The sequence below is a fragment of the Manihot esculenta genome, chromosome 11 (assembly GCF_001659605.2).
Source record: "Manihot esculenta cultivar AM560-2 chromosome 11, M.esculenta_v8, whole genome shotgun sequence".
NCBI lineage: Eukaryota > Viridiplantae > Streptophyta > Magnoliopsida > Malpighiales > Euphorbiaceae > Manihot > Manihot esculenta.
Window position 1 is genome coordinate 24,020,715 of NC_035171.2, and position 144,179 is coordinate 24,164,893.

Consider the following 144,179-nt stretch of genomic DNA (forward strand, 5'->3'; position numbering starts at 1 on the left):
ATAACTGTAAACATAAAAGAACCCCACACTAGAGCCCTCATCAAATGCTCTAGCTGGGTCAACATTACATACATCAAGCTTGGATCACATCCGATGAACCAAAACCTAACCTGTGCATGCTTCAAAGCCATAAGCATAAAACCTCCACTAGAGTCCTCATCAAATACTCTAGCGTGGTAAACAACACATGCCATCAGTTTGGTTCAAACTCAACTCAACATTGAAACATAACATACATCATGTATTAAAAAGAGACTAACCAAGTCTTAGGGCCAAGCACAATACTAATCCATAAACATAACTCTACTTTACGTTACATTACATTATCTTACAATACATTATATCAATTCACATTACATGTCCACACTAAAATACTAATCTATTACATAAGCACAACCTTTACCCTTGACATCTTCCTGGACTACCTCTGAACTGCAAACCTGGGGTTAGGGGAGAGGGGTGAGCTAAAAAGCCCAGTGAGCAGAACAGAGAAAACAATAATAAATCATATGCTTTCATGGAATGCGTCACAGCACAAACATTTCACATCACGAATGGACATGACTACCAAAACTCCCTCTGTCTGTGCCCGGCCCTTGAAGGAGCTCCTCAGGACTTCTGTAACATATCATGGTGCCCAGCCCTTCGGGCTCCTCAGGACTTCATTATGCCCGACCCTTCGGGCTCCTCAGGACTTCATTAACATATCATAGTTAGGGCTATTGGGGTCGCCTTGGTCCATCTACATCAACAGTAAATTATGCAATGCAACAAATTCGTGATTTCTAATGCAAGCAACCTAATACATATACATGGTATTCATAATGCGTGAAACATGCTTAAAACATTTGAGTTAGTTCTACTCACCTCTGGCAGACGCTGGACTGACTCTGCAACAGCTAACATTGCTGGCCTCCTCGGTCCCTCGGGTCCGATCCTACACAGGTGGACTCGAATGAGGTGCCAAACACACTCTAAACAACTCATAAACAACTCCCCAAAAACCCCCTAAAACAACCTCGAAACATGCATAGAAAACAACCATGAAAAGGCTGGACAGGGCACTTTCGGCGGCAGGTTCGGCGGCCGAAAGTCCCTCCAGAGCCGAAACTCAGCCACTTTTGACGGCAGGTTCGGCGGCCGAAAGTGGTTCCAGAGCCGAAACTCGTGCATGTTCGGCGGCACCTTCGGCGGCCGAAACTCCCTTCCAGAGCCGAAAGTCCAACTTTCGAGGGCAGGGTTCGGCAGCCAAAACAAGCCACCACAGGCAGGTTCGGCGGCCGAACTTGAGTTCTTCCCGAAGGGCAGAACTCATCCTCCTCATGCACAAACAGCCTCCAAACCTTCCAAAGCAACCCAAATCCTCACATGCTCTCTCCCAAACATGCATACACTCTCCCTCATGCATATAGGGTAAAAACTAACTTAAACCTCTCAACATAACATCACATAAACATACATTGAGCATAAACCCACATAAACCCTAACATGCATATCTACCCATACACAAGCATCAAAACTTCTCAAAACTTCATTAAAACAAAGTAAAGGGTGTGGATCTACACTTACCTCTTGAAGATCGAGGGTTGGTGAAATTCTAACTTGAAGATATGGAGAACCCAAGCTCCAAAGATCTCCAAGCTCCAAAACTTCGATCTAAGCTTTAAAACTCTTCAAAACGACCATAAAACTTATAAAAACCTTGGGAGATTGAAGGAAAGACATGAAATCAACCAAAGGAGGACATGAACACACCTGAGCTCGAGAATGGGGAGAAAACTCTCCCATTTTCGGTCTGAGGGCCTTTTTATAGGTGGCCGGTCAACCACCTTCGGCGGCCTAAGCTGCCTCCGCAGCTTCACCACCTTCGGCAGCCTAACGTGCCTCCTAAACTATCTCATGTTCGGCAGCCGAACGTGAGGTTTGGCGGCCGAACCTGGTTTCTGCCCTCAAAGCTTTCGGAGGCTTAAAGCACTCCCGAAACAGCCCCATGTTCGGCGGCCGAACTTAAGGTTCGGCGGCCGAACCTGGTTTCCTCCTCCTTGGCCTTTTCTTTTCAAAACTCAATTCCTTTTCCATTTAAAACCATAAAATCATGTGAAAACGTTTTAGAAACACATTTTACCCCTCTAGAAGACTCTGGCATCATCAGAATTCTAGATTCGAACGGAGATTCCGTCGGAAGGTAGAGATTCCGATGCCGGAATCTAGTCGGGTATTACAGACTTGGTTTATTAAGGATCCAAAATCATTGAAAGTGGGTCCCATTTGATTTTTTCAAGAAGGGATACTTTGCATATATTTTAGGTCTATAAAAAATTGGGTCCAAATAAGTTTTTCCTGTATGACATTGAATCTTGAGATTTTCGTTATTATCTACTGTGCTAAGTAGTGATGTTTAAATGTTTATTGACTTTGGATGAGCTTTATAGTGATTGAATTATGACTGTATTTGAATTATCCACTAGAGCTAAGATCAAGACCAAATGATTGAAAAGGACTCAATATTTACGTCATTTTGCATTTTAATCTGAACATTTAAATTTTGAATGAATTAGTCCAATGGTTGCATTTGATTGTAATTTTAGCTAATTTTTAAAAGTTAAAAAATAAGAGTTAAGATAGAATGAGATATAATATTTTATTATTTTTTAAATATAAACTAATTCCATATATCAAAATAATATTAACTCATATATACTAACTATAGGTAAATAATCATATATTTAATTCTAAAGATAATAGTAATATAACTGTTAAATATACTGTTAATATCTTCAATAATAGATATATTTTGTTTTGCACTAATAATTATAAAGATTTTATAAAAGATATATTATTATTAATTAGTTTATATATACTGTTGTTTTGGATTAAATAACATATCTGTTATAAAATATTTATAATTCTTACTGTAAAATAAAACCCCTTACTGTTTAATGTAATACAACAATCGCCTAAAATAAGTTATGAGTTGTCATCATAAGATAGGGCCATGTGACAATAGTCTAATATGTTGATATGCGGTTCCACCAGTGGAAAGGGCGAGTCAGACATCATAGCACCTAGTTCTTCATCAAGACTCGCCCTCCCCTGAAGAGAGCGAGTCTTCATATAAAGTTACTGTTAGTATGCATAATTCAGCAGATTTCATTACGCCTGTAATGATGAGATCCCTGATTAATTAGCTTGTGGATAGTTCGCAACCATAGGATTTTCAAAGAATGATTAGACTGCAGGAATAGGTTCTGAGGATGTAGAGATTGATGATCAAGATGCAAGATTAGGTTCTAAAGGTGTTGGGATTGATGATCAAGATGTTGGGATAAGGTTTGAGAATACTGTGATTAGAAGGGATAATACTAGAATTGGATCAGAAGAGGATGTTAGGATTGAATCTGATTGTCATGGGAATATTTTTGGAAATGCTTGATGGGCGTTTCTTTAATTAAAAGATTTTATAGATAAGATAAATAAGTGTTGATCCCACAGGAACCTTAAAGTTATTTAAATTGAATGACAAATAAAATAAAAAGAACAGTTTAAAACAAAAAGAGAGAAAAAGAAAATTGCTATTTGGAGAAATTGATTTTAAGAAGAATTAAAGAAGAAATAAAATAATGCAATTGGAATTATGAAACAAATAATTAATAAGAAAACTCAGCTGAAGGTAATTAAAATTGAGAGGTTTGCAGTTGGTAATTGATTAGAAAGATAATTCATCTTATTATCCATTATTTAGTTATAGTGTTCAAACAAGCAAATCTCACCAATTCTTTCTTATGATTAAATTAATCTCCGTAGCATTTAAATTAATTTCTAGTTAATTAATAAGCCCATCAAGCGTGTAGATTTAATTAATTAATTGTTTTAAGAAAAAGGAATCCAACTTGATCAATAATAACAAGCGAATTATTTAAATCAAATCAATTAATTGCTTAATATAAACAAATATATTAATTGCTATTTGTAATAACCTAATTAAACAATTACGTATTTACTTGGATTAATTAATAATATGTTGTCTTCCTAGGAGATTCAATAGATTTCTTGAATTCCTAAGAGGACAATAATGGAGGTAGTGTTTCTAAAAAATAGAAACTAATTAAAAATAGAAATAAGATGAACAGAAATTAAGAATAAAACTCGCAACTTTAAATAAACCTCAATTTAATTAACCTTCAACTGAATAAAAGAGTTTAGCCTCTAAGGGCTATAACAAAATTGCATAAAATAAAAGAAGGGGGGAAGAATTCAACCAAAAAGGAGCCGAAAAAGAGAGAGAGGAGATGCTATGGGAGATGTGTTGAGAGATATTTTCTACTTCTAGGGCAGCCTTTATATAGACTTTTTCCTAACAAAAATATAATTATTTACAATTTAAAAGAAAAAGTAGAATAAATTTACTACTCCTATGATGACTCTTATCTTAATCCTAAATTAATTGTATTTGCATCTATCTGAAACTGATTTGAACTCTGTACAGCTGGCAGAAACTGAAATTTTGGAGTCTGTCCGTCGGCTTGGGCTACAGCCTTGGGCAAAGCTATACCCTCCGATCAAAAAAAAAAAACACTAAAACAGTCTCTTTTGGTTCTTTTATCATTTTTCAGCTCAAAATCTATTTAAAATTAAAATTCAAGTAAAAGCTAATTATTTATATTAAAATTATAGAATTTAATATGGAAAAGGTGGTGAGTTTTGCAACTCATCAATGTTGAATTTGTTGGGAGGGATTCTGTCAGGACTCAAAGGCTGAGAAGGGGTGGTGCAAACGTTTTTAGAGGAAGAATGAGAGGAGGTAGGGTGAGATTATACGTACAGATAGTGAGTTTGAATTTTTTAAGTCTGATGATAATGATTGGATGGCAGCACTTACAAAGAATATAAGCTCTAATTCTGAATCAGAAGGAGATGAAGATAGATTGAGTGATGAATTTCATGTTGATTCGGATGACCATATGTCTGACATAACAGTGGTGAAGAAGAAGGTGTAAATGTTTTTTACCCTCCTGAAAATGACAGTGAGCATGATCACTTTCAGGGCATGTATGATGATCCATATATCTAGGGTGAAGGAGAAGTAGTTTCAAAATTGGCCAACTTGTTGGGAATGTTAATCTGCTTAGAGCTGCAATTAGAGATTATGCAGTGAAAGGGGATATGAGATTAAAAGAGTAAAGAATGACAATTTAAAAGTTACATTGAAATATTAAATTGAGGGATGTCCTTTTAGGTTACATACATCTAGATTAGCACATAATTCCACTTTTTATGGTGAAAACATTAAATAAGGAGCATACTTGCAGTAGACCCATTCAGAATAGGAATAATAATACAACTATAAAATAGATAGCAGATAAACTTATGGATTCTCTTAGGGCTGATCTAGAAATGAATTATATGGATTTTTGCTAATTTGATATTGGGAAAGAAAAAAAATTGTTAATTTAAGATTGGATTTACAAATTTTATTGATTTGGGATTTGGTTGTCAGGTGGCAGTCAAAACCCCAGCCTGGTACGCTTTACAAGCGTGCCAGGGCCTGGCGCTCTTCAAAAGAGCAGTAGGCTACAGGCTGGTGCTTGTTAAACTCTACCAGCTGAATGATTTTTTTTTTAATATTAAAGAAGTCCGGCGCTTGTTATAAAAGCGCCAAGTTCCAATGATTTCATTGAAAATTTATTTTATAAATTTTAAAAAAAATAAAATTAAAACTTTAATATATTTAATTATTATTTTAATATATTTAATTATTATTAAAACTTAAAATTTACTAAAATCCCACAAGTTTTAATATATTACTAGTCATAGGTTCATATTAGGAGTCATTTATATTTATTAAAATTTTAATTTATCAATTATCTCATAATTTTCTATTATTATAATGAAAAAATAATAGTAAACATAATGATCTTACAAAATTTAATTTAACAAATAATAATGATAGTAAGAACAATTAAATTTAATTATACAAAATTAATAATAAAAATGTTCTGTATGACTTTCAACGATGATCATGTAAATGATCACCTATACCATACTGTTGTGGTCTCCTATCTTGAGGGCACCTTGTATTGTATCGGCGGCCGTCAAATGATGGCTCCTGTTGAGCCTCCTCAAAATCTCCAATATCATTATCTGCTAAAGATAGATTTAAATCAGGAGGTTGAGATCGAGGACTAGAACTCTCTCCAATAACTAGATCCTGAGTTGCAAAGCCAAAATCTCCTGAATAAGGGGTTGAAGAAAGCAACTCAGGGAAATCTGAAGAAAATACGTTAAGTTGGCTTGAGGGATCATCTAGTGATTGTCGGAGGAATGCAGGAAATATAGACTCTGATGGAGTATGTGTCTGTGTAGGAGAGAAGAAATCGAACGGCGTGCTAGCCATACCTTCCCCTCTAGTTTAATCATAATTGTAAGGAGTTGGAGTAAATGACTGAAAAGGCATAGAAGGCCGCCCTGGTGCCCATCCGGTATACTGACTCTGATAATCATTTCCATAAGTGGGCATGTGTGAAGATTGCCCCAATTCTATGTATGCACCATATGGATGTGATGCAACCGGTGATGGTATCTGCATTACATTAGGGTCTAGCGTAGATCGTAAAATCTCTGTCTCCCTTGAAGGCCTTGTACTTTGGAGATGATGTTTTGAGAAGCTGAGGGCGTGTCATGTGTAATACCCGGCTAGATTCAGACATCGGAATTCCTACCGTCCGGTGGAATTCAAGGATGTCAGAGGTTTCTAGAAGGGTAAGAGAAAGGTTTTCTAAAATATTTTCAAGTATTTTAAAGGTTTAGGGTAGAAAACGAGTTGAGTTTTGTGGAGAATTGGCCAAAGGAGTTTCTGTCATGTTCGGCCCCCGAAGGTTAAGTTCGGCCGCCGAAAGTGCCCAATGTTCGGCCCCCGAAGGTTATGTTCGGCCCCCGAAAGTTGCATGGTTTTGCAGTTTCGGCAGCCGAAGCTGAGGTGGTCGGTTAGTTGTGCATGCTCCTCAGTCCGTGGTTTGGCCAGGTGTTCACCTCCAGATCATGACCAGAGGTTAGGCCACGTCTCCCTTGACTCATCTGCAAGCTTTTAAGCAGCTCATGCAGAGGGTTGATCATTTGCAAAAGGTTTTGAACGTTTTTGAGAGAAAAGAAGAGTTGTGAGGGTTTGAAGCTTTGGAGGAGGAGTTGCTGAGTTTGGTTGTTCCTCTTCTGATTTCAGGAGGTAAGGGAAGTCGTTAAGTTTGTTTTAATGGTTTTTTAACAGCTTTTAAAGAGGTTAAGGGTAGAGTTGCATGTTTAGGTTTTAGAGTTTAGTTTTTGATGTATTTAATGGTTTATGCATGATTATGTGTTATGTGTACTGTTTGTTGGGGTTAATAGGTAGTTTTGGACCCCTTGGTGCATATACCAAAGTATGTGCAAGTTGAGGAGTTGAGTTATGCTCGTGGAGAGGAGTTGTTGATAGGCAGAAGATGGTAGTGCACGAAGCTGAGTTCTGGATGAACTCAGGTTCGGCCGCCGAAGGGAGGATTCGGCCGCCGAACCCCTGGCATGGTGGCTTAGGCTGCCACAGCTTGCTCTTGAGTGTTTTTGAAGTTTCAGCCGCCTAAAGTGGAGATTCGGCCGCCGCAGGTATGCCAGTTTCGGCTCTGGACAGGGCATTCGGCCGCCGAACCTGCAGCCGAATGTGTTCTGTCTAGTTTTTCTTTTGTATGCTAAATGTGATTGTTTTGAGGTATTCTAGAGGGGTTTTGGGGAGATGTTTACCTGTTGTATAGAGTATGTTTGGTACCTCATTTAAGTCCTCCATTGTAGGATTGGACCCGAGAAAACGAGGTATTTAGCAGTAGTAGCTGCTTCAGAGTTAGAGTTGGTCCAGAGCTAGTTAGCCCAGAGTTAGCCAAGCAGAGGCTACAGGTGAGTGGAACTACACTTTATAATTTTAAATTCAGATATGACATACATTTTTAGCATATTTCATGCATCATAAAATGCCATGTTATGTATTAGGTTGTGTTGCATTAGAATCCACGAATATGCTGTATTGCATAAGATGATATTTGTGTGGATGAATGTTGAATGATCCATAGCCCTTGATATCAGTTGAGACACCATGAGAGCATATGAGATATGGCATGAGATAGCCATACCAGGTCGCCCCTGGATAGTCCAGGTCGCTCCTGGTACTATGAGTTAGACAGCTGGGCTGTCAGATAAGATAAGAGAAGTCCAGGTGATGACGTAGTCTCCTTGGCACAGTGGGACATGTTATGATATGAGAGAAATAAGAGAAGTCCAGGTGATGACCTAGTCTCCTTGGCACAGCAGGACATATTATGACATGTAGTAGAGGGCTATTGGTGACAAGTTCATCCTTGAGATGATATGTTTGTGATGTGATGCATTCCATGAGAGCATGTAATGAATGAATTGTTTTATTGTTCCTCCTCACTGGGCTGTAGTAGCTCATCCCACTCCCTTAACCCCAGTTTTGCAGGTTCTGAGATTAGCTGTGAGAAGTCAAAGTCAGCAAGAGTAAAGAGGAAGGATATGCATGAATGTATGTTTGTAATAGAATAGTGGACATGATGGAATTAAAAGATTAAGTGATGTGTACTGTCATATACTGGATAGACTAGTGCTTTCCCTAGTGTTATTGCTATAGTGTGATGTATGATCTATCCCTTTGTACATGAATCCTGTTTTACGTTTCTTGATGAGAAATGTGTGAGTAGGCTTTATGTATGGCTTTGATGAGATACCAGTGGATTGTGTTACAGATGAAAAGGGTTTCAATCCCTTGAACCACAGAGATGGTAGTCTCTGGTATAGGCCCTGAGGGCCCTTTCAGATTGACATATCTGAGTAGCAGTAGTTAAGCCTACAGAGTTTTACAGGAGTGTTAAGTCGTTTTATATCATGTATGGGATTTATCAGGTACACAGAGAGTATAGTCGGCTTACTACGGGTCCCGGCGGCCTTAAGCCGATCTGGATCCTAGTGCCAGTGATGGTTCGGGCCGTTACAGAGGGGTACCGGTTTCCGGGTCGTTACATCATGTATATCATCTGGAATTGGTTGGAAAGTTGGAGCCAGTTGTGGAAGTAGTATTTGGAAAATGCGATCAAACATTTTAAGTGCATGAAACATCAAATTGACTATACTTCCAATCCTATCCATTGTCGGGTGACGAACTTCACTAGTCCATAAGCGGCAATTCTCCAGACCATCCTCCTGTAAAATGTATTTATTAAGATATCAATCCTAAAACCTGAATATTGTAATTATTTTTGTAATGAAGAAGCAAATACAATGTTACCACTGCACCTATTAATGCACCCTTTTGAGACCCCACCGAGGTGCAATCCATCTGTACCATTCCATATATTATGAATGGAAGTGTAAAGGTTGGGACAGAGAAATGCTACGGCAATCCGTTTGTGCCTTGATTCCCAAAGCGCAATCCAGTTTTGGTGTTCAATCATTCAGTTTGTGGCCGAAGATGTTAATTTTATTCCATGCATATCATCTGTTTGACGTGATGGTGGTGAAATGGGTTGAGCTAATCCAAACTGTCGCAGCACTCTGTCAAGTTGATACCACTCTATAATATGAAAATATATAAGTGGCCACAATTGATCTCCACATTTATCTTCCTTATAGGCAATAATCTAGCATATTATCTACAACATTATTAGAGTATGCTCCCATATAAACTACATAGATAAAATAATGTAAAAGGTTAAAATTTTTTATTTTGAATTGACATGTAATTAAAAGGTTAAGAATAATTACCTCTTCGGCTTCCATGCGGTCTAGTTGGTACCGAAGTTGTACTAGCACATGCATTGTAACTTCGGTAATAGTTCTAGCATTACTCCACTTATACGGTATATTGATTTGAATTACTAATATAATATTGGCTTTGATAATAGTTGTAAAACAAATGTCTATTAAATTAGGGTAGAGCACTAACCGGTTGCCTATCAGTGTATCTGGAATTAGATCTATCTGGGAGATGGCTGGCGTAATTATTTTATTCTATCCTAGACCCAAATCTATAATATATGCAGTGCGCCACCCATTTGTTGGACCTGTGGTGATGTGGCTCTGCATAGCTCTTTTTAAAGCCAAGCAAAACACGCTGCACCCCAACTATATTGACATGTTCTGTTGAAATTTGTTAGTAGTGGCAAAAATATTAGATTGATCCAGTGAGCAGATTTATCTACAAACAGTGATCCACAGATTAGGCGTAAGATGAATGCCCTAGCATGCCTTTGAATAGTAATATCATCGACGTAATTTGGAATGTGGTCAAAGTTATCCCTCAACTAGATAAGTGCAAGTGAATTGCCCTTCATTAAATCTTGATCCGGGACCATCCTTAACAAATCTTGATATAATAATTGCCATGACTAGCCTGTAGACCCAATAACAACTATCAATAGGCAATCCAAATATCAATTCCATATCCTGCAGTGTAATAATACACTCTCCATGAGGTAGCATGAAAGTATGTGTCTCTAGTCGCCATCTCTCAACCAAAGCTATAATGAGGTTGTGATCCAAGTGGAAGAAGCTTAGTCAAACTACTCCATAAAATCCATTAGTATGAAGATATGGGATGAGTCTGTCATCGATATTGTGACAATGTAATACTCCAGCAGATCGTCAATATGTGATGACACCAACATCATGTTGTTTATTCCACACCATTTGAGACCTATGAGGTTACTGCAAAATTAGCATTGAAGTAACATGTGGTCCTTGATTGATGAAATCTTTACTGTTATGTGGGGCCTCCATTCCTGCATAGGTTCATTAGAATAATAAATCCATTACTAAAAATTATTTATGGATGAAATGCAATAATGAAAACAAAAGATTGAGAACTGTTGAGTCACGCGACAATTATTTGTTTTGGTGCAAGTGATAAAGACACAAGATGAAAGTGAACTGTTAAGTCACATGACAATTATTTCTTTTGGTGCAGGTAATAAAGACAGAATATGATCTTTCAGATTGTTAACTTACATGGCAATTATTTCTTTTGGTGCAAATGATAAAAATAGAAGATGAAAGTGAACTGCTAAGTCACATGGCAATTATTTCTTTTGGGGCAAGTGATAAAGACAGAAGATGAAAGTGAAAAATTAAGTCACATGGCAATTATTTCTTTTGGTGCAAGTGATAAAGACAGAAGATGAAATTGAACTGTTAAGTCACATGACAATTATTTCTTTTGGGGCAAGTGGTAAAGACAGAAGATGAAAGTGAATTGCTAAGTCACATGGCAATTATTTCTTTTGATGTAAGTGATAAAGACAGAAAATGAATGTGAATTGTTGAGTTATATGGCAATTATTTCTTTTGGTACAAGTGATAAAGATAGAACATGAAAGTGAATTGTTAAGTCACATGACAATTATTTCTTTTGGTGCAAGTAATAAAGACAAAAGATGAAACTGAACTGTTAAGTCACATGTCAATTATTGTATATAAAAAAAATTTCTATATATACTGATTTATGCATTTGATAAGGATGTTGGCACAATTGCAATAGATGGTAGTTCTTCATATCACATGAATGATCGACTATGGATATTGCCTACATTTAATGACGACTATGTTAGACAGAGGCAAACTGATAGGTGAGAGTATTATGCTGGGCTTCATCGTGAATGGACTTATCGCATTGAGGAGTCACAAAACCTTATGATTGATTGCCGTCAACTTAATGCCCCAATTGTCAAGCGTGAGTCACTAACGATGACAAAGAACAACATCCGTATATATGATATTGCCTTAAGGAGGATTTGTGAAAAGAATAATCAGCTAATGATACGCAAATCTAGGTATTATATGCTACGTCTTGCTAATGAATAAGCACATACAAATGGTTGCTCACTGTTGAAAATGGAGATCAATAATGTAATGTCATCTCTAATATACGCATCAGATATTGATATGTCCGATGAGGAGTAATGTGATGTTGTAATGCCACTTTTCAATGGAAATAAGGACGTCATTATGTTTGATTATTAATCAATGTGTGAGTAACTGAAAAACTTTTCATAGAACTAATAAATCATATACAAATACATAAGGTTACACTTAATGATCTGTGTACATAATTACCATCACTAATCATCATCAGACATTTCAATATTAGATGTACAATCACTTCATAACATCATATTTCAGTACATTTGATATTGATTTAAATTTCCATCCTCTAAAAATTCTGTTGCTTTTGTCTTGAAAAATTCTCTATTTAATATAATAGTTATTCTGTTGTTCTCCTCACGAATACGATAAAGTGCGCAAAGCATTTATTCAATCATTAACATTTACATTATGATAGCTTTACAACGTGGACATTTAATTCCACATTGAACAAATTGCTCTCATAGAGATTCTGATTACCGTATATAAAATGTCCATTCACTTCACATTGTATTATATACATGGTCACTATTATGTAGACGAGAGTTAAGTGAATATACAAATTTATCATCCAGTAACGATTTTCTACCAGTTACACGATAAATATCACGTGGAGTGTAATTAATCATGATTTACCTATAATAATAAGTAGATAGATCATTGTCAATATATTTAGTTATTACATAATATTGTCAATATATACACAAATTTTAACAGCATTTTGATAGACAATGTGGTAGATATTTTGTAAAATCACCATTATCATTATCACTATAATCAGATAGGTCATTATCTTCTATGTATAAATCGTTGGAACATGAGAACTGGTTGTCATCATACACACTTGGAAACTCAATTTTTTTAGCATGAAATTTATCCAACCTTCTATCCATAACCCTAAGCTCCTTGAGAATGTGATCCTTTAGATTCTTAATTTCTTCATTTGTATTGTGAGTCATGTCTACCGATGTAGTCTTTAGAATTGATAACTCATAATAGCTACAATAAGCTTCCAATTTGCATCAAATCTCCCACAAACATTGCCAATCATGTTGAGGAGAAATTGTGGCATGTCCAAAATCAGATAATTTTTTCGAATGATGTCCAATAAATACATGGTTAGTAAAGTCTTATTCCAAGCAAGCATAAATTGGTTGATTAGTAAAAGGTCGCTTGTGGGCATACCATGAACAACCGTTGGGATCAATATATTTGTTTAGATGAGTGTTCTGACAATTATATTTTCTATTTTTTCTGTTTGATTGGCCTGCTGATGATTGATGAGGATTTTTACAAGAAGACATTTTCTGGATATAATATACGTATGACATAATGGTTAAATATAATATATAAACATATTATCATAACATAGTATAACATATTTTATTAATGAAGTTATATGAAATCATAAATTTTGATTCACACTACATGTCTTTTTATTGTGACTCGATTGCCTATATATTGAATAATGATTTTTTCCAAGAATATTAACTTTAGCAACCCTCAATCCATCTTATCTTGGATCCTTGATGACTTCGGTCGCCCGTTTTTCTTAATACTATCATTGTTTGGAATAAGTGGTACTTTATAGTCTACAAGCCAATAGTCTAAATTACCCAAAGTAGTGAATATGTATTCTTAACATTTGATTATTCTATCTAGTTTGTAGTAGCTATTAACAAATTGCTCATCTTTAACAGATCTTGACATGCATGCTACTATGGCATATGAACATGGGATGCACATCTGTTAAAATTTACCGCAAGTGCAAGTCCCTTCTATAAGCTTAACCACTTGTTTTTGCCCAAATTTTGCACTTCGGACTTCGATAACCCATTCATCACCATTAAATATTATTACACGATGGCCATTTGCAGATTTAGCATTCTTCTATATAATTTCACTACATGACTGGGTGAATTTATAGCCATCTTGTTGTTGTCGAAGGAATTGACTTCTTCTAGTATCAAAGTAATGCACACATTGATAAAAAAATTTTTCAACCATTACTATAATGAGCAATGCTTGAAAGCATTTCAACATTCATTAACAGACTCAATAGCGTTAGTCGTCATTAATCCATATCGCTTTTTCAACATTCATTAACAGACTCAATAGCGTTAGTCGTCATTAATCCATATCGCTTGCACCATCGTGGGAACGAGTCCATTTATCCAAAGAAATCTTCACAGCCCATTTAAAAGTTTTTGAATTGACTTCCTTTATTTTATTCATTGCCTCATAAAATTTCCTCCTTTGGCTATGATTGGTTGTTAAAGTTAAAATACAATATTTATTATGACTTGGTTATGTACAATAAAGTTATTAATTTAACGTAAGGGATTTTAAGTGAGGTTTACCAGCATTCCTTAGATATTCTTTCATTATTGTATTTTTGAATTTTCTGTTATAATTGCTCAAAATATGCCGAATGTAGTATCGGTGATGTCCACTTGAGCGTTGTCACCGGTCTTATTGTATTGCATTCTTAATTCCAATGTGACAATAAAAAATAACACATAAAACTTCCCATTCTGTCACATATGCTCTCATACAATATATGAACCATCCCTAATTATCTGAATCCTTCTTCTCAGAAATTGTAAATGCCAATAGAAATATTTGATTATTCCCATCCAGCCTTGTTATACACAATCTACACCCACTATATTTGTCGTATAGAAATGTATCGTCAACAAAAAACACAGGCCGACAATGCTTGAAACTCTCTATCGACTGACTATAAGTCCAAAATATGCGATCAAATACTCGACAAGTATGATCGATACGATCGTTTATATTGTGGGGATCATCTTCTATTACCAAGATTGAATCAAGATTGAAGTGGCAAATCGTATTCATGTATTTATGCAGCCTTCCATATGATTTGTCCTATCCCTAAAAAATTTTCCAAATTAGAAATTGTTTTGCCTTCCATGTCTTCGAATATGATGGTTCATATTCAACCTTATTCCTAACTTCTGCTTGTAGGATTTTTATTTTAATGTTTGGCTGCTCTTCTATCATCGAAAAAATAAATTGGCATATAAATTTAGTATCCAATTGTCGATGATCTTTTTCAACCGTTGAGTTAAGACATGCATGCGGTCTATTATACATTACAATTTTCCATACTTTAGATCCCTCCCTCATTGAAGCATGCAGATGCCATTTGCAATTGCCATTCTTATGTCTGCATTTAATGCTATATATTTTCTTTTTTGTCTTATCAAAATAAAATTGATGATGTCTGCATAGATAATATCCCTTTGCTGCTGCCATTGCAGCATCTCTGGACAGAAAAATCATCCCAACAGAAAACTCTTTGCTCAGATACCAAAACATTTCAGTAGAAGGTCTTACATAAGGATCAACACTCATTAGGTCAAAATCTATTTCTGAATACGGAGGAGGATATACAAGTGGAAAAATGGGATTAGGATACTAAACAATTGCATTATCATCATCCGATAATATGTCATCATCCTTAATCCAACCACTTTTGTTCTCATTATCGTCCGAATAAAAAAATGTATCTGATTTAACATATTCATCAAATTCATCCACAGTTTCACTGACCATATTATCAACACTACCCATGATATGGTCTTCCATACCAAATAGATTCATTGCACGAACAATAATCTCATCTTTCTATTCATTAATAGGATGCAAGTGTGTGTCTGAACCCTCTAAATTAGCAATATTAGAGGGCCCAACACAGTCAACATTCTTATCTCTGTTAACATCTCTAATGACATCCACATAAAATATAATGTTTTTGGCTCCTATTGTACTTAATCAAATATCATCTCTATATCATTATCATCATACATCTCAACTAGATCAAATTTGTATTCATTACCACTAATAATTGGTCTCCTATATTGAATATTGCATATAAATTCATTATGGTTTGAGAGTCTAGTCAAATGAACTATTTTCAAAAGTAGTTAGTCATACGTCAATCTTCATTTTATAAATAAGATATTGTATTCACCGCCAATATATTCATAATCTAATTCGGTTCTAATAACATATCCATCCCAGTATATAATGTCATAGGCCGAAGTAGTCATTTTTATAAAATCTATTTCATATTTCAAATAAAAACAACAACATAAGTATTTTTATATAAAAATATAAAAATATGTTAATCTTCTATAAAAATTTATTAAAGGCTAATCAATGTAATTAAACAATTCATAAAAATATATTAATCTTGCCATATATATTTAATGTAGTTAATTAATTATTGCAATATAATTAATTATACCCTTTTGTACCGATGAGTGTAATCTAACGAAATTAAAAACTCTGAATGTGTGACAAACTATGAAAAAAAAAAAAGAGAAAACATTAAATAAATATAAAATATATTCTACACAACTAAACTTTATTAATAGCACGTGAATTCTTTTAAAGAAAGCATTTATTAATACCTTTTATTTTCTAATATTACAACTTAAAATTTGTTTAAAAAATATATTAACATACAAATATTTTTTTTTATAAATAAATCTTTATTGTTGTACTTACTTATTGATTATAAAATGGAAGAAAAAATTTAGTTATTAAATGTTAATTGAAAGAATAACTACATTTGTTTATGAGAGGCTTTAGTGAATTGTGAATATAGAGATCAGTGCTGTAAATATTTATATCACACCATATAATTTTTCTTTTAAAAAACAACTTCAGGAAAAAATAACTACATTTGTTTCAGAGAAAAAAATTTTTATATTAATTAATTTTTTAATTGTTTAAAATATAAAAAAATATGAAAAAATTATTTCATGCATGGAATAATTTACTACAATATCCATATGCATGGAACAATAAAAAATAATCAATAAATAATTTAAGTATTTTTTGACTTGAAAATAAAGTTGATAAAAAGAAAGGAAAAAAAAAATAAGTAAACATCCACGGAAGGTTAAAAAAATTCTTTTCTGCATGAAATAATTTACTACAAAATCCATATGTATGTAACGTTAAAAAATTTCATTATAAGTTATTATATCATTGCAATTAAATAATTATAATAAATTTAATTTTTCAGACCATATTCTTACATTACAAAATATTTTTAACTAAACAAAAGTTTTTATATTAACGATTACTAAAAAAATTAAATTAAAATTAACTCATCTTTAAAGTGGCTTCATAAATATTTAGACGTAAATTTCATGAAAAAGTTTGGAATTTGAAAGTAACATAAATCGAATTAATTAAGAGAATAAGAAGTATTTGGGAGAGATGAAATGATTTTAAAATTATAATAGAATTTAAAAGAGATGAGAGAATAAGAAAAAATGAGATAAAAGAATGAGTGAATATGGGGTTGGAGAAGGGGTGCAGGATTATAAACTGAATGGAGTAACTAATCTGGCGCCACTCTAAATGGCGCCTTACCTAACGCCTAACGCTATTCACAGTGGCACTAAGTTTACATTCTCCTGTCATGAAGATTCTCTTCACCGGCAGGAGAAACTTGGCACCAGGCTCTTCTATCATGATGAGACCGTCAGTCTGACGTCATTTATAAAGGCGCCAGGTTGAGTATTATTTTGACAAGCACCAAGTTGAGTGTTACTTTGACAAATGCTAAACACCTGCCAAAGACAAGTTCGAAAACTTGGAGGCACGTCTAAAACTTTTTTTTTTAATTTTATTATTTATAAAATTACATTTACTAACATACCTAAAATAAAATCTTAAATTTTATGTTTTTAAAACTCTTATTACATTTAAATAAATTGAGCAAAATTTTTTGAAAATCACAATATATACTTCAAATAAATAGTAAAAAAAAAGTTGTCTACAATAATTTTCTTAAAATTATATGTGAGATAATAATTTTATTAAACAATAAATATCAATAAATTAAATAAACCATATCTATAATATTTTATTTCATAATGATAAATTTAACTAAGTATTTCTTAATCATATTTTTATCTAATTTTAATTAAATATAAAATAGCGTTATAATAATTTGACAATATAATAAATAAAATTACATTTAATTAATTATTCAAAATATTGTAATATAATAATGTTGTAATATGTTTAAGTTTAATAGAAAATGCATCTAAAATAAATGATTAATAAGATTAAAAATAAAAGAGTTTCTGTAGGGGAATAAATTGATGGTCCTCTTTTAACAAAAATAAATAAAAGATAATAATTACTCTCCATCAAATATATTTTATTTCGCTGGAATAAATTTTTGCTATTTTTTTATCAATTTAATTAAATTACATTTTGTACTTTTATACTTTATTAATTTTTTTAAAATTAATAATAATTATCAAACACAATTTAAATTAATAAAATTTAAAGGAAATATTAATATATTAGGGAAATAAGATTATAAATAAAATAGTATATTTTTAAAATAAAAAAAATAAAAATTCAAAATATTAACAAACGGCTACTTAAATACAATATAAATTAAATAAGTCTTTTTTTACATCTATTAAATCTGCGCCCTTCACTTCATCGTTTAGCAAATATGAATGTTTTTCTTCTTTTTTACCCCAAATAATCATAAATATTCGATCTCTACAGCCTCCTCCTCCTAAAATCAATATTACAATCACTTATACTATTATGATTATACAATGAAGAATTTGTAACGACCCGAAAATCGAACCATTACCGGCGCTAGGATTCAGATCGACTTAAGATCGCCGGGACCCGTAGCAAGCCTTGACATACATTTGTATATATGCTTAATCCCATACATGATCAACAATTACTTAAAAATTTAAAACTTTCTCATTATATCATTCATTCATTCATTCATTCATTCATTCCTTCCTTCATTCATTCATTCATTCATTCATTCCTTCATTCATTCATTCATTTCTTCATTCATTCATTCCTTCATTCATTCACCAAGCTTAACCTGTGCATGCACAAATCATAACATAAAACCTCTCACTGGAGTCCTCATCAAATACTCCAATGGGGTATCATAACATACGTTAAGCTTGGTTTATATAATCATCATTAATCATCCTTAAACATTTAAGATCATGTACTAAAAAGGGACTAACAACATACTATGGTCAAGTACAACTCTAAACTTCCATAAGCATCATTACATTACATTTCTATACTATACTTTTACATTACATCATATTCATGTCCACATCTAACTATAACATAAAGCATGACTCTACTCCTGCTGACCTCCTGGTCTACCCTGTACCTGCAAACCTGGGGGTTAAGAGAGAGGGGTGAGCTATAAAGCCCAGTGAGCAGAATAAATAAACATTCAATTTAAATTTCATGCTTTCATAAAATGCAACACATCACAAACAAATCACATCAAGGATGGACTTGTCACCAATAGTCCTCTACATAGTCCAATCGTGCCAGGGGCGTAGAATGGGCCTCACTGGTCTTTCTCTTAACATAGTGCCAGGGGCGTAGAATGGGCCTCACTGGCTATCCATACCGTATCATCATCATACCATAACATACGAGGACTAAAGGGTCATTCAACATCCATCCACATCATCATCAAGTTATGCAATGCAATATATTCGTGAATTCTAATGCAAACAACCTAGTATATCTCATGGCATACGTGATGCATGTATCATGCTCAAAATTTATTTATTTGCTTTGAAACATAAAGAGTTATTCCACTCACCTCTGGCTGAAGCTCTAATGACTCTGAAGCAGCTATCTCACTGCTGGAGTCCTCGGTTCCTTGGGTCCGAACCTACACAGGTGGACTCAAATGAGGTACCAAACAAAGACTAACATAACTCTAAACTACTCCCCAAAAACCCCTAAAACATCTTAGAACAACCATAGAAATCATACAAAGGAAGGCTGAACAGGGCACTTTCGGCGGCAGGTTCGGCGGCCGAAAATGGGTTCTAGAGCCGAAACTCATGCATGTTCGGCGGCACCTTCGGCGGCCGAAACTCCCTTCCAGAGCCGAAAGTCCACTTTCGGGGGCAGGGTTCGACAGCCGAAAGTTGGCCTCCACAGGCAGGTTCGGCGGCCGAAAGTCCCTTCGGCTGCCGAACCTGAGTTCTCCCAAAGGGGCAGAAACTCAGCTCCAACATGCACAAATGTCTCCCAAACTTCCAAACATGCATCCAACCCTCTCAAATCATGCATACACACCTACATCAACACATAGGGGTCTCAAACTAACCTAAACCCCAACAACAACACAAAACAAGCAACTCAGCAACCTACATTGTCCAAAACTCACATAGAAACCTAACAATGTTCAACTAACTTAAACATGCATTTCTACCCCAAGAATCCTCTTAAAACTTGTTTAAAACATAGAATGAGCTTAAGATCGACTCTTACCTCTTGAAGATCGAGAGAGAGTGTGACCTAACTTGGAGATTTGGGGAGGATGGGTTCCTGAGGTCTCCAAGCTTCACAACTTCGATCTAAGCTCGAAATCTTCAAAAACCAAGTGAAAACTCATAAGAAAATCATGAAGATTCGAAGGAAGAAGCTCAAAATCGATGAGGGACGACGGAGAACTCACCTTGGCCGAAAACGGGGAGAAAAGCTCACCCGTTCGGACATGGGGACCCCTTTATAGGTGGCTGGCCAGGCCACTTTCGGGGGCCTAACGTGCCTCCGCATGCCTGCCATGTTCGGCGGCCGAACATAAGGTTCGGCGGCCGAACATAAGGTTCGGCGGCCGAACCTGGACTTCCCTCTCTCATGCCTTCGGGGGCCTAAAGCACTCCCGAAATGCATGCATGTTCGGCAGCCGAACTTGAGGTTCGGCGGCCGAACCTGGGTCTTCCTCCAAGGTTATTTTCATACAAAACTCATTTCCTTTCTTGCTTAAAACCATAAAATACATTAAAATATTTTATGAAAACATGGTTTTACCCTTCTAGAGGTTTCCGACATCCGAGATTCCACCGGACGGTAGGAATTCCGATACCGGAGTCTAGCCGGGTATTACATTCTCCCCCCCTTAAGAACATTCGTCCCCGAATGTTCACCAAACAACACATGCATAGCATAAAACATAGACATTCACATAAAACACATAACACTTACTTTAAAAGAGATGAGGATATTGCTGGAGCATGGACTCCCGTGTCTCCCAGGTACATTCCTCGATGTTGTGGTGATTCCAAAGGACTTTCACCATCGGGATTTCCTTGTTCCTTAACTTTCTGATCTGAGTGTCAAGAATCCGCACTGGCTGCTCAACATAAGTGAGATCCTCTTGGACCTCCACATCAGGCTCACTAAGAACCTTACCCGGATCTGACACAAACTTTCGTAGCATAGAAACATGGAAAACCGGATGGATTCTTTCCATTGAAGCAGGCAAATCCAGCTTGTACGATACATTCCCAATCTTTTGCAAGATCTCGAAGGGTCCGATGTACCACGGAGCTAGCTTACCTTTCTTCCCAAACCGAATCACCCCCTTCATAGGAGACACCTTGAGCAATACCAAATCCCCCTCCTGAAACTCAACTTGCCTTCTGCGGATATCTGCATAACTCTTCTGCCGACTGACAGCTGTCTTGATTCTTTCTCTGATAATGGGTACTACCCTGCTGGTGATATCTACTAGCTCAGGCCCTGCCAAGGCCCTTTCTCCAACTTCTTCCCAGCAGACAGGTGACCTGCACTTCCTTCCATACAATGCTTCATATGGAGCCATCCCTATGCTAGCATGATAGCTGTTATTGTAGGCAAACTCCACCAGAGGTAGATGTTGCCTCCAAGAACCGCCAAAATCTAGCACACACATTCTGAGCATATCTTCTATGGTCTGGATGGTCCTCTCTGACTGTCCGTCCGTCTGAGAATGGAAAGCAGTGCTAAAATCCAACCTGGTACCCATAGCATTCTGCAGACTCCGCCAAAACCTAGAGGTGAACTGGGGTCCTCTATTCGACACTATTGAAACAGGAGCCCCATGCAACCTGACGATCTCATCAACAAACACCTGCGCCAACTTGTCCACAGAATAGCCACTCCTGACCGGGATGAAGTGAGCAGATTTGGTCAGTCTGTCCACAATCACCCATATGGAGTCCAATCTGTTGGACGTCGCTGGTAACCCTACTACGAAGTCCATAGCAATATTCTCCCATTTCCACTCTGGAATCGGCAGTGGGTTAAGCATTCCAGCCGGCTTTTGATGTTCCAGCTTCACCCTCTGACATACTTCGCAGGCTGACACAAACTGTGCCACTTCTCTTTTCATAGCTGGCCCCCAATATACTCTTTTCAGATCCTGATACATTTTGGTGGCTCCAAGGTGAATACTGTATCTGGCATTATGAGCTTCTCTCATAATGTCTCCCTTCAGACTCACGTCATCTGATACACACAATCTGTTCCCATAGCGAATGATCCCCTTACTGTCAAATCTGAACTCATCATTCTTGCCTGACTGAACAGTCCTGGCAATCTTCACTAACTCTGGGTCCTCATGTTGTTTCTGAGCCACCTGCTCTAGAAACACGGGTGTCACTCTCATCTGGGCTATCAAAGTACCTGTACCAGACAACTCTAGTTGCAGTCCTTCATTCATGAGCCTATAAAACTCCCTTACTACCGGTCTCCTCTCTGCTAAAATATGAGATAGACTGCCAAGTGATTTCCGGCTTAGGGCGTCTGCCACAACGTTCGCCTTACCCGGATGGTACTGAATCTTGCAATCATAGTCACTAAGCAGTTCTACCCATCTCCTTTGCCTCAGATTCAACTCTCTCTGACTCAAGATGTACTGCAAGCTTTTATGATCTGTGAAGATCTCACATTTTACCCCATAAAGGTAATGCCTCCACATCTTGAGTGCAAAGATCACTGCTGCCATTTCCATGTCATGTGTAGGGTAATTCAACTCGTGCTTCTTCAGCTGCCTAGAAGCATAAGCAATCACCCTTTCATTCTGCATCAACACACAACCCAGTCCCACACGGGACGCATCACAATACACTACAAAGTCTTCATTACTCGTTGGCAGAGCTAACATCGGTGCCGAAGTCAACCTATTCTTTAGCTCCTCAAAGCTCTCTTCACACTGGTCAGTCCATACAAACTTCTGGTTCTTTTTGGTCAATCTGGTCATAGGAGCGGCAATTTTAGAGAAGTCCTAAACGAACCTCCTGTAGTAACCTGCCAAACCCAAGAAGCTCTTAATCTCTGTCACTGTAGTGGGTCTAGGCCAGTTAGCTACAGCTTCCACCTTCTTGGGGTCCACCTCTATTCCATTTTCTGACACAACATGCCCTAAGAATGAAATGCTCCTCAACCAGAACTCACACTTGGAGAACTTGGCATACAAGCCGTGTTCCCTCAAGGTTTGCAAAACTGTTCTCAGATGATGGGCATGCTCCTCTGCATTCCTGGAATACACTAAGATAGCATCAATGAAGACAATAACGAAGTGATTCAGGTACTGGCTAAACACTCTGTTCATGAGATCCATGAATGCTGCAGGGGCATTTGTTAACCCAAACGGCATTACAAGGAACTCATAGTGCCCATATCTGGTCCTGAACCCCGTCTTTGGTACATCTTCTTCTCTTATCCTCAGCTGATGGTACCCGGATCTCAGATCTATCTTGGAGAAACAATTTGCTTCGGCTAGCTGGTCAAAAAGATCATCGATCCTAAGCAACGGGTACTTGTTCTTGGTAGTGACTTTGTTCAACTGCCTGTAGTCGATACAAAGTCTAAGGGATCCATCCTTCTTTCTTACAAACAGTACCGGGGCACCCCAAGGTGAGGTACTCGGTTGAATGAAACCCTTGTCTACCAGCTCTTGCAACTGCTCTTTCAGCTCTTTCAATTCTGCTGGCGCCATCCTGTAGGGAGGGATAGAGATCGGTCTGGTTCCTGGCATTAGTTCAATTTCAAACTCTATCTCCCTAGCAGGTGGTAGTCCTGAAAGATCATCTGGAAAGACATCTAAAAACTCTCTGACCACGAGCACTGAGGCGGGCTCTCTAACATGACTATCCAGCTCTCTCACATGAGCCAGAAAACCCTGACAACCCCTTCTGAGCAACCTATGAGCCTGAAGGGCTGATATCAAACCTCTAGGTGTACTCCCCCTATCTCCTCTGAAGACAACCTCTGACCCATCCTGACATCTAAACTTGACTACCTTGTCTCTGCAGTCCAAGGTAGCTCCATGGATAGATAGCCAATCCATCCCTAGAATGACGTCAAAATCTGTCAAATCTAGAACCACAAGGTCGACTGAAAGGCATCTTCCCTCAATAAAAACTGGACTATACTGGCAGACTGACTCTGCCACTGATGGGTCACACTTGGGTCCACTGACCCATAGGGGACACTCGAACCCAGAGACCATCAATCCCAACCTCTCGACGGCCCTCGGAGCAATGAAAGAATGAGATGCACCAGGGTCCATTAAGGCATAAACATCTGAGCAACCAATGATGAGATTACCTGCCACCACGGTGTTTGATGCATTTGCCTCCTACTGTGTCATCATGAAGATCCGTGCTGGGGCTGATGGACCTTCACCTCTGAAACCCGCTGAAGAAGAGGCTACCCCTCTCCCTCTGCCTCTGCCACTAGCCTGAGTCGCGGCTGGAGCTACTGGTTGAGCCACACTACCAGAGGCTGTCTGCTGAGACTGCGCCATAAAAGCTGCTCTAGGACACTCCCGAGCCATGTATCCCTCCTGCCCACATCTGAAGCAGGCTGTTGTCCCAACCGGACATACTCCCTTGTGCGGCTTCCCACACTTCCTACAAGCTGCATTAACTACACCTGAACTCGAGCCACTTCCCAATCCCAGACCTGACTTGATCTTGCTCCAGAACTTGTTCTTCTTTGACTTCTTGGTGGTACTACCCCACCTCTTACTGCCTGAAGCTGCTGCATTCAAGGTAGAAGGATCTAACTTGCCCCCACCTAGGGTCTTGGAACCAGAAGGCTGTGCCACAGACTGCTTGACTTTCCCTTCGATGATTGCACTAGCCTCCATTCTCCGGGCCATATCCACTATGGCATGGAAGTTCTCCCTCTCTGCTGACTGGATCAAGGAGGAATACCTGGAATGGAGTCTCATGATATACCTCCTTGACTTCTTCTGATTTGTGTCAAGATTCTGTCCAGCAAACGGCAACAGCTCCAAAAATCTATCTGTGTACTCATCTACACATTTCCTCTGTAACGACCCGGAAATCGGACCGCTACCGGCGCTAGGATCCAGATCGGCATAAGGCCGCCGGGACCCGTAGCAAGCCTGACATACATCCTGTAAACCTGTTTAATTCCATACATGATCAACACATACATAAAAATTTTGAACTTTTCTTTTTATTCATTCACCAAACTCAACTTGTACATGCACTATTCATAAACATAATCATAAACATTAACCCCTCTTTGGAGTCCTCATCAATGCTCCAATGGGGTGACAACATATATTAAGTTTGGTTTACATAAACTTCATAAAACATTTCATTAAAAGATCATGTAACCAAAAAGGGATTAACAACATACTAGGGTCAAGCACAATTCTATACCTCAATACTCATCATTACATTACATAACTATTTAATACTTTATATTTCCTCATGTCCACATCTAACTATTACATAACATACTTTACTCTTCTTGACCTCCTGGCCTATCCCGTACCTGCAAACCTGGGGGTTTAAGGGAGAGGGGTGAGCTACAAGAGCCCAGTGAGCAGAATAGTATAACATTAAATTTAAAGTCCATGCTTTCATGAAATGCATCACATTACAAACATATCACATAAAGGATGAACTTGTCACCAATAGCCCTCTACATTTTCCAATAGTGCCAGAACGTAGAATGGGTCCTGGTCTTTCTCTTACATAACATAACATAACATAACATATCATTCCAAGATACCAGGGACGTAGAATGGGTCTTCCTAGACTTCCTCTTACATAGTGCCAGGGATGTAGAATGGGTCTTCCTGGACTTCCATACCGTATCATCATCATATCATGATATAACATACGAGGGCTAATGGATCACTCAACATTCATCCACATCAACAACATATATGCAATGCAACATATTCGTGAATACTAATGCAAACACCCTAACATATCACATGGTATCTATGATGTGTGAATCATGCTGAAATATTCATTATTTAGTTTAAAACATAAAGAGTTATTCCACTCACCTCTGGCTAGCTCTGACCAGACACTAGAGCAGCTGACTCACTGCTGGGGTCCTCAGTTTCTCGGGTCCGAACCTACACAGGTGGACTCAAATGAGGAACCAAACATACAAGAACATGACTTTAAAATACTTTCCAAAATCCCCCTAAAACACCTCAAAACAATCATAGAAAACATGCAAAGGAGGGCTGAACAGGGCACTTTCGGCGGCAGGTTCGGCGGCCGAAAGTCCCTCCAGAGCCGAAAGTCATGCACCTTCGGCGGCACTTTCGGCTGCCGAAGGTTCCCTCCAGAGACGAAACTCATGCATGTTCGGCGGCACCTTCGGCGGCCGAAACTCCCTTCCAGAGCCAAAAGTCCACTTTCGGGGGCAGGGTTCGGCAGCCAAAAGTTGGCCTCGACAGGCAAGTTCGGCGGCCGAAAGTCCCTTCGGCTGCCGAACCTGAGTTCTTCCCAAAGGGCAGAAACTCAGCTCCAACATGCACAAAAACCTCCCAACTCATTCAAACATGCATTTACCTATTCTACAACATGCATACTCAAGCACACAAGCTCCTAGGGGCTTCAAACTATCTTAAACCCCAACTACAACACATCAAACATACATATTCAACATACATTGCTCAAACTCAACATAAAAACTCATAAACTCAAAATAACCTAAACATGCATTTCTACCCCAAAGATCTTCATGAAACTCAACTAAAACATGAAAAGAAGTATGGATCTACTCTTACCTCTTGAAGATCGAGAGGAGAGACGATCTAACTCGGAGATGGGGGGGGAGATCTCACTCCTTGGGTCTCCAAGTTCCAAACTTGCTCTTTTGTTCAAATATCTTCAAAACAAAGGTGAAAACTCGTGAAAATCATGAAAACTCGAATGAAGAAGCTCAAAAACAACAAGGGGCGGCGGAGAGCTCACCTTGGCCGAAAATGGGGAGAAAAGCTCGCCCGTTTCGGACAAGGGACCCCTTTATAGGTGGCTGGCCAGACCACTTTCGGGAGCCTAACGTGCCTCCGCATGCATGCCATGTTCGGCGGCCGAACATAAGGTTCAGCGGCCGAACCTGGACTTCCCTCACTTATGCCTTCGGGGCCCTAAAGCACACCCGAAGTGCATGCATGTTCGGCGGCCGAACCTGAGTCTTCCTCACAAGGCTATTTTCATTAAAAACTTAATTTCTTTCTTGCTTAAAACCATAAAATACATTAAATCATTTTATGAAAACATGATTTTACCCTTCTAGAGGTTTCCGACATCCGAGATTCCACCGGACGGTAGGAATTCCGATATCGGAGTCTAGCCGGGTATTACATTCTTCCCCCCTTAGGAACATTCATCCCCGAATGTTCACCAAACAATCAAAGCATGGCATAAAACATAAACATTCACATAAAGCACATAACACTTACTTTAAAAGAGATGAGGATATTGCTGGAGCATGGACTCCCGTGTCTCCTAGGTACACTCCTCAATGTTGTGGTGATTCCAAAGGACTTTCACCATCGGGATTTTCTTGTTTCTCAACTTTCTAATTTGGGTGTCTATGATCCGCACTGGCTACTCAACATAGGTGAGATCTTCTTGGATCTCCACATCAGGCTCACTAAGAACCTTGCTCGGATCTGACACGAACTTTCTTAACATAGAAACATGGAAAACCAGATGGATTCTCTCCATTGAAGCAGGTAAATCCAGCTTATACAATACATTCCCGATCTTCTGCAAGATCTCAAAGGGTCCGATGTACCGTGGAGTTAGTTTACCTTTCTTCCCAAACCGAATCACCCCTTTCATTGGAGACACTCTGAGCAATACCAAATCCCCCTCCTGAAACTTTACTTGCCTTCTGCGGATATCTGCATAACTCTTTTGCCTGCTTACAGCAGTCTTGATCCTTTCTCTGATTATGGGCACCACTCTGCTGGTGATCTCTACTAGCTCAGGCCCCGCCAAGGCCTTTTCTCCAACTTCTTCCCAACAGACAGGCGATATGCACTTCCTTCCATACAAAGCTTCATATGGGACCATCCCTATGCTAGCATGATGGCTGTTATTGTAGGCAAACTCCACCAAAGGTAGATGCTGCCTCCAAGAACCGCCAAAATCTAGCACACATACTCTGAGCATATCCTCTATCGTCTAGATGGTCCTCTCTGAGTGTCCGTCCGTCTGTGGATGGAAAGCAGTGCTAAAATCCAACCTAGTACCCATAGCATTCTACAGACTCCGCCAAAACCTGGAGATCTGGGGCCCTCTATCAGACACTATTGAAACAGGAACCCCATGCATTCTGACAATCTCATCAACATACACCTGCGCTAACTTGTCCACAGAATAGCCACTCCTGACAGGGATGAAGTGAGTAGATTTGGTCAGTCTGTCCACAATCACCCATATGGAGTCCAGTCTGTTGGACGCTGCCGGTAGCCCCACTACGAAGTCCATAGCTATATTCTCCCATTTCCACTCTGGAATAGGTAGTGGGTTAAGCATTCCAGCCGGCTTCTGATGTTCCAGCTTCACCCTCTGACATATTTCGCAGGCTGACACAAACTGTGCCACTTCTCTCTTCATAGCTGGCCACCAATACACTCTCTTCAGATCTTGATACATTTTGGTGGCTTCAGGGTGAACACTGTATCTGGCATTATGAGCCTCCCTCATAATGTCTCCCTTCAGTCCCACGTCATCTGGTACACACAATCTATTCCCATAGCGGAGGATCCCCTTACTGTTAAATCTGAATTCTTCATTCTTGCCTGACTGAACAGTCCTGGCAATCTTTACTAACTCTGGGTCCTCGTGCTGTTTCTGAGCCACCTGCTCCAGAAACACAGGTTTACTCTCATCTGGGCTATCAAAGCACCTGTACCAGACAACTCCAACTGTAGACCTTCATTGATGAGCTTGAAGAACTCCCTTACTACTGGCCTCCTCTCTGCTGAAATATGGGACAAACTGCCAAGTGATTTCCGGCTTAAGGCGTCTGCCACAACATTCGCCTTACCCGGATGGTACTGGATCTTACAATCATAGTCACTGAGCAGTTCTACCCATCTTCTCTGCCTCAAATTCAGCTCTCTCTGACTCAGGATGTACTGCAGGCTTTTATGATCTGTGAAGATCTCACATTTTACCCCATAAAGGTAGTGCCTCCACATCTTGAGTGCAAAGATCACTGCTGCCATCTCAAGGTCATGTGTAGGGTAATTCAACTCGTGTTTCTTTAGCTGCCTAGAAGCATAAGCAATCACCCTTTTATTCTACATTAGCACACAGCCCAGTCCCACACGGGACGCATCGCAATAGACTGAGAAGTCTTCATTACTAGATGGCAGAGCTAACACTGGCGCTGAAGTCAACCTCTTCTTTAGCTCCTCAAAGCTCTCCTCACAATTGTCGGTCCACATAAACCTCTGGTTCTTCTTAGTTAGTCTGGTCATGGGAGCTGCAATCTTAGAGAAGTCCTGAACGAACCTCCTGTAGTAACCTGCTAAACCCAAGAAGCTCTTGATCTCTGTCACTGTAGTGGGTTTAGGCCAGTTTGCTACAGCTTCCACTTTCTTGGGGTCTACCTCGATTCCATTTTCTGACACAACGTGCCCCAAGAATGAAATGCTCCTCAGCCATAACTCACACTTGGAGAACTTGGCATATAAGCCATGTTCCCTCAAGGTCTGCAGAACTAACCTCAGATGATGGGCATGCTCCTCTGCATTCCTGGAATACACTAAGATATCATCTATGAAGACAATAACAAAGTGATCCAGGTATTGACTAAAAACTCTGTTCATGAGGTCCATGAATGCTGCAGGGGCGTTGGTTAACCCGAACGGCATCACAAGGAACTCATAGTGCCCATATCTGGTCCTGAATGCTGTCTTCGGTACATCCTCTTCTCTTATCCTCAGCTGATGGTACCTAGATCTCAGATCTATTTTGGAGAAACAACCTGCTCCTGCTAGCTGGTCGAATAGATCGTCGATCCTCGGCAACGGGTACTTATTTTTGGTAGTGACCTTGTTCAACTGTCTGTAGTCGATACAAAGTCTAAGAGATTCATCCTTCTTTTTCACAAATAGCACTGGAGCACCCCAATGTGAGGTACTCAGTCGGATGAAGCCCTTATCTACCAACTCTTGCAACTGCTCCTTAAGCTCTTTCAATTCTGCTGGTGCCATCCTGTAGGGAGGGATAGAGATCGGTCTGGTTCCAGGCATCAACTCAATTTCGAACTCTATCTCCCTAGCAGGTGGTAAACCTGGCAGCTCGTCTGGGAAAACGTCTAAGAACTCACTGACCACGGGCACTGAGGCGGGCTCTCTGACATGACTATCTAGCTCTCTCACATGAGCTAGAAAACCCTGACAACCCCTCCTGAGCAGCCTACGAGCCTGTAGGGCCGATATCAAACCTCTAGGTGTACCCCTCCTGTCTCCTCTAAAGATAACCTCTGACCCATCCTGACATCTGAACTTGACTACCTTGTCTCTGCAGTCCAAGGTAGCTCCATGGGTAGATAGCCAATCCATCCCTAGAATGACATCAAAATCTGTCAAATCTAGAACCACAAGGTCGGCGGAAAGGCACCTTCCCTCAACAAAAACTGGACTACACTGGCAGACTGACTCTGCCACTGACGGGTCACGCTTGGGTCCACTGACCCATAGGGGACACTCTAACCCAGAGACCATCAACCCCAACCTCTCGACGGCTCTCGGAGCAATGAAAGAATGCGATGCACCAGGGTCCATTAAGGCATAAACATCAGAACAACCAATGATGAGATTACTTGACACCACTGTGTTTGATGCATTTGCCTCCTGCTGTGTCATGGTGAAGATCTGTGCTGGAGCTGATGGACCTTCACCCCTGAAACCCGCTGAAGAAGAGGCTGCCCCTCTCCCTCGGCCTCTGCTACTAGCCTGTGTCACGGCTGGAGCTACTGGCTGAGCCACACTACCCGAAGTTGTCTGCTGGGACTGTACCACAAAAGCTGCTCTAGGACACTCCTGTGACATGTGCCCCTCCTGCCCACATCTGTAGCAGGCTGTCGTCCCAAACCGACATACTCCTTTGTACGGCTTCCCACACTTCATACATACTGCATTATCTGCACCCGAGCTCGAGCCACTTCCTAATCCCAGACCGGACTTGATCTTATTCTAGAACTTGCTCTTCTTTGACTTCTTGGTGTTATTGCTCCACCTCTTACTAGCTGCACTCAGAGAAGAAGGGTCTAATCTTCCCCCACTTGGGGTCTTAGAACTAGAAGAATGTGCTACTGACTGCTTGACTTTCCCTTCGATGATTGCACTAGCCTCCATCCTCCTGGCCATATCCACTATGGTATGGAAACTCTCTCTCTCTGCTGACTGGATCAAGGAGGAATACCTGGAATGGAGCCTCATGATATACCTCCTTGACTTCTTCTGATCTGTGTCCAGATTCTGCCCAGCAAACGGCAATAGCTCCAAGAATCTGTCTGTGTACTCATCCACACTCATCTCATCTGTCTGCCTTAACTGCTCAAACTCAATCATCTTCAGCTCCCTTGAACTGTCAGGGAAAGCCCATCCTGCAAACTCATTAGCAAACTCCTCCCATGATAGACTATCCAACCTCGGGTTCACATAGTTCTTGAACCACTCACGGGCCTTCTTGCATTTTAGTGTGAACCCTGCCATCTGACTGGCTCTATTATCACTAGCTCCTACCTCATCTGTAATCATCTTGACCCTCTCAAGGTACACAAACGGGTCATCACCTATTTCAAACTGGGGAGCACCCAGCTTCATGTAATCGGTCATCTTGACCTTGCTCCCTCCAGATGAGCTAGGCTTAGGTATTTAGGTTACTGGGACATTAGGTTCTGCTGGTGGTGGAGGAGGTGCAACATTCCCCGGAGTGGGGTTTGCTGTACCTGGATAGAATGATGGGGGTGGGTACATAGGGTACTGTGGGTATGGTGGGTAGAAAGGTGGGTATGGCATCTGAGAGTGATAAGGGTTATAGCTGGGGTAATCCGATGTACCTCCCATCGAATACCCGGGATTTTGAGAAAAGGGTGGGTACTGGGGTAGCTGAACAAATCCCGAGGCCTGAGTGCCTCCTTGGGACTCTCCCACATCCTCTTCCGACATACTCACTCCAAGACTGCCATCCCTCCTCTGATCTACATCCATATCATCTCCCACATCCTCTGACATTCCTCCCTGAACTGTTCCCCTCACTGATCTGCTTCTACCCAGATCCAAAGACCTTCTAGGGTCTCTCACTGCTCTTTCCTTGCTAGACCTGCTAGACATTGCCCTTGGCAATGCAGGGGGTCGGGCACTCATGCCCTCATCCTGGGGTGGCACTCCAGTCAATCGTACAGATCGACGAGTTCCTCTCATCTTGCTTACTGAAAAACAGCACACATCACATAAACATTAGCATCAAATGGTTCATGTGCCAACACATGAACCCGCATCACATATATCACATACCATAGCATCACATTAATGCACACGTATATAATCATGGCATTTCACATCATCATTCAAGACAGGACTCTACATCCTATCCTAGTGGACATGATTTTTCCTATTGTGCTTGACCTTCTATAACATCTATGAGCTCGACACTCTAGGTCCGACCATATGAACCCAGGGCTCTGATACCAATCTTATTCCACTCACCTCTGGCTAGCTCTAACCAGACACTGGAGCAGCTGACTCACTGCTGGGGTCCTCGGTTTCTCGGGTCCGAACCTACACAGGTGGACTCAAATGAGGAACCGAACATACAAGAACATGACTCTAAAATACTTCCCAAAATCCCCCTAAAACACCTCAAAACAATCATAGAAAACATGCAAAGGAGGGCTGAACAGGGCACTTTCGGCGGTAGGTTCGGCGGCCGAAAGTCCCTCCAGAGCCGAAAGTCATGCACCTTCGGCGGCCGAAGGTTCCCTCCAGAGACGAAACTCATGCATGTTCGGCGGAACCTTCGGCGGCCGAAACTCCCTTCCAGAGCCGAAAGTCCACTTTCGGGGGCAGAGTTCGGCAGCCAAAAGTTGCCCTTCATAGGCAGGTTCGGCGGCCGAAAGTCCCTTCGGCTGCCGAACCTGAGTTCTTCCCAAAGGGTAGAAACTCAGCTCCAACATGCACAAAAACCTCCCAACTCATTCAAACATGCATTTACCTATTCTACAACATGCATACTCAAGCACACAAGCTCCTAGGGGCTTCAAACTATCTTAAACCCCAACTACAACACATCAAACATACATATTCAACATACATTGCTCAAACTCAACATAAAAACTCATAAACTCAAAATAACCTAAACATGCATTTCTACCCCAAAGATCTTCATGAAACTCAACTAAAACATGAAAAGAAGTATGGATCTACTCTTACCTCTTGAAGATCGAGAGGAGAGATGATCTAACTCGGAGATGGGGGGGGAGATCTCACTCCTTGGGTCTCCAAGTTCTAAACTTGCTCTTTTGTTCAAATATCTTCAAAACAAAGGTGAAAACTCGTGAAAATCATGAAAACTCGAATGAAGAAGCTCAAAAACAACAAAGGGCGGCGGAGAGCTCACTTTGGCCGAAAATGGGGAGAAAAGCTCGCCCGTTTCGGACAAGGGACCCCTTTATAGGTGGCTGGCCAGGCTACTTTCGGGGGCCTAATGTGCCTCCGCATGCATGCAATGTTCGGCGGCCGAACATAAGGTTTGGCGGCCGAACCTGGACTTCCCTCACTTATGCCTTCGGGGGCCTAAAGCACACCCGAAGTGCATGCATGTTCGGCGGCCGAACCTAAGTCTTCCTCACAAGGCTATTTTCATTAAAAACTTAACTTCTTTCTTGCTTAAAACCATAAAATACATTAAATCATTTTATGAAAACATGATTTTACCCTTCTAGAGGTTTTCAACATCCGAGATTCCACCGGACGGTAGGAATTCTGATATCGGAGTCTAGCCGGGTATTACATCCTCTGTCTGCCTTAGCTGCTCGAATTTGATCATTTTCAGCTCCCTTGAACTGTCAGGGAAAGCCCATCCTGCGAACTCATTCGCAAACTCCTCCCATAAAAGACTATCCAACCTCGAGTTCACATAGTTCTTGAACCACTCACGGGCCTTCTTGCATTTTAGCGTGAACCCAGCCATCTAAATGGCTCTACTGTCATCAGCTCCTATCTCATCCGTAATCATCTTGACCCTCCCGAGGTACTCGAATGGGTCATCACCGGTTTCATATTGGGGAGCACCCAGCTTCATGTAATCGGTCATCTTGACCTTACTCCCTCCAGATGAGTTAGGTTTAGGTACTTGGGTTTCTGGGACATTAGGTTCTGCTGATGGTGAAGGAGGTGCAACATTCCCTGGGTTAGGGTCTGTTGTACCTGGGTAGAAGGATGGGGGTGGGTACATAGGGTACTGTGAGTATGGTGGGTAAAAAGGTGGGTATGGCATGTGAGAAGGGTAAGGGTTAAAATTGGGATAATCCGATGTACCTCCCATCGAATACCCGGGATGCTGCGAAAAGGGTGGGTACTGGGGTGGCTGAACAAATCCCGAGGCCTGAGTGCCTCCCTGGGACTCTCCCATGCCCTCTTCAGACATACTCATCCATATCCATATCATCCCCCACATCTTCTGACATTCCTCCTTGAACTATTCCCCTTACTGATCTGCTTCTGTTCATATCCAAAGACCTTCTAGGGTCTCTCACTGCTCTTTCCCTGCTAGACCTGCTAGACATTGCCCTTAGCAATGCAGGGGGATGGGCACTCATGCCCTCATCCTCCGGTGGTACTCCAGTCAATCATGTAGATCGACGAGTTCCTCTCATCCTGTTTACTGAAAAACAGCACAGATAGCACAACATTAGCAACAAATGGTTCATGTGAAAACACATGAACCCGCATCACATACATAGCATATCATTAATGCACATGCATAATATCATGGCATTTCACATCATCAATCAAGACAGAACTCTACATCCTATCCTAGTGGACATGATCTTCCTATTGTGCTTGACCTTCTATAACCTCTATGAGCCCGACACTTTTTAGGTCCGACCATATGAACCTAGGTGTAACGCCCCGGAAATCCGGACCGCTACCGGCGCTAGGGTCCGGGTCGACTTAAGGCCGCCGGGACCCGTAGCAAGCCTGACATATAACCTGTAAACCTGTATAATCCCATACATGATCAACAACATGCATAAAAATTAAAACTTTTCTTCATACAAACTGTCATCAACTAACTCAACCTGTGCATACTCTGAACATATTCATAACATAGTCCCTCTGTGGGATCTCATCAAGCCTTAAAGGCAAAACAACCTATGTTGAGTTAGTTTACATAAACATCATAACATAAGATCATGTATATACAAAAGGGATTAACAATATATTATGGTCAAGCACAACTCTATCCTCAATAACCTCATTACATAACATCCTGAATATTTTTACATTTCATCATAATACAGTTGCCATGTCCACAAACTAACTATTACATACATATGACTTTTTCTCGTCTTGCCTTCTCTATCTATCCCGTACCTGCAAACCTGGGGGTTAGGGGAGAGGGGTGAGCTAGATGCCCAGTGAGTAGAACTATAAAAGAAAATATTTAAAACATGCCATCATGAAATGCGTCACTGCACAAACAAATCACACCACGGATGGACTGATTCAAAAATCCCTCAGCTCCATGCCCGGCCCTATTATGGGCACCACAGGACTTCGTATTGCCCGGCCCTATTATGGGCACCACAGGACTTCGTACTCGGAGTTATTGCCCGGCCCTATTATGGGCACCACAGGACTTCGTATTGCCCGGCCCTATTATGGGCACCACAGGACTTCGTATTCAGAAGGCTAATGAATCATCCTAATGTCCATCCACTGTCATCTATCACAACAATACAATGCGGCATAGTCGTGAATTCTAATGCAAACAACCTATAATATGATCATGATGCATGAAGCATGATAAAAGCATTTCATTTCTTAATTTAAAAGGTTAAGTTTAGTTCCACTCACCTCTGGCTGACTCTGACAAACTCTGTAGCAGCTGGCTCACTGCTGGGGTCCTTGGTTCCTCGAGTCCGAACCTACACAGGTGGACTCCAATGAGGGACCAAACATACATAAACATAACTCTAATATATTCCCCAAAAACCCCCTAAAACATCATAAAACAATCACATAAAAACATGCAAGAAATGGCTGAACAGGGCACTTTCGGCGGCAGGTTCGGCGGCCGAAAGTCCCTCCAGAGCCGAAAGTCAGGCAGGTTCGGCGGCACCTTCGGCGGCCGAAACTCCCAGACAGAGACGAAAATCATGCATGTTCGGCGGCACCTTCGGCGGCCGAAAGTGCCAGACAGAGACGAAAGTCTCTTTTCGGGGGCAACCTCGGCAGCCGAAAGGCCTGCCTCCCCAGCCATGTTCGGCGGCCGAAAGTGCCTTCGGCTGCCGAACCTGGTTTCTGCCAAAGGGCAGAAACTTGGCTCCTTTGTGCATTTTCGCCTCCAAACTCGCCAATCATGCATATATCTCAACCAAATCATGCATAGAAGTTCCTAGGGGTCTCAAAACATCAAATACCCCAACTACAACACTTCAAACACCCACAATCAACACACATTGACCAAAACATCAATATAACCTAACATGCATTTCTACTCATAGATCTAGCATAAAACTTACTTAAAACATATAAGGAGCTTAAGATCGGCCCTTACCTCTTGAAGATCGAGAGGGAGACGACCTAAACTTGGAGATTCACGAAAATGAGCTCCTGAGTTCCCAAAGCTCCAAACCTTGGTTTAAATGTTCAAAACTTGCAATGTGAGTTTAAAACTTAAGAAAAATGGAAGAGATCGGGAGGAAGAACACAAGAGTTGCAAAAGGGAAGGTCGGAAGCTTGCTGTGGCCGAAAATGGGAGAAAGCTCGCCCATTTCGGCTAAGTGCCCCTTTTATAGTGGCTGGCCAGGCCACGTTCGGGGGCCGAATGTGCCTTCGCATCCATGCAATGTTCGGCGGCCGAACTTGACTTTCGGCGGCCGAACCTGGGTTTTTCCTCCAAAGACTTTTCATGCAAAAACTCATTTAATTTCATACTTAAAACCATTAAAACATGAAAACATTTTTATAAAACATGATTCTACCCTTCTAGAGGTCTCCGACATCCGAGATTCCACCGGACGGTAGGAATTTCGATACCGGAGTCTAGCCGAGTATTACACTAGGGCTCTGATATCAATCTGTAACGACCCGAAAATCAGACCATTACCGGCGCTAGGATCCAGATCGACTTAAGGTCGCCGGGACCCGTAGCAAGCCTTGACATACATTTGTATACCTGCTTAATCCCATACATGATCAACAATTACTTAAAAATTTAAAACTTTCTCATTCATTCATTCATTCATTCATTCATTCATTCATTCATTCATTCATTCCTTCATTCCTTCATTCATTCATTCATTTCTTCATTCATTCATTCCTTCATTCATTCACCAAGCTTAACCTGTGCATGCACAAATCATAACATAAAACCTCTCACTGGAGTCCTCATCAAATACTCCAATGGGGTATCATAACATACGTTAAGCTTGGTTTATATAATCATCATTAATCATCATTAATCATCCTTAAACATTTAAGATCATGTACTAAAAAGGGACTAACAACATACTATGGTCAAGTACAACTCTAAACTTCCATAAGCATCATTACATTACATTTCTATACTATACTTTTACATTACATCATATTCATGTCCACATCTAACTATAACATAAAGCATGACTCTACTCCTGCTGACCTCCTGGTCTACCCTGTACCTGCAAACCTGGGGGTTAAGAGAGAGGGGTGAGCTATAAAGCCCAGTGAGCAGAATAAATAAACATTCAATTTAAATTTCATGCTTTCATAAAATGCAACACATCACAAACAAATCACATCAAGGATGGACTTGTCACCAATAGTCCTCTACATAGTCCAATCGTGCCAGGGGCGTAGAATGGGCCTCATTGGTCTTTCTCTTAACATAACATAACATAGCATAGCATTCCATAGTGCCAGGGGCGTAGAATGGGCCTCACTGGCTATCCATACCGTATCATCATCATACCATAACATACGAGGACTAAAGGGTCATTCAACATCCATCCACATCATCATCAAGTTATGCAATGCAATATATTCTTGAATTCTACTGCAAACAACCTAGTATATCTCATGGCATACGTGATGCATGTATCATGCTCAAAATTTATTTATTTGCTTTGAAACTGTAATACCCGGCTAGACTCCGATATCGGAATTCCTACCGTCCGGTGGAATCTCGGATGTCGGAAGCCTCTAGTAGGGTAAAACCATGTTTTTATAAAATGTTTTAATGTGTTTTATGTTTTAAGCATGAAAGAAAATGAGTTTTTGCATGAAAATAGCATTGGAGGAAAACTTAGGTTCGGCCGCCGAACCTCAAGTTCGGCCGCCAAACATACATGCGTTGCGGATGTGCTTTAGGCCCCCGAAAGCATAAGTGAGGGAAGTCCAGGTTCGGCCGCCGAACATGGCATGCATGCGGAGGCACATTCGGCCCCCGAACGTGGTCTGGCCAGCCACTATAAAAGGGTCCCTTAGCCGAAAACGGGCGAGCTTTTTCCCCATTTTCGGCCAAGGTGAGCTCTCCGCCGCCCCTCACCGATCTTTGATGTTTTCCCTCTAGATCTTTCAAGTTTTTCACTTGTTTTAACTTTGTTTTGAAGATTTGAGCTTTTGAGCAAAGTTTTGGAGCTTGGAGGTTCAAGAACTCAAGCTCTCCCAACTTCGAGTTTAGGTCGTCTCTCTCTTGATCTTCAAGAGGTAAGAGCCGATCTTAAGCTCATTGCATGTTTAAAGTAAGTTTTAAGTAGATCTATGGGGTAGAATGCATGTTTAGGTTATGGTTATGTTTATGGGTATAAATGTATATTCATGAACAATATGGATGCTTGATGTGTTGTAGATGGGGTTTATGATGGTTTGAAGCCCCTAGGGACATGTATGCTTGTGTTTGTGTGTTGTAGAATAGGTTTGATGCATGTTGGAAAGGTTTGGAGGAGAAATGTGCAAAGGGAGCCAAGTTTCTGCCCTTTGGCAGAAACCAGGTTCGGCAGCCGTAGGACTTTCGGCCGCCGAACATGGCTGGGGAGGCAGCCTTTCAGCTGCCGAAGCTTGCCCCCGAAAGGAGACTTTCGTCTCTGTCTGGCAGTTTCGGCCGCCGAAGGTGCCGCTGAACATGCATGAGTTTCGTCTCTGTCTGGGAGTTTCGGCCGCCGAAGGTGCCGCAGAACCTGCCTGACTTTCGGCTCTAGAAGGACTTTCGGCCGCCGAACCTGCCGCCGAAAGTGCCCTGTCCAAGCCTCCTTTGCATGTTTTTCTATGGTTGTTTCATGATGTTTTAGGGGGTTTTTGGGGAGTAGTTTAGAGATATGTTCTAGTATGTTTGGTCTCTCATTTGAGTCCACCTGTGTAGGTTCGGACCCGAGGAACCGAGGACCCCAGCAGTGAGTTCAACTGCTTCGGTGTTGTCAGAGTCAGCCAGAGGTGAGTGGAACTAAACTTAATCTTTTAAATTGAGAAATTGAATGTTTTATCATGTTTCATGCATCATGATTATGCAATAGGATGATTGCATTAGTTTTCACGAATATGCTGCATTGCATCGATTGTTGTTGATGTGGGTGAATGTTGGATGACCCAATTAGTCCATGACAGGAAGACCAGGACCCCATTCTACGGCCTGGCACAGAGTAAGGAAAGACCAGGACCCCATTCTACGGCCTGGCACGGTTATGGGACTCGAAGACCAGGAGCCCAGAGGAGGCCCTGGGGCAATGGTAAGTAATGTATGTTATGACAGGAAGACCAGGACCCCATGCTACGGCCTGGCACAGAGTTAGCTTGGACTAATTGGTGACAAGTTCACCCAACCTTTTTGTGAATTGTTTTTGTTATGATGCATTTCATAGAGCATAGTGTTAATATGTTTTATAGTCCTACTCACTGGGCTTTTAGCTCACCCCTCTCCCTTTACCCCCAGGCTTGCAGGTATAGTATAGAGCCGGAGTCCGGATAGAGTAAAGAAGTCATGTTTATGTAATAGCTAGCAATGGACATGATCAAATTGTAATGTAAAAGTACAGTATAGTTATGTAATGATGTTTATGGATATTAGAGGTGTGCTTGACCATAGAGTGTTGTTATCCCTTTTAATACATGATCTTAGAGATTTTTTTATGATGTTTATGTAAACCAACTCAACATATGGTATGTCACCCATTGGGGGCACTGATAAGATCCCACTGAGGGATCAATGTTATGATTATGTTATAATGTATATGCACAGGTTGAGTTTGGTTGATGTATATGGAAAGAAAAGTTTTTAATTTTTATGTTTGTTGTTGATCATGTATGGGATTATACAGGTTTGCAGATTATAGGTCAGGCTTGCTACGGGTCCCGGCGGCCTTAAGCCGATCTGGATCTTAGCGCCGGTAGCGGTCCGATTTTCGGGTCGTTACAGAAACATAAAGAGTTATTCCACTCACCTCTGGCTGAAGCTCTAATGACTCTGAAGCAGCTATCTCACTGCTGGGGTCCTCGGTTCCTCGGGTCCGAACCTACACAGGTGGACTCAAATGAGGTACCAAACAAAGACTAACATAACTCTAAACTACTCCCCAAAAGCCCCCTAAAACATCTTAGAACAACCATAGAAATCATACAAAGGAAGGCTGAACAGGGCACTTTCGGCGGCAGGTTCGGCGGCCGAAAGTCCCTCCAGAGCCAAAACTCAGCCACTTTCGGCGGCACCTTCGGCGGCCGAAAGTGGGTTCCAGAGCCGAAACTCATGCATGTTCAGCGGCACCTTCGGCGGCCGAAACTCCCTTCCAGAGCCGAAAGTCCACTTTCGGGGGTAGGGTTCGACATCCGAAAGTTGGCCTCCACAGGTAGGTTCGGCGACCGAAAGTCCCTTCGGCTGCCGAACCTGAGTTCTCCCAAAGGGGCAAAAACTCAGCTCCAACATGCACAAATGCTTCCCAAACTTCCAAACATGCATCCAACCCTCTCAAATCATGCATACACACCTACATCAACACATAGAGGTCTCAAACTAACCTAAACCCCAACAACAACACAAAACAAGCAACTCAGCAACCTACATTGTCCAAAACTCACATAGAAACCTAACAATGTTCAACTAACTTAAACATGCATTTCTACCCCAAGAATCCTCTTAAAACTTGTTTAAAACATAGAATGAGCTCAAGATCGACTCTTACCTCTTGAAGATCGAGAGAGAGTGTGACCTAACTTGGAGATTTGGGGAGGATGGGTTCCTGAGGTCTCTAAGCTTCACAACTTCGATCTAAGCTCGAAATCTTCAAAAACCAAGTGAAAACTCATAAGAAAATCATGAAGATTCGAAGGAAGAAGCTCAAAATCGATGAGGGACGGCGGAGAACTCACATTGGCCGAAAACGGGGAGAAAAGCTCACCCGTTCGGACATGGGGACCCCTTTATAGGTGGCTGGCCAGGCCACTTTCGGGGGCCTAACGTGCCTCTGCATGCATGCCATGTTCGGCGGCCGAACCTGGACTTCCCTCTCTCATGCCTTCGGGGGCCTAAAGCACTCCCGAAATGCATGCATGTTCGGCAGCCGAACTTGAGGTTCGGCGGCCGAACCTGGGTCTTCCTCCAAGGTTATTTTCATACAAAACTCATTTCCTTTCTTGCTTAAAAGCATAAAATACATTAAAACATTTTATGAAAACATGGTTTTACCCTTCTAGAGGTTTCCGACATCCGAGATTCCACCGGACGATAGGAATTCCGATACCGGAGTCTAGCCGGGTATTACAGAATTAATATTAAATTCAATTTTTTTTTTTGGAATTGTGCACGTAATTTTTTATTTTTTCTTTTACAATATTCATTTTGTGAAATAAAAAAAATTATTTTGTAAATGCATTCAATGTGCATGATACAAATTTTTATAAATACGAAAATAAGTATTTACTAAATCAGAGTAATTTCTTACTTTTGATTTGCTCAAATAGTATGTAAAATTTGAAAATAACACATCGAAACTGTTTCCATCAACCCATCAACCATTTGTATGTCCTGCAGGTTATAACCACAATAAATAATTTCTTGCAGACAATAGTAGAGCAATATAACATGTTGAAATAAATTGCTTCGACAGTTCATTCTTAGTTTATAGAGTTTGTCTCACATTTTTTTTACTCTCTTTAGCGAAGTTGCCTCTTAATACTTTCGGAATAATGTAAATAGGTGTCATCTGTATATATATTCAAAAAAATTATTATTAAAAAAATAAATTAAGCTACATGAAAGATCACGGTTGAGAGAGTAAAAAAGATATAATAGAAAATAAAATTAGTAGGGTAGAAGGTATCAAGCGGGCGGAAGAGGATAGAAAAGTTTTTTGTGAGAGTAGAGAGTGGTGAAAGTCGGCTTTAAATAGGCAAATCTGGTGCTTGTTTAACACGCGCCAGGTTCTTAGCGCTTGTTAAACAAGCACTAGGCCTGTTTTAATTCTCCTGGCACACTGGGTTCTAACTGCCATATGGCAGTCAAATCCCAAATCAACAAAATTTTTAATCCAAACTCCAAATTGTCAATCTTTTTCTTTTCCAATCCCAAATTGGCAAAAAGCCTGAGTTATGAGTTAATGAACTAGGACTTAATGCAAAAATGGGGTGTAGATGCTCCAATCTAGCAATTATGCAGAGCAAGATGTTTGGTAAAAGTCACAAATTTTGGTGAATATACAGAAAGTTATAAAAAGCTTAACAGATATATTCAGTATCTCAGAATGCATAATCTTGGAACTATGCTTAAGATTCAATTGGAGACAAGGGAAAGAGATAGTGATCCATTAATTTTTAGGAGAATATTTATTATGTTTGATGTAATTAAGAAAGAGTTCTTGGAGAGTTGTAAACAACTGATTGGTGTTGACGGCTGCCATTTGAAGGGGCCATATGGGGATATATTTTTATCAGCAATAGTTCTAGATGGGAACAAAGGAGTTTTACCATTAGCATTCTCTATAGTTGAGTCAGAGTGTCTTGATAATTGAAATTTCTTCATGGAGAATCTATATGACTGCATTGGTGGAGGAAGTGATGAGAAGCCATTCATCTTCATGTCTGATAGATAAAAGGTCAGTTGATCTTGCATTTTCTGATAGAAATATCTATATATTTATTAATTTATGATATTTATAATCTTTTTGTTGGTTTAGTAGGGAATTGTAGATACTATACACAATTATTTTCCAAATGTTGGACATAGGTTCTGTTGCAGACATCTTTTCAATAATTTCAAGAAAAGGTTTCTAGGCTTATCATTGAAGGAGGACTTTTGAAACTCTATAAAAGCAACCCATGCAAGAGAATTTTGGTTGAATATGAACATACTGAAAACTAAAAGACAACAAGAGCCTTATGATTGGTTGGTCAAAATCCCTTTATTACAGTGGACTAGGTATGCTTGCTAGCCTAAGGGAAAGTCAGATCACTACACCAGTAACATGATAGAATCATTCAACAGTTGATTGGGAAATTCAAGAGTCAACCATTGATTTAGATTTATTGATTCCGTTAGGAAGGAAATGCATGGTCAGATTTCATAAAAGGTATGCCAAAGCATACACATAGAAAGGCAAATTAACATAAAAAATAACAAAAAACTTGAACAAAATTATACAACAAAGTAATTATGTGAAGTTGTTGCATGAAAGAAATGATGAGCTTGAAGCTGAAGAAGGTAGTTGCAAATTTGTAATTAATTTTGGAAGGAAGACTTGCTCATGTGGATGGTGGGAGATAATTGATCTGCCTTGTAAGCATGTTGCAAAGACCATTGAATACAAGAGGCATAATATTGAAAATTACTGCTATGAATATTTTACCAAGGCTACATACCTCAAGGTCTATGAGGGTGTAATTCACCCAGTACCAAAAAGCAATTTGAAACCAGATGAAGAATTTCCCCCATTATAACCTCCACCATTAAGAAGAAAACCTGGAAGACCTAGAAAGGCAAAAAGAAGGGAAGAAGGTGAGCTTAGTCCTACAGCAAAAAGGAAAAGAAATTCTACAGTTATATATGGTAGATGTAAGCAGATTGAGCATAACACAAAAACCTGTCAGGGTCCACCAGTAGGTGTAAGGGTTGTTCTCTATTTATATGTGTGTCTGTTTATGCATATATATATATATATATATATACACACAAAGAAGCACCAATAATTTATTACTGTTTTATTTCATGCAGGCCAATATTAGCAGAAAAGTCCAGGGTCAGATTACAACTTCAAGCCACTAAGCACAAGTTAATCCATCTTTTGCGGCACATGTTAATCCACCTCATGCATGAAGACATCGATCACATGTGAATTCATCTCTCCTAGCAAGTCAGCAAATGTCAATGGATGTCAATCCTACACATTAGATTTTATGTTGTGCAAGATGAAATTGAAGTTTGCTAAGTTTATGTTTGGAGTTATTATTCTTGGAAACTTGTGCCGTTTGTTTTAATAGATAGGGTGCAAATTTTTTTAGATTGTTGATATTATTTTAGGTACACTTTGGGGTCACTTTTTGCAGGTACAAAGATAATTATGAATACCATACATAGTGAAATGTATTTTAGATCACTTTTTACAGGTGTAGGAAATGTTTTGGAATCACTTTTTGGTCTACTTTTTGATTGATACACATGTTGTACATAACTTGATCACTAAAATGATTATCAATTATGTGAATAATTTACAATGATAAATAAATATTTAATGGAATGTGATCTTATATTATATTGCCTACTCTATATTTACATTTTGTGCACTTCATATTTTATTTTGATTTAATATAAACAGAGATATTTATGGTCATTGAGATGCAATTTGTCTATCACTCATTAATTTATGTACAACTAATAAGCCCCTCGGATTTAAACCTTAGAATTAAGAAGTCGCTCACTTTTAAAAATTTTAAATCCTTCGCATTTAAATAACAAAACTATTAAGTCTAGGACATTTTATAAATACCAACTGTTTAGTCAATTTTCATTTGCAAAGTGGTATAAAATATAAAACAAACCTATAAAAACATATCATTCTATTTACCAAAACATAACTGTGGTTACAACCAAACAAAGGTCTTTACTATAACCCATTACTATATCAATTTCGACCCAAAATAAATAAACAAAAACAGTAATATAAATACAATGAACTTCAAATATCCCATATGGATTTCAATCCTTTCAAGCTTTAATTCTGTTATTCTGATATCTTCTTTCAGCTTAATAATTTCTTCCCTTAGCTCAGCCACCACTCGTTGTTCAACTATCTACCTTGTATTTGAATTTAAATTATCTTCGGTTATGGGAGACTTTCACACCATTCCCTGAAATTTCCACATCTATTTTTCCTACGGTAGTAGTATGGCCGATTTAGATTTTCTGCATATTCAAATATTCTAATACAAGCTCTTATCCCACACCAACAGTTTTGGTTCTTCAATCTCATCTCCAATATCCTTCATGTACCACTTGACTGAGACATACTCACTCACAACAATGAACCCAATCGAGAGAGCGAAAGAGAATTGAGAAAAGAGAAGAGCTCGAGAGAGAGAAAAAAGAATTGAAATAAGAGAAGACATCAACAGAGTGAAAAAATAATTGAGAAGAGAGAATAATAAAGAGAGACCAAAGAAGAGAGAATGGTAGCAGGAATGTAAAGAGATAGAGCAAGCGGAAAATCTTTGAGACTCCAAAGTTAAGTTAAAAGATAAACAGGGGAAAAAGGGGCATTTTTAGAATTATAATAAACTCTCTCCTTTGACCATATTTTCTAATCTTTGACTAATAAAAATCTTAACAAAAAGATTGAATCGTTATATTTTTAATTACCAAAAGACATTTTAATTATCTCTAAGAATTATAAGGACCACTTAATAAATTTCTTTAAAATTCAAGGATCTCATAATAATTTTCCTAAACTTTGTAGAAGTATATTTTGATCAGTCAATCTCAAACCATGGCCTCACTCGATCTCTCTCTCTCTCTCTCTCTCTCTCTTTTGCACTCTTAACCTATTCTTCACTTTTTAGGAAAGTCCCAACTATTTCTTGATTTTCCTTCATGTTTCAAACGCATCTCCACCTCACCCATTCAAACCCCCAAAGACAAAGAGGGGTACTCTTTTAATTTCAAGTCACACCCCATTAAAACCTCCTTCCCTTTCCGCTGCCCAAACTTAAACAACCAATCCCTCCTCCCTTCTCTTCCTCCAATTCTTTCTTCCCTTTGATTCTCTCTTCCCTTTACCAAAATTCAAAACCCTAAAATTTCTCTCTTTCTTTGGTCTTTCTACTGCCAAATCTCCTTACACTAGATACTATAGGGTCCTCAGTTCTTTTGCCTGATCATGCCTTTGTTTTGTACAAATCAAAAGCTGCAAAAAAGTTCTCCTTTTCTTATCAAAATACCAGCATTTTAGGGTTTTCTCAAATTGCAAGACTCAATCTATTTCTCTCTGCTCAACTGTGATTCTATCTGAATGATCTGAAGTCTTTTTTTGGTTGCCAAACAGTCGGGTTTTCTTGTAAAATGTCTGATGATATGATGATACATTTCTCCTCCAACTCTTCCAATCAATCAGACCAGTCCTTGCCTACCAAGATTGCCAAACTCGAAGCTCGCATGGTCGGTAAGGCTTCTTCTGTCGCCTCCACCCCCGTCCAACCTCAGCAGCTGCAGCAGCAACCCACTTGGTCCTCTATCTCTTCTACAGTGAAATTTGGGCCCGCCGAGGACTTGAGTGAGCAGTTGAGCTCCAGTGATTCTGATGACGATGTAAGCTCTTGTTTATCCCTGTATGTATATATGCACATTGAATTGGGACCATACCCATGTTGGAACTAGTAGATTCAGATACTAGAATTTCTTGGTTCACTATTCAATTTGTGTATTTATTAGTGGATTGTGAATGTATCGAATTATGATCATAACTTGTAAACAAGTTTGCGCGACTTATACTCTTATATCAGACTACATTGTTGCTATGATCATTTTCTTTGTGTTCTCTCAAGCACACACATGGGGTATGGTGATTGCTTAATCCTGACTCCATCTAAAATCCTTACATTGCTCTGTCATGATATTATGTTTGAAAATTAAAATGGTTTACTTGGTTGCCCTTTGTTTGGACCTTATAACAAACCTCTATGGGTAGGCAGTGAGCTGAATTTGCAAGATTTATTTATTTTTTATCAATTTCACATTTAATACTTGGTAGATTTTTACAATAGTTAATATATCCAATAAGGAAAATTGGTGAAAACAATTTGAGAGATTGATTAATAATGTAGGATAAGTAATATCATCTCCCGGTATGAGGTTGATTAATAATGTAGGATAAATAATATCATCTCCGGTTATGAGGAACTTTGATGAAATAAATATACTTCTTAAGGTCCTTAACTTATGAAGTGGCATGGATGGACCTGAATTCAGCAATTCGGATGGCAACACCTTTATACATTTGTGCATTTATGGAAATTTTATCGATCAGGTGGTTTCTGCAATTGGAGGAAATGGTGCACATGTAATTTATTTCTGTGGATCAGACTTTTATGGAAATGGTCCACAAGCAAGTTTTACTCGTCTATTTGGGCATGTTGCATGATTGCATGTGTGGACATTTATATTTTGAATTTTAGGAAGTTGATCAAGAAATTTCATCAGTTATATTGTAACACGTAGTCATTATTGCAACACGTAGTCATTATTGGCTAGCTCTTTGGAAAGGCATATGGTTTACGAACAAATTTCCGTTGGGAGATACATTGACCCTTTTTTTTTAATTTTCCAGAATGGAGGTGAGTTTCTTATACTGGCGAACACACAGAAGCGCCAAAGAATACAAGAAGATAATAATTCGTCAGCTTTTGAACATCTGGAGGTTGATTTTTGCTTTCTTTTTTTTCTCCCGAAATCTGAAGTTTCTGTTTTCTTGTCTTGAATTGTTTAGGCATGTACTTTTCTTAATCTTATTTATTAGACCTCCTTAATTTTGCTATTTATGGTGACTTTTATTAATTGTATGCTTTTTTTTGTAAACTAAATTTTACGGTTCTTGAGTTTGATTTTGTGCTTAATGGCTTCATCTTATGAATTTGAGCTTCTTTTTTGCTTTCCCTTAAGTTCTCCTTTCAACTTCATTTCGGGAAAAAATTTGCACGCCAATGTTTGGTTTTTCCTTTTTAAAAAAGATGACACAGGAAGTGGCTGATGTAAGGCAAAAGACTGTGGAAGCCGTGGAGACAAAAACTGGTGTTGATGCAAATAGGAGAAAACAAGGGCGTGGTAGAGGGCATTCTGTTTCAGGTAGAGGACGTGGTTCGAGGGGCAATGATCAGATGAGATCACAAATTTCTTCTCCAATGACATTACCTTCAAATGAGCAGCTTGAGAATTCATACCACAAGGTATACTGTTCCTGGCATATAAATCTGCCAATTCATGGTCTTCTTTTTATTGCAATTGCAGTTACCACTGTAATTTCACATGTATATTTAGTTTCTAGCATTATTATTATTATGGCAAAACAATTATATAATATTATACTAGAAGGGTGATTTCTTTTTACGGACCAAGTCTATTAATTTTGTTTAGGATGAAACGAAACTATGCAACTCCCACGAGTGTTTAATAATAAAGAGAAATTGATTGCGTCATTCTATGGACGGTGGTGTTGCAAACTCTGTGGGTTGTTTCATTTTCCAATGATGGTAACCTTTTAGGGGCTTATGCTCTTGTTGTGGCATGTGCTGCTTTATATGAATTCAATTGTCCCTTAAAGATATTTTCTTTGGAATAAGTAGTAATAGAAAAATTTGAGGTTTGAAGCTGGCCTAGTACTTTTGTGGTGCCATATTCCATATTCTATATTCAATAAAAAATGAGGAGATTTACCACAATTTGCAAAATATTTAGGTGAGTTGGTTGGTAATTGTATCAAAGAATCATATGCCAGCACTGGTCATTACAAATACATTATAGTTTCAAGCCTTTAGAGATATTCAAATAAAGACCGCCATAAATGAGCAACTTGAATTGTTTTTCCATGTAATTTCTAACCCTAGGAAATGGCATTAGTTAATGAGGAACAACACAGTGAAGACCCAATCTTTTGTCATGCAATATTATTTTTATTTAATGTCTGGTGGGTGATGCCATGCTGTGGTGGTTGCCTGTAGAAGTAGGGTGGGTGGGTGCTGGCTTGTTTCTTGTAAGCAACAGATTGTTGACTGAGCAGAAGGCTTAAGTTGTTTGGGGAACTGATCTGAAGTTTTATATTTCTGAATAATAGCTTTGATTCTGATTGAATTGTTGTTTTGTAATGAATTCCACTTTGCATCAAATGCATGTATGCTGTTCCAAATCTATTCCATTGTAAAGTAGAAACAGACCTATAAAATCTGGTTTGCTTTTCCAACGTTTTTATGATTTTTCAGTAAATATTATTGCCACCATCACATTTTGATGATTGGTGTAATTTACGAATGGAAAATTGTGAAATAAATATAGAACACAGTTATACAATCATGGAAGCTTGATAGGCATATCATTGTGGTTGACTGGGAGCCTATTTGGTCAGTATTCCTGTGGTTAAGCTGTTCTTCCTGGAGATAATTATTATTTCTGGTGTAATTGTTTTTCCTGTCAACTATTGCTGATTAAAATTAATAGCCTAGGTTCATATACACTATACAGTGCATGTGAAGGGGTTTAAAAGATTACTGCAAATTTCCTTTTCTTCTCATCCCATCTTCATACTCTGCATCCAAATGGTGAAGTTCTTATATGAAGTTTATTTAAATGACTATATTATGTATTATTTTTCATGATAATTAGCATAAAGAGAGCTTGCTCCATGATGGGCACACTTCAGTGGCTATCAGTTTGGTTATTCTGTTATATAAGTTATGTTGTTTGCCCTCTTTCTCTCCCTCCCTCTCTCTCTCTCTCCACTGCTATGTTAAGTTTTTTAGATTTTCCCTAGGATTCATTGATTGTAAGGTACAGCATGCTTTGACCCTGTCTTCTACTAATTTGAATCAGGAGGATGTCACTTCCCTACGTGCAAAAGTTGCAGTGCTAGAGGAGGAGCTTCGGAAATCTCGTCAAGAGGCCTCTGATAATCATAATCTCTGTTGCCAATTAGAAAAGGTATACTTTCATGATCCTTTTTGGCCTTTGGTTATCCACATTTTCTTAAAAGTTCATTTTTATTTGTCCAGGAATTGAAGGAACTAAAAGATTATGAACAACAAATGAAGCCAAAGGTATGCTATTTGAAGGACCTGGGCTGTGTTGCATATTTTTGCTTGGGCTACTGTTATAGTTAATTAAGGGAAGAAAACTCAAATTTTGCTCTTGTATATTTTAGGATGTTCAAAGCTAATGACCTTCTGGCATCAAATTATCCCAGATATTTTCTTTTAACTCAAATAGTTCATGACTTAATGAAATATTATGAGAAGCCACTGTTGAAGAGTGAAATGAGACTTGCAGTAATGAGAGTTGCAGAGAGGAAGAGTGAGATGACAAGGGGTGATATGGTGGTTTGAGATTTATGTGTTTTTGATAATCAAATCCGTGTTTTGGTATTTTCACTTCTTTTTTTTTTCTTTTTTTGTAATTTTAAGTTCTTTAACTTTCGAGTTGTTTAAACTTACAAAATTGTTAAATTTGGGCCATTCAACATAAATAATTTTCATATTTAAAATATAAAAAATAATATTTTATTGTTAAAAATATTTAGAAATTTTTTTTTTGCAGCTAAAAATCTGGCCTATTTGAACTTATACGAAAAAGGCTTGGGCTGATTCGATGCCAAAACATTATTTTGGTCTTATTTGAACATCTCCAAAAATATAGTAGCAAACTTGAGCTTTCTTCCTTTAATTTAATATTGCAGATACATCAAATCTTCTGAGGAATTTTCACATTCCATGTTGCCTGGATTCTTTATGCTAAATGCGTTTACTAGGTAGCAAGTTTTGTGTTGTGAACCTCATAACAGAAACAAGAAATGAGAAGATCTGAAGCTGAGAAGTGTATTCAATTCTTTTCCTAAATATGAGGTGTATAAATGATTCGGATCATTCTGGAACTGGAAAAACTTGGAAAGGACATAAAAATTATTATTGCTTTGGCAAAAATGAACCAAAAAATAGATGGTTTGTTAAACATGTAGAAGTTAAGCAGAGACCTGCATGGTTAGGTCTTTGGAGAAGTGTCTCTAAGGCTTTGTTGTAGGGTCATGGCATTTTTATTTTCCATGTTTGTTTTAGTTAATGTATTTACAAACTTTGTTGATGAACTCTTCTTTCTGCTAGAATCTTGTGTTAGCATTTTATTCTATATTATGAAGAGAGCTGTGAAATTCAAATGCAATTTCTTTTGGGAAAATTTTGGCTATCTGTCAAGGTGGATTTCCATTATTTGAATATGGTGCTAACTCAGTTTATGTTTGTGATTGTTTCCTGTGTTCACTTTTTTCCCTGTCTTGATGTAGAGAACAAAAATGATATCTGATCTGCTGATATCCGTCTCAAAAGCAGAAAGACAGGAAGCTAGGATGAAGGTCCGACAGGACTCTTTAAGACTTGGCAATGTGGGTGTGATAAGGTATGCTTTGATGATGCCTCCTTTGATTGATATAAGAGGGAAAAAAAATGAAAGAATGTTTGAAATGTGAAAAATGAAATTGAGTGGAATGCTTTGATCTTGAAGCAACTAGGAGTATGTTTTTTGTTGTGTGTGAATACTTCATCTCTTAGATTAATGTTAAACTCTTAGGCTTTTTAGAGTTTATTCCTCCGAACTTGGTGCAAGAAGTGATTATCTCTCTCCTTTCTCTCTATATCACACATGCATGTGCAAACACATGCATGTGCAAACACATGCATTTCTTGCATCCTTCACTGTTATAGATGGCATTATTCCCTGCAACCTTGACTTTATCAATTTAAGTTTTCTAGATTAGGAGTTTATTCAATTTTCCTTTTTATTTTGTTGATTATACGAGCTGGTCATGTTTTCATGTCCACTGCAGAGCTGGAACTGTCATATCTGAGACATGGGAGGATGGGCAAGTGCTGAAAGATCTAAATAATCATCTGGTATGTCATTGTCAGATATCTTTGTTTCTTTATATTATAAATCAGTTAATTGTCTTCTTTTAACCTCTATTTTTCTCCACATTCTACTCCTTTTTTTAATTTATTGTTTTTATTTTGCATGTGTATGAACTTTCAATCATTTCTGTACCTGTAATTTAATTATGGTACATCCTAAATACATGAAATTAGGGTGTTAAAAAAAAACAAAGGCTAATGATAGATATGGTTACATCCTTGTGTCTCAAATAGTGATCTTCAGGGAAATTGCTCTTGAGCATCCACAATTTGGATTATAAGCTACTAGATTTGCTTCTTGCCAATGTTATTGCATATAAAATTCTGCCTGTACCAAACTTTCTTATTTACCTATTAATATACTTCCCCAAATTAATTGCAACTCAGACTTTCACATATGCCTTTTTTGGTACTATATTCTATTTAATTTCCTATCTAACTTTTAGTTTTATTGACATTTCATGTGCTTGTGAGAAGTTTATGTTTTTTCATGTGTGTTTGTACCATGAACAAAACCTTAGTAAGTTACTATATTGGAACTTCCATCTCTTCAACCATTATTCTTTCCAGTCCTGCGGAATAGACACAGAGGACAAGAATAAGGTAAAGGTTCTATAAGGAGAGACATAAGAAATCATAAGAGATGAAGTTAGAAATGAGATGTTTGTACACGTCCTAACACTTTTTCTTTGAGCAACGAGTATATCTAAATCACTTGATTCAGGGTTTAAAAGTAACTCACCAGAAGGGAAAGAAGATGGAGACTCTCGGCAGTGATTAGGTTGCACAATACCTTATCTCTCCTAGAATATCTCCTTAAGTCTAGCCTATTCAAATGCCTAGGTGCCTCCTGTGGGTTAGAATTCTCTTCCCGTCCATTAGAACTCTCCCTTAGAATAAGATCATCCAAGGTCCCCAAACTAGGTATTATCACCTCTTCGTTCTCATGATTCTCCCCCTGAAGAGGCGATTGGATGGCTGAAAATAAGGTTCAATTTCCTGAAAAGTAACATCCATACTGACAAAATATTTTTTAGAGAGAGGATAGTAACATTTGTAATCCTTTTGTTTAGGAGAATACTCGATAAACACACATTTGAAGGCTTATGGATCAAGTTTTCCAACGGTCCTAGTATAGACAAAGCACACACACCCCAAACACCTTTGGAGGAACAATATAGGTATTAACCCCTTGTAAGACCTCTAAAGGATTTTTAAAGTCAAGAGTATTAAGCAACATTCTGTTAATGAGATGCGATAAGTAGTAACAAGAACTGCATCCCTCAATATTCTTTTGGAAGATTCATAGTGAATAAAAGGGATCGAGCTACTTCTAACAGATGTCTATTTTTTCTTTCAATGACACCATTTTGAGTATTTGTATAGGGGCAAGTAGTTTGATGTATATCTTATGTGACTCTAGATAAATAGAAAACCTATAATTTCATGTACTCGGTTTTATTATCAGTTCTCAAAATTTTAATCTTAGTGTCAAATTGAGTGCAAATCATGTTATGAAATGATTGAAAGCAAGAAACACATTATTCTTAGTTTTTAGCAAATAGACCCAAGTCATCCAAGTATAACAATCAATAAAGATAACAAACCAATGACTGCTAGATGGAGAGGCAGTCTATGTAGATCCCTAAACATCAGCATGAATAGTCATAAAAGGAATTGAACTTCTATTATTGCTCAATGGATAAGAGATTATAGTATATTTGGCATACTCACAAGTATCACAAAATAAAGAACCAGTCTAAGATATAGTTTTTCTAAGACAAAAAGGATGGATATTCTAACCGTTTATGCTACTGTAGTATTTCCCAGTTAACATTCTTATTTGCTCCAAAAAAGGCTCAACTCAGATCTGGATGCCCTTTCAACATATACAAGCTATCATGCAACCTACACTATTGCTAATCTTCTTTCTGGTTTGAAGGGTGACTCGCGGTTGTCGAAGCCGGTCAAAAATAACCTTCTTGGTTATCAACAATTTACAACTGCAGATGGTGAAGGATCGAATCCACAAAGAATTGATTACCTATTTATTTTTCTCAACAAGACCAATAAAATAAACTGAAACAATGAGATAAACAAAAAATGAGATAAACTGAAAGCGGAATAAAAATAAATTGCAGTAAAAGTAAAATGGGGGGTTTGAGATTGATTTGATTAACAAACTACTAAAAGCAATTAAAATAAGCGAATAATAAAATAAAAGAGAAATAAATAATGAGAAAGCTCTAGTTGAAGTATTGGATCCACTTTAGTCATTGGGATTGATCACAGACACTTTGTGCTTTTGGGTTGATTCAATAGATTAGTTATGGGGATGGAAGACGCTTCTCACCACCATTATCTCTCCTTATGATTAAACCAATTAGGGAACGTCCTCTAATTAATTACTAATTAACAAATTGCCAAGGAACGTCCTTGGGCCTTAGGCATCAAAACAATTGTCAATTGCATTAAGAAATAGAGAGATCCAATCCTAGCTACCCAAACGTATGGAGATAACGCTAGATCAAACAATTTCCTTGGGTTTTATCCCAAGTGTTCTCATGTAAGAATAACCCAAGCAATTACAAACTTAAATTATTCAAACTAACAAATAATTATTTTGCAATAAAAAATCAACGTAGATTTCAATAACAAAATAATTTGAGAATTAAATATGAAATTGCATGAATATTGAAATCCCAAAATTAAACAATATTTGATCAAGTCTCACAACCCATTAAACAACTAAAGTTTCAACCAATATTCAACTAGATGAAAGAAATCAGCCACTCATTGGCTGAATAAAAAATAAAAGAAAAAGAAAGAAAGAAGAACCGAAGAGAGCTGCGCCGAACTTGCGGAATTGCCGAGAGAAAATTGTCCTTCAATTGTTCACTGAAGAGCCCTTTTTATAAGTGCAGAGGTACACCCTATTTTGGAATTTCTGGCCACGTGTGGGAGTGGTCCACTTGAGGCGCTGGAGTGCTTCGGGAATGGGCCATGTGTGCGGTGAGCGGTCCACGTGAAGTGGGTTTTGCAGAAACGGGCTGTCCGTGCGCTGGGAAGGGTGAAGTGGAGTGTGGGCCCTGTGCGAATGGGACGCGCGCTTGGTTCCGTGAATTCATGAGGAGCTTTGGTGGGGCCCACGTGAAGTGCTTTAATGCTGGTCTTGATCCACTGGGGGGAATGGCGTTGAAGCGGTGACCATGTGCAGGAACGGAGTGGGTCCATGTGCTTGGCTTGGTTTGGCGGGCCCGTGTGCGTGAGTGGACTGTGACGTGCGTGAATTGAGCCTTGCTTTGGTCCATTTGCAAGGGGAGCTTGCATGGGCTGAGGCGTGAGTGTTGAGGCGGGCCCATGTGCATGTGTTTGAATGTGCGGGAATGTGGAGCGCGGGTTCATGCTGCGTGAATGGGCTGTGTGCGGGAATTTTGCGGGAGTGGGCCATTCAATTGCGGATCCATGTGCGGGCTTGCTCTCTTTAGCTCCAAACAAGGCAGTTTTAGGGGGATTTTCTCCAAAATGTCATTTTACACCATTTTCTGCAAAATAATATTAAAAGCACTAAATTAAGCAGAAATCATGTAAATATTTATCAATAATATTAATATAAAATGGACTAAATTATGCTCTATCAAAGGGTCTTGAATAACACATGATCAGGAAAGAATTCAATCTTACAGTTAAGAGTTTTGATAAAAGCACTGACAGACAAAAAGTTAACAGGAAATCGATGAACATGAAGAACCGAAAAAAACTTAATATGGGGAGCACAAATAATAGAACTTGTCGCGGACATAGGGTTAAAAGAGCCACCGGCTATTCTAATATTGTCTTGGTTCAACATGGAGTGTAAGTAATAAAGTCTTTGGATGAGCTTGCTATGTGTTTATTCGTACTAGAATCAATAATTCAGAAAGCAATATAGGAAGTGGGAGTATTACCTGACTTCACAATGTTGGACGTTATGCCAGAGGATGAGCCAAGGTGAGACAACATGCACTTGAGATTCAGAATTTCATGAGAGGAAAGAATCTCAGTGGAGGTAGCTTGTTGACTCCTTGGGTGGAAGAGCTTGTTGACTCCTTGGGTGCTTCCTCAACTGCCTCTGATAGATTAGCTTGAGGCTATGTTGCTTTGTTTGCCCCCACGACACTTTGTAGAATGCCCATGCGACTTTTAATAAGTCTCTTTGATGTGCCTTAACTTTCCACAATAATCACAATGCAAGTGATCTTTCTTGGAAAAAGTAGCTTTTGGCAAGTCGGAATTAACGATCATCCCAACTTTTTTGACTGGTGTGTTGTAGAGCATGGCGCCTCTTCGGCTTTCTTGCTGTTGAAATGGGCATGAGCTTGTTCAAGAAAGGGAAGAGGGTTTTTACTAGTACTTGACCCTAATAGGGTCATAGTCAATGTTCAAACAGGCTAGTAAGTCAAAGACGTGCTCCTTTTCAATCAGTTTTTGAAACTTGACGGTGTCCCGAGTATAGTCTGCCTCGAAGTGCTTATAGTAATCAAGTCTCTCCCACAATCTACATGGCTTGGAAAAATATTGAGAGATAGACATTTCTCCTTACTTGGCGCTATGGATTTTGGTATGGATCTCAATATCTAAGCATTATTCCCCATCTTAGAATAGGTCAAGGAAAGTGCTTGCCATATTTGCAACAATGTACAGTAACAAATAAGACTTAGAGATTTAGGGTTGCATAGAATTGAGAAGCCACGTCATATCAAGACACTTGTCTTAAGTTTCATCGAGAAAGGTTGGATATGTGCTTTGGTCGCTTCTTTGTACCATTAATATAACCCTGCAATCCTCTAGCCTTAATGAATAACAGACAGAATCTTGACCAAGCAAAATAATTAGTTCCATCAAACTTTACGAGACTAATTTGCAAAGAAGGGTTCTCACTACTGGAAATAGAAACCTTTTTTGCTTTTGCCATGGTAAGAAAGCATGGACTAGCAACAAGGCAAAGAACAAAAACCCAAAAAACAGTAAATAAAGGTTGCCTAAACCAAAAAACTACCTAATCAATACCAAATCCAGCGAGCAACAATAGGAACACGCTGGAAACAGAGGTCCAAATGCAGTGACGAGGTTCGGACGTGAAGATTTACACTGGAAACAGGCTCATGCCTCGAGAGAGGGTGGTGCATGAGTCACACACATTGAGATCTTGGTCACCAGAGGCTAGCAGACGGCCAACAATGGTGCTGCGATTCCAATGGGGTGGGCGGTGATGAAAGGAAATGGGTTTGGATAGGTGAGTACCAAATTTGGTTGTCTAAGGTTTTGAAAGTCCAAAATTGAACTGCAACCCTAAATCAAACAAAGGCTCTGGTACCATGAAGAATTTAGGATGAATTTTTTGTGTCAATTTCAATGGTATTGATCTTTACAAGTATTGGGTATTTATACATACAAATATACCTAATTAGGAATATTTACAATAAAGGTAAATCTCTATAATTAACCATAATTAGAATCCACAAAATCCTCCTAATCAGAGGCAATAATTAAGGCAGAGAATCTCGTTGGTCAGTATTTAGTGTAAATTTAAAATTAAATTATAAACATATATATTTTCTAATGATTATACTATAATTTTAAGTGGTATTATCTTTAGAAAAATCATAATTAAAATAAATATAACTCTAAATGTATAGAATACAACACTAATATAAGTATTTGGGTGAATCACCAGTAATCTAATTCATGAGCTTATTTAATGAATTTGTAAACAAGCCTATTAATGAACTTGTTTATAAGTTTGCTCCTGAGCCGATTCACGAGCCAACTCACGAGCTTGAATAACGAGGCCGCCCAATGAGACCCAACTGGTGAGCCTATTCAATGAGTCAGCTTGCAAGCGTGCTTATTAACTTGAAAACTAGTTGAGCTCACGAGTCTTGACGAGCTAAATACTGATCAATGTCGGCTTGTTTACTAAACAACCCTAGAAATTGTGCTCGTGCTCGGTTCATTTAGAAAACAATTTGAACCCGATTGAGCTTTTATTAAGTTGAATATCAAATAGCTCACATATACTTTGATTTGTTTACATCCCTAAATTCATTACTGAAATACCCATACTTATTAAAAACACTTTTGTTGTTTTACTACTGTGAGTGCTAAATTGCTAAGTAGGGATGGATATAGGATTTGAACTTATTATGATATGATTAAAAATTATAGTTTGATAAACCATAAACACATGTAATCGGAGTACACGCACAAAAAATATTGTATTTCATATAGCAAGTTATTTTAGACAAAATTTGAGAAAGTATACATTATACAAATTTTATTTAGCTTATGCTTGACGCTCTTCTATATCATAAAAATTAATCAATAGTTGTACTTATTTCTTTCAGTAATTATCCTCTCAAAATAATGAGTCAATTTGGGAAAAAAAATACTCATCCTCCATCTTTTTTCTAGGCCTATTTTTAAATAGTTTTAAATTGGAAATTTTAAATACCTATGGCACTAGTTTATGAAAAGTTGAAGTCAATTACAGAGTGTTAGATGTGGTAAGTATTATTACATGGGAACTGTATTTTTTATCAGACAACACTTGCACTTGTTATTTTATTCATTTATTTTTTTACTTTTGGGGGGCTTCCTCAATCTTTTCTTGCTGATAAACTTGGTAATATATATCAAAATAGAGTTCTTATATTGTCTGTATCAATAAAATTTTCATTTTTATGATTTAATTTTGTTCAGAGACACTTATTGGAAACAAAGGAGGCAATTGAGCGGCAAAGGAAGTCACTGAAGAAACGACAATCTGGTAACTATCTTGTTGTATTTGGCTATGTGCATGTTCTACTTTCAGTATTACATGTGACTGTTTGAAGTGCGACAGTTTGGTAATTGGGATTAAGTTATACCCATATAGTATCTTTGATGTTTAGTTGAAGCATTAAAAATATGATCAATATATTAGCATCTGGCTAAGACATTTACAGAAAGATTTGTCTTCCAACTATTTTTTCATTAGCGCTTTCTCTGCCAATGCCTATGCTGATCTGTACAAAGTATCATCATACAAATTCAGGCAGTTTCCACTGTATGGACCATAGAGGTTATTTTTGGTTCTTTTGAACCTTTGTAAATTAGAATACGAACTTAATGATCATTCCTGCTGCATTTGGTGGTACTTCTTATTTCTGTTGCATTCATCATCTACATTTGGTTCTGAGCACTCGCAATTTTTTTCCCTCTCCTGTAGCAACTGGGAATTTTCTTGTGCATACAGCTTCTGTTAACTTTGTTGATACTCTCCTGTATATGTATGCAGACAAGGGTGACGGAACAGATGCAGAGTTAGGAGGACAAGAAGAAGATTTTTTCATCCAGGACGAGATTTTTAAATCTCGACTAGCAAGCATTAAGCGAGTAAGTTCACTTATTTCCACACTTAGATTGACATTCTGTTAGATCAAGCATTTATTTGCTAATTGTATGAAGTGATAATCCCTGTGCTTTTGTGCTCTCATTATTGAGCTGTTGATTTTCTTCAGGAGGAAGAAATTATTTTGCGTGAGAGAGATCGTTATGAACTGGAAAAGGGACGTCTAATACGTGAAATGAAACGAATACGAGATGAGGATGGTTCCCATTTTAATAATTTTCAGATTTTGAACCACCGTTATGCCCTCCTAAATCTCCTTGGTAGAGGAGGATTTAGTGAGGTTTACAAGGTCAGAACTTTGCAAGTCATACATCTTTTGATGATTCAAATAGTAACAACCTTTTAACCAAGGCTTCTTAATCAGTTCTTATTGCAATAGCAATAGCAATAGTCTAGATCATTCTTATGCCAATATTGGCAATTGTAAAGGCAGATCTTTTTGCAGTGATTTGAAGTAAGATATTTCCAGCAGGCTTATGATTTGATCGAGCATAGATATGTTGCATGTAAGCTTCATGGTCTAAATGCTCAATGGAGTGAAGATAAGAAGCAAAGTTACATAAGGCATGCAATAAGAGAGTACAATATTCACAAGACATTGGTGCATAATCACATTGTTCGGCTTTGGGACATTTTTGAGATTGACCACAATACATTCTGCACTGTCTTAGAGTATTGTAGTGGTATGATATGCTCTTGAACAGAATATCCATCAGTTCAACTATAAATGAATATTGAATATAGCCCATATTGTTTTTTTTTTCTTTTTTATTTTCCTTTCTCTTCCCTTAGGAAAAGATCTTGATGCTGTTCTCAAAGCAACACCTATACTGCCTGAGAGAGAAGCTCGGATCATTATTGTACAGATATTTCAAGGCCTTGTATACTTGAATAAAAGAGTACAGAAGATTATCCACTATGATCTGAAGCCTGGGAATGTTCTGTTTGATGAGTTTGGTGTTGCTAAAGTTACAGATTTCGGTCTGAGCAAGATAGTGGAGGATGATGTTGGATCTCAGGGAATGGAACTTACATCCCAGGGAGCTGGAACATATTGGTGAGTAATGCTGCAACCTGTCCTTTGTGACTCACCTGGATGTAAAAGTTTTTATCCCGTTTGAAATAATGAACTACCTGAGACTTGTTTAGTGGACAATTTTTTTTACAGCTTACAGTATATCTAGTAGAAAGTTGATGTTTCCTAGTTAGAAAAAGTCACTTTGTTAATAATCTTGTATCATTGTTATAAGATAGCAGATAATGCTATTTTATTTCTATGTCAGTTTTACATTGCACAAGGTCCTCATTATTGCATTGATATCAGACCACCCTTGCACTCCAGGCAATGGGTTCATTTCAGTTTATCAGAATATCATATTTTTAAGTCCTATGGAAGACAACTTGATTTTTTTAAGGTGTCCAGTCACCCCTTTGTATCTATAAAGAAGGCATGACTGATTTTGATGTGGGATGAAAATTGGAACACTTGGAATGACTTGCATTGTAATTGACCACACATATATTTAATGCCAATCTATATACAGATGCATTTAAAATGGATAAATAGAATTACAAGCATGAAACACAATAGAAAGGGTTTTTTAATGTGATTTTTGTTAAAATGTTGCTCTTTTTTTTCCGACATTTTTTACTGCTGCTAATTGTTCTGCCTCATAATGCATCATTGTTTATCTTCAATACTGCAGCATGCTAATTTCCCCCCTCCTTTGTAATTTAGGTACCTGCCACCTGAATGCTTTGAGCTCAACAAGACCCCTTTAATCTCATCAAAGGTCAGTATTCTTAATGTAAATGAAGGAGAGGAAATGGGAGGAAGATTTTTTTTATTCGCTTTCTTTTTAGGGATGAAAAAAGCCCCGCTTGGGGGCACTAGAGGGAATATCTCTGCAGGAATGAGGAATTTTCTGAGTTTTGGCATAATGACTCTTTGAATTGTTAGTCTTACATCATTCTCTTAGTTTTCTACAAGTTCCTAAATGGTTGGATCTTGTCCTCTTGTTGAAGCACTATCATTTTTGAAACTTGCATAGATAATTAGAACTTCTCTTTTCTTTATTTGATCATTGCTGGGCTCTATTTTTTGGGAGTCAGGTTGATGTCTGGTCGGCCGGAGTTCTACTCTACCAAATGCTCTTTGGCAGACGTCCTTTTGGGCATGACCAGACTCAAGAACGAATATTACGTGAAGACACAATCATCAAAGCTCGCAGGGTTGAGTTCCCCTCAAAGCCTTCCGTCTCAAATGAGGCAAAGGTGAGTTATAATACTTGTTTTGGTAGATATCACTGCATGTTTTATCATATTTTATTGTGCATAGCATATCATGCAATTTCCTTCTCAGTGCGTAGGTGCAAAAATGATGTTTTTGTGGGGGCATACTGAATAAAAGAAAAGACACTGTTAACGGCATTTAACATGATTTAAGCTTTTAATCTTTTGTTCTGTACAATATTTTGTGGACTGACTAAGCTCAAGGAGACAAGGATATGCTTTTGGCTGCAGAATTTAAGCCAAACAATTAGCTAGTGTATAAAAATGTAAAATTAGCCATTTTTCACCTTTCTATAATATGAGACGTAAAAGAAATTTGATCAATCAGCTGCATGCATTTTGGCTAATTCTTTTTATATGATCTTTTATATTACACTGTTCTTCAATTATTCCCTGCTTGTTTTCGATCCTTTAGGGTCCATGTGTGAATATTACTGAAAAACTAGGGAAGATTTTGAAGTTCTGAAGTTTCTTACAGGATTTTATTCGTCGATGTCTAACATATAACCAAACGGAGAGACCAGATGTTCTAACTATTGCTCAAGATCCGTATCTTACATACTTAAAGAAGTAGTGTACAAAGATGCAGATAAGAAGGGTTGCACAGGGCAGGAAAGCAGACAAAAAGGAAAAAGGAAGAAGTTATTATGCAAGACCAATTTGGAATTTTGTATAGCCTGTAAAGGTCTTGTAAAAATTTTTTTACCCTGGCTTTTGAGGCCAATATTTTAGATCCTCTCCCCTCTCCCTCCTTTTTGGGTTAAAAATTTCATTTTGGCATTTTGATTTGTTTGTTGTAACTGGTTCTTATATTTTTGAAAGAGGGAAAAAGAAAATGACCTGTACAGAAAAGTTTATTTACCTTTCAGGAAATGGAGAAGGGAAGCTGGTGCTTCACAGCATTTGAGCACAAGCTTTGTTGACACCATCAAATTATTATTATTATTTTTAAAGAAAATTAATTAATTACTATCTTTTAAATTTATTTTACAAAAGAGTCGATTTACCATCTGTACTTTTCTTAAAGCTTGATGGGGGTTTATTTTTCTTTTTTCCTTTTTCCTGGTTCTTTTTGTTCTTGATTTTTTCCGACTGAGGGCATGTTTGATTTAGTTAATTGTTGTCGCTGATAATAGTAGTCGATTTATATTGAATGTCTGGTAAAATTATGTCTAGATGTTGCGGTTGATTTATAAAATTACCAAAAATAGTATGCATATATGAAATTTATTTCAAGTTGCCAATTTTCTTTGACCACTTTTTTTTTATCTACCGATGTTATAAATTTTGGGCTTTTGTCTAATCACTCAAAGGCCGGATCGGACAATGCTTCTTCTAATATAATTATGTAATGCCATGGATATAGTTACTATATCTTTTTGTATATAAAATGAATAAAAAGGTATTGTTCACAATATTTTTCATCTTGTTTTTCGAATTCCAAACGTTCATATGATGTAGCATCTTAGTGATGAATGCTAATGATTAAAAGTTTCTTTGAATCTTCTTCCACCACGTTGAAGATTAGATAAATAATATCTGATTTTTTTTATAAGGAGTAATATTCTGAGATCTAGAAAATAGAATTACTGTGTAAGTTTAGTTAGGGAATGAGACGTTATTTTCCTTTTATCCTTTTTTCTTTTGTCTACTAGTAACGTCTAACTATTTTTATGCTACAATGCTACATGTTTTTGTCACTCAGATCCGTACGTACGAATTTAAGTGATCCCTTTTTATGTCAAGCGGCTATTTAATTTTCTCGATGGGCATGCGGATAGGGCTGCGAAATGACTGAGCCAGCTATTCTCTCTCACATCACATCACCGGACTGGATTATCTCCTGTTGAACTTATACTCATGTGGGATCCGGCTTGCCCCACGTATCCGGATTAGGGTTTGCAGTGTTGGATCGGTCTGCTTAAGAATAACCTGATGGGCTTTGGGTTTGCGTTCTTTTTTAGAAACCGGCCTTGCTCCCAGATGTAGGAAGCCGACGGTTATCAAAAAGTAAGATATCTTTCCATATATTTAATATCTAATAAAAAGTATTTTTCTACACATGAATATATTTTATTAAGAAAAACTCATAAGTGTATGATATGTAAAAGATTATGTAATTATATTTGTGTGCATTTGTATTCTTATTTTTATATGATCATATTTAAAATATTCATTTATTTGGTGATTGTTTGGAAAAATTTATTTATTTTTTGTTCCATAATGAAAAAGGTGTCCATTATTGTACTTTACCATATTGCTGTTACAAATGAAAATTGCATATCAAAGCTACAAATAACTACGGTAGCATTGGTAGATACTCCGGTTTTACCAATATATCAAATTAAATTTACGCATAAATTTCATCGATTGTTTTAATATAGTCCTATTTTAAAGATTAATTGTTATTAATAAAATACTTTATAATCTTTAATATTATTTATAATATATACATAAAGATAAAAAAATATTCATAAATATATATTAAAGTGAGGCATGTATCTATTATTGTTAAGAATCTTACGAAGAATATTAATGAATATAGGATCTACCAGATTTATCGGATTGATTGATAAGCACACCATTGTTTTTAGTATTTTATGAAAGTTTCTACTGACAATTTATCCTGAATACTGAAATCTTTCTTGAACTTGTCTATTTAAAACTTTCAAAGTAAGAAACATACTAAACATGCAAACTTTCTCTAAAATAGTCATTTTCTTATAATATTGTAGGTTGTAGTGCTTCTCCAGGTTTTAACAAAGTTTTATTAACTGTGTCTTTATCCATTCTAAATAAATTAATACATCTTTTCTCATTACTTTTCATTATTTCATGTAATTATATATAATCAAGAATTTAAACATAAACCAAAATAAATATGAGATTATTTGAACAAATTTGATAATATAAAATAAGATAACTAATATGAGAAATGACATCTACCAAGCTGTAGTTTCCACAAACCACATTAGTCCATAATGAAAAATGATATTGTAGCTATTTTCATTTAGTTTTTATTTTGGAAAGTATTATACATTTTTCTTTTTAACTTTTGTTCAAGTAATGGTGTGAAGGAGTACATTTGTAAAGATAAAAGAATTATACATGGTAGTCCTAAAAAAAGAAAGGATAAAAAAGAAACCTCCACCAGGCTAAAGAGATACTATGATAGTTTGGCCTTACTTGTCTGAAATCATGGGCTATTATAATTTTCTGTATTTTCCAAAGCTATACTTCCACCAACTACTTGACTAAATGAACTCTATATCCAAAATTTGTATTCATCATTTCATCTAAAACATCATCGAATCCTTAACATGATCTAAGCTACTAAATTGTGACATTTCTTGAGTTTCATTAGACGAAACTCCAGAAAATGGTGCATATGCAAATTTTCCAGTGCCACGATTCCTTGAAAAATGCTTGATATGTTCAATTCCATTCTCACAGTATTTTGCAAGACTTGAATTTTCTTAGTATATATATAAATTAAACATAGTGTTAATAAATAATTAAAAGCTTATTTGTTTAATGAAGCTTAAAAATTAAATATTTTCTATTAATTTTTTCATTCCACCACTCATCAGAAGCAACAACTATACGTTTTGTGTGATATCTCATCCTAATCCTGTTTTATTTTCTTTTAATACTTTCCACATTTTCCATTGATCTTTCATCAAATTTCATTTGTGCTCTTTGGTAAAATCAACACCATTAAGTTTTAACTCCTTTGTCCCACATCCACCTCCATTTCTCTTTTCCAAGTTAGTGCCCGAATACAAATCCATGCATTAAATTGTTCACTACTCCATGAAATCCTTCTAGTGCTTTTATTTTTAGTAGCCATATAGACCTAGTAAAATTGATGCTATTAAATTTAAATAAAAAAATTTAAGTAAATAAAAATTAAAGCAAAATAAAACAATATGCTATTCTTGTAAATAAACTATTATTATTGACAAATAAAATACCAATTCAAATAAAAGCTTTCCGCAAGGTTTTTGACTTGTTTAATCCATTACAAGAAAGTCGGATTACTAGGAGATTTGCATCCGTTAACCAATTTGAAAATTGATTAATAAATCTTAATATAAAAATTTTTGTGTAAGAATAATAAAAAAATTTGTGTAAAATTCTTACATGTGAATTTAAAATTCACGATTATAAATACAACACATTTTCTCCTTTTATCATTACTTTATTTTATCTTTATCATTTTCATTTTTTTCATTTTCTTTCCCTTTCTCTCTTTTTTTTTCTATGACATTCTTTTATTTCACTTTCTTATCTCATATTTTTTTCTTCTCATTTTTTTATTATTTTCCTCTCATATCTTATCATTTTTTATCTCATTCTTTATCCTCCTCTATTATTTTCTTTATTTTTCTCCATAATTTTCATTTTACTTTCTCTATTTTCTTTTCCATTATTTTCTTCACTCTCTTCTCTTATTCTCATTTTCTCTATAATTATCATTCATATTATTTTCTTCTATCATTTACTTTCTATCTATATTTTTTCTATTATTTTTCTTCATTTATTTTCTTCTCCAATCATTTTCTCTTTTTTTTTCTCTCATTTTTCTAATCATATTTTTACTCTACTCTCATTCTTTTCTTTTTTCATAACTTTTATTTTTCTATCATTTTTTCTTTTTCTTTTTTTTCTTTCTTTTTTTTAATCATTTTTTCTCATTCGCTTTTCTCTTATTTCCACTTTCTATATATTTCTAATAAATATTAGACATAAATTAAAAAATTAGTAACAATAATAATATAATTTAAAATTTTATTAATTAATAAAAAAATAATATTAATAATAAAATTTATTATTTAATTAAAATAATAATTATTTTAAAATTATTTAATTTTCCAATGGATTTAATTACGAATTTCAATCTATTGGTAATTTACTAACGGATTTACCAACAGATTTCAGATATGTTAGTAAATTATTTTTCTCTGAATTTACTAATGGATTCAAAAGCCGTTAATAATAATAACATAAATTTTATTAGTAAATCCGTTAGTTTTATTAACGGACTTGAAAGCTATTGGTAAAAATTTACCAACGAACTTTTTAACAATGGATCATAATCCGTTGGTAATTCGTTTACCAACGGATCATAATCAATTACCAATGGAAAAATTCGTTAGTAATCTGAAAATTTTTTGTAGTGTTTATTGTCTAAAATTTTAAGATTAAGATATAAATATGAAAAGTAATAAACGTTTGGATTTTTTATATAATAGACTGACTCGCGGTTGTCGAAGTCGGTAAAAAATAACCTTTCTGGTTATCAACAATTTACAACTGCAAATAGTGGTAAAATGATCGAATCCACAGGGAATTGAGAACTTATCTATTTTTCTTATCAAGACCAATAAAATAAACTAAAACAAAAATAAACTGAAAAAGAAGAAAACTGAAAACGAGATAAACTGAAACGAGATAAAAATAAAACGAGATAAAACTGAAACGAGATAAAACTGAAAGTAAAATAAACTGAAATGAGATATAATGAGATAAAACTGAGAGAGAAATAAACGGAAAGCAAAATAAACTGAAACGAGATAAAACTGAAAACGGAATAAAAATAAATTGCAGTAAAAGTAAAATGGGGGGTTTGAGATTGATTTAATTAATCTAAAACTGAAAGCAATAAAATAAAGCAAATAATAAAAATAAAGAGAAATAAATAATAAGAAAGCTCTAGTTGAAGAATTGGATCCACTTCAGTTATTGGGATTGATCATTGACACTTAGTTTCTTTTGATTGATTCAATAGATTAGTTATGGAGATGGAAGACGCTTCTCACCACCATGTCTCTCCTTATGATTAAACCAATTAGGGAGCGTCCTCTAATTAATTACTAATTAACAAATTGTCAAGAAACGTCATTGGGCCTTAGGCATCAAAACAATTGTTAATTGCATGAAGAGATAGAGAGATACAATCCTAACTACTCAAACGCATGAGATGTCGTTAGATCATACAATTTCCTTAGTTTTTACACCAAGTGTTCTTATGTTTGAATAATCCAAGCAATTATGGACTTAAATCATCCAAACTAACATATTATTACTTTGCAATCAAGAATCAACGTAGATCTAAACAACAAAGCAATATTGAAATCAAGCATGAAATTGCACAAATATTGAACAACCAAAAGTTAAACAATATTTGATCAAGTCTTCCAATCCATATAACAACTAAAGTATCACCTAATCTTCAACTAGAATAAAAGATTTCAGCCTCTCATGGCTGAAACAAAAATAAAAATAAAAGAAAAAATAAAGGTAGAAGAAGAGATGTGAATTTCATAGGTGTCTCCCAAGGGGACCTTAAAGATCATGTAGAGGCTCCTTATGTGGCTTTTTATATTTGAAAAGTGTTGCCCTAGGTCATACTTACTGCCCAAGAGGTATTTTCTGCCCAAGTTGTGTCTGAAAAGGAAAGAATCGCGTTTTTCGGCTTCAGAAGGAAGGCTGCGCGCGAATGCTTTGCGGAAGGAAGTTGGTGCGCGCGGTTTGTTCTCTGAAAGGGAAAGAGGCGTAGATTGTGCTTCCTAAATAAGTTTAGATGCTGACCTTGCTTCCTAATTAGTGTAGAGGCTGCCCAAGGTGCTGCCCATGCTCAACTTGTTGCCCAAGTTGTTGCAGAAAAGGAAGGTGGCGCGCAGATGGCTCTCAGAACAGGAAAGCGCGCAGATTGTTTCTGAATAGGAAGGATGCACGAATTTTGGTCTTCAAAGGGGAAGATATGCTGTCCATACATTCCTTTTTAGGTGGAGCCTCTTTTGAAATTCGAATGTTGAACGCAGAAGAGGAAGAGCATCTCTTTGAGATCTTGCTGCCTAAATAGGAAGATATGACTGCTGCAGTGTGTGCACATTTTTGAACAAGGAAAGAAAGATCTGCGATTTGAATTTCAAATAATCTTCTGACTGAGCTTTCCTTGTTTGCTTTTGCTTCTGCACTTTTCTCATTTGAAAACTTTCCTTTTCTGAAAACTTTCCTTATTTGGAAACTTTTCTTATTTGGCTCATTTTGACAGTTTTAAGAGCATTTTCTCCAGATTGTCTCTTTACACCTAATATCTGCAAAACATAATTAAAACCACAAAATTAAGCAGAAAAGATGTAAATAAACATCAAGAACATAATGATAAAATGGACTAAAATATGCTCTATCAAATACCCCCACACTTAGCCTTTTGCTTGTCCTCAAGCAAATAAACATATTCAAACAAGCTTTTTCACTCTAGATCCTTATTTCCACTTAAGCTCTTACTCAAGACACCTAATTTGAAGCATTGCAGTGAAGAATATATGCATGAAGATTACTCACCTTCTTTCCTTGTTTCCCTTCACTCACCATGGCTAGGATTTGTTTTCCTCAAGAGAGACCATACATGCACATTTTTGTTAAGACTTTTTCTAGCTTTTAGAGTGACTTGCCCTTACCTTGAAGTACTTTATTCAGACTTTTTGCACTTTTAATTTTGCTTGAAAAAGTCACCAACCTTTTGACGTGAAGGTACATATTTGTGATACCCACCCCCAGTTACTCAGTTGGTCTCCTTTCCAAGTGGCTACTAGCTCTGTTCTTAGTCTTTTGACCATTGGAACAATTTTTTTACTTTGTGCTTTTGAGATCTTTGCCTTTGCTGAATTTTCTATCTCTCAATGATTTGGGCAAATCAACACCAATTGCTAAATCAAGTCACATTAAGTTCATTCACACAACTTTCAATTTATTCTCATCAATTGAGGGTCATTAATATATTTTTCACCATTGGCAAGCTCAAAGATTCAATTCAAAAGGCAATTCTCAAACATGAATATAACTCACTGCAATTGATTCAACATAAGTTTAAAGAGTTATCACATCAATGGGGTCATGGAAAGAAAAGCTCATCCAACATAGTCTATATGATGAGTAAAGCATCTCAAAAACGGAAACAAAATAAATAATAAAAAAACTGTGGCTATTTGTGTGTGTTATTGAAAGCAAAAATGAAAAATTTCAACTAATACAAGCAAACTAGAAATCAAAGCAAAAATAAACTTAAAAAGTAAAAATTCAGAAATATGCACCCCCACACCTAAATCATGCATTGTCCTCAATGTAATAGAAACATAAAAGAACAAAGGAAACTGAGTACTCCCCTGGGTGTGGTGTGCATGTGCGATCCTCTTGATCAAGGCTCAAGTAATTGGGGAAGGGAAAAGAGTCCCAACTGCATTGAGCAAAAAGTGTAGCACTCCTTTTGATTTTGTCATTGCCCATCCTATTTTTTCCATGTACTCATGAAGCAACATGATTAGCTTCTCCTCTTTTAGATGAGGTGTGCCTCTAGCCTTTATTTTTGTATTTTTTAGATGATTGGGAAGAATTTTGAACTCCAATTCATGTTTCTCTATAGCTAGCTGCAATTAGCATTAAGTTCAGGCAAAACAAACTCTACCTTATCCGGAGGTTTGGGAAGGCATTGATCCACATGATCCTTTGGTTTAGGTGCTTGGAATACCATTTGTTCCTTGTGAGCATGGACTGAAAGGATTTCAAGTACTCCTTCTTGCACAAGATCTGACTGAAAGGGAAGTTGAAGAGTAGTTGGATTCGGTGGCCGAAAGATGGCTGAGTTCGGCAGCCGAAGGATGGTTTCAGTTTGCGATGGGAGCTGAGGTATAGGGTCCGGCGGCTGAAAGATGGTGGAGTTCGGCGGTCGAAAAGTCATGGCTTCAGTTTGCGCAAGTCCTTCCTGAAGTGGTGCGACAGAGCTTTCTTCAGTCTGTGCTTGGCTGCAGTTCACCTGTTGGATGCAACAGTCAGTTTCTTTCAATTCTGGCTCTTTCTGAGTCTCTTCCCTGCAAAGATCATCATTTAGTATATCATCTTGATTTACATAAAAAATATTTTCACTCAAATAATGAATGATATCTAAATTTTCAACAGGTTCTGTTTGATCAGTTTGTTTGGACAAACAATATTCTGGTTGTGTCTCTTTAGCAGCTTGTTCTTGTACTTGCCAACTTTCATCATCTTCCTCATCATCTTGAAACTCTTCCTTTCTTCTTAATATGATTGTTGTACATGAGTGGGCTATTTGATCCACTTCCTGCTGGACACGTTGCAAAGTCTTCAATGTCTCATAAAGATTAGTATTGAAACTTTGAGGTATTACTTGGGCTTGGTAGTTTTGGTAGTAATTAGCCCTTTCATAGCCATAATTCAGATGGTCTCCCCAACATGGATTGTAAGTGTCAAGGTAGGGATCATATCCTGGCTGTCCATAAAATCCTTCACATGCATGTACTTGTTGGGCTTGTTCAGCTTGGCCTATAACAGAACTTCTCACAGTAGAGATTAGTTTAGAAAGTTGATAACAGCGAACTAATGTACTTACCTCAGCCATGATTCAGATCTGCTATGGTGACTTTGCCTTTGGTGAGATGTTCGGCGGCCGAATGGTGATGATGTTCGACGACCGAATGGTGATGTGCGATGGAGAGGTCTCAGAAGGTGGGATCTGCGATTGTACTTACCTCTTCTTCTTCTTTTTTTTTTTTTGTGTTCAGATCTGCGATAAGGTGTTCTTCGGAGTACATATCAGGTCCTGAAAGAAAAATAAATGAGTTAAATCAATTCCCCAGCAACGGCGCCAATTTTTGACTCGCGGTTGTCGAAACCGGTCAAAAATAACCTTTCTGGTTATCAACAATTTACAACTGCAGATAGTGGTGAAAGGATCGAATCCACAGGGAATTGAAAACTTATCTATTTTCCTTATCAAGACAAATAAAATAAACTAAAATAAAAATAAACTGAAAACGAGATAAACTGAAACGAGATAAAAATAAAACGAGATAAAAGTGAAACGAGATAAAACTGAAAGTAAAATAAACTGAAACGAGATATAATGAGATAAAACTGAGAGAGAAATAAACGGAAAGCAAAATAAACTGAAACGAGATAAAACTGAAAACGGAATAAAAATAAATTGCAATAAAAGTAAAATGGGGGGTTTGAGATTGATTTAATTAATCTAAAACAGAAAGCAATAAAAATACAGCAAATAATAAAAATAAAGAGAAATAAATAATAAGAAAGCTCTAGTTGAAGAATTGGATCCACTTCAGTTGTTGGGATTGATCATTGACACTTAGTTTCTTTTGATTGATTCAATAGATTAGTTATGGAGATGGAAGACGCTTCTCACCACCATGTCTCTCCTTATGATTAAACCAATTAGGGAACGTCCTCTAATTAATTACTAATTAACAAATTGTCAAGGAACGTCCTTGGGCCTTAGGCATCAAAACAATTGTTAATTGCATGAAGAGATAGAGAGATCCAATCCTAACTACTCAAACGCATGAGATGTCATTAGATCATACAATTTTCTTAGTTTTTACACCAAGTGTTCTTATGTTTGAATAATCCAAGCAATTATGGACTTAAATCATCCAAACTAACATATTATTACTTTGCAATCAAGAATCAACATAGATCTAAACAACAAAGTAATATTGAAATCAAGCATGAAATTGCACAAATATTGATCAATCAAAAGTTAAACAATGTTTGATCAAGTCTCCCAATCTATATAACAACTAAAGTATCACCTAATCTTCAACTAGAATAAAAGATTTCAGCCTCTCATGGCTGAAACAAAAATAAAAATAAAAGGAAAAAGAAAGGTAGAAGAAGAGATGTGAATTTCGTAGGTGTCTCCCATGGGGAGCTTAAAGGTCATGTAGAGGCTCCTTATGTGGCTTTTTATAGTTGAAAAGTGTTGCCCTAGGTCATACTTACTGCCCAAGAGGTATTTTCTGCCCAAGTTGTGTCTGAAAAGGAAAGAATCGCGTTTTTCGGCTTCAGAAGGAAGGCTGCGCGCGAATGCTTTGCGGAAGGAAGTTGGTGCGCGTGGTTTGGTCTCCGAAAGGGAAGGAGGCGCAGATTATGCTTCCTAAATAAGTTTAGATGCTGACCTTGCTTCCTAATTAGTGTAGAGGCTGCCCAAGGTGCTGCTCATGCTCAACTTGTTGCCCAAGTTGTTGCAGAAAAGGAAGGTGGCGCGCAGATGGCTCTCAGAAGAAGAAAGCGCGCAGATTGTTTCTAAATAGGAAGGATGCACGAATTTTGGTCTTCAAAGGGGAAGATATGCTGTCCATACATTCCTTTTTAGGTGGAGCCTCTTTTGAAATTCGAATGTTGAATGCAGAAGAGGAAGAGCATCTCTTTGAGATCTTGCTGCCTAAATAGGAAGATATGACTGCTGCAGTGTGTGCACATTTTTGAACAAGGAAAGAAAGATCTGCGATTTGAATTTCAAATAATCTTTTGACTGAGCTTTCCTTGTTTGCTTTTGCTTCTGCACTTTCTTCATTTGAAAACTTTCCTTTTCTGAAAACTTTCTTTATTTGGAAACTTTTCTTATTTGGCACTTTTTGACAATTTTAAGAGCATTTTCTCCAGATTGTCTCTTTACACCTAATATCTGCAAAACATAATTAAAACCACAAAATTAAGCAGAAAAGATGTAAATAAACATCAAGAACATAATGATAAAATGGACTAAAATATGCTCTATCATAGACTCTTTTGTTTTATTAATAATTTTCTTATTAACGAATTTTTAGTTTATTGTTTTATAACTATTATCAAACTTGTAAAATCTAAAATTAAAAACAAATGACAACGACTCTAAAAGTAATAAATTAAAGTCCATTAATTTTATATTAAAATATTAATTTTCTTAAGAGTAAATTGTAGACAAACATAAAATACATTTTAATTGTAATAATTTTAATTAAAATTTAACCTATATATATATATATATATAATGTATTTATAAAGAAGAGCAAACAAACAAATAATATAAAAATACAAACACAGTCTCATCTTGTAATTAAAGAAAAAAAAGGAATAAACTGCAGTATGTATAGAGTGATATGGTCGAAATACTATTGTACTGTGATTGGTCAATTCTACTAGAAAGAGAATATGAGGTGGTTGGCCTATGACAGCCACTCTGATACTTAAGTCAGTAAATTGAAAAATAAGGCGAATATGAGAAATTATTTAGAATTTAAGAGTAGTTGTATAAGAGAATACATATCTTTATCTTTGTGATTGTTAACTTTTATACTGTAAGAAAATAGAGTTATTTATAGCATTTCTTGAAAATTCGGGGGTGCCGGCTAATTGATAAGAGATCCCACTGATTAATTAATCGGAGGTCCCATAATTATAGGTGTAGTAGGGATCTATTGGATTGCGCCTGCCAATGGTAACTTTTTATAAAGACTCAATCTCTTTAGATGAGGGCGAGTCTTGATGCAAAGACAGATGCTATGGTGTCTAGATTTTTCTTTCCATGGGTGGGACTGCATATCGGCTTACTAGACTCTTGTCATATAGCTCTGTCTTATGGTGACAGCTCATAGCTTACTTTGGACAATTGTTGTATTATATCAGAGGTTCTTCGCTGGTCTTCGATTCTTCAAATTCAAAGATAATAATTGTCTTCACGATCTGGGGCACGTTGCTTATTTAGATTTGGCCTTTTCCTACTCACGTTGCTTCGCTTGCTCCTGCCCATAAATAATGATTATCTTGTTCTTCGAGCTGCATTCAAAATTTGCCATCAAAACTATCATATAAAAATCCTATTTCTCCTCTAGATACCGCTTTTGCTTACAACTGACTTCTGTATTTTAGAAAAGTCTCGACCACTTCTCTCATTCGCACACTTAAGGTAATTGCTGTTCACTTGTAGCTTTATAACAATGAATAGGAACACTTCTTTTTCTGCTTCTAGTAGAAGTCCTACCTCAAGCTCCTCCTCCGACGGCCCCATTCGTGCTCCGGCTCCCATTATTTCACTGAAGGTGGTCCATGAAAGTGAAGGCAGTCTGATCAGCGATATCCCTTCCATACTAACGAAGAAAGATATAGAATGTCTTCATGACAAATACCACATCTCTCGAGAAATCTTTTGAGTCTTTGCTCCATCTCTAAGTATCCGTACAGATGACCAGATCCCTACGGAGGATACCCTCATAGTATACGAAAAGCACCTGAAGGCAGGTCTTCAGTTCCCCATGGACCCCTTTTAACTGAGGTCCTCTGATTCCATAGCTGTCAGTCGCCCAGCTGCACCCCAATAGTTGGAGAATCTTGGTGGTCTTCTAGTTTATTTGTTTCAATAATAACATTGAGCCAAGCGTGGCCCTCTTCTCTCAGCTTACCAGCTAGGCACTCGAAGAAATGAAGAGTTATATGTTTTTCAGTGGGAGTAAATGTCAGACACTGTTTGATTGAATACCTTCTTCCCTAAAGCGATGGAAGAACAAGTTTTTTATCTTCTGCCATAGGATGACTGGGGTTTTAGTCCCTTTCAAACGAGTTGGAGCATATGGATGGAGCTGAGAAAGGATAGGGTCCAACCATGAAGGAATGAGGAAGAGACTCTGGACTTCCTCCAGACGATGGCCACATCTCAGAAGATAAACATCCTTAAGATGGTGAGGAATGTCATTCTATTCTGGCAGAGCCAACCCCAAGCGAGCCAGGCTCGAGGTCCTTACCCGCCCAACCTTCCCTACCTTAGGAAAAGAACCTCTCTAGTTAGCGAGCATGGTATTTCTATTTCCAGCTCTTTTTGTATTTCATATTGCCTTGCTTACTCACTTTGTATTTTATGGAGATATGGTCGAATCAAAGAACAAATTTGTTGAGGCGGCACGTACTGCCCGTAAGGGCAAAGCTGTTGCTGGAATGTCCTCGCCTCCACCTAGGCGTGCCCGTCACGCCAAGGAGATCATCATCCTTCCTCCTCCTCCCTCTCCTCCTCCTGCAATTGAAGAATCAACTCCCATTTAGTCTGAGTCTTCTACAAGGGATATCCCTCTTGCAGCCCCTACTCAAATCGATGCTCCACAAGAAGAAGCTAATGTTGGAGCCACAAGGCCTTGGGGTATCCACCACCTAGCATTGGCTCTAACCCATTCCACTTCCCTTCTCGAGGATCCCTGCCTGTTTGTTCTAATCGCTAAGAGTGCTCTGAGGCCCAAGGACGGCCACCGATTAAATGAGGTCAAAACCAATGACCTCTATGACAACATTATGCACTCTACCATGGAGAGTGATCTTTGTGTCTACATGGACAAGGAGCACAATAAGGCTCTAAGGTTGGAGTTTAAGGCATAAGAAATGGACAAAAATCTCCTATAGGAGGAGTACTCGAGGCTGAAGGCTCGGGTTGACGAAGTGGAGGGCACGATGAAGGAGACTATGGAGTTAGTGGATAAGCTCCAGGTAGACCTAAATGAAGCCAATGCTTCCAAGATTGCCTTTGAGAACCGAGCAAAGAGTGCTGAGAATTAAGTGGCCATACTTAAGCGCCAAGTCCACGAACTGCAATCTCAGGCTAAGGGGGCTAGGCCGCATCTATCAGGATTGTTGAACTAGAAGCAGAACTTCAAGAAATGGTATCCCGAAGAGTGGAGTTGTTTATCGAGGGCCAAGACTCAATCAGGAAGGAGCTAGTGATGCAGTTTCCTTATAAGGACTTTGCTTGGATAAATGACATCTTTCTAGAGAAGGAGGGTGAGGATGAGTAGGAGAAGAAGAGGATTAAAGGCATCGACCGATTGTCTACAGAACATTTAATAGACGTAGAGAATGTAAATGTAAGAGAGACTCAGGAGGAAGAAACTGAAGATACCCCTCCTCCCATGTAATCTTTTGTAATGAAAATATAATTTTTGCATATCTCCATTATCTTTACTGACTCGCCTAGGAGGCTCATCCAATCGAGGTTTAAACAATCATTTAAAAAATTGGCTAAGGGATTAACATCCAACCAAAGAACCTAGCCCCTTATGTCGCCTAGGGGCACTCTTATATTGTCTAAGTGGACAATTGATTACCTAAAAGGGCATTCTTACATCACCTAAGACACTCTTACATCACTAAGGATGCTCTTACGTCACCTAAGGACGCAATTAGTTGCCTGAAAGGGCACTTTTACGTCGCCTAGGGATGCTCTTATGTCATTTAGGGATGCTCTTACATCGCCTAAGTGGGTAATTAGTTGCCTAAAAGGACGCTCTTATGTCGTCTAGGGGCGCTCTATGTTGCCTAAGTAGGCAATTGATTGCCTAAAAGAGAGCTCTTACGTTGCCAAGGGTTGCTCTTACATCGCCTGAGGGCAATCTTACGTCGCCTAAGTGGGCAATTGATTGTCTGAAAGAGTGCTCTTATGTTGCCTAGGATGCTCTTATGTTACCTAAGAGTGCTCTTACGTCGCCTAAGTGGGCAATTAGTTACTTGAAAGGACACTCTTACATTGCCTAGGGGTGCTCTTATGTCACATAAGGGCACTCTTATATTGCCTAAGTGGGCAATCGGTTGCCTAAAAAAGCGCTCTTACATCTCTTAGGGGTGCTCTTTCATCGCCTAAGGGCGCTATGACGTCACCTAAGTGGGCAATTGGTTATCTGAAAAAGGCGTTCTTACTTCGCCTAAGTAGGCAATTGGTTGCCTGAAAGGACACTCTTATGTTGCCTAAGTGGGCAATGGATTACCTAAAAAGGTGCTCTTATATCGCCTAATGGGTAATTGATTTTGTGAAAGTGTGCACTTACATCGCCTAGAGGAGCAATAGATCACTAGAATTTGAAGAAGAGTCTTTCAATATGTAGAGTGTATTATCACTTTAAAGTTATGCCTTTTTTTATAGGTGACATAATCTGTTAAAACCCATCTATAAAGTTAATTTTATATAAGATGTAAAAATATAAAAATTAAATTTGTATGAAATAATCTATAGTGGGTCGCAAAAAGTTTGCAACGAGGTAACAAATATGGGATTAAGTCCATTATAAATTTATTGCATAAACTTTTTGCGACAGAATAAGACCCTTTAACGATGGTAATTATTTCATTGCAGATGCCTAAATTTTTAATAGAGTGTGTGTGAAATATAAATTTCATTGTAACAAATTTTGAATTGGAATAAATTCATTTAGCGATAGAAATATTTCTGTGGCAGAATTTCAAATTTCTAAAAAAGTGTAGGAGATATACAAATTTCGTTGTAATATATTTTGCAATGGAATAAGATCCTTCGACAGCGAAAATATTTCTGTTACAAAATTTCAAATTTTTACTTGTTTAATCACAATATTCTTTGAATAATAAATTTTTTTTGAGATATATAACTTTTATATTGATTTCTACAGACGATATCAATAATATTGTTCACATCATAATTTTTCGAATGTGAACTGCAAGATAAGAGAGAATTTTAAAATTAAATTTGATATAAAATGTTAAATAAAATATAAAATTCTAAATAAAATAAAATTATTTTATTTGAATAATACTCTAAGAATGTGATTATCACTTAATTAAGAATTATAGAATATTTAAATAGTTTACATAATTTGAAATATTAAAATTTATATTTAATATATTTTAATATTTATTTACATTAATAATAATAATAATAATAATAATAATAAAACTTTGTACAATGAATATGGAAAATTAAAGGGTAAGTTGTTTATTTTTAAATAAAAAATATACACATTAATAAATATAATCTTGCATTTACATACTTACTGTAATGATAAATGCATTTAAGTAAATCTGAAAAATTTCATATTTTATTTCTCTAATTTTTTATTTTTATTTTTTTAAAAAAATAAATATAATCTTAATAACTAAAATTTATACTCCAAATTTCTCCAATTATATATATATATATATATATATATATATATATGAAGTGACAGGAAATGATTAAATTTAAAACTTTTCAAGTTTATTTTAATGCAATTGCTATTATATTATATTTAGGAGTGTAATTTTAAATAGGGAAAATTACTTTGTAGTCCCTCAGGTTTAACGTAATTAACACTTCTGTCCCTCTATTTTGGCGACCCAACACTTAAGTCCCTCACTTTCTCTTCCGTCCAAATTCGCAGTCCTTCCGTTCAAAATAGCCGTTTGGGACACGTGAATTGACAAAATTAACCCTCTTCTTCTTCTTCTTCTTCTTCTTCTTCTTCTTCTTCTTCTTCTTCTTCCTACCCAGCAACTTCTTCTTCTTCTTCTTCTTCTTCTTTCTTCTTCTTCTTCTTCTTCTTCTTCTTCTTCTTCTTCTTCTTCTTCTTCTTCCTCCTACCCAGCAACTTTTTCTTCTTCTTCTTCTTCCTCCTACCCAGCAAATCTTTCTTCTTCTTCTTCTTCTTCTTCTTCTTCTTCTTCTTCTTCTTCTTCTTCTTCTTCTTCTTCTTCCTACCCAGCAACTTCTTCTTCTTCTTCTTCTTCTTCTTCCTCCTACCCAGCAACTTTTTCTTCTTCTTCTTCTTCCTCCTACCCAGCAAATCTTTCTTCTTCTTCTTCTTCTTCTTCTTCTTCTTCTTCTTCTGCAACGGGAGAAAGCATGAAAGAGAAAAAAAAAAAGGAATTTCACATTAAGAGAAGGGTATTTCTGGAAAAAATTATCACCTCTCACTTTTGACTCTTTGACCAAACGGTTTAAATGAACGGAAGGACTACGAAATTGGACGGAAGAGAAAGTGAGGGACTTAAGTGTTGGGTCGCCAAAATAGAGGGACAGAAGTGTTAATTACGTTAAACCTGAGGGACTAAAAAGTAATTTTCCCTTTTAAATATTAAATCTCTCTTTATTCTAATTCACCTAGGCATCGGACTCAGGCAATTTTAAATCAGATAAATTGGTTTATATGATATTTCATATTCATCAAAAGTTAAGTAGATAAATTCAGAATGGGCAATTAGTTGCCACCTGGATTGATTGTTTGGATAGGTACTCAGCCATAAATGCCAAAGAAAAACTGAAAAAATTAATCAAATTCCCAAAACTTCCTCTGAACCATAGAAATTTTATCCCAACTTCAACCTGACATCTCATGGCATTTTCTCTATCATCCACCTCCACATTTCCATGCCAGAAACTTCACTGCTCAGTCTTTCAATTCACCAACTCTAATTCCAAGAATCTAAGCTTCAAAAGCAACCCCATTACCAAATGTGAATCCAAAGAATCAACATCATCATCAGAGACAAGTCTGTCTGCAAAAATAAGAAAACTTGAGATAGGGACTCCAGTAATAGTTACTGAATCTCCACAAATGATCAAAACTGCTGCTTCTGTGCCATGCCTGAGAGTTAATTCTGGGTTAGTGAAGGCTGGTGATGTGGGAAGGTGCATAAATCTTCTAATAATTAATATTAATTTATTCTCAATCTCTTGAATATTGGTTTTTGCTGTATATTTATTGATTTTTGAGTAATTAATTTATGGGCAGAATTGTGTCGAGAAAGCCTAAGGATGTATGGGCAGTTCGTCTCAGCATTGGAACCTATCTCATAGATGCCAAATATTTCAAGCCCTTGGAGCTTCATGAATGAATTAATTATGATTGCAAGGTTCTATTCCTTTTCGATTCTGGGATTCAACCTTCTTTTGCTACTCTCTCATGCATGTTATGTTAATTTTTTTTAAGGTCATTTTCTAATTATGATTTACCATGAACTTTAGAATCCTTCTTTAAATTTTGAAAAAAAAAAAATCCATTACTTTGTACATGAATTATTATTTTTCTTTATTTCTAAGATAAAGAAACTAATTTACAAATGAAATGAATTGACATGATTTTGCAAGCTCCAAAACCCAACATCCGATGAAAAGAATTCAAATGCTATAAGTAGAATACTCAATGTCAAAAGTTCTGAGACTAAGGATTTCTTGTTGGCTAAGCTTTGAAGTACCATTTTCAATGGCAGAGTAGGATGATTCAGCCAACAAGTACTCTGTCTCCTGGCTATTTTGGCTATAATCCCAACAACTTTCATGCAACTTTCTCAACCTTCCAAGCTCTTCAGCAACTTCTTTCATGGTTGGCCTTTTCATGCCACTACTTCTCAGGCATTTTTCTGCAACCTCTGCACAAACTCCAATTTCTTCCATTTCATTTTCACTAGCTACATCGAAACAAAGTATCCTATGCAGATTATGATCTTCCAGGGCTGACAGAAAATATTGAATTATATTACTCTTGTCCCCCAATTTCATACTCGAGTTTGGTTTCTCTCCTGTTAAAAGCTCCACAAGAACAACACCAAAACTATAAACATCACTCTTTTCTGTTAAGTTTCCTGTCATAAGGTACTCAGGATCTAGGTAGCCAAAAGTCCCTTGTATTTTGGTTGCCATGTCAGATTGACCTGGAGAAATCAGCACTGAAGCTCCGAAATCAGATACTTTTGCAGTGTAACTATCGTCTAAGAGTATGTTGGATGACTTCACATCTCCATGAATAATTGGAGGATCTGCTAAAGAATGCAAGTAGTCAAGTGCCAGTGCAGTCTCTGCAGCAATCCTCAGGCGGTTTTTCCAGTTTGCTAATATCTGAGACTTCTTCTGATGAATATGTTGGGAAAGGGTTCCATTTGAAATGAATTCGTAACCTAATAAAGGAACCTTGGTCTCCAAGCACAGGCCTAAGATCTTCACAACATTTTTATGGTTAACTTGTGAAACAATGCCGATTTCTTGTTGAAATTCCTGATTGAGTCTAGCTTTGTCCAAGTCTTTGGGCTTTTTTACAGCAACCTGAGTATTATCTGCTAAAACTCCTTTGTAAACGTACCCAAATCCTCCTTCTCCAAGGAGATTACTTGCATCAAAATGCTTGGTTGCCTTCACTAACTCTGCTTCGCTGAAGATTCTGACTCGTTGATGCTTCAATAACATGCCTCCATTCTCTAGAAAATTTCTCTCCTTTCTTCTCCTCTTGCAGATAATGATGATCAATAATGCAATAATCATTATCAACAAAATCCCTCCAACAACTGTAGTGAACACAAGAATTATAACCTATTAATTAACTTAGCATATAGAAGTTTGAGTTTGATTTCTAAGAAATTCTTACATATACCTGGGTGCACATATATTCGTCCAATAAATGACTTAAAATCATTATATAGCAGATCCCACATTTAATCACATTTTATTAGTCGACGCGGGATACAATTAAGAAATCTTCAGGCTTTTTACCGTTTCAAGTTAGAAAAAAAAAAAAAAAAAAATCTCAAATCTTGGTTGGAAAGTTCTTTTTCCGAAACCAGCTACGGTGAGCGTACCACACTCACAGTGCGATAAAAAAGAATAAATTAAAAAAAAATAAGTACATTACTGCAGTAAAAAAAATAAATTAAAAAAAACAAGTCATTACTGCACTTTTGAAGTGCAGTAATGTGTTATCACACGTTTGAAGTGCGATATCGCATTTTAAATTTTAATTTTTATTTAATTAATATTATATTATATTTTATTAATTTAATTTATTTAATTATTTATTAAATTTATATAAATATAATTAGAAAAATTATATTAATATAATTTATTTTAAATTATTAGTAATGTAATATTATATTTATCAATTTATTTATTATATTTTATTAATTTAATTTATTTAATTATTTATTAAATTTATATAAATATAATTATAAAAATTATATTAATATTAATATAATTTATTTTAAATTATTAGTAATTTAATATTATATTTATCAAGTTATTTATTAATTATATAATTTAATTAATTATATATTAAATTTATATAAATATAATTATAAAAATTATATTAATATTATTATAAATATTAATTATTTTAATTTATTTATAATAAAATATTATATCTTTCATATTTATTATTCTATTTTATTATTTTTATTATAATTAATTTATAAATATTTAATTCTTGAAACACTAATAGGTTTTAGAATTTTTTTTTTAAACTTTGAAATAATAAAAAGTCTGAAATTTCTTTTTAGGTGTCAGTATAATTTTTTAGATTTTTTACAATAATAAAAATAATAAAATAAAATAAAAAATATAAAAAATATAATGTTATATTATAAATAAATTAAAATAACTAATATTTACAATAATATTAATATAATTTTATAATTATATTTATATAAATTTAATATATAATTAATTAAATTATATAATTAATAAAATAAATATAATAAATATAATATTATATTATAAATAATTAATATTAATATAATTTTTATAATTATATTTATATAAATTTAATATATAATTAAATTAATAAAATATAATATAATATTAATTAAATAAAAATTAAAATTTAAAATATGGAATACCGAACTTCAAATACAGAAATTGCAGTAATACAATTTTTTTTAATTTATTCTTTTCTACCACACTCTAAGAGTGCACTTTTAAAACGCAATAAAATCAATTTTGACTCTGGTTTCGAATAAAACATTTTTAAATTAAGGTTTGAGATTTTTTTTTTTTTTAATTTGAAAAAATAAAAAGTTCGAAATCTCCTTAATTTCTAATACCATATAAGAGCCTAACCTTTTTTTTTTTTTTTCTTTGGGGATCTCTTACAACCTGTAAGCCTCTCTAATCTTAGCATCTACCCTTAGTCTTAAGGTTGGTCTTGAGTTTCTAATACAGACATACAAGAACGCGAAGGACAAAGTACCTGCGGCAATAGTAGTGATGCGAAATCCTTGACAACCAACTTTTCCATCGCCACGCATCCCAAGAGGGCAGCGGCAACTATAACCCCCGAAAGTGTTCTTGCAAGTGCCATCGCACTTGTACTTGTCTGGCTCTTCGCACTCATCAATGTCTGTTGTTATGTAAGAAGGAATTAGAACAGCAATAACCAGAAAAGGAGAACAAATCACAGGGTCGTCGATTAGTTACCTTGACATCCTTGTGGGAGATAGGGATTTCCTCTGAACCCATCTTTGCACACACAACGATATCCTTGGCCATTATCAGAGTACAAGCAATTAGAATTATCTCCACAGGCATATGTGTTTGTGTCTGAAGCTGCTTCACATGTTTCTTCTCTTACAACCCATTCAATCACAACTTCTGAATCTATAATTCTTCTAGTTGCAGGCGAAAGTGGATTATAAGAAAGCTGCAGATCAGAAACATTATAAGTTCTTTCATCTGCTATAAACGCAAATTCACAAGGATTGAACGGCCAAATTCTGCTGTGATTATTTGGACTTGCAAGACTAATATTTAGTGTCTTGAGACTCATGGGTATTGACGTCTGACAGCACCCGAAACCTGAGCAGGAACCCTGTAGAGTCATGTTCCCATCGCATAGAGATATACAGCCACTGCCAAAAGTCTCTGCTGCATCTTTTATCAGGGCTAAGGTATCACACCCAACAACAGTGAGCTTGTTACGAGAAGCTGAGAACCTGAACGGGCCTGTTCCCAAACTGATGGACTGCCTGAAGCCTCTGATCGGCCCTGTATTGTCATAGCACCTGTATGCAGCGTCAATTCTGACAGAGATTGTGCCTTCCTCCACTGAGATATTGTGAATTGGCATGTTGCTGCCTAAGAATAGACGAGGAGGATTGGAACTAGAATCGCAATTGAAGATGAAATAAGAGCTGTCTAAAGCACATCTGGGGTCACTGATCCCAGGGTCACTGATCCCAGATGTAAAGTTGATTCCAAATGGGTATGGGACGTGAACGTTGCCACATGTGTCAGGACAACCAGAGACTACATCTGGTGAATCTGCAGCTGTTATTGGAGATGTTAATGACAAAAACACAAGGCAGAAGAAAGCCAACATCTGGTTGATTTTCCTCTTGGGTTCTTGTTTGGATTTAGCAGGTTTCAATGATTTCAATAATCCAATCCCAAAGATTTTATATACATATAAATAGGAAGGAATTTGATAAGGAAATTCAGGTCCAAACAGCGGTAGACTTCTCCATCGTTTCAATGACTAAGTAATTTTTGCCAGCTTTTCTTTCAAGAAATTGAAAATAATAGAAATTTTTGTACAAATTAATGTTGATGTGTAACATGTATCAATTTCTTGGGGGCAGCGCAGCGCAGAGCAATCGACCCCGTCAAGCAGCCCTGTTCCCAATTTTTTTTTTTTTTTTAAAAGGTTAGTTACAATTTAATCCATAAATATTTGGCATTATTTATAAATTGGTCCTATATTTTCAAAACATATTAAATATCGCTAAGTTTATATTTCATTAGATACTTTTACACCTCCGTTAATTTAACTATTAATACTTATTAAAGACCATTGAAAATCTATATATTTGTAAAGTTTTAATATTTTAAAATATTTAGATTTTGAGTTTGGTTATATTTAAAAACAGATTAATTTATTTGAGTTTTAATATCTATCATATGCGAAAATTTGAGAATAATAAGAGAAAAATAGTGTTTGGACTCCATATTCTAAAATTAAAAAAAGTTATGAATATAACTAAGTTCAAAAGAGAATAAAAAATATAATCATACTTGAACTCTAATTCTCATACGTAATGTGTTATGACCTATGTTATAGGGGATAACGTATTTGACAAGAAGAACCTAAACCCTAAATCAGAGTTTAATTTCAAATTTTATATGCGATCAGAAAATCCTCGTCTGTCATGACATATCAAACTCGACTCTTTTGGGGAAAACTTTTTTCTCTTATTTTAGTTACTAGTATTTAGGTGGAACTAGAATTTTTAGTATTATATAAAGATGATCTTTTGATGTATAACATCATCTTTTATTCTGAATTAATTTGAGTAGGTTAAAAAACTCTTCTTTTTTATTGTGTAGATTAACTTTAATGAATCGAGTATCTCGCATTTATTAGTTATAATCAAGTTCTGAACATCTCGTGTTTGTTAATTATAATCAGGTTTCGAGCATCTCGCTTTTATTAGTTATAATCAGTATCTTTTAATTCTTAATTTAGTAATTGGATTAAATTATAGGTGTTTCCTACGATTGTCTAAGAGTTAGTGCTAATAACGAGAGTTTTTTAGCTAGTTTAAAAACTGAAAAATAATTAGATATTTAAAACGTAATTAATATTTATAACTTATTTATCGATAAATAATTTAGAATTATCTTTATATATGTGATCAACCAATAAATCTGAATTTAATATTAATCCTTTGACTCAATTCTTCTCATATTAATTTTCTCTTTAAATTAATTTAATTTATTTTTCTATTAAATTAATTTTTATTTTTTTTCATTTAAAATTTTTTATATATTTTTATTATTATTTTTATCTATTCAATAAAATTATTTTCCTTTTAGTCTCCATGAATTGGTCATATTCACTACTATACCAATTTATTTTATTTTGAAAAAGTAAAATTTTATTTTTATAGGACTCATCAACTCACCACCTAATAAAGTCAATACTTCTAGAAATATTTTAATATATTTTTTAAAATAAATGGATAAAAGTACTAAAGTAAAAATTAGAAATTAATTAGTGATTTATTTGAAATTTGAATGGCAAAAACTTCTTAAATATAATTAGAAAATAGCTTGAGAACTAAAATCATAAATCACATACATTTTTTTCAAAAGATGGCCAAGTCATTTGGCAGTGAATAAAATTTCTAATGCTCCATCTTTAGCAACTCCTATTTTTTTTTTTTTTTTTTGCTCGTAAGATTGATGAGATATAATATAAAATAGCAGACCGTTGATGGTTGTCCATATTTCACTTTCAAGGTTCAAATCAGCCGAAGAAATGCTTATTATTCGTTTAATTCTGAATTAATATTGTGAATAAATTAATTAATATTTTGTTGTCCCAATTAGAATCCATTTAAAATTGAATAAGACAATTGCTATTAGGATAATAGTTTATTGATGTGCATAAAAAGTAATGGCTTCGTCTTAATAGATGGGTGATCTGTCTGAATTTGTTGCTTGTTGATGGGCTTACGAAGCTCAAAATCATGTGTATAATAAAAAAAAAAATTATATTCACAACTTTCATAATTAAAAATCAAATCATTTAAAATTATATTGCTTCACGTTTTTTAGATGGAAATTAGAGATTGGAGGGTAAAATCTGAAACCTCTCAGATTTGCTCAGATGCGCTTACCACCAGATTAAGCCTATGAGTGCGATTGGGGATTGAGGGAGTAGACCATGATTTTCCATTTATTATATAATAATATAATTAATTTTTACAATTATATTGATGCTACATAAGAATCGCTCAAAATAAATCATGAGTTGTCACCACAAAACAGAGTCACGTGGCAAGAATCTGATAAATTGGTATTCGATCCCACCTGAAAAAAGGAAGATCCAAATTTTAGTTACACCGACTTTTCATAAATAATCACCCTCCTCTGAAGAGATCGAGTATCCGCATAAAGTTATCATTAATAGACACAATCTAGCATATTCCCGTTATGTCTGTAATCGCGACATCTCCGACCGATTAGCTGGAGAAATTCCTTATAAAAAAGCCGGCCACATCATCGTCAGATTTTCAGAAAATACTATATTGACTCCATCTTTTACAGTATAAAAATGGAAAATTACATAGACAAATATACACAATTCTCTTATACAACTACTCTCAAGTTTTACAATCACCCTATTCTCTAGTTTACTAACTTGAGCGTTAGAGTGACTGCCATAAACACCAACCATCTCATGTTCTTTTTCTTGCAGGTTTAGCCAATCACAATACAGCTCTTCTTTCGGTCGCACCATTTGGCTCCATTTTTCTACATCCATTGAATCATTTCTGTTCATGAGGATTAAAATCGATATCTTATTCCTTTTCTCTGAAAAAGAAATCTCTCTCTTTTCTCTCTCAAAATGACTGGAAATTCTCAAGCTGCTATTAAGGTTGCTACCAATGAGGGCGCTATCATTTCTTCCACCCTTGGCAGTGGAAAAAATACGCGCTCAATGGTCAATGAAGTAGATCTTAACAATCTGAACAGCAAGCAAATGATCCAGTAAATACAAAAGTTGCATGCTACACTGGAGCAGTACAAGACTTGGGGGAGGTGTCAGTCACAGCTCCCAGGGAAGGGAGGAAGCCTTTGTTGACACCCCAAGGACTTAGATAGAGATGATCAAGAGACAGTGGCTCGAGGGAGAGATGTTCGTCAAGGGTAAAGACTCATTCAAGAAGGAAACTGCTTCACCAGCTCCTTCTTGACTGAGTCTTGGCCCTCGACGAACATTTCTCCTTCCCGAACCACCATCTCTTGAAACTTGGCCTCTAGTTCAGCAATTCTATTGGAGGCAGCATGATTTTTCTCAACCTGAGATTGCAACTTTTGGATTTGGCGCTAAGTATGGCCACTTGATCCTTAACACTCTTAGCTCGATTCTCAAGGGCAAGTTTGGAAGCATTAGCCACACCCAGGTCTGCCTAGAGTTTATCTATTGACTCCAAAGTCTCTTTCATCATGCCTTTCACTTCGTCAACCCGAGTCTTCAGCCATGAGTAATCCTCTGCCAGGAGTCTTCTGTTCATTTCTTGAGCACCTAACTCCTGCCTCAGGACCTTATTATGCTCTTTGGCCATATAGGCACAAAGTGCACTCTCTAGGACAGAATGCATGACGTTGTTAAAAAGCTCATCCGTCTTAACCTCATTTAGGCGATGACGGCTCCCAAGCCTCAGAGCATTATTAGTTAACAGGACGGCCAGACTGGATTCTTCAAGGAGAGAGGGCGATCCGGTTAGCACCAGCACTAGGCATTGGATGCTAGAAGGCCATAAGGAATTAACCCCTACATTTGTAGGAATGGGCTCAATAGAAGTGGAGACTGTAGTAGAAGGCTTGAAAACTGGGACAAAAATAGAGGCACCTATTATAGAAGACTTAAGGCTACAAAGGAGCCGACTCTTCTATTAAAGGCAGGATAGGAGGAGGAGGAAGAATGATTACTTCTTCTGCTCGACGAGCACACTTAGGAGGGGGATCGGTTGCCTCAGCAATAGCTTTGCCATTGAGAGTAGCACGAGACACCTTAGCAAATTTGTTCTTCTTTCCAGCCATATCTGCATAGAACAAAAGTGAGTAAGTAAAGTAGTATGAGGTACAAGAGAAGACAGAAAGAAAAATACCCTACTCGTTTGCTATACAAGTGCTTTCCCTAAAACAGGGAAGGCTAGGCGGGTGAGAAACTCGAGCTTGTTTCTCATCGCCTTCGTAATGTCCATTTTTTGCAGGGACTTAGCCATCATCAAGAGAAAGGCTAAAGTCTCATCCTCATACCTCTGTAGTTGGACCTCATCCTTCCTCAACTCCACCCACATGTTCCAGCTTGTTCAGAGGCGTCCAAAATCTCTGGACATCTAGTGAGTGGAGGCTTAAAAACTTGTTCTTCCATTGCTTCAAGGAAGAAGGTAGCTGATCAAATATTGTCTGGCATTTCCTCCCACTAAAAAACTAGAACTCCTTATTTCTTCGAGTGCCCAGCTGATACAGTTAAGAGAAGAGGGCCACACTCGGCTCAATGTTGTTATTAGAACAGACAAACCAAAAAGCCACCAGGATTCTCCAACTGTTGGGATGTAGCTAGGCAACCGAAAATTTATGGAATCGAAGGAGCTCAGTAAAAAAGAGTCCATAGAGAATCAAAGACCCGCCTTCAGCTACTTCACATAGACTATGATGGTATCCTCCGTAGGAATCGAGTGCTCGGTGTAATACCCGGCTAAAGTTCGGCATCGGAATTCTACTTTCCGGTGGAATCCAGGATGTCGGAATCCTCTAGAAGGGTAAGAATTATGTTTTTCTAAAGGTTTTTAAGTATGTTCTAATGTTTTAAGATTAAAGAAAATGAGTTTTTGAAAGAAAAGCACCAAGGAAGAAATGCTAGGTTCGACCGCCGAAAGTGAGGTTCGACCGCCGAACATTGCATGGTTTTGGATTCACGTTTGGCCGCCGAAGGTGGTCTGGCCAGCCACCTATAAAAGGCCCTAGGTCGGTGAATGGATAAGTTTTCTTCCATTCTCACAGACAAAGGTGAGACCATGAGCTTCCTTATGTAATCTTCATGTTTTCTTTAAATCTTTCAAAGTTTTGACAAGTTTTCATGATTTCTGAAGGTTTTATGGTGTTTTATGGGTAGAGATGCATGTTTAGGTCAAGTTGAGTTTTTGGTTGATTTGTGGTCAAAGCATGTTTATGTGTTGAGTGGTGTTGTTTGTTGGGGTTTTAAGTTAGTTTTGGACCCCTTTGTGCTATACTTGAGAATATGCAGGTTGTGGAGTTATGGTTTGCATGTTTGAGGGAAGTTGGGGTTGGTTTGCATGAAGCAGAACAAGTTTTTGCCTTACTGGAGAATCCAGTTTCGGCCGCCGAAAGAGGTTTCGGCCGCCGAACATGCTAAGGAGGTGGTTTCAGCTGCCTAAGCTTGTCTAAGCTTGCCCCCGAAAGTTTGGACTTTCGGCTCTGGAGGGGGGTTTCGGCCGCCGAAGGTTAGGGACTTTCGTCTCTGGAGAGAACTTTTGGCAACCGAAGTGCCGCTGAAAGTGCTTGAGGTTCGGCTCTGGAAGGGACTTTCGGCCGCCGAACCTGCCGCTGAAAGTGCCCTGTCCAGCCTTCTTTTGCATATTTTATGTGATTGTTTTAGGATATTTTAGGGGGTTTTTGGGGAGTTTTATAGAGTTGTTCTTAAGCTAGTTTGGTCCCTCATTTGAGTCCACCTGTGTAAGAATGGACCAGAGGAACCGAAGAGAGCAGCAGTGAGCACTGCTTCAGAGTATTCAGAGTATTCAGAGTCAGCTAGAGGTGAGTGGAACTAAACTTAATCGTTTTAATTGAGAAATTAAATGTTTTTAGCATGTTTCATGCACCACGAGTATGCAATAGGTTGAGTACATTAGAAATCACAAAGATGTTGTATTGCATTCTATGTTGTTGATGTGGATGAATAGTGAATGATCCATTAGTCTCTAAGAAAGACCAGGTGCCCATTCTACGCCCTGGCACAAGTTATGAGGAAGACCAGGTGCCCATTCTACGCCCTGGCATGAGTTTAGTATGTCGAGACTATTGGTGACACATTCATCCTTGCTGTGAATTGTCTGTGATATGATGCATTTCATATGAGCATGTTTATTCACATGTTTTACTGTTCCACTCACTGGGCTAGTATAGCTCATCTCTCTCCTTTAACCCCAGTCTTGCAGGATCAGAGTCAGAGGGAAGTCAGCAGGGTACAGGAAGAGTAAAGAGATGTGTAATAGCTTAGTGTGGACATGTAATATTGTAAAGAGATGTTTAGTATTGTATAGTGTAGAGTATTGTGCTTGACCCATGTTGTAAATCCCTTGTTGTATACATGGTCTGTTTTGCAAATATGTGATTGAAATGTTTTATGAGTATGAAAACCAGGCTTACCATAGTATGAGTTTAACCCGTCTAGAGCAGGGATGAGAGCTCTAGTAAGGGGTTCTATAGTATAGAGATAGTGCATGCACAAGTTGAGCCTTGGTTCAGAGCAAAGTTTGATGTTTTTACTGAAAATGTATGATCATGTATGGGATTTTACAGGTATTCAGAGAGTATAGCAGGCTTGCTACGGGTCCCGGCGCCTTAAGTCGACCTGGATCCTAGCGCCGGTAGCGGTCCGATTTTTGGGTCGTTACAGATTGGTATCAAAGCCCTAGGTTCTATGGTCAAACCTAGATAGAGTGTCGGGCTCATAGAGGTTATAATAGGTCAAGCACAATAGAAAATCATGTCCACTAGGATAGGATGTTGAGTCATGTCTATTTGCTGCTGTGAATTGCCATGATGACTGCTTGTGCATTGTTGATATGTGATGTTTATTTGCTGATGTATGCTGTTATGTGTTGTTTTCTAGAAAGTTAAGACGCGAGGGACTCGTCGATCTGCACGATTGACTGGAGTCCCGCCAGTGAATGAGGGTTCAGATGCTCGTCCACCTGCATTGCCAAGGGCGATGTCTCAGAGATTAAGCAGGGAGGGTACATCAAGGGACCCTAGAAGGTCTTTTGACGAGAGCAGAAGAGGAACAGATAGAGGAGGGAGGTCAGATGAAGTGAGGGAGGCTATGGATGTGGATCAGCCAAGAGATGAAAGCATGGGTATGGACAGGTCAGAAGAGGGTATGGGAGAGTCTCAAGGAGGCGCTCAGTCCTCGGGGTTTGGTTATCCACCCTTTCCACAGGGCCCGGGGTATCCGATGGGGGAGACGTCGGAGTACTCTAGCTTTATCCCATATCCTACCTACATGCCTTATATGCCTTATCCTCCTTTTTACCCACCATATCCTATGTATCCACCCTCACCATTCCATCCAAGTACAGCATACCCTGAACCAAGAGATACAATACCTCCTCCACCACCAGAACCAGAACCAGTAGCACATGTTGTCCAAGTACCTCAACCTAGCTCAGCTGAAGGAAGTAAAGTGAAAATGATAGAGTACCTGAAGTTGGATGCTCCCAAATTCAATACGGGAGATGATCCATTTGAGTACCTCAGAACGGTTAAGATGATAACCGATGAGTTAAGAGCTGATGATAGCAAAGCCATTAAGATGGCAGGGTTCACACTCAAGTGCAAGAAACCTCGAGAGTGGTTCAAGAATTATGTGGACCCCAGGTTGGACAGCATGTCATGGGGAGAGTTCGCCAATGAGTTTGCTGGGTGGGCTTTTCCTGACAGTTCCAGGGAGATGAAAATGATAGAATTTGAGCAGCTGAGGCAGACTGAAGAAATGAGTGTAGATGAATACACAGATAAGTTCCTGGATCTGCTTTAGTATGTGGGTCAGGCTTATGACACTGATCAGAAGAAGGCAAAGAGATATACTATGAGACTTCATCCCAGGTATTCCTCCTTGATTCTTCCAGCAGAGTTAAAAGAGCTGAAAGAGCAGTTGCAGGAATTGGTAGATAAGGGTTTCATCCGCCCTAGTACCTCACCTTGGGGTGCTCTAGTGCTTTTTATCAGAAAGAAGGATGGTCCCTCAGACTTTGTATCGACTACAGGCAGTTGAACAAGGTCACTACCAAGAACAAGTATCCCCTACTTAGGATCGATGATCTATTTGACCAGCTAGCTGGAGCAGGTTGTTTTTCTAAAATAGATCTGAGGTCCGGATATCATCAGTTGAGAGTCAGAGAGGCAGATGTGCCAAAGACAGCTTTCAGGCCCAGATATGGGCATTATGAGTTCATAGTAATGCCGTTTGGGTTGACTAATGCCCCTGCAGCATTCATGGACCTCATGAACAGAGTTTTCAGAGAGTATCTGGATCACTTTGTTATTGTCTTCATCGATGATATCTTAGTGTATTCTAGAGATGCAGAGGAGCATGCCCAGCATCTGAGGATAGTTCTGCAGACTCTGAGAGAGCATGGCTTGTATGCCAAGTTCTCTAAGTGTGAGTTTTGGTTGAGAAGCATTGCATTCTTAGGGCATGTAGTATCAGCAGAAGGTATTGAGGTAGACCCCAAGAAGATAGAGGCTGTAGCTAACTGGCCCAGACCCACTATAGTGACTGAGATTAAAAGCTTTTTGGATTTGGCAGGTTACTACAGGAGGTTCGTTCAGGACTTCTCGAAGATTGCTGCTCCTATGACCAAATTGACAAAGAAGAATCAGAGATTCGAGTGGTCAGATCAATGTGAAGAGAGCTTTGAAGAGTTAAAGAGAAGATTAACATCAGCACCAGTGTTAGCTCTGCCCGTCAGTAATGAGGACTTCACAGTGTTCTGTGATGCGTCCAGAGTGGGATTGGGTTGTGTTTTGATGTAGAATGACAGGGTGATTGCTTATGCTTCTAGACAGTTGAAGAAACATGAGTTGAATTACCCCACCCATGACCTAGAGATGGCGGCAGTTATCTTTGCACTCAAGATGTGGAGGCATTACCTTTATGGGGTTAAATGCGAGATCTTTAAGGATCACAAGAGCTTACAGTAAATCTTGAGTCAGAAAGAGCTAAATTTGAGGCAGAGAAGATGGGTAGAACTGTAGAACTGCTCAGTGACTATGATTGCAGAATTCAGTACCATCCGGACAAGGCGAATGTTGTGGCAGACGCCCTAAGCCGGAAATCACTTGGCAGTTTGTCCCATATAGCAGCAGATAGAAGACCAGTGGTGCTGGAGTTTTATAAGCTCATCGATGAAGGGCTACAGCTTGAGTTGTCTGGTACAGGTGCATTGATAGCACAGATGAGAGTGACACCAATGTTTATGGAGCAGGTGGCTCAGAAACAGCATGAGGACCCTGAGTTAGTGAAACTTGCCAGGACTGTTCAGTCAGGCAATAGTGCAGAGTTCAGATTTGATAGCCAAGGGATCCTCCGCTATGGGAATCGACTATGTGTACCAGATGACATTAATCTGAAAGGAGACATTATGAGGGAAGCTCATAATGCAAGGTACAGTATTCACCCTGGAGCCACCAAGATGTATCAAGATCTAAAAAGAGTATATTGGTGGCCAACTATGAAGAAAGAAGTGGCACAGTTTGTGTCCGCCTGTGAAGTTTGCCAGAGGGTGAAACTGGAATATCAAAATCCAGCTGGAATGCTTAACCCACTGCCGATTCCAGAGTGGAAATGGTAGAATATAGCTATGGATTTTGTAGTGGGCTTACCGGCAGCGTCCAACAGGTTAGACTCCATATGGGTGATCGTGGACAGACTGACTAAATCTGCTCATTTTATCCCTGTGAGGAGTACTTACTCTGTGGATAAGTTGGCACAGGTTTATTTGGAGGAGATAGTAAGGTTGCATGGGGTTTCAGTGTCTATAGTCTCAGATAGAGGATCTCAGTTCACTTCCCGATTTTGGCGAAGTCTGCAGAGTGCTATGGGCACAAGGTTGGATTTCTGCACTGCATTCCATCCACAGACTGACAGACAGTCAGAGAGGACCATTCAGACCATAGAGGATATGCTCACAATGTGTGTGTTAGACTTTGGCGGTTCTTGGAGGCAGCATCTACCTTTGGTGGAGTTTGCCTACAATAACAGCCATCATGCTAGCATAGGGATGGCCCCTTATGAAGCTTTTTATGGAAGGAAGTGCAGATCACCTGTTTGCTGGGAAAAAGAGGGAGAGAAGGCTCTTGCAGGGCCAGAGATAGTAGAAATCACCAGCAGAGTGGTGCCCATGATCAGAGAGAGAATCAAAACTGCTTAGAGCAGATAGAAAAGCTATGCAGATATTCGCAGAAAGCAGATAGAGTTTCAGCAAGTTGATATGGTTTTGCTAAAGGTGTCTCCAATGAAGGGAGTGGTTCGATTTGGAAAAAAAGGTAAACTAGCTCCACGGTACATTGGACCCTTTGAGATCTTGCAGAAGATCGGGAATGTGTCGTATAAATTGGATTTACCTGCTTCTATGGAGAGAATTCACCCGGTGTTCCATGTTTCTATGCTACGGAAGTTCGTGTCAGATCCGAGTAAGGTTCTTAGTGACCCTGATGTAGAGATCCTTGGAGATCTCACCTATGTAGAGCAGCCAGTGCGGATCCTGGACACGCAGATTAGCAAGCTAAGAAACAAGGAAATTCCGATGGTGAAAGTCCTTTGGAACCACCACGATCTAGAAGAGTGCACCTGGGAGACACGGGAGTCTATGCTCCAGCAATATCCATATCTGTTTTAAGGTTAGTTTTTCCTCCTTTCTGTGTGTTTGATTGTTTGAGGAACATTCGGGGATGAATGTTCTTAAGGGGGGGAGATTGTAATACCCGGCTAGAGTCCGGCATCAGAATTCTACTTTTCGGTGGAATCCAGGATGTCAGAATCCTCTAGAAGGGTAAGAATTATGTTTTTCTAAAGGTTTTTAAGTATGTTTTAATGTTTTAAGATTAAAGAAAATGAGTTTTTGAAAGAAAAGCACCAAGGAAGAAATGCCAGGTTCGGCTGCCGAAAGTGAGGTTCGGCCGCCGAACGTTGCATGGTTTTGGATTCACGTTTGGCCGCCGAAGGTGGTCTAGCCAGCCACCTATAAAAGGCCCTAGGTCGGTGAATGGATAAGTTTTCTTCCATTCTCACAGGCAGAGATGAGACCATGAGCTTCCTTGGGTAATCTTCATGTTTTCTTTAAATCTTTCAAAGTTTTGACAAGTTTTCATGATTTCTGAAGGTTTTATGGTGTTTTATGGGTAGAGATGCATGTTTAGGTCAAGTTGAGTTTTTGGTTGATTTGTGGTCAAAGCATGTTTATGTGTTGAGTGGTGTTGTTTGTTGGGGTTTTAAGTTAGTTTTGGACCCCTTTGTGCCTATACTTGAGAATATGCAGGTTGTAGAGTTGTGGTTTGCATGTTTGAGGGAAGTTGGGGTTGGTTTGCATGAAGCAGAACAAGTTTCTGCCTTACTGGAGAATCCAGTTTCGGCCGCCGAACATGCTAAGGAGGTGGTTTCGGCTGCCTAAGTTTGTCTAAGCTTGCCCTCGAAAGTTTGGACTTTCGGCTCTGGAGGGGGGTTTCGGCCGCCGAAGGTGCTGCCGAAGGTTAGGGACTTTCATCTCTAGAGAGAACTTTCAGCAGCCGAAGTGCCGCCGAAAGTGCTTTAGGTTCGGCTCTGGAAGGGACTTTTGGCCGTCGAACCTGCCGCCGAAAGTGCCCTGTCCAGCCTTCTTTTGCATGTTTTATGTGATTATTTTAGGATGTTTAAGGGGGTTTTTGGGGAGTTTTATAGAGTTTTTCTTGAGCTAGTTTGGTCTCTCATTTGAGTCCACCTATGTAAGAACGGACCAGAGGAACCGAAAACTGTAATTTTCCAACATTGGAATTCCTAGAAAGCAATATTGGGATAAAATAGTAGAAATTAGTAGGAAGATAATGGCCGAGACAATTTGTTGTAATTCCTTTTCATGTATTTATTTTAGGGGGGTATCATATGAGACATGTTGATGTCTCCTCCTGCCACAAGCCTAGTTGTTCCTAAGGCTCTTTAGAGGGGAGTGACTAGTTGGCCACCAGCTGGGGCTGGGCCCAGTTGGCTACCGTAGGCCTACGGAGATCCAAGTTGTGCCTTCACTCCTTGTAGACCGTCCCCCCTGTCTACAAGGGAGGTGAGAATTATTGTAACGATTGCATCGATGATAATGTATAATTACTATTTTGCCCCTATAATAAAATAAGTAGCTTGTTCATGAATTCTCATGTTCAGTTCTTATCTTTTGGGCCTACTGTGAGGCTTCTGATGGAATGCTGCCTGTAGGCTTCGTTGTCCATTTATATAAACTTGACTAATCAGGGTATTCATGTTCACAGGGTATCGGGTGATTCTTAAGGCTGACTTGGCTTGAAGGTGTTCAAGTCAAGTGCCGCACGGTTCCAGGTGATTGCTGAAATCTAAAACCGTGACAATTGGTATCAGAGCAAGAATGATCTGCGAGCAGTATAAAGGTCGGACAAAGTTGGCCACACGAGTGAAGGCCCGTGAGAGAAAGGTGGAGAACCTTGCTGCCTTGCTGAATGTTTGGGCCACCCAAGTGGGGAGGGCATTGGAGATTGATTCCATTTTTTTTTTAGTGCCTTGAGGCACTAGAGAGGGAAAATGAATGTTGTTGGCTGTGATAGCCAAACTGTCGGGAGATTAAGGCCACCCCAAAACCTCTTTCATGCGAGTGACACCCGGTGGGGTGATCTTGAGTATAAAATGCTAAAAAGGGGAGGTCGTGACCTCCCAATTCCGAAGCTACGAGGAGTAGTAGCACGAATAGTTGTGGAGACGAAGAAGACAAAAGCATGAGCTTTCGGGCTAGTCTGGCCATATAAACCAGAGGTGCTGCCCACTCCACTAGGGACACCATTGGGAGAGAAGTAATGACCTAGTACTGCACACTCCATTGGAAATATTTTCTGGGAGAGGGTAGTGACTGGGTGCTACATACTCCCCTTTTGTGACCCTTGGAGAGGGGGTAATGGCCTCAAGGTATGGTGATAAGGGGGAGGATGAGCCAATAGAGCTTGAGGCCATCTGAGAATCCCGAGACCATTCCACCCAAAATTGAGGCAAGAGGCCTCCAGAGTCAAATTGAGGCAAGAGGCCTCCTGAGATAAAATTGAGGCAAGAGGCCTTCTAAGTCAAATTGAGGCAAGAGGCCTCCTGAGACAAAATTGAGGCAAGAGGCCTTCTGAGTCGGATTGAGACAAGAGGCCTTCCGAGATAAAATTGAGGCAGAGGCCTCTCATGTATTTTGTTTTACTTGCAGGAATGGTGCAATAATATTAAATATGACATAGGAAAGACTATGAGCAATAATTCAGAAGTGAACCAGAGGAACAATTACCAATGGCGTGAATTACGAGCTAATGCCTATGAAGTAGGCACAGGTGGAATCTTAGAACTTCAATCCTTGTTGTGAAATGGAGGTAAATAATTTTCTCTTCAATATGAACTTATTCATTAATATTATTGGGAATGGTGACTGTGCAGACATATAAAGAACAACGTTTATGGGATCGAGCTATAAAGCTAAATCTATTCAAAAAAAAATGAAAGGGTAAAGTCCCATGAATAGAGAGGGTTCACTCTATAGATGAGAAAAGGGGGATATGAAATGATAAGCTCCAGTTTTACTACAAGAATGTAACATTTGCTATTCAAGAGAGTTGGTAAACTCCAATAAGGTGTTCATAAGGAAAGTACATAAAGGAACTTTTCAGCATCTATGGAAAACACAAGAGGGTGTGGCACTTGATTTTAATAGAGTAAGCGGATTGTGACAACAATTCAAGAGACATAACTGAGCTTAAAACCTTCCTGAAGAAGGTCAGAACCTGCAGGATTATGGTGTACCGTAAAGGACGACCAATATTGATTTGGTTCTATTACCAAGGAGTTGAAGGAATATTCAACTCTAATATCTTATTGATAGCCGCCTAGGAAGATGGGCCAAAGCAATAAGTGGGGGAGCAGTCTGAAAGGTGGTAAACAAGAGGACATGGAAGTGGCATAACTAAGTAGTATGAAGTGTTCTCTATGAAGAAAGCCATATGATTCTACAAGTTGCTGGTGCGGAAATGTGTCGAAGGTCTTGAGGGACATGGTGAGTAAGGGGGGAGGGAACATTAGGTATAAATCATAGAGTTGTCAACTCTAGGTTGTTTGTACTTTCTTGTTCCTCCCCGCCTAAGATAGTATTATTTGCATAAAGGGATCAAGCATGATGGAAATGGTCTGCGAGTGTTGTGTCAAATAAGGGACATGGGGTGGAGGAGAAGATCTTCAAAGTCTACAAAGCGAGCACGAATACAAGATTCGTGCACTGTTTACACAGTTGTGAGAATCACGAATAAAACTGAAGTGGATGATATGAGGAAATAAAAACTAAGCAGGCAACTTGAGTGTGGGGATTAAGTTGAGCATGTCCTTTGACAAACTCGCTTAATCGAGGACATCAAAAAGTAAGATGGACTTCACAATTTCTTTTTAGTGAACCTGGGACGTTAATTGTTGTGGCATCTCCCAGAATGACACAAATTATCTCTATTTCGACCAACAATTATTCCTTGATAAAGGAGAGGTAGTCAAAAGTAGTGAAGAAGAAACTAGTGGCTATCCAGCATAAAGTGGTGCAAGGGTAAACTCAACGAAAAGTAACATTCGAAGAAGTATTGTCTAGCCGTGCGTAAGTGGAAAATATATATATATATATATATATATATATATATATATAATAAATGGAGTAAGTTGTGGGAAAGGAGTACTGTGGTTATCAACTGTTATGATATTCTTTTATAAATTACTTGATCCTGGTGTGTAACCAGGGAGCAAGCTAGTGCTCCTTCAACTCTTACTATGTGGTGCGGTGTTGTTGGTGCAGAAGAAAAGTTCTTGGGAAACTCATATGAAACACTGGTATGGATAAGATGGTGATAGATCAAAGGTGGTAGTTGCCTCATCTCTCAAAAACATATCCTTTACAAGAGTATAAAAAGAGCACCAAATAGGAAGGGCGTACCCTAAAAAGGAAAAAGAAACCAAGACTAAGTTTTGCGAGGATGAAAATGAGTCGAAAAAAGAGGAATAGATGGGAGTCCAGAGGGGATGAAAAGAAAACAACAAGTACCAGACAGAGTGTGGGATAATGTCTGAGAAGTGCCAACCAACTATGATTGTTGAGCACATGTTCATTCTTTCAGAGGAATGTATGGTAACGTTGGGCAAGAGTTGCATCAAATACCGTTGGGAGCAACAACGTTGTGAAAGCAAATAATTCACTCGTCCTATGACAAAAGGAAGAAGGGGGATAAGTGAAAACTGACAGAAGTGAGGACCATTGAACTGGTCAACGGAGGGTGGTGCTCAAGGTAATGATGAGAGATGGAGATCCTTAATGATAATTCAGTACGACAGAAAGGAATTTAATGAGAGGTAACCCTCTCACATCAGATGAGTATAATGTTTTTTTGTGTTTCCTGATATCATTCTTACCTTACTTTATATAGTTATTCATTTATTCTGAAATATTTTGTGGATTATTGAGTGAGGGTCCTCGTGATGTGGGACTTGACAAGTTGGTGCTAACAAATATTGTGAACATATAGGAGGTAGCTGCCTTAAAAGGGATTAGATAATAATGTGTAATTAAAGAGGACAAATTTAGTCCTACCTTTGTTGTCGAGTAGAAAAGAGACCTCATGGCCAAATAAAAGTTCTCACAAGTGCATCACCGTGAGGGAGGACTGTAATACCCGGCTAGACTCCGGTATCGGAATCCCTACCGTCCGGTGGGACCTCGGATGTCGGAAACCTCTAGAAGGGTAAAACCATGATTTTATGAAATGTTTTCATGTATTTCATGTTTTTAAATAAGAATTAAATGAGTTTTTGCATGAAAAATCTTTGGAGGAAAACCCAGGTTCGGCCGCCGAACTTTGAGGTTCGGCCGCCGAACATGCATGCTTTCGGAGGGACTTTAGGCGCCCGAAAGTTTTGAGTGAGGGAAATGCAGGTTCGGCCGCCGAACTCCAAGTTCGGCCGCCGAACCTTGCATGCATGCGGAGGCACCTTCGGCCCCCGAACGTGGCCTGGCCAGTCACTATAAAAGGGACCCTTAGCCGAAATGGGCGAGGTTTTCTCCCATTTTCGGCCACAACAAGCTTCCGATCTCCCTCTCCTCAAATCTTGTGTTCTTTCACTAGATCTCCTCCATCTTTCTTGAGTTTTAAACCCACATTGCAAGTTTTAAGCTTTAAAGGCAAGTTTTGGAGCTTTGGAAACTCAGGAGCTCTCGTGCTTGGATCTCCGAGTTGAGTCGTCTCTTTCTCGATCTTCAAGAGGTAAGAGCCGATCTTAAGCTCAATGTATGTTTTAAATGAGTTTCATGAAGTTTTAAGGGGTAGAGAAGCATGTTAGAGTTAGTTGAGCATATGTTAGGTTTATGTGATTTTTGAACAATGTGGCTTGCTTGATGTGTGTTTGAAGTGTTGTAGATGGGGTATGTGTTTGTTTGAGGCCCCTAGGACTGGTATGATGTGTATGCATGAGTAGAATCAAGTTTATGCAGGTTTTGAGATGTTTTGGAGGCTGTGGACACAAGGGAGCCAAGTTTCTGCCCTTCGGCAGAAACTCAGGTTCGGCCGCCGAAAGTGACTTTCGGCCGCCGAACCCCCTTGTGGAGGCAGTTTCGGCTGCCGAAGCCTGCCCCCGAAACTCAAGGTTCGTCTCTGTCTGGGAGGTTCGGCCGCCGAAAGTGCCGCCGAACCTGCATGACTTTCGGCTGCAGAGGGACTTTCGGCCGCCGAACCTGCCGCCGAAAGTGCCCTGTTCAGCCATTTCTTGCATGTTTTCATGTGATGTTTTCAGGATGTTTTAGGGGGTTTTTGGGGAGCTTTTCAGAGTCACGTCCATGTATGTTTGGTGCCTCATTTGAGTCCACCTGTGTAGGTTCGGACCCGAGGAACCGAGACCCCCGGTTGTGAGATAGTTGTTCAGAGTTCGTTGTCAAGCTTCAGGTACCAGGTGAGTGGAACAACCTCTTAAGCTTTAAAGTGAATGAATAAATAAATAAATGAATGAATCATAAAGCATTGCCCATGCATCATTATGCCATGCAATATTAGGTTGCTTGCATTAGAATGCACGAATATGTTGCATTGCATAATTTGTTGTTGATGTGGATGAACATTGAATGATCCATTAGCCCTCGTATGACATGATAGCCTATGTGAGTCCAGGTGTGCCTGTTACGGCTCTACGCCCCTGGCACTATGATTGATGATGGAAGTCCGGGTGTGCCTGCTACGGCTCTACGCCCCCGGCATGTATAAATAAGAAGGATAGGGGCTTAATGGTGACAAGTTCATCCTTGTTGTGAAATGTTTGTGTTATGACGCATACATGAAAGCATGAATAAGATAAAGAAAGAAAATAAAAGTTATTTGATAATAAATAAAATGAATAATAATGTACCTAAAAATGGAGGAATTAAAACAAATGTTTTTAGTTTCTGCTCACTGGGCTTTTAGCTCACCCCACTCCCCTTATCCCCAAAGTTGCAGGTACAGGAGAGATCAAGAAGTCGGCTAGAGTGAAGTCAAGTTATATGTATGTAATAGCTAGAGTATGTGGACATGACATGTGATAAGAATGTAATGTAAAGTTTGAACAGCTATGTTATGTAACTATGTTATTGAGGATAGAGTTGTGCTTGACCATAGTATGTGTTAATCCCTTGGTATGTACATGATCTTTTTTTTATGATGTATATGTGAACCAACTCAACACAGATTATATATTGCCATTGAGGCTTTGATGAAATCCCACAGAGGGACTAATGTTTATGTATATGATGAATACAGTGCATGCACAGGTTGAGTTTGGTGTATGAAGGAAAAGAAAAGTTTTTATTCTTATGTATGTTTGTTGATCATGTATGGGATTAAACAGGTACACAGGATGTATGTAGGCTTGCTACGGGTCCCGGCGGCCTTAAGCCGATCTGGATCCTAGCGCCGGTAACGGGTCGGATTTCCGGGTCGTTACAGAGTGGTATCAGAGCCCTAGGTTCATATGGTCGGACCTAGAGTGTCGGGCTCATAGATGTTATAGAAGGTCAAGCACAATAGGCAAAAATCATGTCCACTAGGATAGGATGTAGAGTCCTATCTTGCTATGATTGTATGATATGCCATGATGATATGCTATGTGTGTAATGTAGCTGTGAGGTTCATGCTTGCCGACATGAACCAGTTAATGCTGATGTTTATGTGATGTTTACTGTTTCTCAGAAAACAGGATGAGAGGAACCCGTCGATCTGCACGATTGACTGGAATACCACCTCAGGACGAGGGCACTGATGCCCGTCCTTCAGCTTTGCCTAGGGCAATGTCCAGTAGGTCCAACAGAGACAGAGTAGCTAGAGACCCTAGAAGGTCTTTGGATCTGGGTAGAAGCAGATCAGTAAGGGGAACAGTGCAGGGAGGAATGTCTGAGGATATGGAGGTAGATCAGAGGAGGGATGGCAGTCTTGGTGTGAGCATGCCGGAAGAGGGCATGGGAGAATCAGAAGGAGGCACTCAGGCCTCGAGTTATGTCCAGCCACATCACTACCCACCCTATTCACACCATCCAGGGTATTCGATGGGAGGTACATCGGATTACCCCAGTTTTAGCCCTTATCCTCCACATATGCCATACCCACCTTACTACCCACCATACTCTCAGTACCCCATGTACCCACCTCCACCTCCCTTTACCAGTACAGCAAACCCTACCCCAGGGGATGTTGTACCTCCACCACCACCAGTATCTACTGTCCCGGAAACACAAGTACCCAAACCTACCTCATCTGGAGGGAGCAAGGTCAAGATGACCGATTATATGAAGCTGGGTGCTCCCCAGTTTGAGACTGGTGATGATCCGTTCGTGTATTTGGAGCGGGTCAAGGCAATTACAGATGAGATAGGGGCTGATGACAGTAGAGCCATTCAGATGGCCGGGTTCACGTTTAAGTGCAAGAAGGCACGGGAGTGGTTCAAGAACTATGTGAACCCGAGAGTGGACAACATGAATTGGGAAGAGTTTGCAAACGAGTTTGCAGGATGGGCTTTCCCTGATAGTTCAAGGGAATTGAAGATGATAGAATTCGAGCAGTTGAGGCAAACTGATGACATGAGTGTAGACGAGTACACAGACAGGTTCCTGGAGTTGTTGCCATATGCTGGGCTGAATTTGGACACAGATCAAAAGAAGTCAAGGAGATATATTATGAGGCTGCACTCCAGGTATTCCTCTTTGGTACAGTCAGCAGAGAGAGAGAGTTTCCATGCCATAGTGGATATGGCTAGGAGAATGGAGGCTAGTGCTATCGTTGAGGGGAAGGTAAAACAGTCAGTGGCACAGTCTTCTGGTTCCAAGACCCCAGGTGGGGAAAGGGTAGACTCTTCTTCTCTAAGTGCAGCAGTTGCAGGCAGTAAGAAGTGGGACAGAGGCCACAGAAAATCTAAGAAGAATAAGTTCTGGAGCAAGATCAAGTCAGGTCTGGGTTTAGGCAGTGGCTCAAGCTCTGGCGCAGAGATTACAGCATGTATGAGATGTGGGAGACCACACAAGGGAGTATGTCTGGCAGGGACAAACACATGTTTCAGATGCGGACAGGCGGGTCATTTGGCTCGAGACTGTCCTAGAGGAGCCTTTACAGCACCGTCTCAGCAGACAACCTCCGGCAGTGTGGTGCAGCCAGTAGCTCCAGCCGCAACACAGGCCAGTGGCAGAGGCAGAGGGAGAGGGTCAGCCTCTTCATCAGCAGGATACAGAGGTGAAGGTCCATCAGCTCCGGCACGGATCTTCACTATGACTCAGCAGGAGGCCAACACATCCAACACCGTGGTGGCAGGTAATCTCATCATTGGGTGTTCTGATGTGTATGCCTTAATGGACCCGGGTGCATCTCATTCTTTTGTTGCTCCGAGAGTCGTGGAGAGGGTAGGATTGATGGTCTCTGGGTTAGAGTGTCCCCTATGGGTCAGTGGACCCAAGTGTGACCCGTCAGTGGCAGAGGCAGTCTGCCAATGTAGTCCAGTTTTCATAGAGGGAAGATGCCTTTCCGCCGACCTTGTGGTTCTAGATTTGACAGATTTTGACGTCATTCTAGGGATGGATTGGTTATCGACCCATGGTGCTACCTTGGACTGTAGAGACAAGGTAGTCAGATTCAGAGATCAGGATGGGTCAGAGGTCGTCTTCAGAGGAGACAAGAGGGGTACACCTAGAGGTCTGATCTCAGCTCTTCAGGCTCGTAGGTTGCTTAGGAGGGGATGTCAGGGGTTTCTAGCTCATGTGAGGGAGTTAGATAGTCATGTCAGAGAGCCCGCCTCAGTGCCTGTGGTGAGTGAGTTCTTAGATGTTTTCCCAGACGAGCTTCCAGGACTACCACCTGCAAGGGAGATAGAGTTTGAAATAGAGCTGATGCCTGGAACTAGGCCTATCTCTATCCCTCCCTACAGGATGGCGCCAGCAGAGTTGAAAGAGCTAAAGGAACAGTTGCAAGAACTGGTGGACAAGGGTTTCATCCGACCGAGTACCTCACCTTGGGGTGCTCCAGTGCTCTTTGTAAAGAAAAAGGATGGATCCCTTAGGCTTTGTATCGACTACAGACAGTTGAACAAAGCCACCATCAAGAACAAGTACCCTTTGCCGAGGATCGACGATCTATTCGACCAGCTAGCAGGAGCAGGTTGTTTCTCCAAAATAGATCTGAGATCAGGGTACCATCAGTTGAGGATAAGGAATGAAGATGTACCGAAGACAGCTTTCAGGACCAGGTATGGGCACTATGAGTTCCTTGTGATGCCGTTTGGGTTGACCAACGCCCCTGCAGCATTCATGGACCTCATGAACAGAGTATTCAGTCAGTATCTGGATCACTTCGTTATTGTCTTCATAGATGATATCTTAGTGTATTCCAGAAATGCAGAGGAGCATGCCCATCACCTGAGGATAGTTTTGCAGACCTTGAGAGAGCATGGCTTGTATGCCAAGTTCTCCAAGTGTGAGTTTTGGCTTAGGAGCATTTCATTCTTGGGGCACATTGTGTCAGAACAGGGTATTGAAGTAGACCCCAAGAAAGTAGAGGCTGTAGCTAACTGGCCTAGACCCACCACAGTGACCGAGATCAAGAGTTTTCTGGGTTTAGCAGGTTACTACAGGAGGTTCGTTCAGGACTTCTCAAAGATTGCTGCTCCTATGACCAAATTGACAAAGAAGAATCAGAAGTTTATATGGACCGATCAGTGTGAGGAAAGCTTTGAGGAGCTTAAGAGGAGGTTGACTTCAGCACCGGTGTTAGCTCTGCCAAAAGGTGATGATGACTTCTCAGTATATTGTGATGCGTCCCGTGTGGGACTGGGTTGTGTGCTAATGCAAAATGAGAGGGTGATCGCTTATGCTTCTAGGCAGCTGAAGAAGCATGAGCTGAATTACCCCACACATGACCTGGAGATGGCGGCAGTGATCTTTGCACTCAAGATGTGGAGGCATTACCTTTATGGGGTAAAGTGTGAGATCTTCACAGATCATAAGAGCCTGCAGTACATCCTGAGTCAGAGAGAACTGAACTTGAGGCAGAGGAGATGGGTAGAGCTGTTGAGTGACTATGATTGCAAGATTCAGTACCATCCGGGTAAGGCGAATGTTGTGGCAGACGCCCTAAGCCGGAAATCACTCGGCAGTCTATCCCACATTTCAGCAGAGAGGAGGCCGGTGGTGAAGGAGTTCCACAGACTTATGAGTGAGGGATTACAGTTGGAGTTGTCTGGCACAGGTGCTTTGATTGCACAGATGAAGGTAACACCAGTGTTTCTGGAGCAGGTGGCTCAGAAACAACATGAGGACCCAGAGTTAGTGAAGATTGCCAGGACTGTTCAGTCAGGCAAAAATAGTGAGTTCAGATTTGATGATAAGGGGATCCTCCGCTACAGGAACAGATTATGTGTGCCAGATAACATTGGTCTGAAGGGAGATATTATGGGGGAAGCCCATAATACCAGGTATAGTGTTCACCCTGGAGCCACCAAGATGTATCAGGATCTGAAGAGAGTGTATTGGTGGCCAGCTATGAAGAAGGACGTGGCACTGTTCGTGTCAGCCTGCGATGTGTGTCAGAGGGTGAAACTAGAGCATCAGAAGCCGGCTGGAATGCTTAACCCGCTACCTATTCCAGAATGGAAATGGGAGAACATAGCTATGGATTTCGTAGTGGGGTTACCGGCAACATCCAACAGACTAGACTCCATATGGGTGATTGTGGACAGACTCACCAAATCTGCTCACTTCATTCCAGTTAGGAGCAACTACTCTGTGGATAAGTTAGCGCAGGTTTATGTGGATGAAGTCGTCAGACTGCATGGGGTCCCGGTATCTATAGTGTCAGATAGAGGGCCCCAGTTCACCTCCAGGCTTTGGCGGAGTCTGCAGAGTGCTATGGGTACCAGGTTAGATTTCAGTACTGCCTTCCACCCCCAGACTGATGGACAGTCAGAGAGGACCATCCAGACCGTAGAGGATATGCTCAGAATGTGCGTGCTAGATTTTGGCGGTTCTTGGAAGCAACATCTACCTTTGGTGGAGTTTGCCTACAATAACAGCTATCATGCTAGCATAGGGATGGCTCCATATGAAGCTTTATATGGGAGGAAGTGCAGGTCACCCGTTTGCTGGGAAGAGGTAGGAGAGAGGTCCTTAGCAGGGCCTGAGCTTGTAGAGATTACCAGCAGGGTGGTGCCCATGATCAGAGAAAGGATAAAGACTGCCACCAGCAGGCAGAAGAGTTATGCAGACATCCGCAGGAAACAGCTAGAGTTTCAGGAGGGGGATTTGGTTCTGCTCAAGGTGTCTCCTATGAAAGGAGTGGTTCGGTTCGGGAAGAAGGGTAAGTTAGCTCCACGGTACATCGGTCCTTTCGAGGTGCTTCAGAGGGTCGGTAATGTGTCGTACAAGCTGGACTTGCCTGCTTCGATGGGGAGAATCCATCCGGTTTTCCATGTTTCTCTGATACGGAAGTACGTGTCGGATCCTGGAAAGGTTCTTAGTGAGCCTGATATGGAGATCCATGAGGATCTCACCTATGTAGAACAGCCAGTGCGGATCCTAGACACTCAGATCAGAAAGTTGAGGAACAAGGAAATCCCGATGGTAAAGGTCCTTTGGAACCACCACAACTTAGAGGAATGCACCTGGGAGACACGGGAGTCCATGCTCCAGCAGTACCCCCATCTGTTTTGAGGTGAGTGTTAGTTGTTCTATGTGTTGCATGTATGATATGTTGTATGTTATGATCGATGCCATGCTTTGTATGTTAGTTGAGGAACATTCGGGGACGAATGTTCTTAAGGGGGGAGAATGTAATACCCGGCTAGACTCCGGTATCGGAATCCCTACCGTCCGGTGGGACCTCGGATGTCGGAAACCTCTAGAAGGGTAAAACCATGATTTTATGAAATGTTTTCATGTATTTCATGTTTTTAAATAAGAATTAAATGAGTTTTTGCATGAAAAATCTTTGGAGGAAAACCCAGGTTCGGCCGCCGAACTTTGAGGTTCGGCCGCCGAACATGCATGCTTTCGGAGGGACTTTAGGCGCCCGAAAGTTTTGAGTGAGGGAAATGCAGGTTCGGCCGCCGAACTCCAAGTTCGGCCGCCGAACCTTGCATGCATGCGGAGGCACCTTCGGCCCCCGAACGTGGCCTGGCCAGTCACTATAAAAGGGACCCTTAGCCGAAATGGGCGAGGTTTTCTCCCATTTTCGGCCACAACAAGCTTCCGATCTCCCTCTCCTCAAATCTTGTGTTCTTTCACTAGATCTCCTCCATCTTTCTTGAGTTTTAAACCCACATTGCAAGTTTTAAGCTTTAAAGGCAAGTTTTGGAGCTTTGGAAACTCAGGAGCTCTCGTGCTTGGATCTCCGAGTTGAGTCGTCTCTTTCTCGATCTTCAAGAGGTAAGAGCCGATCTTAAGCTCAATGTATGTTTTAAATGAGTTTCATGAAGTTTTAAGGGGTAGAGAAGCATGTTAGAGTTAGTTGAGCATATGTTAGGTTTATGTGATTTTTGAACAATGTGGCTTGCTTGATGTGTGTTTGAAGTGTTGTAGATGGGGTATGTGTTTGTTTGAGGCCCCTAGGACTGGTATGATGTGTATGCATGAGTAGAATCAAGTTTATGCAGGTTTTGAGATGTTTTGGAGGCTGTGGACACAAGGGAGCCAAGTTTCTGCCCTTCGGCAGAAACTCAGGTTCGGCCGCCGAAAGTGACTTTCGGCCGCCGAACCCCCTTGTGGAGGCAGTTTCGGCTGCCGAAGCCTGCCCCCGAAACTCAAGGTTCGTCTCTGTCTGGGAGGTTCGGCCGCCGAAAGTGCCGCCGAACCTGCATGACTTTCGGCTGCAGAGGGACTTTCGGCCGCCGAACCTGCCGCCGAAAGTGCCCTGTTCAGCCATTTCTTGCATGTTTTCATGTGATGTTTTCAGGATGTTTTAGGGGGTTTTTGGGGAGCTTTTCAGAGTCACGTCCATGTATGTTTGGTGCCTCATTTGAGTCCACCTGTGTAGGTTCGGACCCGAGGAACCGAGACCCCCGGTTGTGAGATAGTTGTTCAGAGTTCGTTGTCAAGCTTCAGGTACCAGGTGAGTGGAACAACCTCTTAAGCTTTAAAGTGAATGAATAAATAAATAAATGAATGAATCATAAAGCATTGCCCATGCATCATTATGCCATGCAATATTAGGTTGCTTGCATTAGAATGCACGAATATGTTGCATTGCATAATTTGTTGTTGATGTGGATGAACATTGAATGATCCATTAGCCCTCGTATGACATGATAGCCTATGTGAGTCCAGGTGTGCCTGTTACGGCTCTACGCCCCTGGCACTATGATTGATGATGGAAGTCCGGGTGTGCCTGCTACGGCTCTACGCCCCCGGCATGTATAAATAAGAAGGATAGGGGCTTAATGGTGACAAGTTCATCCTTGTTGTGAAATGTTTGTGTTATGACGCATACATGAAAGCATGAATAAGATAAAGAAAGAAAATAAAAGTTATTTGATAATAAATAAAATGAATAATAATGTACCTAAAAATGGAGGAATTAAAACAAATGTTTTTAGTTTCTGCTCACTGGGCTTTTAGCTCACCCCACTCCCCTTATCCCCAAAGTTGCAGGTACAGGAGAGATCAAGAAGTCGGCTAGAGTGAAGTCAAGTTATATGTATGTAATAGCTAGAGTATGTGGACATGACATGTGATAAGAATGTAATGTAAAGTTTGAACAGCTATGTTATGTAACTATGTTATTGAGGATAGAGTTGTGCTTGACCATAGTATGTGTTAATCCCTTGGTATGTACATGATCTTTTTTTTATGATGTATATGTGAACCAACTCAACACAGATTATATATTGCCATTGAGGCTTTGATGAAATCCCACAGAGGGACTAATGTTTATGTATATGATGAATACAGTGCATGCACAGGTTGAGTTTGGTGTATGAAGGAAAAGAAAAGTTTTTATTCTTATGTATGTTTGTTGATCATGTATGGGATTAAACAGGTACACAGGATGTATGTAGGCTTGCTACGGGTCCCGGCGGCCTTAAGCCGATCTGGATCCTAGCGCCGGTAACGGGTCGGATTTCCGGGTCGTTACAAGGACCGAGATGGGTCAAGAAGCACAGGTTGCTTGAGGCAAGTTGGTGAGGCGAATCGATGTTGTGAGCTATGATGAAAGCAGTATAAGAAAGGGAGTATCTTCTAGTAATTTCTTAGTGTCAAGTAATGATGATGGTATTAATTGGTTCATGTGTAGTCAATCTTAATTGTTGTTTTATGTAGATTTCTGTGGCTCATAGGGTTCAACAAGAAAATGCCCCTTTTCAGTGGTCGTGGATATTTTGTGTGTAATGGGAAGCGTTTTGTAGGCATTTGCGTAGACTACATTCTTCGAGAGAGGACAAGGAGATAAAGTACACATAATACCAAAGCTTATGAAGGGGAGGAACATAAGACGTACAAAAGAAGAAAGAGAGTGTTGAGTGAACTCTTTTGACAATAGGGACACCCATTCCTTAGGAGGATTCGCCGAGCTTCGGTACATGTGGTATAACGTTGTGTTATGTCAAGCAGATGGGTAAAGATAGTTCAAGTTTTAGTGGTCGAGTGTTATTGTCACACCTATAGATTTATAATGGATGGTATTCTAGATGACTTGTTATATTAATTCGTATTTGATTCTGACGTGGTTAGTACTAACCTTTTTTTTTTAGACTATTACAGGTTAATCATGATGTTGTATGGCATGAGTGTATGCAGGTTGATAGATTTGTTGCACCATGGGGTCGTGCTTTTGAGGCAAAGAGTAAGGTCGACAATTAAAGACAAGTAATGGCGAGACAGGTCAAGAAGAAAAGAACCAGTGATCAATGACTTCAGGCAATAAGTTCGTGCAGAGGAGTAAAGCAATAATTTCTCGCACCATTTGCAGTAGTCTAAGGAATCAAGTGCAAAACATTTACCACCAGAAGATAAAGCTTTTTTAGTCTCATCATCATTAAGAACTAACAGTCCACAGAGATCAATTGCGAGGAGATACTACAGATTAAGGCTGTCTAACAATTTAATTGAGCAGGACTGGGATCAGATCACACTGCGAGCCTAAGAATGTCGGACTCAAAGATTGAAGAACCCCAACAAACTCAGTCGACGAGGACGTCGACCGTTTAAGTGGGGGAGTGTCAGGGTCATAGAGTTTTTAGGGACCAAAACTGTAATTTTTCAACATTGGAATTCCTAGAAAGCAATATTGGGATAAAATAGTAGAAATTAGTAGGAAGATAATGGTCGAGACAATTTGTTGTAATTCTTTTTCATGTATTTATTTTAGGGGGGTATCATATGAGACATGTTGATGTCTCCTCCTGCCACAAGCCTAGTTGTTCCTAAGGCTCTTTAGGGGGGAGTGACTAGTTGGCCACCAGCTGGGGCTGAGCCCAGTTGGCTACCGTAGGCCTACGGAGATCCAAGTTGTGCCTTCACTCCTTGTAGACCGGCCCCCCTGTCTACAAGGGAGGTGAGAATTATTGTAACGATTGCATCGATGATAATGTATAATTACTATTTTGCCCCTATAATAAAATAAGTAGCATGTTCATGAATTCTCATGTTCAGTTCTTATCTTTTGGGCCTACTGTGAGGCTTCTGATGGAATGTTGCCTGTAGGCTTCGTTGTCCATTTATATAAACTTGACTAATCAGGGTATTCATGTTCACAGGGTATCGGGTGATTCTTAAGACTGACTTGGCTTGAAGGTGTTCAAGTCAAGTGCCGCACGGTTCCAGGTGATTGCTGAAATCTGAAACCGTGACATTAGGCTTACTACGGGTCCCAGCAACTTTAAGTCGATCTGAATCCTAGCGCCCGTAGCGGTCCGATTTTCAGGTCGTTACAGTTTTACTTTAAATCATATTTATACTTAAAATTTTAAATTTTAAATAAAATAACTAATTTTTTTTAATTTATCACTATTATAATTAAAGAACTAAATTGAATCTCAAAAAAATTGATGGCAAATTGTAATATAGTATCTAAAATATCTAAAGTTTTATATTAATAAAACATATAATTTTTTAATTTAAATTTTATAGTGAAAGTAAATTTATTTTATATATTATATTAAATTAATATCGATTACAATTAAATTCTCATTCCATAAAATATTACATATAAGTATTATATATTATAATATTTCATTGAATGTTTATATACTCAATATTACAAATTACGTACATATTTTCAATATATAAAAAATTATATTGAGAGAAATAAATTAAAAGGAAAGGAATTGTAAATTATATTATTTTTTTTATGGCATATAAATATATACTGCAAGTCATGTAATAATTTTGAAATAATTATTATTCAAATTATCAAAAAAGGAAATATTCAAAATCTAATTAAATTCCTCTTAGAAAACAAAATCACTGAGACAAGAATCAACGAATGTAGATATTGTAAAAAGAAGTCAAACTTTTGATAAGTTGCTTAGAAAAATGTTGATGTGATAGAAACATGCCATAAGTTTTGACTGCTTCCTCAGACTTTAATGCTAGGAAAAACCCATAAGTTTTGAATGGTTCTTCAGACTTTAGTGCTAGGAAAAACCCATAAGTTTTGAGTGGTCCTCAGACTTTAATGCTAGGACAAACCCATAAGTTTTGAATGGTTCCTCAGACTTTAATGCTAGGAAAAACTTACCTATCGGTTTATATATTCCATATATTTATTTTACATTATAATTCTAAATAAATACATTTCAAATAAACAATTTCTAAAGATATTATGTGATTTTAGGAGAGTAGTTTTGATTCGTAGTCCTTCAAATTTATTATGTTTCAATTCAATAAATGTTTGAATTTTTTTATTTAATAGATTTAAAAATATTTGTAAATCTCTAGTTTTGTAATTATATATATATATGTGATATAGTGAGAGTGTAGTGATAAAAATTTTACTTAGATTTTCATATTTGTAAATGGATTAAAATAGATCCAAAGTGGTCGTTTTATATCATGAATAAAAATAAAATATAAAAAAAATAATTTTTGGAGTTCATGTGATAGATTTTTGACTTATGAGCTAAATAAATAGAGAGGTGAGTGAATTACAGGGCTTATTCGGATAAGACAAGTTCTTAGGGCCTCTCCTTGCACATTCCAAGACTTTGTAAGAAAAGTCTAAGGTTGATTTAGATCAAAAGAAAAGTCACTTTGGACTAAAGAATGAGCAAGAATCCAAGTGAGATTAGTCTTAAAAAGGACAAGTCCTGTGATTTTCTTAAACTCTTATATGATAGTTGCTCATTTAATAATTTTCTCCAAATTATATGATATTTGATGCGTTTTTTGAAAATATAAAAATAAAAAATTAACATTAGTCACTTTTATTTCTACCTTTAGGTTTGTTGATGTTTTATGTTTGTAATTACTTTCATACTCTCTTTGTGGTCTTCTTTTTTTGTGATGTAGATTGTGATAAACTCTATCATAATTATTTTTTAGCTTCGCCATATTTGTTTCGGCATTTAGTTGTGCAGTTCGATCGATCGATACTTTTCTCAATTTGGCGAGTTTGATTTGCTTGTGTTGGAGTTGAATCGGTCAGTTTATTTAATTTAATTTTATTTCTATTCTATTTATTTTATTTTATTTTAAATTTTAAATTTTAAATTTAATTTGCTTTGGACTTCTAATATATTTATAGTCCTCGTCTGTTTTTATTTTAACTCTATAGGCTAAAATGCAATGTATAATGTATTAGTAAAAAAAAAAAAAATTACTTGAGTATCATCAACAGATAACGTAAAGAAAAATATACAGCACATGAATTATTCTAAGAATAATGATAAAGAAATTACTCAGGGAAAACACAATTGCTCATGAAAAAACCATCTATGATTAATAGGCACAGAACATAGCATAATCCATAAGGTAAGAACTAGCCACCATTCTAGGTGGAATATCAGGCTCTTTTGCTACTTTTGTCCTGAAATTGTTCTTAGATGGAGAAATGCTAGAGCAGAAAATCTCATAAAGTTCTCAAACAATTCTTTGTCGAATAGATAGGCTAGTCCATCATAACCGTATCTAAAATTTTCATAAGTAGACTGCCAAAAGAAAAACACAGAGCAAAACCAAACCTAGAGAAAATTCAAGAGGTGGATGAAATTACAGGAATCAGCTTACACAATAAACAGAAAAAACATAGTTGTTAATAGGAAAGTGAAGAGAGTTCATCAAGGCCAATCAAAGGAAACACAAATGAGACCACATTATAAATCGCACGGATCAGGCATCGGGAACGGTCGAAAACGGCCAAAGAAGCTGCCGCCTTGAGTGTGCGGTTCCTCCGCTGCTGCTACCGCTGTTGGCCGCTGATCGTGACTCCTTGAAGGTCGTCGCTCGTCGCTCATCTTCCGGTGAAGCTTGCTGCCGCCGATGGTGACGGTAGTCGTCGGTGTAAGTGGAGAAGAGACAGAGAGGAACAGCGAGAGAGGCGCTGCTGACTTTTTTTTTTTTCCAAAACGTATTTCTAAGTTTTTTTTTTTTTTTTGAATTGCAAAACGTATTTCAAGTTTAAAAAATATATTAAAATATAAATATAAATATTAAAAAATTAATTAGTCATTTATCCCATTAATTTTATCACTAAATATTTAATCTTTTAATTTTTTATTTAAAAAATTATTAATTAATTTTTTTAATTTTATAAAAAATTATTAAATAATCTTTTTATATTGAGAATATTTTAAATTTTTTTATAATTTTTAATGGTTAAACTTAATAAAATATTAATTAATAAACTTTTAAAATATTAATAATATTTTAATATATTTTTTAAAATTGAGGGAGTAATTTTTTTATTAAATAATTTTTTTTAATTTATAATATAAAATTACATATTATTACTTAATTTTTTAAAGTTAACTGAAATCAATACAATTTTTTTAAATAATTAATTTATTTGAATGCTTAGTTAATAACTCAATTTTTTTCATATTTATTTAGTAAATAATCACTTAAAATAACGATAAATTTAAATTATTTAATTTAATAAGTTCTATAATATAAATAATTTCTCTAAAACACTATAATTACATATATTAAAATTAAAATAAAAAATCTTCACGTAGAATAAAATAATACGATAGAATGAAATTAATAAATTAATGACTTAATTATATATTGTCAAACTTTAAAATAATATTTTAAAATAATAAAATTACAATAAAACTCAATATTATCATTACATTTGTATAATTATTTACTAACAAAATAATAGCTAATAAAAATAATAAATAATAAAAATAAATATCTTTCATGGCATACTCTTTTAGATATATATAAAATTTTAATAAACACAATACCTTAATATGAAAATAATATATGCATGATTATATAGTATAACAAAAATTTATCAAATCTATCATTTAATATTTTCAAAACTTAAAATATTTTATTTAAAATAAAATTTTAAATTGTTATATATAATCTGTTTATAAAATTATAACTTTTTAAAAAGACACATAATTCATATATAAAATTAAATAAATATAAATATATCCATAAAATGATGTATAATTTATTTTAAAAATTAAATAAATATAAAAAAATTTTAAATATATATATAATTTAATTATAAAATTAAATAAATATAGATAGTTTCTCAAATAGACACGTAATCAGCGATGGAGTCAGAAAAGGGCCAAAGGGCTATAGTTTCTGAAAAGTTTTAAATTATGCAGGAGTATTTACGTAGTTGTACATATAACAGATAAAATTATCATTAAATTTCTTTATATTTAAAAAAATTCATTAGTCAATTTTTATTTTAAAATTATTTAATTAAAATATTTTATACTTCATAAAATTAAAATTTTTTAATTTTTATCAAATAAATCTTTATCATCCTTCAATATTATTTAATTCATTTAATTTTAGTTGTTGATTTTATTTTGTTTTTCTCATTTTCTATTTTTTTCAAATTCAAAAAATTTATTTTTTATTTTTAAAATTTTAATTCTAATACGTAAATTTTTTTCTAAAATCATTCATTGATTGTGTAATTTAATTTTATACCCTATTTTTATTATTAAAAAATAATTATCTAACTTAATTAGTTTCTAATCTATTTATATAATTGAAATTATTTGTTAAATTATCTAAATTTAGATAAATAATTTTTAAATTATATTATCTAAATTTAGAAAAATAATTTTTAAATTTTTATAAATAAAAGTATTTTATAAATAATATTTATTAATTAACAAGTTGTATTGTCTATTTAAATTTAAAAATTAATTTAATTTTAAAAAATATAAATTTAATAGATAATAAAATAGATAATTTAAATATAAAAACACTTAAATATAAATTAAGTATTATTTATATAGATAATAGGTTATTATTTAAATTAAAAATGAAATAAAAATATTATTTTTATAGCTAATGATTCGATAATTTAATTTAAAAAAATTTATAATAAATATTATATTAAATTAATATGTTTCTTTACCTGTATTATTTTTTTTATGGATTTATATGTCGTAAATAATCTTTTTATATAATATAAAAAAAATTTTTAATAATAAATATTATTAAAAGTCGTTTTCATAATAAAATGAGAAATGAGTTATTCATCGATTGAATATAAAAATGAGAGTTGAGTTATTGATCGATTGATTATTAATGTATATCGAAGAATATATTTATAAACATTGTTATTAATATATTTTAATTAATAAAAAATAGATAAATTGTAATTTAATTATAATATTTTATTAATTTTTTATAAATTTTTTGAATATATATTTATTTTATATATTTTATTTTACGTATTTTATTTCCATTACCATTTATTAAAATTAGACCCAAAATAAAATTTTTAAATCTATCACCGGATATAATTTATTTGTAAAATTAAGTGGATATAAATAGATTCACAAAACTAACATAAATTCTATTTATAAAATTAAATAAGTATAAATAAACTTATAAAATGAGCATATAATCTATTTGAAAAATTAAATTAATATAAATGAATGTATAATTTATTTGTAAAATTAAGCGGATATAAATAAATACACAAACAGATATATAATTTGTTTGTAAAGTTAAATAAATATAAATAATTTCATAAGCGAATACATCTATTTGTAAAATTAAAATAGATACGAACGGATTCACAAACCGATATATAATTAATTTGTAAAATTAAATTACTATAAACAGATTTGTAAACATATATAAAATTTATTTGCATAGAAATTATTTGTATTTTATTAAATTGTATAATTTTAAAATTAAATGAGATAATATAGTTAAATATTTTTATCAAATTATCCTATAAACTTAATTTTTACGAGCAGTAAAATAATAAGTTAGTCTTGGACCAAAAAATAAAAAGAGTTTCTTTTTTTTAAAAAAATATTATACGTTGAGATTATTAGCCTTAAAACTATACACGATTTTTGGGGTCTAGAACCGAATAATTATATTGAATTTAATTTATTTAACAATTTTGGTTCTTCAGTAAAAACAAAACAAAAATTGTATCGATCTCAAAATTGAAAAAAAAATTTCAAATTTAATTTACTAGTTTCATTTCACTTTATATAAAGATTTCATAAGTAATGCTTAGAGATAACAAATGGTATATTCTCTAATTAATCTACGGTGATAAATGCTATCTCAATCACATAGAAGTCTCTATATAAGATGACTTATTAATTTCAAGTCAAATGATCATTTACATAATCATCACTTAAGTAATTCATAGACACAGGTAATTCTCTGTATGAAATTCTTAGACAAATCAGTTCAGTATACTTATTTATAAAATAAACACCTACACATTAGTTCTAGATATCAGATCAATTGCTTCCTTTGAAAATGAAAGAGTATAATATGTATTAATCTCAACAATTCTAATCGTTATCCAATAATAATAAAAATATTGACTTATAACATTTAGAGACATTGCATAAATATAATAAAAATCTTACAATTATAATCACATTACTATTTTCTTTACACAGTAATATAGTTTTATGAATTTTACTTTTACTCAAAATTCAATTAAATGAACATTAAAGAAAAATAAATGTCTTTTATTAAAATACTAAAAACTTAAAATGCATGAAAGATAATATCCAAATTCAATAAATAGATTAGCTATGTGGCATATAACTAACAGTCTCCCACTTGTACTAATATCAATCACCCGTGTGTCTTATCCCATAAATATCTATGTGGTAATTATGTTTCTACTTGGACAATGCCTTAGTGAGAAGATTTGCAAGATTCTCATCAGTGGGTACTCACTTTTCAATGATCTTTCTAATCAAATAGAATTGGCTAAGTACATACTTGAATTTTTTATGAGACCTGGATTCCTTTACTTATGCAATGGCTCCATTATTATCAAGTACAAGGTAATTGCATCAACAATGCTAAGAACCACACCAAGTTCAGAAATAAACTTTTTGATTCAAACTGCCTCCTTTATTGTGTCAGACGCAAAAATGTACTCGACCTCAGTTGTGGAATTTGTTATGGTCTCTTATTTGAAACTTTTTCAACTCATTGTCCCACCATTTAGAATAAAAATGTATCCAGATTGTAATTTGCTATCATTAAAAAAAATCTGATTGAAAACTCGCATCCAAATATCCATGAACTTTGAGTTTATCAGTCAATTCATAAGCTAAAAAATTATTCTTAGTTCTTTTCAAGTGCCTGAGGATATTTTTTATAGCAATCCAATGACCTTCACTTGGGTCTGCTTGGTATCTACTAGTTATGCTCAAAGCATAAGACACATCTGGTCTACTGCATATGATCGCATACATTATGGATTCTATTGTAGAAGCATATGGAACTCTTTCCATTTTTATTCTTTTAACTTGTTTCTTAGGACACATGTCTTTGGAGAGACAAACTCCATGTGGCACAGGCAGAAATTATCTCTTGAATTCCTTCATACTAAATTATTTTAACACTTTGTCAATGTATGTGGATTGAGATAATCCTAGTAACCTTTAAAATCTATCTCTATATATCTTGTAACACCCCCTACCCGGTTATTACTTAACCAAGCCGTAGATGTCACATTTTATGGTGGTTCTCATATTTTTCATTTAATTAATATCATATAATTTATAGCTATTTTTTTATAGAAAAACCGGTAGTCTCCCCTGTAATATTGACCTAATTCTACCGGTAAATAGTAAAATTTCACTTCTATAACTCTCAACCTGAATCCTCAAACTTCTTTCAATAACCAACACAATTTTCAACTCAAATCAAACAATTCATATATTCTCTCATTAATCTCAACACAAAAATCTCATACCAATAACCATATATTTACACTAAAATAAAATTCTCTAAACACATTTAATTTACAACTATTACAAAAATTTCGTATTACCTATCTATTATGTACATGCCATTTTTGTAAGCTCAACTTGTACAAAGTATCCTAAATTACATCCAAAAATCTGATAAAGTAACTCTATGGGTTTGATGTAGATTTTATTATACAACTACTTCTTGTCTACACCATGCGCAAGAAAAGAAAAATTTTTTATACGCTAAGCAAATTATTTAGTAGTGCTCAACTTTTCTTATAAAATATTTAAGAAAATTTGAGAAGTTGCTAAATTATTATTAAATTACAATGTAAAAAAGAAATTGAACATAATTGATTTATTAAAAAAACTTAAATGAAAAATATACATATAATTCTATTTTAACATTTAACTGAATAAATTATTTAAAATCAATTACCAAATCATCTTATTCAAATAACAACTCATAAATAGAACTCTTTACATATAGTTAAAATCAAATGTTTTATCATATTTTTAATAATAATTGATACATTATGTGATAATTTCCTTTTGAATCAATAGTTTAATTTATAATAAAAAAAAATAACTTTAAAACTATAGCATATAGCATAATGCATATTTCATATATCTTTTTAAATCATTTGTCCATAACATAATTTTAAACTCACAATTGACTTAAAATTATCTTAATCTTTTTAAGTTAAATTAAAAATACATATTTTACTATCCACAAATTTAATAGACATTCATATTTATTTCAAATACATGCTTTACATTCTATTATATTTCATATATTTAAGGGAAGTATCATTTATTTTATACTTTATTACGATTTCTATATCATATAACAATTGCTTTCACTCATATAAATGAATTCATAAATCCAACACTTCTTTTAAATTTCTTGTAGTTTTGAACATTACTCAAAATATCTTAGCTATATAATAAATTTTTCTTTGAGTTTATTAACATAACTACTTTAACTATTTAGATAAAAATCAATAATATTAAAATATTTCTTTTGATACACTAAATAATATTTTGATTCTATATGTTATCAGCAAATTCTTTATACCATATATCAATTTCTTTAAATATGTGTCTATATAATATTTTTTTATAATATCATTGCTTTATTTTTTTATTCATTATAAATCTTTTAGCTCTAACCCTCTATAAACTCTAGCAGAACCGAAAAGTCAGATAAAGGAAACTATAATTGTATGGCATCAAGTGCTGAAATGGTAGGGTTCGAAAGCCAAGACAATAGGGTACTCCTACATTGAGTACCAAAACCCACATAGTATGTGGTGCAGTACTGCTAAATCTGTATATGACATATCATACATTTATATTAATTACGAGTCCTAGTAAATTTATTAGAGCCAAGAATTACCATTTACTATTGTTTCCTTAACTTTGTTAGAAATTTTTAAGTATAAAATATATATTATTATATATTTTTATATAATTTTAGCTTATTCAACTATTATAACTTTTTAATACCTTTGCCTTTATCTATAATCTTATAAATTTTTAATACCTTTACTAATGTTGCTGAGATTAAATTGATGATATGACCAAAATGGGACTGTGTTGTGATTGGCTAGAACCTGCAAGAAAGAAAACGTGAGGTGATGGTGGATACTCACGACAGCCACTTCAACGCTCAAGTCAGTATCGACGAGTATAGAGAATGCAAGAAATTGCTTAGAGCTTTAGTGTTAGAGAATAACATATCTTTACCTCTATGATTCTCCTCCTTTTATACTGTAACAAGGTGGAGATAAATATGGTATTTTTCGATAATCCAGCGGTAATACGGCTGGCTGGCTGCCTGATAAGGAACATTGCCAGCTAATAAGTTGGTAATCCCGCGATTATAGACATAACGAAAATATGCCAGTTCGTGCTTGATAATGGTAACTTCGTGCCAAGACTTGCCCTTCGAGGGAAGGGCAAGTCTCGAAGGATGAACCGGGTGCTAAGGTGCCTTGGTCTTCCTTTCCTCGAGCTAGACTGTATTTCCTACTCATCTGATCCTTGCCACATGGACCTATCTCATGATGACAGCTTGTGATTTACTTTGGGCGATTGTTATGTAGCATCAGAAGTCTCCCACTAGTCTTCGATCCTTCAGATTCGAAGGAGATAGTTGTTCTCGAGGTTTGGGGCACATGGCCTCCTAAGATTGATTTCATGCCCCTCACGCCGTTTCGCCTATCTAGACTTTCCATGATGACTACACCGCTTATCATGCCGTATTTAAAGCCAACCGTCAAAAATTATCTTATGAAATCCCTCCATTTTCCTCCAGTTCCACTTTTGCTACTTCTTGTGATCCCTTGTTTCCAGAGAAAACTGCTTACAATTTCTTCTCCATTTTTACTCCTCACGAACTTGTACTTCTCACGGTAATTTCCATTTTTCTTTTCTTCAATATGAACATAAATACTTCTTCTTCCCCTAGCGAGGATTCTTCCTCCAGCTCCTCCTCTGATCCTCCCATCCGAGCACTGACTCCCATCATTTTGTTGAGGGAATTTCTAGGAAACGAAGGTGGCTTGCTTAGTGAGACCCCATCTGTCCTCACAGAGTGTGATATGGATCATCTCTATGATGCTTACCAAATTCCTTGCGAGTCTTTTTGTGTCTTTGCTCCTTCTTCGAGCATCCACGTGACTAACTCGATCCCTGCTTGCAAAGGCAAAGCTATTGCCAGGGTTGCTAGTCCTCCTGCTAAGCATGCTCACCCCGCGGGAGAAGTGATAGAGCTTCCTCCTCACCAACCCCTGCCTGCGGATGAGAAGTCTGCCCCCCCCTTTAACCTGAATCTTCATCCTTAAGTGATTCTGCTTCTGCCCCAGCTTCTAAGCTCCCTGCTAATATCCCTTCCCCCTCTGTTCTCATTACTATGAGCGTGGGGATTGAGTCTTCCTGGCCTCCAAGAATCCAGCATTTGGACTTGGCGCTAAAGTGGGTGCACTCACTCCTTGATGATCCTTCTCTAGGCCTCCTGCATCAAAAGTGCCCTGAGGCCTGTGGATCGCTGCCACTTGAATGAGGTTGAGACAGACAAGCTGTTTGATAATGCCATATACTATGTACTGCAAGTTTCCCTTTGCACCTATGTGGCCAAGCAGTGATATAAAACCTTGAGGCAGGAGTCTGGTGCGAACGAGATAGACAGGAGGCCTTTGGCAGAGGAATGATCAAGGTTGAAAGCTCAGGTTGCTGAAGTCGAGGGTACCATGAAGGAGACCCTGGATTCGGTAGACAAGCTCAGAGCTAATCTTGATGAGGCCCTCGCTTCCAACCGAGGCCTTGATAGCGGGGCTAAATCTGCTAAGGATCAAATGGCTCTACTGCAATGCTAGGTCTTGGAGTTGCAAGTGCGAGCTAAGGAGGCCGAGGCTGCCTCTACTAGAGTTACTGAGCTCAAGGCGGAGCTTAAGGAGACTGTGGCCCAAGGAGTTATTTGTTCTAGGCTAGGATTCGGTGAAGAAGGAAGTGGCGAAGCGTTTTCCTTCTGAGGATTTTTTCTGGATAGACGACCTCCACCCGTACCTATCCTATGTTAACTAGGTCACAAACTTGACACTCCAAACCAAAGGTTCTTGCTGCAATTACTGCTCCTTTGCAACCTATTTCAGTAACCGAAGCTAAAAAGTATCATGAGTAGTGTGAAGCATTAACAAGTGAACTCCATTTACTATAGAAATTGGAGAGTTAGGAACTTGTTGTACCTCCACAAGGGGCGAATGTGGTTGGAAGTAAATGGGTATTTCGAGTTAAAGAAAATTCAAATGGTTCTATATCTAGTTACAAAGTTTGGCTTCTCACAAAAAGGTTCCACCAAAGGCCAGGAGTAGATTTTGGAGAAATGGTTTCTCCTGTCGTGAAACCGAGGACGATCCGCACAGTCTTAAGTTTTGCGGTTTCTCATAATTGGGATGTTCTTAAGTATGATGTTGCGAATGCATTTTTGCATGCTAAGCTAAACGAGACAGTTTACATGACACAACTGCCTGGTTTTGTTGATGATTTCAAACTGCATCATGTATTTAAGTTGCATAGTTCTCTTTATGGGTTAAAACAAGTGCCAAGAGAATGGAATAATTGCTTGAAAGATTCTCTCCTTTCGTTTGGTTTCACTCAATCCAAGTTAGATCACTCCCTATTCATTTTTCGATCAAATGGGCATACTATGTATTCTTTAGCCTATGTAGATAATATTATCTTGACAGACAAGAGTTTTAAATTAATTCAGCAGGTAGAATGGCATTTGGAAAAATTATTTTTGCTAAAGAACTTGGGAAAGTTCGGTACTTCCTTAGAATTCAAGGGCACTGGTCGAAAGGTACTTTATTGCTCACACAAACCAAGTATATTTTAGACTTGCTGAAATGTGTCAACATGCATATGTCCAAGTTGATTTCAACCCTAGTTGCTTTTTAGAAATCTATTATCAGTAAATTTGCTGACGTTGCATTATATCATAGCGCTATCGATAGTCTTCAGTACCTCTCCTTTACAAGACCTGAAATTTCTTATTCGGTCAATAAGTTAGCACAATATATGAAAGAACCAACTGAAGACCATTGGTCAGAGGTGAAGCGAGTTCTTCATTACTTGCAAGGGACTTCTACTTATGGACTACTGCTCAAACCGACTTACTCATCTAATATCTCGGCTTATAGTGATACGGATTGGGCTAAAAGTGTGGAGGATTGAAAATCCACTACTGGTTTTGCAATTTATCTTGGTTGTAATCTTGTTTCTTGGAGTTCGAAAAAGCAAAACATAGTTTCTCGGTCCTTCAGAGAGGCATAATATCGTGCTGTAGCAAATACAACATCTGAGGTACTTTAGCTTCATAATTTTTTATATGAGTTAGGTGTAAAACCAATAATTCTAGTTTTGTGGTGTAATAATTTAGGAGCTACATCTCTTATGGTCAATTCAATCTATCATAATCTTGATCTTCATTTTGTTTGTGAGAAAGTTACAGCAAATAAAATTCGAGTTTGCTATATATCTATGAAAGATCAGATTGCAGATGTTCTTACCAAGCCATTAACACAGATACAGTTTCAAGATCTCATAGACAAGTTGACTATATCTTTTCTTATAATTAGTTCAACTTGAGGGGAAATGATAGGATAAATATTGTATTTTAAATATAGTTAATTTACTGTAAATAGAACTCTGTACAGTTAGGAGTCTTATTATCTATAAAGGTTATATAACCTATGTTATAGGTTTAATGAGCAAGCTTCATTAGAGCTTTTACACTACAATAAAACTATTAATTACTTGATTCAATTTCTCCATTACAACAAAGATTCAAATTAAATATAATTGAAAATGGAAGGTTATTTAAGAAAAATTGAGCTCGAAGCCTCTTTCTTCAAAATCTCTATTCTTTCTTCTTCTTTTTCCTCCCTTTCTTTTCCTTTCAAATTTTTCAAATTCTTCTCAACTTGATTTTCATGAGTAACAAAAATCAACTAAATAAATCCAATTTTTTTTCTTAGTTATTCTTGTAAACATGATAATAAATACTTATAAATTAAAATCTCTAACATACCTTTAAAATTCCTACACTTGGTCACTATTCCCTCTTTCTCTAACCTTGAAATTTTTCTTTAGTTTTTACTTCTTTCTTATATATTTACCTAGAAAAGGGTGGATAAAGTGAAGATCTAATGTTTTGGATAGCAAAAAGGGAATTTGATGTAAAGGTAATGGAGAGTAGTGGAGAATTTTCTCCCTCCTACGGCAAGGAGAAAGAAAGAAGAGGAAAGATGGTGATCGGTATTTTGGGTTGTTCTAGAACACTTTTGTCTCTTCTCTTTTTTCTTTTTATTTAGAAAAACTTAGGATTTGACCAAGCACAAGGCCTATAATATTTCTTAATAAAATATCTTTTTTCTTTTCTTTTCTTTTTATTCTTGTAGCCAAAATTTCTTTTTATTTAAATAGTTATCCTAAACTATCATACTATGAGTAGTTAAACTCTTCTTTTTTCAATCGAAAGATAATCGAAATTTCATTCCAATTGATTATGAAATCTGATTGCTTTTTTTATTTTCTTATTATCTTTGGTATTTATATTGTGCATATGATTATTATTTATTATTATTCTATTGATTGTTGTAATAAGCGTCAATTTTGTAATTACTAAAATAATATATTATTATTCAAATTGATTAAATCTATAATTTTTTAGTTCGATCAGAAATAAATAATGAATTAAATTGAGTAAAACCTTCCTAAGGAACCATATAATCTAGTTTTAATGAACCGAACGTCTTACATTTGTTAGTTAGAATTAGATCCTTCTAATTTTTAATGTGATAATTCTAAGAGTATCTCTTACGGTTGTCCAAGAATTAGAATTAGTTAGCAAGCGTCTCTTAACATTTTGATATCTATAACTAGTTAATCAAGAAATAATTTATAATTATTCTTGCATCTACGATCAACTATAAAGTTCATTCTTTTTACTGAAATACTGATATTCTCTCTTAAATTTAATTGTTTTGCTTACTTCTTTAAATTAATTTAGTTTATTTCCTCCTTAAATTAATTTCTAATTCATTATATTTAAAATCTCTCCGTTTTATTTTTATTTTTATCTATTTGAAAGATTTAATTTTCTTCTAATCTCTATGAAATCGATCTTACTTACCACTATCACAATTTATTTTAAAAAATAAAAATTTATTTTTAATAATTTCGATCTTTTCTGCTCTCTCTTTACTTTTAGTTACTGATGACCGTCGGGCTTCATGCACTCGGGGGCAAGACCAGACCTTAAAAGAAAGACGCAGGCCCAAGGCCCATAAGCCCTTTCTCAAAGCCAACCAGCCCTAAACGGCGCGTCCCAGCCCGGCAAAGAGAAGCAGGTCGGACAGGTCACACGCACAGGCCCATCTGAAGGGAGTCTAGCCCGGTGACGTGACAAGAAATAGGGGAGCAGGCCCAGTCACCTTGCAGCCTTGCCCGCATGCGCATTAGGGAGAATTAAATGGCCGCCTGGCATGGAGGGGGGCTCTGACACATTCGTACATATGGAGCTGAGTGACAGGGACAGGTGGTACTGTAGCAGAGAGGAAGTTATACATCACTAGCAAACATGAGGAGAGGGTCTTCTTTCTCCCTCTGGCTCCTCCGCTCCATTTTTTTTATTTGCAACGCTTGCCTATACCATACTATTCTAGTTCATGAATCTAACTTAAACATCGGAGAGTCTCCATCGGGTGCATCTCCGGTAGACCTCTGACCATCTTTCTTCATTTTGCAGACTTCTTCTTCAAATCGAGCATTGAGGGACACCCTTCTCTCCAGCCAAGCTTACACCACTATTTTAAACCCTATTCTCTGGATCTCAGAACATCAATTGGCATCGTCTGTGGGAACAAAGGAGATATTCTCATCACAGGAGATATTCTCATCACAGGAGTTCCTTTCCTAAAAAACCCACTGAGATCCATAATGGCAAATCACAATGAAAACCACGCCGTTAACACTCCGAATAACCTGAGGTCTGCCCAAGAAGGGCACCAATTCCCTTTTTTCAGCCCTACAACTCCCGCCAGCCAACTGCCAATGCTACCTAACCCTTCGCCGAGCTCGGCAGGGAACGCACCCCGAAACACAATCTCCAACCAAGACCTCCAAACTATAGCCCTCCAACTACAAAACACCGCCCACTGGCTGGGACAAGTAATGCAACAAAGGGGTCTTAATACCCCATTGAACGTATTTTCCGTAGTGGAGGGAACCCCAAGACCACAGGACAAAAGAAGTTTGTAGTAATAGCTGTGGAGTATTTTTCAAAGTGACCGGAAGTCGAGGAAAAATCACAGTATTGTAAGTGAAAGCACGTTGGCTTGAGAAGGAATCATTGGTTGAATTTTACTTAACAAAGTCAATAACGTTGTTAAGAGATTATACATTTGAGGTCGGACCTGTACTCGAAATTAGATCCGTGCTCGAGGTTGGAGCCATGTTTGAGGTCAGACTTGCATTTCAGGTCAAATAGAATGATATTGTAGAGCAGCCAGGGCGCGACTCATAGCAACCCAACTTGGTCGGACAATAGCGCCTCTCAAGTATCGGTCCGACAGGGGAGGACAAGAAATGATCAGATACCCAAGCTGATAGAGGAGGGATTCGGGTTGTACATGTTGGCCAACTTGAAGATGAGTGAAATTGGGGTGCGGCTGCCATCTGGGCTCACTGAAATCGAGCAAGATGTGCAGCATGCTAGCCAACTTGGAAACTACATATCCAAATCGACAAACAAACGAGCTTGTTAAGGCTGAGAGGGCTAACTCCTGTGGAGAAAGACCCAATGGCCATGCAGATCTGCGTTCACTCAGTTAGAAGGAAAGAGGTAAGGAAATCTTTATTTACAAAATAAACTATTAGTTAGGCTGCCAACACATCCTTTGAAACACGGTATTGTTATCTCCTGTAAATAAAAAAAGAATAATATATATAATTTTATTTTAAAACGTAAAATATTCCTTAGCTGTTATAATGAAAGGAGAAGATTAAAAACAACAATTAATTATCTTGCTTACTTTAATGGGAAGACCATCATAATTTGCCACCTAAAATAATTCTAACTTATTTATGTCCTATGCCATTAATCCATTATTATCATCATTCAAAAGGTAGCCTATGCATTTTGTCATGATCACAACATTGCCATCAAATTATAAATAAACAAAATAGAACTTAAATTTCAAAATTGCCTCTTGCTATGTATGCTCATTATTCTACTTTAGAATTTCAAGACTGCCTTTAGTTACTAGCAATTATTTTTGATTAATTATTGTTGAATACAAAGGATTTTATAGATTTATCATGTAAGTAATAACACTAAATTTAATTAAAGTATACTTATCTGAGTTTAGATATGTTGATAATTGCTTATATAACATTAAAATTCAAGTATTGTCATGAAAATTTTATTATAGCACAGACATTCCTAAGAAAAAGATCATCTATGTTATAGATTGAAAAATCTTAGAGAAATTTACACGCAAAATATTATTTATTGAATTTCTGAATTGCATGAGTTAATATTGTTAGTCAAAATTAATATTTACATTCATCTGAAATATGAGGCTAAGTGCCATGTGCGACATATTATTTATTGATGAATATTATTGAATTAACAACGAGCATTCTCGTTATATATGCTCTGTGCAAACTCTTATTTGGCAGAAAAAATTCTGAAGAAAGAGCCTGAATCTTGTACATGACCTCAGTGAGGTAGGTAACCGGCCTCGAAAAATGATTCCCGGCACCACAAAACTGGCTGAGATGATGAAGCGACAGTAAGACTAAATAGCCTGAATCTTGCGCAAGACCTCAATGAGGTAGGTGACCGGCCTCGAAAAATGATCCCCGGCACCACAAAACCGGCTGAGATGATGAAGCGACAATAAGGCCAAAGAGCCTGAATCTTGCGCAAGACCTCAGTGAGGTAGGTGACCGGCCTCAAAAAATGACCTCCGGCACCACAAAACCGGCTAAGATGGTGAAGCGACAGTAAGGCCAAATAGCCTGAATCTTGCACAAGACCTCAGTGAAGTAGGTGACTGGTCTCGGAAAATGACCCCCGGCACCACAAAACTAGCTGAGATAATGAAGCGACAGTAAGGCCAAAGAGTCTGAATCTTGCGCAAGACCTCAGTGAGGTAGGTGACCGGTCTCGGAAAATGACCCCCGGCACTACAAAACCGGCTGAAATGATGAAGCGACAGTAAGGCCAATGAGCCTGAATCCCGAGCAAGGCCAAGAGCCTGGAAGCGATAGTAAGGCCAATGAGCCTGAATTTCGAGCAAGGCCAAAGAGCCTGGAAGCGACAGTAAGGCCAATGAGCCTGAATTCCGAGCAAGGCCAAAGAGCCTGGAAGCGACAGTAAGGCCAATGAGCCTGAATCTTGAGCAAGGTCGAGGAGCCTAGAAGTGACAGTAAGGCCAACAAGCCTAAATCCCGAACATATCTGCACAAAATTGAGCTGAGAAGGAAAGAAACCCTCAGTAAGGTAGACAACAAGTCTCAAAAAAAGACCGACGCTACCACGCAGCCACGCTAAGAGCACAAAGCAAACCATTTTTTTGCCTTTTACTAAAGAATACCGTATGCTCACAGCAAACAGCGGCATACGCTAACAACGCACAAAAACATCTCATAAGAACACAGTTCCGACCTCACATAAAAGATTGGGGCACTGGACTACAAAGGAAAGTTAAAATCTGACCTCCTAAGGGAGCTCGGTCATAAGGTAAAAAGATTTCGATCTCACACAACAACCAAAAGCGCCAAAGCGCTATGCTGACCTCAAGAGGGTGCTGGAACAAAAATAAAAAATAAAAAAATAAAAAAAATCTAAATCCAACCTCTCAAAAGAGCTCGGATTATAGGCTAATAAGAACTCGATCTCGCAAAATAGCTAGCGTATAAAGAAATTAAACTAAGGCACCCCAATGCCTGTATCATGTAGCAATGCGGCCTGATAAAGGCCAATTTAAGGCTCACGGAGCCAAAATGCCAAAGCGCCATGCCGATCTCAAGAAAATGAACTCGGTACTGATAAAACCAATAGGCATACCAAATTAAGGCAAAGCGAATCCTAAGCAAAATGCCTACCGAGATAGAGAACTAAACAAAGGACCAGGGGCAATCATAAAAGGCACTGACCTTGAGAATTGACTGCTGATACTAAACCAGCTCAGCTAGCCTAGAGAAATATCTAAGCAGTAAAGAGCCTGCAAAACGCTTGAGGGCAGACAACCTAGAGAGCACTCAAGAGCAAAAAATCCAAACAACCGAGATATACCCGAGAATCAAATACTTAGATAAAGAATCAAGGGGATAGGAGCAATGTAAAGAGCCAAGTGAACTATTATGAAGGATTGAACAGGGCAGTACAAAGCCTTGACTCATTGGATACAAAAGAATCGAACCCCAGTATGGTCAAGCCCAAAACAGATAGTCCAACCTCTTCGACCTGAGGTCGATCTCCCCAAAAGCCCAGAGGGGCCAGACATACCTCCCTGCTGAGCCTTATGTCTGTACCGGCGAGGCTATAAGCCTATAAAAGAAAAGTTAAAACTGAACCAACAAGCAGGCAGGCTGAAACATAGCCTGTATGAGGCTAGACAAGAAATCAAGAAATTAAGTCCGACTTCACAAAAGAGCTCGGGGCACCAAAGTGAAGAAAGCGAAATCTCGAACTCCCAAGCTCGTAGCACAAATAGCATCACAAGCTATAGGCATAAAAGCCTAAGCAAAGAACAAAAATTCGAGATCCCGAACTTGCAGTACGGACGGACTCACAACAAGTAAACAACCAATCAGAATAAAGCTAAGTATGGAAAAAATAGCAGAGAGCCGAGCTCCCTATATGAAAAGGTCCACAAATACGAAATGCACAAAAGGATAAACAAAAGCAAAGGGTCGTGCTCCCAGCTCGGATCAATTTGCAGTGGATAAAAAACTTAAACAAAATAATCTAAGTATAAATGAGGCACAGGCCGAGGTGAAATATCGTTCATCATCGAATATACACCTCTAGATCGCTATACATTCAAACATCAAAGTAAAGAGACAAAGAAATAAAAAGGCAAGGAAAGGACGTTTTGACAATAGCCATTCTAAGGCAGCATGGTCATAATAGGGCCTAGGGATTTACCCCTTCATCACTCATGGAATAACTGCTGAGGAGGTAAATGGGCACTTGATGACCGCCGGGCTTCATGCACCTGGGGGCAAGGCCAGGTCTTAAAAGAAGAACGCAGGCCCAAGACCCATAAGGCCTTTCTCAAAGCCAACCAGCCCTATGCGGTGTGCCCCAGCCCGGCAACGAGAAGCAGACCGGATAGGTCACACGCACGGGCCCATTTGAAGGGAGCCTAGCCCGGTGACGTGATAAGAAATAGGAGAGCAAGCTCAGTCACCTCGCAGCCCTGCCAGCATGCACGTCGGGGAGAATTAAATGGCCGTCTAGCGTGGAGAGGGGCTCTGACACATCCGTACATATGGAGCTGGGTGACAGGGACAGGTGGTACTGACTCGCGGTTGTCGAAGCCGGTCAAAAATAACCTTTATGGTTATCAACAATTTACAACTGCAAATAGTGGTGAAAGGATCGAATCCATAGGGAATTGAGAACTTACCTATTTTCCTTATCAAGACCAAGAAAATAAACTGAAACAATAATAAACTGAAAACAGAATAAACTGAAAGCAAAATAAACTGAAACGAGATAAAACTAAAAGCCAAATAAACTAAAAACGAGATAAACTGAAAGCGGAATAAACTAAAAATGAGATAAACTGAAAGCAAACAAACTGAAAGTAAAATGGGGGGGGGGGTTTGAGATTGATTTAATTAATCTAATATTGAAAGAAATAAAAGAAAGCAAATAATAAAATAAAAGAGAAAATAAATAATGAGAAGGTTCTAGTTGAAGAATTGGATCCACTTCAGTTGTTGGGATTGATTATTGACACTTAGTTTCTTTAGATTGATTCAATAGATTAGTTATGGAGATGGAAGACGCTTCTCACCATCATGTCTCTCCTTATGATTAAACCAATTAGGGAACGTCCTCTAATTAATTACTAATTAACAAATTGCCAAGGAACTTCCTTGGGCCTTAGGCATCAAAACAATTGTTAATTGCATGAAGAGATAGAGAGATCCAATCCTAACTACTCAAACGCATGAGATATTGCTAGATCATACAATTTTCTTGGTTTTTTACACCAAGTATTCTTATATTTGAATAATCCAAGCAATTACGGACTTAAATCATCCAAACTAACATATTATTACCTTGCAATCAAGAATCAATTGGCCATATTGATCAAAACAACAAAGCAACAATGGAATTAAGCATGAGATTGCATGAATATTGAATAACCAAAAGATAAACAATGTTTGATCAAGTCTCCCAATCCATAAAACAACTAAAGTATCACCTAATCTTCAACTAGAATAAAAGATTTCAGCCTCTCATGGCTGAAACAAAAATCAAAAATAAAAGAAAAGAAGAAAGGTAGAAGAAGATATGTGAATCCCGTAGGTGTCTTCCAAGGGGAGTGTAAAAAGCTTGGAGAGGCTCCTTATGTGTCTTTTTATAGTTGAAAGTATTGCCCTAGGTCTCCTTGCTGCCCAAGAGGCTACTTTCTGCCTAAGTTGTGTCTGAAAAGGAAAGAATCGCGTTGTAAATTATTCAGAAGGAAAGAGGCGCGCGGCATGCACTACAGAAGGAAGTTGTGCGCGCGGCAGGCTCTTCAGAGGGAAAGTGGTGCGCCTTGGTCTTCAGGAGAGTGTGAGGCGTGTATCAAGGCTTCAGAAAGGGAAGGAGACATGGCTGGAGCTTTAGAAGGAAAGAGGCACGTTCCAAGGCTTTCAGAAGAGGAAGGGTGCGCATGGGCTGCAGAAGAGGAAGGAGAGCGTGCAGTCATTAATGTGCAAAAGTGGAATGGAATCTGTCCAGTCTTTCCTTTTTAGGTGGAGCCTTCGTTTGAAGTTTGAATGCTGAATGTGGAAGAGGCAAGTGCATCTCCTTGAAATCTTGCTGCCTAAATAGGAAGATTTGACTGCTGCAGTGTGTGCACATCTTTGAACAAGGAAAGAAAGATCTGCGATTTGAATTTCAAATAATCTTCTGACTGAGCTTTCGTTATTTGCGTTTGCTTCTGCACTTCCCTTATTTGAAGACTTTCCTTTTCCGAAAACTTTCCTTAATTGACACTTTGCATATTTGAAAACTTTCCTTTTTTGGCACTTTCCATATTTAGCACTTTTTGGCAGTTATAAGAGCATTTTCTTCAGATTGTCTCTTTACACTTAATATCTGCAAAACATGATTAAAACCACAAAATTAGGCAAAAAAGATGTAAATAAACATCAAGAACATAATGATAAAGTGGGCTAAAATATGCTCTATCAAATACCTCCACACCTAGCATTTTGCTTGTCCTCAAGCAAACAAACATAGTCAAACAATCTTTCTTACTCTAGATCCTTATTTCCACTTAAGCTCTTACTCTAAACCCCTATTTTGAATCATTGCAGTGATGAATATATGCATCAAGGTTACTTACCTTCTTTCCTTGTTTCCCTTTACTTACCATAGCTAGGATTTGTTTTCCTCAAGAGAGAGATCATACATGCACATATTGTTTGTTCAATTAAGACTCTTCTTAGCTTTCAGATTGACTTGCCCTTACTTTGAAGTACTTTGTTCAGCTTTTTACACATCAATCTTGCTTGAAAAAGTCACCAACCTTTTTACGTGAAGGTACATATTTGTGATACCCACCCCCAGTTACTCAGTTGGTCACCTATCCAAGTGGCTACTAGCTCTGTTCATAGTCTTTTGACCATTGGAACAATTTTAATTTATGCTTTTGAGGTCTTTGCCTTTGCTGAATTTTCTTTCTCTCAATGATTTGGGCAAATCAACACCAATTGCTAAAACAAGTCATATTAAGTTCATTCACACAAATTTCAATTCATTTTCTCTAATGAAGGTCATCAATACATTTTTCACCATGGCAAGCTCAAAGATTCAATTCAAAAGGCAATTCCCAATCATGAATACAACTCACTGCAATTGATTCAACATACGTTTAAAGAGTCATCACATCAATGGGGTCATGGAAAGAAAAGCTCATCCAACATAGTTCATGAGTTTGAGTATAGCAAATCAAAACACAAACGAGAAGCTGTGGAAAAATGAAAAAAAAAAAAAGAAAAAAAATCACACTCAAAATGAAAATAAAAATTCAAACTGAAAACTAAAGCAAAAATTAAAAATTTAGAAATATACACCCCTACACCTAAATCATGCATTGTCCTCAATGTATAGGAATTATTAAAATGTAAAAGAAACTGAGTACTCCCCTGGGTGTGGTGTGCATGGTGCGATCCACTTGATCAAGGCTCAAGTAATTGGGGAAGGAAAAAGGATCCCAACTACATTAAGCAAAAAGTGTAGCACGCCATTTGATTTTTTCATAGCCCATCCCATTTTTTCCATGTACTCATGAAGCAACATGATTAGCTTCTCTTCTTTAAGATGAGGTTTGCCTCTAGCCCTTATGTTGGCATTTTTTAGATGATTGGGTAGCACTTTGAACTCCAATTCATGTTTCTCTATGGCTAGCTACAATTTAGCATTAAGTTCAGGCAAAACAAACTCTACCTTATCCGGAGGTTTGGGAAGGCATTGATCTGCATGGTCCTTTGGTTTAGGTGCTTGGAATACCATTTGTTCCTTATGAGCATGGACTGTTTGCATTGGCTCTATGGCTGAATTGGTTTCAGATTGCTCCTTTTACGCAAGGTCTGACTGAAAGGGGAGCTGAAGAGGACTGATCTGCAATTGAAGCTGAAAGGACGCATCTGAAAGGCTTTCAGGTACTCCTTCTTGCGCAAGATTGGTCTAAAGAGGTGCGATTGGCTCCCCCTTGTTCTGCGCATGGCTGCAGTCCACCTATTGGAAGCAACAGTCAGTTTCTTTCAGTTCTGGCTCTTTCTGACTCTCTTCCCTGCAAGGATCATTGTTTAGTATATCATCTTGATTCATGTAAAAAACATCTTTGCTCAAATAATCAATTACATCTAAACTATCAACAGGTTCTGTTTGATCAGTTTGTTTGGACAAACAGTTTTCTGGTTGATTCTCTTCAGCAGCTTGTTCTTGTACTTATGAGCTTTCATCATCTGTCTCATCATCTTGAAACTCTTCCTCTCTTCTCAACATGTCTGCACTTTCTGCGGTGGCCAATTGTTCTATCCATTGTTCGAGGTTTTGTAAAGATATTGTCAATGTCTCCATCATCTTCTCAAGGCGTTGGTATGTACCTAGAGGTTCTGGTTGGGCTTGATATCCTTGATAGTCCTGGTAGTCGTTAGCCTCTGTAGAACTGAAGTCTGGATAGTCTCCCCAACCTGGATTATATGTATTATAGTAGAGATCATGTCTTGGTTGTTCATAGAATCCTTCATATGCATGAACTGGTTGACCATTGAATCCTCCAAATGTAGGTCTAGGCTAACTATTGAATCTTTTAAACGCATGCATCGGTTGGTCATACTGATAAAGTGTGGGACATTGATCAGTTGAGTGTCCCACATATCCACAGATCCCACATGGTCTTGGTGGCTGGGATGCTTGAACCTGTTGAACTAGTCTTATGGCAAAATCTTTCATAAAAGATGTCAGAAAAGAAAGATCAGATGTACTTAACTCATCCATGATTCAGATCTGCGATGTGACTGTGCCTTCTGTGAGATGTTCGGCGGCCGAATGAGGATGAGGTTCAGCGTCCGAAGGTTGATGAAGTTCGGCGGCCGAATGTGTTGCAGAAGGTGCTCCTGCGCAAAGGTGGTCTTCACTCTCTCTCTTTTTTTTTATGTTCAGATCTGCGATGAGGTGTTCTTTGGGTGGTAGATCTGGTCCTGAAAGAAAAATAAACAAGTTAAATCAACTCTCCGGCAACGGCGCCAATTTTTGACTCGCAGTTGTCAAAACCGGTCAAAAATAACCTTTCTGATTATCAACAATTTACAACTGGAGAGAGTGGTGAAAGGATTGAATCCACAGGGAATTGAGAAGTTACATATTTTCCTTATCAAGACCAAGAAAATAAACTGAAACAATAATAAACTGAAAACGGAATAAACTGAAAGCAAAATAAACTGAAACGAGATAAAACTGAAAGCCAAATAAACTAAAAACGAGATAAACTGAAAGCGGAATAAACTAAAAACGAGATAAACTGAAAGCACACAAACTGAAAGTAAAATGGGGGGGTTTGAGATTGATTTAATTGATCTAATATTGAAAGCAATAAAAGAAAGCAAATAATAAAATAAAAGAGAAAATAAATAATGAGAAGGTTCTAGTTAAAGAATTGGATCCACTTCAGTTGTTGGGATTGATCATTGACACTTAGTTTCTTTAGATTGATTCAATAGATTAGTTATGGAGATGGAAGACGCTTCTCACCACCATGTCTCTCCTTATGATTAAACCAATTAGGGAACGTCTTCTAATTAATTACTAATTAACAAATTGTCAAGGAATGTCCTTGGGGCTTAGGCATCAAAACAATTGTTAATTGCATGAAGAGATAGAGAGATCCAATCCTAACTACTCAAATGCATGAGATGTTGCTAGATCATACAATTTCCTTGGTTTTTTACACCAAGTGTTCTTATGTTTGAATAATCAAAGCAATTACGGACTTAAATCACCCAAACTAACATATTATTACCTTGCAATCAAGAATCAATTGGCCATATTGATCAAAACAACAAAGCAACAATGGAATTAAGCATGAGATTGCATGAATATTGAATAACCAAAAGATAAACAATGTTTGATCAAGTCTCCCAATCCATAAAACAACTAAAGTATCACCTAATCTTCAACTAGAATAAAAAATTTCAGCCTCTCATGGCTGAAACAAAAATCAAAAATAAAAGAAAAGAAGAAAGGTAGAAGAAGAGATGTGAATCCCGTAGGTGTCTCCCAAGGGGAGTGTAAAAAGCTTAGGGAGGCTCCTTATGTGTCTTTTTATAGTTAAAAGTGTTGCCCTAGGTCTCCTTGCTGCCCAAGAGGCTACTTGCTGCCCAAGTTGTGTCTGAAAAGGAAAGAATCGCGTTGTAAATTATTCAGAAGGAAAGAGGCGTGCGGCATGCACTGCAGAAGGAAGTTGTGTGCGCGGCAAGCTCTTCAGAGGGAAAGTGGTGCGCCTTGGTCTTCAAGAGAGTGTGAGGCGTGTATCAAGGCTTCAGAAAGGGAAGGAGATGTGGCTGGTGCTTCAGAAGGAAAGAGGCACATTCCAAGGCTTTCAGAAGAGGAAGGAATGTCCTTGGGGCTTAGGCATCAAAACAATTGTTAATTGCATGAAGAGATAGAGAGATCCAATCCTAACTACTCAAATGCATGAAATGTTGCTAGATCATACAATTTCCTTGGTTTTTTACACCAAGTGTTCTTATGTTTGAATAATCCAAGCAATTACGGACTTAAATCACCCAAACTAACATATTATTACCTTGCAATCAAGAATCAATTGGCCATATTGATCAAAACAACAAAGCAACAATGGAATTAAGCATGAGATTGCATGAATATTGAATAACCAAAAGATAAACAATGTTTGATCAAGTCTCCCAATCCATAAAACAACTAAAGTATCACCTAATCTTCAACTAGAATAAAAAATTTCAGCATCTTATGGCTGAAATAAAAACCAAAAATAAAAAAAAAAAAGAAGAAAGGTAGAAGAAGAGATGTGAATCTCGTAGGTGTCTCCCAAGGGGAGTGTAAAAAGCTTAGGGAGGCTCCTTATGTGTCTTTTTATAGTTAAAAGTATTGCCCTAGGTCTCTTTGCTGCCCAAGAGGCTACTTGCTGCCCAAGTTGTATCTGAAAAGGAAAGAATCGCGTTGTAAATTATTCAGAAGGAAAGAGGCGTGCGGCATGCACTGCAGAAGGAAGTTGTGTGCACGGCAAGCTCTTCAGAGGGAAAGTGGTGCGCCTTGGTCTTCAGGAGAGTGTGAGGCGTGTATCAAGGCTTCAGAAAAGGAAGGAGACGTGGCTGGTGCTTCAGAAGGAAAGAGGCACATTCCAAGGCTTTCAGAAGAGGAAGGAATGTTGTAACGACCCGAAAATCGGACCATTACCGGCGCTAGGATCCAGATCGGCTTAAGGCCGCTGGGACCCGTAGCAAGCCTGATATATAACCTATAAACCTGTATAATCCCATACATGATCAACAATCATACATAAAAATTTAAACTTTTCTTTCATCATCCAACTCAACCTGAACATACATGCATATAGTCATGATCATAATCATGATCCCTCTGTGGGATCTCCTCAATGCCCCAACGGGCGATACAACATGAGATGAGTTGGCTTCCATGAACATTATAAAACATTTCTATAGATCATGTATCAAAAGGGATTACAATACTCATAGGGTCAAGCACATCTATAACCTCAATATATCTCATTACATAACATACTGAAATCTCTTACATTACATCATAATACAATTGTCATGTCCACAATCTAACTATTACATCAACATACTCCAAAACTCTGGCTAACCTTCTGGTCTACCCTGTACCTGCACATCTGGGGTTAGGGGAGAGGGGTGAGCTACAAAGCCCAGTGAGCAGAATAGAGAAATCATGTATTAAAAGTTCATGCCAGTATGTAATGCAACACATCACAACAAATCACATCTCGGATGGTATTGTCACCTATAGTCCTCTACATAGTCCAACTGTGCCGAGACGTAGAATGGGTACAACCGGTCTTTCTCTTAACATAACATATCATACAGTCCAACTGTGCCAGGGACGTAGAATGGGTACAACCTGGACTTCCTCTTACATCGTGCCAGGGACGTAGAATGGGTACAACCTGGACTTCCATACCATATCATGCCATAACATCATCATATCATATGAGGACTAAAGGATCATCCAATGACCAATCCACATCAACATCATAAATGCAATGCAACATATTCGTGAATACTAATGCAAACAACCTACTATATCTCATGGCATTCATGATGCATGGATCATGCTCAAAATTCATACTTCATTTATTTTAAAACTTTAAGGTTTATTCCACTCACCTCTGGCTAGCTCTGACGAACTCTGTAGCAGCTGGCTCACTGCTGGGGTCCTCGGTTCCTCGGGTCCGAACCTACACAGGTGGACTCCAATGAGGGACCAAACATACATAAACATAACTCTAACATACTCCCCAAAAACCCCCTAAAACATCATGAAATCATCACATAAAAACATGCAAGAAATGGCTGAACAGGGCACTTTCGGCGGCAGGTTCGGCGGCCGAAAGTCCCTCCAGAGCCGAAAGTCAGGCAGGTTCGGCGGCACCTTCGGCGGCCGAAAGTCCCAGACAGAGGCGAAACTCATGCATGTTCGGCGGCACCTTCGGCGGCCGAAAGTCCCAGACAGAGACGAAAGTCTCCTTTCGGGGGCAACTTTGGCAGCCGAAAGGCCTGCCTCACCAGCCATGTTCGGCGGCCGAAAGTGCCTTCGACTGCCGAACCTGGTTTCTGCCAAAGGGCAGAAACTTGGCTCCTTTGTGCATTTTTGCCTCCAAACTCACCAATCATGCATAAACTAATTCTAAAACATGCATACATACCATACATTACACCTAGGGGTCTCAAACTAGCAAATACCCCAACTACAACACTTCAAACACACAAAAATCAACATACATTGTTCATCAAAACATCAAAACCCATAAACTCATCAACAAGCCTAAACATGCATCTCTACCCATAAATCAACTTAATGCTTGTTTAAAACACATAACAAGGGTGGATCCGAGCTTACCTCTTGAAGAAACGAGAGGAAAGGCGATCCTAGCTTGGAGATGGAGAGATTGAGCTCTTTGAACCTCCAAGTACCCAAAACTTGCTCTTTACTCACAGATCTTCAAAACAGAAGTTAAAACCCGTGAAAATCATGGAGGATCTAAGGAAAACACTCAAGATCGAGGAAGGGGTGGCGGAGGCTCACCTTGGCCGTCAACGGGGGAGAAAAAGCTCGCCTGTGCGGACCTAAGGGACCCTTTTATAGGTGGCTGGCCAGGCCACGTTCGAGGGCCGAATGTGCCTCCGCATGCATGCCATGTTCGGCGGCCGAACTTGACTTTCGGCGGCCGAACCTGGACTTCCCTCAATCATGCTTTCGGGGGCCTAACGTGCCTCCAAAACGCATGCATGTTCAGCGGCCGAACTTTACTTTCGGCGGCCGAACTTTACTTTTGGCGGCCGAACCTGGGTTTTCCTCCAAAGACTTTTCATGTAAAAACTCATTAAATTTTCATACTTAAAACCATGAAATACCTTAAAACATTTTATGAAAACATGATTCTACCCTACTAGAGGCTTCCGACATCCGAGATTCCACCGGACGGTAGGAATTCCGATACCGGAGTCTAGCCGGGTATTACATTCTCCCCCCCTTAAGAACATTCGTCCCCGAATGTACCTCAACTAGGACACAAACCATGGCATAAAACATAACATACATACAAAGCACATCAACACATAGGGATCTAACCTTAAAAGAGATGAGGGTACTGCTGGAGCATAGACTCCCGTGTCTCCCAAGTGCATTCCTCTAAATTGTGGTGGTTCCACAGGACTTTCACCATCGGGATTTCCTTGTTTCTTAACTTTCTGATCTGGGTGTCTATGATCCGTACTGGCTGTTCAACATAGGTGAGATCCTCTTGGACCTCCACATCAGGCTCACTAAGAACCTTGCTCGGATCTGACACAAACTTCCTCAACATTGAAACATGGAAAACCGGATGGATTCTTTCCATTGAAGCAGGTAAATCCAGCTTGTACGACACATTCCCAATCTTTTGCAAGATTTCAAAGGGTCTGATGTATCGTGGGGCTAGTTTACCTTTCTTTCCGAAGCGAACCACTCCCTTCATAGGAGACACCTTGAGCAATACCAAATCCCCCTCCTGAAACTCTAACTGTCTTCTGCGGATGTCTGCATAGCTCTTCTATCTGCTGGCAGCAGTCTTGATTCTCTCTCTGATTATGGGTACCACCCTGCTGGTGATCTCTACTAGCTCAGGCCCTGCTAAGGCCTTTTCTCCAACTTCTTCCCAGCAAACAGGTGATCTGCACTTCCTTCCGTACAAAGCTTCATATGGAGCCATCCCGATGCTAGCATGATGGCTGTTGTTGTAAGCAAACTCCACCAAAGGTAGATGCTGCCTCCAAGAACCGCCAAAGTCCAGCACACACATTCTGAGCATATCCTCGATAGTCTGGATGGTCCTTTCTGACTGTCCATCAGTCTGGGGGTGGAAGGCAGTACTAAAATCCAACCTAGTACCCATGGCGTTCTGCAGACTCCGCCAAAACCTGGAGGTGAACTGGGGCCCTCTATCTGACACTATTGAAACAGGAATCCCATGCAGCCTGACGATCTCATCCACATATACCTGCGCCAACTTGTCCACAGAGTAGCCACTCCTGACAGGAATGAAGTGAGCAGATTTGGTGAGTCTGTCCACAATCACCCATATGGAGTCCACTCTGTTGGACGCCGCCGGTAACCCCACTACGAAGTCCATAGCTATATTTTCCCATTTCCACTCTGGAATAGGTAGCAGGTTAAGCATTCCAGCCGGCTTCTGATGTTCCAGCTTCACCCTCTGACACACTTCGCAGGCTGACACGAACTGTGCCACTTCTTTCTTCATAGCTGGCCACCAATAAACCTTCTTTAGATCTTGATACATCTTGGTGGCTCCGGGGTGAATGCTGTATCTTGCATTATGAGCCTCTCTCATAATGTCTCCTTTTAGCCCAATGTCATCTGGTACACATAGTCTGCTCCCATAGCGGAGGATTCCCTTGCTGTCGAATCTGAACTCACTATCATTGCCTGACTGAACAGTCCTGGCAATCTTCACTAACTCCGGGTCCTCATGCTGTTTCTGAGCCACCTGCTCCAGAAACACGGGTGCTACTCTCATCTGGGCCACCAAGGCACCTGTACCAGACAACTCCATCTGTAGACCTTCCTCAATAAGCTTGTAGAACTCCTTCACCACTGGCCTCCTCTCTGCTAATATGTGGGATAGACTGCCTAGTGACTTCCGGCTTAGGGCGTCTGCCACGACATTCGCCTTACCCGGATGATACTGAATCTTGCAATCATAGTCACTTAGCAGCTCCACCCACCTCCTCTGTCTCAAGTTCAAATCTCTTTGACTCAGGATGTATTGCAGGCTTTTATGATCTGTGAAGATCTCACATTTTACCCCATAGAGGTAGTGCCTCCACATCTTGAGTGCAAAGATTACTGCTGCCATCTCTAGGTCATGTGTGGGGTAATTCAACTCATGCTTCTTCAGCTGCCTAGAAGCATAAGCAATCACCTTCTCATTCTGCATCAGTACACAACCCAGTCCCACACGGGAAGCATCACAAAAGACTGTAAAGTCCTCATCACTAGATGGCAGAGCTAAAACTGGTGCTGAAGTCAACCTCTTCTTAAGCTCTTCAAAACTCTCTTCACACTGGTCGGTCCACAGAAACTTCTGATTCTTCTTGGTTAGTCTGGTCAGAGGAGCTGCTATCTTTGAGAAGTCCTGAACGAACCTCCTGTAGTAACCTGCCAAACCCAAGAAACTTCTAATCTCTGTCACTGAAGTGGGTCTAGGCCAGTTAGCTACAGTTTCTGTCTTCTTGGGGTCTACCTCAATCCCATTCTCTGACACTACATGCCCCAAGAACGAAATGCTCCTCAGCCAGAACTCACATTTAGAGAACTTGGCATACAAGCCATGTTCCCTCAAAGTCTGCAAGACCAACCGCAGATGATGGGCATGCTCCTCTGCATTCCTGGAATACACCAAGATATCATCTATGAAGACAATAATGAAGTGATCCAGGTACTGGCTAAACACTCTGTTCATGAGATCCATGAATGCTGCAGGGGCGTTTGTTAACCCGAACGGCATTACAAGGAACTCAAAATGCCCATATCTGGTCCTGAAAGCCGTCTTCGGCACATCTTCATCCCTTATCCTTAGCTGATGGTACCCCGATCTCAGATCTATTTTGGAGAAACAACCCGCTCCTGCTAGCTGGTCGAATAGATCATCGATCCTTGGCAGAGGGTACCTATTTTTGGTGGTGACCTTGTTCAACTGTCTGTAGTCGATACAAAGTCTAAGGGATCCATCCTTCTTCCTCACAAACAAGACCGGAGCACCCCAAGGTGAGGTACTCTGTCGGATGAAACCCTTTTCTACCAACTCTTGCAACTGTTCTTTCAATTCTTTCAACTCAGCTGGGGCCATCCTGTAGGGAGGGATAGAGATCGGTCTAGTTCCAGGCACCAACTCTATCTCGAACTCTATCTCCCTAGCAGGTGGTAAACCTGGAAGTTCGTCTGGAAAGACATCCTGAAACTCTCTGACAACTGGCACCGAGGCCGGCTCCCTGACCTGACTGTCTAGCTCTCTCACATGAGCTAAGTACCCCTGACATCCCTTCCTAAGCAACCTACGAGCCTGAAGAGCTGATATCAGACCTCTAGGTGTGCCCCTCATGTCTCCTCTGAAGACGACCTCTGACCCGT

The 144,179-nt window shown here is 38.0% G+C and overlaps 3 protein-coding genes and 1 pseudogene across 6 annotated transcripts; 3 read left to right on the forward strand and 1 right to left on the reverse strand.

Annotated features, from left to right (window-relative positions):
* The first annotated feature begins 46,299 nt into the window (after positions 1-46,299).
* LOC110626761 (serine/threonine-protein kinase TOUSLED) lies at positions 46,300-63,072 on the forward strand. 4 transcript variants are annotated; one of them, XM_021772835.2, is made up of 15 exons: positions 46,300-47,087; positions 48,106-48,195; positions 48,515-48,721; positions 50,358-50,465; positions 50,537-50,581; positions 51,817-51,929; positions 52,357-52,423; positions 59,180-59,246; positions 59,757-59,854; positions 59,980-60,159; positions 60,340-60,553; positions 60,663-60,927; positions 61,609-61,663; positions 61,983-62,144; positions 62,641-63,072. In XM_021772835.2, exons 1-15 carry the CDS (start codon positions 46,842-46,844, stop codon positions 62,734-62,736), a joined length of 2,013 nt encoding a protein of 670 aa, XP_021628527.1. In that variant the 5' UTR covers positions 46,300-46,841; the 3' UTR covers positions 62,737-63,072. The 4 variants fall into 4 exon arrangements, with proteins under 4 accessions (XP_021628527.1, XP_021628525.1, XP_021628529.1 ...); XM_021772833.2 differs by having other exon boundaries at positions 46,301-47,087; positions 48,506-48,721; XM_021772837.2 differs by having other exon boundaries at positions 46,301-47,087; positions 60,343-60,553.
* Positions 63,073-80,043: 16,971 nt separating this feature from the next.
* On the forward strand, positions 80,044-80,798 carry LOC110625851. Its single transcript, XM_021771521.2, has 2 exons — positions 80,044-80,415; positions 80,519-80,798. The coding sequence occupies exons 1-2, from the start codon at positions 80,120-80,122 to the stop codon at positions 80,619-80,621; spliced, it is 399 nt and encodes a 132-aa protein (XP_021627213.1). The 5' UTR covers positions 80,044-80,119; the 3' UTR covers positions 80,622-80,798.
* Positions 80,799-80,871: 73 nt separating this feature from the next.
* LOC110625850 (wall-associated receptor kinase 2) lies at positions 80,872-85,152 on the reverse strand. Its single transcript, XM_021771520.2, has 3 exons — positions 83,965-85,152; positions 83,738-83,887; positions 80,872-82,064 (listed from the first exon to the last, which is right to left on the reverse strand). Exons 1-3 carry the CDS (start codon positions 84,863-84,865, stop codon positions 80,905-80,907), a joined length of 2,211 nt encoding a protein of 736 aa, XP_021627212.1. The 5' UTR covers positions 84,866-85,152; the 3' UTR covers positions 80,872-80,904.
* A 44,910-nt stretch (positions 85,153-130,062) lies between these two features.
* LOC122725207 lies at positions 130,063-130,150 on the forward strand (annotated as a pseudogene).
* Positions 130,151-144,179: the final 14,029 nt, after the last annotated feature.

Excerpts from the sequence above, each read along its gene's own strand:
- LOC110625850 (XM_021771520.2), bottom strand. The coding sequence starts at position 84,865 with ATGTTGGCTTTCTTCTGCCTTGTGTTTTTGTCATTAACATCTCCAATA. Across the intron at positions 83,888-83,964 it reads TCTCCCACAAGGATGTCAAG|ACATTGATGAGTGCGAAGAG; the intron begins GTAACTAATCGA and ends ACATAACAACAG. Across the intron at positions 82,065-83,737 it reads CATCACTACTATTGCCGCAG|TTGTTGGAGGGATTTTGTTG; the intron begins GTACTTTGTCCT and ends TGTTCACTACAG.
- LOC110626761 (XM_021772833.2), top strand. The coding sequence starts at position 46,842 with ATGTCTGATGATATGATGATACATTTCTCCTCCAACTCTTCCAATCAA. Across the intron at positions 48,196-48,505 it reads CAGCTTTTGAACATCTGGAG|ATGACACAGGAAGTGGCTGA; the intron begins GTTGATTTTTGC and ends TTTTTAAAAAAG. Across the intron at positions 61,664-61,982 it reads CCCCTTTAATCTCATCAAAG|GTTGATGTCTGGTCGGCCGG; the intron begins GTCAGTATTCTT and ends TTTGGGAGTCAG.
- LOC110625851 (XM_021771521.2), top strand. The coding sequence starts at position 80,120 with ATGGCATTTTCTCTATCATCCACCTCCACATTTCCATGCCAGAAACTT. Across the intron at positions 80,416-80,518 it reads AAGGCTGGTGATGTGGGAAG|AATTGTGTCGAGAAAGCCTA; the intron begins GTGCATAAATCT and ends ATTTATGGGCAG.